Source organism: Aquarana catesbeiana, linkage group LG08 (genome assembly GCF_042186555.1).
Source record: "Aquarana catesbeiana isolate 2022-GZ linkage group LG08, ASM4218655v1, whole genome shotgun sequence".
NCBI classification, from domain to species: domain Eukaryota; kingdom Metazoa; phylum Chordata; class Amphibia; order Anura; family Ranidae; genus Aquarana; species Aquarana catesbeiana.
Genome location: NC_133331.1, coordinates 268,420,066 through 268,534,507, shown reverse-complemented (window position 1 = coordinate 268,534,507; position 114,442 = coordinate 268,420,066). Strand labels below are relative to the sequence as shown.

General features: G+C 42.7%; 1 protein-coding gene and 1 long non-coding RNA gene across 5 annotated transcripts; one reads left to right on the top strand and one right to left on the bottom strand.

The window, feature by feature from the left end:
• Positions 1–11,656: 11,656 nt before the first annotated feature.
• On the top strand, positions 11,657–31,398 carry LOC141106437 (pulmonary surfactant-associated protein A-like). 4 transcript variants are annotated; one of them, XM_073597217.1, is made up of 6 exons: positions 11,657–11,964; positions 21,261–21,303; positions 21,906–22,014; positions 24,485–24,583; positions 27,900–27,983; positions 29,820–31,398. In XM_073597217.1, exons 3-6 carry the CDS (start codon positions 21,924–21,926, stop codon positions 30,197–30,199), a joined length of 654 nt encoding a protein of 217 aa, XP_073453318.1. In that variant the 5' UTR covers positions 11,657–11,964; positions 21,261–21,303; positions 21,906–21,923; the 3' UTR covers positions 30,200–31,398. The 4 variants fall into 4 exon arrangements, with proteins under 4 accessions (XP_073453318.1, XP_073453320.1, XP_073453317.1 ...); XM_073597216.1 differs by lacking the exon at positions 11,657–11,964 and adding an exon at positions 20,790–20,888; XM_073597219.1 differs by lacking the exon at positions 21,261–21,303.
• On the bottom strand, positions 21,146–77,320 carry LOC141106438 (uncharacterized). Its single transcript, XR_012235715.1, has 2 exons — positions 77,106–77,320; positions 21,146–21,990 (listed from the first exon to the last, which is right to left on the bottom strand). It is a non-coding gene; the product is annotated as an uncharacterized lncRNA (long non-coding RNA).
• Between the last annotated feature and the right edge of the window lie 37,122 nt (positions 77,321–114,442).

Here is a 114,442-nt window from a genome sequence, read left to right as displayed (position 1 = left end):
TTCACTTAGAGGTGTACTCACTTTTGTTGCCAGTGGTTAAAATAAATAAAAACAGTACACATGTTTTTGACAATTTCTTTATTAATAAAAATAAAAAAAGATGTCAATTACGATGCCCGCTGCACCGCCAGAGTTGAAAAGAAAAAAGCTCTGCCCGCGAGGATGGCTGACCGCTGAATGTCTCCTCCGCCATTTAACAGTTCTTAAATAGGTAAGGAGCGGAACCACCCCCTTGTGACATCACCGACTCAGCATGCATCGGTGGGTGATATCACAAGGACTGTCAAACGGTGAAGGAGGCATTTGGGCGTCAGCAGATCTTTTTTTTTAGGGTCCGGTGGTGCGGCGGGCGTCAAATTTGTGTCCGGACTGAAACGAATTGCACATGTCTACTACAATCTATCAAATTAGAGTTGTGTCTCTAAAGAGTGCCTTAAAGAAGAACTGCAGCCTTTTCCCTCCCCCCCATAATTTTTTCCCTGCTTACCTTTTACCTGTCTTCTGTAGAGTAAGCATACTCACCTAGCCAGGGGGTCCAGCATTGAGCTGCTGGGATCCTCCTCTCTGCAGCTACTGCACGGTTCCAGCATTGCCATGTTGTCTGTTACAGCTGCCAGTTCTTCTGGGTGCAGGTACCGCTAAGCCTGCCCCCCTCCTCTTTTCTGAATGGGACTGCATGTCATGCATCCCAGGAAGCACTGGGTCACTGCGTCATTTGCCTAGGCAAATTCCGGAAACCAAGGGGTGGGCTGAGCCTTTGATGCCCAGAAAGACAAGTAAGTAAACAAACAAAAAAATTATATTGGTGCTGCAAAGGAGGAGCAGGATGGAGAGAAGGAGAGTGCCGCGGGAGGGTTAAGGTCCGGTTTAAGTGTCAGGAGAGAGAAGTTGCAATTCTGCAGTGAAAAAAAAAACAAACAAACAAGCCAATAACTGTCATAATAAGGTATTGTCCTAATGGCCTAATAAGCTTGCACACTAATTAAAAGAAGAAACAGAGAAAAGATAGGAAAAAACAAAACAAAAAGGGGGAAAGCTGAAGGCAAAACAAAAGACCAGAAAAGAAAGAAGGAGAAAAAAAAAGTGAAAAGAGTCTCAGGGATCAGTGGATCAGGGTTATCAAATCAACACAAGGAGATTGTCGAAGCGTGATGGTTGAACATGGGACAACCAAGGTTGCCAGACTCTTTGAGAATTTTTTTGTGAGTATCTAGCAACATGGCCATTATTTCTCATTGACCATAATGTCATTCATTCAGCATTCAACTACCTCAAAACTTATGCCACGTACACATGATCAAAAATTCGGCCAGCAAAAAAACGATGAGAGCTTTTGGTTGGAAAATGCGACCATGTGTATGCTCCATTGGACTTTTGCTGGCCGAATTTCCGCCTGAATTTTCCTCCAGAAAAAGTTTCTATTTGAAATTCATGTGCATGCAATTCCGACATGCAAAAAAACACGCATGCTCAGAATCAAGTATGAGACGGAGCCAATCAGTCTGGTAAAGCAACCGTTCGTAATGGAGATGGTACATTCATCACACTGCAAACTTTTACATCTTTCAATGCAGCGCATTCTCTTCTTCTTTATAATGCTAGAAGAATGAAGTTGTTTTGCTGCTCATATTCACACAGAGTTCTCACAAACTGATTTCTTTGTTTTTTCTCGTGATCTCATGAATAATCTTTTTTATTTTTAAAGCCAGATCTCCATAGTAATGTTTAAATTTTTTTTATAGTCATTTTTTATTTATTTTTTTAATCAAAATCTCCTGTTTTTTTTTATTATTTTATAGTCATCTCCATATTTTTTTTTTTGTATGTCACGTTTCTACAACACCATTATTATCTTGTATTTGTAAACCTCAAGGGTATGGAAGAGCCTGACTTTGAAACAGAATTCTGACTTTGAAACTCAGAATTCTGACTTTGAATCTCAGAATTCTGACTTTGAATCTCAGAATTCTGTATTTTTTTTTAAACTTACAATTCTGAATTTCAATCTCAGAATTCTGAGTTTCAAAGTCAGAATTCAGTTTTTTTTTTTTTATGATGGCCCCAGGGCTCTTCCATACAAGGAGGTTGCTTGGTGTTGGTGTCCTTTGTTAATTTGACATTGTATTTTTTTTAAATGTACCTGCCTACTCACAAAAAAACTGTCCTATTTGAAGAAAAACACATCGGCAAGTTTTTTCATATAAAAAAATCTCCATTTATTCTGGCTCATAATAACAAAATAAAGAGGGAAGGCAACGCTGGAGAAACAGCTGGAATTTGCGAAGCCTTTGGCCCCCAGGGCAGACATGAGCTACAAGACATAGTACACCCTTTTCAAACAGATTTGAAAGCGACCGTGTCTGGCAGGGAAAGTGCTAAATATCAGGGAGAGGTTCTGGAGGAGTAGGGAAAGTGCAGTGACACACCATTCTATCTAGAAACTCCCCTATATGGCCAGGCCAAATTCTGCCCCTCGAGACACATGCTGTTGGCACACCCAAGGCCTACTTTTACTGACAGATTACTTTTACATGCTGTGAGTTCTCCTGGTCCAGTTGCCTTGTCATGTATTGTAGAACTTCAATGACAATATAATTCTGTTTCGCTTCGCTGGGACTCTATGGGGGAGATTTACTAAAACTGGAGCACACAGAATCTGGTGCAGCTGTGCATGGGAGCCAATCAGCTTCTAACTTCAGCTTGCTCATTTAAGCTTGGCAATAAAACCTGGATGCTGATTGGATCCCATGCACAGCTGCACCAGATTCTGTGTGCTCCAGTTTTAGTAAATTTCCCCCTATGTGTTTTCTGCTGCCGCACAGTGCTGCACCAACCTACAAACATGCATAAGATTAATACGACATACAGAAATCATAGAATCTCAAAAAATGCCTGTGTTTAGGGATGAGCTTCGAGTTCGAGTCGAACTCATGTTTGACTCGAACATCGGCTGTTCGCCAGTTCGCCGAACAGTGAACCATTTGGGGTGTTTGCGGCAAATTCGAATGCCGCGGAACACCCTTTAAAAGTCTATGGGAGAAATCAAAAGTGCTAATTTTAAAGGCTTATATGCATGGTATTGTCATAAAAAGTGTTTGGGGACCTGGGTCCTGCCCCAGGAGACATGTATCAATGCAAAAAAAAGTTTTAAAAACGGCCGTTTTTTCGGGAGCATTTTCGGGAGTGATTTTATTAATGCTTAAAGTCAAAGAATAAAAGTGTAATATCCCTTTAAATTTCGTACCTGGGGGGGTGTCTATAGTATGCCTGTAAAGGGGCGCATGTTTCCCATCTTTAGAACAGTCTGACAGCAAAATGACATTTCAAAGGAAAAAAGTCATTTAAAACTACTCGCGGCTATACTGAATTGCCGGCCTGACAATACACATAAAAGTTCATTGATAAAAACGGCATGGGAATTCCCCACAGGGGAACCCCGAACCAAAATTAAAAAAAAAAATGACGTGGGGGGTCCCTCAAAATTCCATACCAGGCCCTTCAGGTCTGGTATGGATATTAAGGGGAACCCCACGCCAAAATTAAAAAAAAAAAATGGTGTGGGGTCCCCCTCAAAATCTATACCAGACCCTTCAGGTCTGGTATGGATTTTAAGGGGAACCCCGTGCCAAAATTTTGAAAAAAAATGGTGTGGGTTACCCCCAAAAATCCATACCAGACCCTTATCTGAGCACGCAACCTAGCAGGCCGCAGGAAAAGAGGGGGGGCGAGAGAGCGCCCCCCCCCCCCCTCCTGAACCGTACCAGGCCACATGCCCTCAACATTGGGAGGGTGCTTTGGGGGTAGCCCCCCAAAACACCTTGTCCCCATGTTAATGGGGACAAGGGTCTCATCCCCACAACCCTTGACCGGTGGTTATGGGGGTCTGCGGGCAGGGGGCTTATCGGAATCTGGAAGCCCCCTTTAACAAGGGGACCCCCAGATCCCGGCCCTTCCCCCTGTGTGAAATGGTAAGGGGGTACAACAGTACCCCTACCATTTCACAAAAAAAATTTCAAAAATGTTAAAAATGACAAGAGACACTTTTTGACAATTCCTTTATTTAAATGCTTCTTCTTTCTTCTATTTTCTATCTTCTTTCTTCTATCTTCCTTCGGTTTCTTCCTCCATCTTCTTCTTCTTCTGGTTCTTCTTGTTCTTCTGGTTCTTCATCCAGTCTTCTCGTCTGGCATCTTCCTCAGTGGCGCCGTCTTCACTTCGTCTTCTTTCCTCGGGCCGCTCCGCATCCACGATTGGATGGGAGGCTCCCGCTGTGTGACGCTTCTCCTCTTCTGACAGTTCTTAAATAACGGAGGGCGGGTGACTCCACCCCCCTCTTATGCAGAGCGGGTGACTCCACCCCCTCTGATGTCACGGGGAATGCCACAGGGAAGTCCCTGTGCGTCAGAGGGGGCGGGGTCACCCGCCCCGCGTCAGAGGGGGGCGGAGTCACCCTCCCTCCATTATTTAAGAACTGTCAGAAGAGGAGAAGAGTCACACAGCGGGAGCCTCCCATCCAATCGTGGAATGCGAAGCAGCCCGAGGAAAGAAGATGAAGTGAAGACGGCGCCACTGAGGAAGATGCCGGACGAGAAGACTGGATGAAGAACCAGAAGAACCAGAAGAACAAGAACCAGAAGAAGAAGAAAATGGAGGAAGAAACCGAAGGAAGATAGAAGAAAGAAGATAGAAAATAGAAGAAAGAATAAGCATTTAAATAAAGGAATTGTCAAAAACTGTCTCTTGTCATCTTTAACATTTTTGACATTTTTTTTTGTGAAATGGTAGGGGTACTTTTGTACCTCCTTACCATTTCACACAGGGGGGAGGGCCGGGATCTGGGGGTCCCCTTGCTAAAGGGGGCTTCCAGATTCCGATAAGCCCCCTGCCCACAGACCCCCACAACCACCAGGGTTGTGGGGATGAGGCCCTTGTCCTCATCAACATGCTACCCCCAAAGCACCCTCCCAATGTTGAGGGCATGTGGCCTGGTATGGTTCAGGAGGGGGGGCGCTCTCTCATCCCCCCTCTTTTCCTGCAGCCTGCCAGGTTGTGTGCTCGGATAAGGGTCTGGTATGGATTTTTGGGGGTACCCCACGCCATTTTTTTTTTTTTAATTTTGGCGCAGGGTTCCCCTTAAAATCCATATCAGACCTGAAGGGCCTGGTATGGAATTTAGGGGGACCCCCCACGTCATTTTTTTTTTAGTTTTTGGTTCAGGGGTTCCCCTGTGGGGAATTCCCATGCCGTTTTTATCAATGAACTTTTATGTGTATTGTCGGGCCGGCATTTCAGTATAGCCGCGAGTAGTTTTAAATGACTTTTTTCCTTTGAAATGTAATTTTGCTGTCCGACTGTTCTAAACAGGCATACTATAGACACCCCCAGGTATGAAATTTAAAGGAATATTACACTTTTATTGTTTGACTTTAAGCATTATTAAAATCACTGCTCCTGAAAAAACGGCCGTTTTTAAAACTTTTTTTTGCATTGATACATGTCCCCTGGGGCAGGACCCGGGTCCCCAAACACTTTTTAGGACAATACCATGCAAATTAGGCTTTAAAATGAGCACTTTTGATTTCGAACGTTAGAGTCCCATAGACTTCAATGGGGTTCTAATGTTCGTGCGAAAGTTTTGGTCTGTTTGCAAGTTCTGGTGCGAACCGAACCGGGGGGGGTGTTCGGCTCATCCTTACCTGTGTTACAATAATATCAGACTGGTGGGCCTCCCAGAGCATGCATCTGATTTTGCAGAATGCTGACTATTAAACATGTTTGGAAAGAGCATTTTTCATCACTATTCATGATTGAGAGAACCCACCAAGTTCATACTTGCCCCTTACCTCCTGCTTATCCTCCTGGCCCTTTCCTTTTTTTTTTTTTCACAATCGAAAGTTTATTAAAGCTTGTAGTAATACAATAACTGCATTCAATACAATTCGAAAACATATATCCATAACAAAAGGGGATTGCATTTAACATCTAACGTAGAAAGAAGGTACATAGTCATATAGTTGAGTGAGTAACAATTGGGGTTTATGAATATGGTATAGACATTCTTAGATATTCTTAGAGGGGGATAAGGTAAGGGGAGTGTTAGGGAGGGGAGAGGGAGGAGGTGGGGGGAGAAGGGAGGGTGGGGAGGGGGGGAGGAGAGATGAGCGTGGAGTATTATAGTAAGTGTCCCACCAAAATATGTGGTAAGCAACATTTAGCAAATGTATCAGATAGGTGGAGAGGTTTGTAATTTCGTTAACAATCTTTAGAGGAGAGCTTAGGTGGTGGTGAGATATAGTACAACTTGCCTTGTCGACAGTTTAGTGAGACAGCAATCTGTTACACATAGTATATTAAGTGGTAAGTGAGTGGTATTCAGGGGAATATAAGAATACCAACCATGGTTGCCAGGTACTGTTGAAGTTTGTGCTGTTTTCTTTCTTCATGGCGGCAATTTCCTCCATTTTGTAAATGTAGTTTACTCTTTCTAACCAGTCTTTAATGTTGGGTACATGTGTGGTCTTCCAATGAAGGGGGATAAGTGTTTTGGCGGCTAATAATAGATGTCTGAAAAGAGACTTCTTGTATTTGCTTATGGTGAGTTTGTTCACATTAATCAAACATGTGGCTGCAGTGAATTCAAGCGTGGTTTCTGTTATAAATTTAGTCCATTTTATAACTGCCTCCCAAAAAACATGGAGCGGTGGGCATTCCCACCATACGTGGAGGTAGGTGCCTACTTCCACTCCGCAACGCCAGCAGGTGTCTGATATTGTGGGAAACCATCTCCTAGCCTTGTGTGGTGTGACATACCATTGGGTAAGGATTTTATAAGAGATTTTGTGATATTTAGTGCTTAAGGAGCATTTATGTGTCACGATGCAAGCATTCTCCCATTGTTTAGATGAAATCTTAGTATTTAAGTCTTTTTCCCACTTTTCTTTGTGTTTTGTGTCATCTGTATGCTGGGCTTGATTCAGCCAGAGGTAGGCTAGAGAAGTGGTATTGGCTATTGGTGATCTTTTGAAGCATAGGTTTTCAAGAGGGAGTAATGGTAGGATATATGAAGATCTATATTTGCTATTTAACAGGAAATCCTTTAGTTGCATATAAAGCCACAAGCCAGGAGATGGTCCGTCCCATTCTGCTTGTAGGGTGTCCAGGGGTTTGACCTTGGAGTCCGTTAAACATTGGGAGGCTGTGCAAGTCGACATGTTCCTCAGGTGTAAGCCTGGGATAAAGTCGGGTTGTTGGTGACAGGTGTCAGTGGGCCGGGTATTGAAGCCAGTTTGTGGGTGCCTGCCACTTTATGCCAGATGTCAAGTGTGTTTGCCACTAAGGGGTGGTTTAGCTTCTTATCTGTTTTGGAGTGTAGTGACCATGGATAAAAGAGTAGGTTGAATGGGGATAAATTTTGTTCTAATTGGATCCAATCTTTGTTTGAGCTATGGCAGTGCCAGTCGATTATTCTCGTGATGTGCGATGCTTGGTGATATTTTTTGAAATTCTGAAGGCCTATTCCCCCTTTATGTTTGGGTAGTGACAGTAAATTGAGCTTTATTCTCGGTTTTCTATCAGCCCACAAAAAGCGTCTTTGTGCTCTGAGGAGGCTGGTAAAAAAAGACTCAGGAATTTTAATGGGAAGTGCATTGAAGAGATAGAGCAATCTCGGAAGGATTGTCATTTTTAGAATTGAGGCTCTGCCGAACCAGGAGAAGGTTTTGGATGACCATTTTTGAAGGTCTCTGATCAACATGGTTAGGAGGGGTTTGTAATTATTGTGGTATAAGGACTCTATATTGTTAGTTAGGTTTATTCCTAGGTATGTCAAGGTATTTTGTTCCCATTTATAGTTATGGTTGTCTGTCATCAATTTAAGTTGGTCTGATGGTAGGTTAATATTTAATGCTTCTGACTTTGATTGGTTAACTTGGTTAAAGTTAGAGATATATCTGAAGGTCTCAAAATGCTTTTCAAGATTGGGAATGGAGATATGTGGGTGTGTCAGGAATAATAGAAGGTCATCCGCGTAGATGGCTATTTTATATTCTCTGCCCCCAACCCTGAAACCCCTTATGTCTTCAGATAAATTAATTGTTCTTATTTAGGGTTCTAAGGAGATGATGAAAAGAAGGGGTGAGAGGGAGCAACCTTGTCGTGTCCCATTCTGTATTTTGATTGGGTCCGAAAGAATGTTATTAACTTTAATTTTAGCCTGGGGATTCCGATAGAGTGCTGAGATCCTTGAAAGCATACTCTCATTTAGTCCTATATGGGAGCAGGTGGTCATCATGTAATCCCAGGAGACTCTATCAAAAGCCTTCTCGGCATCGGTGGAGAGAAGGAGTCGTTTTGTCTCAGAGTTTCTGGCGAAATGGATTAAATTAAGTGCTTTAGTTGTGTTATCACGAGCCTCTCTACCTGGCATAAATCCTACTTGTTCTGGTCCTATAATCTTTGATAGAAGGGGTTTTAATCTATTGGCTAGTATTTTGGCTAGGAGCTTTAAATCTATGTTTAGTAAAGATATGGGTCTGTAGCTTGCACATTCCATATGGTCTTTGTCAGGTTTAGGAATCACTGCGATGTGGGCCATGAAAAAAGATTCGTGATTGTGGTTGTGTTTTGTCAGATAATTGAAAGCTGATAGAAGGGGTTTGGTTAGTATATGTGTGTATGTTTTGTAATATTGTGAAGTAAAGCCATCTGGGCCTGGGCTTTTCCCTGTTTTTAGGTCCTTAATGGCTTCTAATAGTTCATTGGTTGATATGGGTTCTTCTAATTTGTTTCTTTCTGTTTGGGTGAGTGAGGGGATTTTGCTGTCTTTTAGGAATTGATGTATTGTTTCTTGTTTCGTCGAGAAGAGTTGTGGGGGTTTATGTTGTTCTGGGAGGTTGTATAGTCTCGAATAAAATTTACGAAAAAGTTCTGCAATGTCAGTAGGTTTGTGTCTCGGTATTCCATCTTTGTCCCTTATAGCATGTACCTTGCCTGTCTGTGTCGTGTCTTTGAGTGCTTTGGCCAGCAGTTTCCCGCTTTTGTCCCCATGTTCAAAAAATATGCTTTTCTTAAAGAAAAGTGCTTTTCTGATCTTCAGAATTAATTTTAGGGAATTCCTGCACCAGGTCAGTTCTTCTTCTACTGAGATTGAGAGGGATTATTTGTGTAGTGATTTCAGTCTCGCTATTTGCGAAGTCAGTTTGGAAATTTTTTTCTCTTTCTCTCTTTTTCCTGGAACCTCATTTCATCAGGTGTCCTCTCAGGATGCTTTTATGGGCTTCCCAATTAGTCAAGGGATTGGTATCTGCGTCTAAATTATTCCTAAAGTATTCAGACAGCGTATCATGTAATTCATCTTTCACCCTTTGGTCAGTCAGGAGTGATGCGTTGAGTCTCCAGTTAAAGGTCGATTGTTTGGGGGGGTCAAGTTGTATAGATATAGCCGTAGGAGCATGATCTGAGAAGGAAATAATGCCTATTTCTGCTGCTTCCAAATTGCTTAGATCTCTCTGTGAAACAAAGATTAAATCAATCCGAGAATATTGTTTGTGTGGGGAAGAGAAAAAGGTGTAATCGCTCTTCGTAGTGAGAATCAATCTCCATGTGTCCACTAATGATAAGGCGTTTAAGAGCAATTTGAGACGTCTAAGGGTTCTGTATGTTACAGTGGTGTGGCCTGTTGATGTGTCTTTGTGGGGGAGAGGAGAATGTTGAAGTCACCTCCCAGAATAATGCACCCTTCAGCAAACCATTTCACTTCATCTATAATCTTACAGCAGAATGGAATGTGGGTTGTATTTGGAAAGTACACATTGGCCAATGTGATGGGTGCTCCTGCCCAGTCGCCCTCTAAGAGAAGATAGCGTCCTTCTGGATCTATAAGTTGCTGATGTAATTTGAAAGGGGAGTTTTTGTTGATTAGCATTGAGACACTTAGTTTTGGCTAAGGGATTAGTGGTGTGGTACATTTCTGTGAAAATATTGTCTGTGAATTTGGGAACATGTTCGCTTTTGAAGTGTGTTTCTTGTAGAAACACAATTGACCGAAGTGCTTTTTTAACTTCTTTTAGCAGTTTCGCTCTCTTTTCGGGTATGTTCAGCCCGTTAACATTGTGAGAGATTAGGGTTGGTGATTTCCCTAGAAATTTGTATGCCATGGTGTAGTTTATCAGGTTATTTATTGAGAAATGTTGAGGCATTTAAGTTTTGTCAGGCTGATGTTTATTTTGTGGGACGTTCTAGTGTCTTTTATTGTACACCAGGGAAGTGGTGGGTTGAGAAAGGGGATAGGATAAGGTAAGAGGGGGGTGGGGTAGAAAGTTTTAGATAAGGGTAGTTGAGTGGTTGCTCAAATCTCACCTACGAGGTGAGGAGCTAGGTAGTAACCTAGGAAAACTAGGCACTAATGTAGACTCTGGGGGGTATGTGGGAGGCACATTAGTGGTGTTTGCTTGGTATATATAGTTGTAAAGTTGGGATCGGGGTCTGTCTCATGTGACAGTGCGAGACCCAGGTATTTTGTGTTAATAACATGAGAAAGAAATTTTAAACTGTCTAATTTCTTATAGAAAATATGATAACTATAGTCTATTTAAAAATAGAGAGTAATATTTTGCTTTGGTAGTTATTGAGAGTGTTGCAAGTCATATACTTTAAAGCAAAAGAAAGACATTCCATTCATCTCATCTGTCATATACAGTTTGCGATTTCCGCATAGGATGAAGGGAGCAATCAAACATATAGAACATTAATAGAGAAACAAATTAAAAAAAAAAAAAGAAAAGAAAAAGAAAAACCTTTGAACCATATAACATTATAAACCAGAACTCAACAATGCAACAATAAGCACTCTGTTAGTGTGCAGTACAGTATAGCGGCATTTGGTGGCTACATGTTCTAGTTCTCCATTTAGATACGCCCTATGACCTGGAGCTGGGGGAGCCACTGGCAAAATTTAGGGTTTCTGTATTAGCACCTTAATATACAAGACTTTATAAACCTTATAGTTCCCTCTCAAGCTTCAAGACTTGCTGGCTGGTGTGCCTGCTATAAGTATATCGGCTAGAAAGCCTCTCCTCCAGAGCGGGGCTAGAGGTAGGTCTGAGTAATAAAAGCCTCCAAGAGGATAGGTCTCCTCCAACTTGGTGGCAATGAATGTTTCCTCAGTAGGTATTTAAAGATTTGTCACTTGGCAGACATGTGATGTTGATTTTGTGTACTCACTGTTTAGCTGGAGTTGTTATGGGTGTTCCAGTTGATTAGGCTCCTGACCGCGAGTTGCAGCCATTAATTGAGCAATGTGTGTTTTACACATCAGATGTCTGAGCAGCGAGAAAAGCTAGAGTGTAGAAGTATGGACATTAGCGATAGTCTTATACCTTGACACGTGTATACCTTAAAGGGTAGTAAGAGGTGGACAAATGGGAAGGTGGAACAAAGGGAAGAAAAGAATGAAAAGTTAGTACATATTTCTTATCTACATTCAGGAAGTTCAGTTCATCTCCCCTGTTTACCAATGGCTTATAATTCCTGTGAATGAAGATGCATTAGTTATGGTTTTATATTAAAAATCTGATGTTTTCCCCAAGGGGGGGTTCCAACATCAGATATAGCCCTTAGTGAATGATGATAAGTAAGGAGTATAGTGGTAAACTATAATCGTTATAGCTGTATGAAAGTGCTTACGGAGTCAGGACACTTAATATGTATCCCTCCTTTCCTTCTTCCCTCAGATAGTATATGGGTTTCTGGTTGTATTCAGTTCGGAGGGAGGGATTCTGACAGGTATTAAACGTGTTCATTTCCAGGAATAAAGTCTGTAGAGAGAGTTTGTAATGTGAGCCAAATTTGTGTGAGGCTGCACTCTAGTGGGCGTTCATGGAGAAAACATTATGACTTTCCTAATGCTCACAGTTACATATCAGCGGGTCTTATGAGATTGGAATGAGAGAAGCAAAAAGGCATGAGGTGAGAGAAAATAAAAAAAAAAACCTCAATGATGGAGAGAAACGGGAGGAAAAACAGTAATCTTTTTCAAGTGAGGGGCAGATATGCATCACGGTAGCTGAATGTTTGTGAGGATCTTGTAGAACATACTTATTTTAGCCTTTGGCTTTTGGCACTTTTGGAGGACGAGGGGGAGTCATAGTTGTTTCTGTAGGTGTTTCTGCGTTTTTTCCCCTGTTGAGAGGATGAGTGAGACAGTGTTGTTCCATTGCCGGATGGTGGGGTGGAGATTTCAGGGGGTAACAAAAACTCTGCGTACCAATCTGGTAGTTCCACTGGCATGATCTGGAGGTTTTCACAGAATCTGTTCAGTTCATCAGGGATTTTGAGTATATATTGTTTACCCATGTAGGCAGCTTGGAGTGCAAAAGGGAATTTCCACCTATAGCTTATGCTCTTTTCTTTCAGAACCTCCAGGAGGGGTTTCAGTGCCCTTCTATTCTTTAATGTAATGGGTGATAGATCTTGGAACAGTTGAATTGTGTTCTCATTGACCAGAATCTGGTCACTGGATCTTGCTTTTTGTAGCACCTCTTCCTTCAAACCAAAATTAGGAAGGCAGCACACGGTATCTCTGAGTGGATTATCATCAGGTGCTCTGGGCCTGAGGGCTCTGTGAGCTCTATCAAATTCTATGGGGGAGTGTTCAGGTCAATTTAATAGGCTGTTGAATATGGAAGTCAGTGCAGGCTTAATTTGGTCCGAGGAGACAGACTCTGGAATCCCTCTGACTCTAATGTTGTGCCTTCTTCCTCGGTTATCTAAATCCTCTAAGTCTGTTCATTTCAATCAGGTGCTGGTTGTGTGCAGTGGTAATGTCGTCTAGTCTGGACAGTGCTCGATCTCTCCTCCTCCCAGCGCACTCAGACACAGCCATTTGTTCAGAGAGTCTCAGCAGCTCTGTTTTTATGTCAGTAATAGCTGAGGTGAACGATCTTTTAATGCCTAATGTTAATATCTGTCATGGTAGCATAGGTCAGAGGTCTGTCTTTATCAATCTTACCTGCTACTGAATCCTCAGATGCTGGCAGGGACACCTCGTCATCCTCTATGTCTTCCTCCAGGCTGAGTCTGTGTGTCGGCGCCATCTTGGCAGATCGCCCTCCTCCGTTGTATCTGTATTTGCTGAGGTTTCCGGGCGAGATTTTCTTTTTGGGAGTTGACAGGGAGCGGAGGGTATGTCCATGCGTTCCTCTCTTCAAATGTGTGGACATACTCGTCTTGTAGATGGTGTTTTCCGGGTCCCGGGTCTCACAGTATCCCGGAGCTCAGTCACAGTGCGGCTGTCCACATTGCGTGCCAAGCCATGCCCCCCCCCCCTTCCTTATCTGATTTCTCAATTACCAAGACTAGATAAAATTGTATTATTAATTATATTAACAAATGATGGCACCAAACAACAATAGGTGAAAGTGCAATACAAGTGCAAAAAATTTGAAAAGAGCTGACCCTTTTCCAAGTGAATAAATCACCCTATTAAGCAGTTTAACAAATATATATATAAAAGGTCAACGCTAACTCAAATCAAATGACAATGAACATTCAGTGCATGAAAAACACAATATTTCATAATAGTTAAACCAAAACAATTTTGAAGAAATCCTCAAAGAAAAGTCCAAACACCAAAACCAAAGAGTCGGTGTAGTGACAGGTAATCTTAATTATCCCTACTCCACCATCACTTGTGTAGGAGAAAAACAAACTCACCGGATAACTAATCATGGAAAACGTCGTAGTAATCAGATCTTAGACAGAGGACAGAATTAAAATTAGACTTGGGAAACTTAACATTAATAAATCACCGGGACCAAATGGCTTGCACCCGAGGGTATTCAGTCAAATAATTGCCAGGCCATTGTTCCTAATTTTTACTGTTAGTCTATTGACTGGAATGGTAACAGCTGATTGGAGAAAACCACCAATATTTAAAAAGGGCCCCATAAAAATCCCTGGGAATTACAGACCAGTTAGCCTAACATTAATAGTATACAAGAAAAACAGAAATGGAAGGCGCGCACATCTAGTGCATTACCAAAGATAATTTAATTTAAAAAATGTTTTATACAAAAGTGGGTACTCACAAAATGCAACTGACAAAAGGCCATAAAAACAATGCATGAACATGCACAGAACACGGGGTACAGCTTAGCTTTTTGGCCAAATGGTGAGGTGGGCAACATTTGGCCAAAAAGCATCATACCAGTAATTGGAGTATAAAGTATATGCGTTTATTCAGGTAAGATTCATGCATACATTGGTATCATCAGCAATGGCCAGTTGTAAAACAACATACATGTAAAATGGACAATGGGTACATAAATGGATAATAAACATGTAATACACAGGCATCTGGTGTACCCTATGAATAGAAAACGTGTGATACACAAGCATCTAGTGTACCCAACGTGTCTGTGAAACCCAGCTTGCTCTTCAAGGGTTGATGCGTGTACCTAAGATGGAAGAATATAAATAGGTAGGTGGTATAGTATTGATAGACTAGTTGCAGAGCATGGGAGCCATAATGTGGGGTCCCATACTCACCACTAAATAAGGCCAGGACAACAGGTGTGTGGTTTCCAGAGGCAGCAGCAGGTGTCTTAACTGGGAACTGAGGAGGCAGAGCCAAATGGGACCCCAGTGGGGCAAACCGGAGGACAGGCATGGTGCACATGTGGGAGTGTGTCCCCAGGAGTCTCACTGAGTCCATGTGTAATGGAAACTGTAGGCGTAAAAAAAGTATAATAATGCATTAAGTACTAATGATATGTATATATCTCTGTATGAATAAAGAGCCTGAGCTAAGAATAGTAAGGGCACAGGAGACTGAAGGGGGAAAGGGAAATGGCAAAGAAATGCCAGCAAGTGATAAGAATCAGAGGAATGAACAAGAGAGAAAGAAAAAGAGTGAAAAAAAACAAATTGAAATTGAAATGGTGACAGAAAAGCAAGCAAAAAGTACCTATTTATATTTTTCCATCTTAGGTACATTCTGTACACGCATCAACCCCTGAAGAGCGAGCTGGGTCTCGCGAAATGCGTTGTGTACACTTGATGCTTGTGTATCACATGTTTTCTGTTCATAGGGTACACCAGGTGCCCGTATATTACATGTTTATTATCCATTTATGTAACCATTATCCATTTTACATGTATATTGTTTTACAACTGGCCATTGCTGATGATACCACTGTATGCATGACTTTTACCTGAATAAACACATACACTGTATACTCCAATTACTGGTATGATGCTTTTTGGCCAAATGGTGCCCACCTCACTTAAAGTCCCATTAGGGCGAATCTTTTGTTGCATATTTCAGGGATGGAGGTGGGTCACTGGTGACACCAGACCCTTTTTATTTTTTCAATATTGAACCCGGGTGGAAGACACCCAACAGCCCAAACCTGGTCTGTGGTCATTACATGCATCCATGCAGATATACTATATATTTTTATTTGGTTCATACAATTGACTCGCTAGTGTTTAGTTTGCAATTTCCAGCATTGGCACACGTTCAGGCCCCCCTGTTGTGTAGTTCCTTTGTGGTAGCGGCACCATTGTCTTGCCTGTGAGCTGCAAGGTGTATACAGGGAGATTTCTTGTCTCCAACTGTCCCCACCTGCTCTTTGAGTGGATGAGAACACCTACACCTCGACGCCATGCATGTGTTCCGGCGGCATGGCATCTGCGATTTTGCGATGTCATTGCGGCTGTACACATTAGGCCATCTGGATGCATCGGGAAGGCGTTTGCAGTTGCACGCCCCCCATGTCGCTGGGTGCCTCCTGCACTCATGTGTCAGTCATCCAACCATGGTGTTGTCGGCGGAGCCCTGTTGGATCTCCTGGGGGTATATATTGGGGGTCTGACATGATGTGCATTTTAGTCTTTGCATCACAGAGGACACACACACCTGCTGTTTCACCTGCCTAGACTTACCAGACTCACCTACTTCCACCAATTCCAGGTACACTTCATTACTTGCACATGGCTCACTCTGAGCATTTATCTTACTTTTTGCTTGCTTTTCTGTCACCAATTCAATTTCAATTTTAATTTGTTTTTTTTTCACTCTTTTTCTTTCTCTCTTGTTCATTCCTCTGATTCATATCACTTGCTGGCATTTCTTTGCCATTTCCCTTTCCCCCTTCAGTCTCCTATGTCCTTATTATTCTTGGCTCAGGCTCTTTATTCATACAGAGATATATACATATCATTAGTACTTAATGCATTATTATACTTTTTTTACGCCTACAGTTTCCATTACACATGGACTCAGTGAGACTCCTGGGGACACACTCCCACATGTGCACCGTGCCTGTCCTCTGGTTTGCCCCACTGGGGTGCCGTTGGCTCCGCCTCCTCAGTTCCCAGTTAAGACACCTGCTGCTGCCTCTGGGAACCGCACACCTGTTGTCCTGGCCTAATTTAGTGGTGAGTATGGGACCCCACATTATGGCTCCCACGCTCCGCAACTATTCTATCAATACTATAATACTATACACTGGGGGGAGAACCTCAGGGGAAATCTAGGATGGAAAAGGACCTGGGGGTCCTAGTAGATGAAAAGCTCAGCAATGGCATGCAATGCCAAGCTGCTGCTAACAAAGCAAACAGAATATTGGCATGCATAAAAAAGGGGATTAATTCCAGAGATAAAACAATAATTCTCCCGCTCTACAAGACTCTGGTCCGGCTGCATCTAGAGTATGCTGTCCAGTTCTGGGCACCAGTCCTCAGGAAGGATGTACTAGAAATGGAGCGAGTACAAAGAAGGGCAACAAAGCTAATAAAGGGTCTGGAGGATATTAGTTATGAGGAAAGGTTGCGAGCACTGAACTTATTCTCTCTGGAGAAGAGACGCTTGAGAGGGGATATGATTTCAATTTACAAATACCGTACTGGTGACCCCACAATAGGGATAAAACTTTTTTGTGGAAGAGAGTTTAACAAGATTTGTGGCCACTCACTAAAATTAGAAAAAAAGATGTTTAACCTTAAACTACGTAGAGGGTTCTTTACTGTAAGAGCAGCAAGGATGTGGGATTCCCTTCCACAGGCGGTGGTCACAGCAGGGGTATCGATAGTTTCAAGAAACTATTAGATAAGAACCTGAACGACCTCAACATACAGGGATATACAATGTAATACTGACATATAATCACGCACATAGGTTGGACTTGATGGACTTGTGTCTTTTTTCGACCTCAACTACTATGTAACTATGTAACATGGTAGATATATCCTTTTGCACCCTAAATTGTTTGAGTTGAGTTGTGTTGTGTTGTAGCAAATGTATATTTACCTATCAAGCTCCTACTTACCAGACTGATGAGTCCGCTTGGGCAGAAGGTAGGCTCCCTTACGCGTCCGACTCGCGGCCCCTGGTAAGGTGAACAGGAGGCACAGTAGTGCGGTGTGGTAGGAGAGCCTGTATGCAGAAGTCCAGATACAGATGGAAGAGCAGGCTATGATGGCTGGTGCTGACTGGAACACAGGCAACAAGACTGAGCAGGATGGTCAGGAGACTGGCTGGGTTCGGCAACAGGCAGGCAGATGAGGTACAGTGGAGCAGGCAAACGGATGGTCAGACAGGCAGAGGTCGGGTGCAGGCAGAGTTCAGAGGGAGGTACTGGTAACAGAGCCGGGTCGTCAGGAGATCAGGAACAATACAGGTACAAGGGTCAGGCACTAAGGACGGCAGAGCTGTTGATCAGGCAGCACTGATCACAGAGGGAAGCCGGCTTAAATGGGCCGTTTGGCACCAAGCGACGTGCATGTGCCGGCACCGGCGCGCACACTCGCCCACGCGCGCGCCGCCGCACACCGGCACACACAACAGACCTGACCGGGACACGAATGCCAGCACTGCGAGGAACACGCGCAGCGGGACCCGCAGGAACGCGCGAGCCGACGCGCCCCGACGCACACCACCGCGAACACCCTGCCCGCCGAGGTACGCTCTCTGACATTACCCCCCTTATTCTCCTGAAGTGCTTTGCCTGCTTGCTAGATTTTTATCTGATAAATTGCCACTTCCAGTTTTAGTTATACCTATTTTATTGTGGCCCAACGCCAACACATGGCTGGCTGAGAAAATTGCGCCCACACACGTCCTCCTATAATATACTTTCCTCTTTAGTGCTTGGTAAAAATCCATTGCAGCATTGGACTCTCCTATTTTTACTCTACAGCGCCTATGTTCCACTTCATATTTGATGTGCAAGGTATGGCAGGCAGCTAAAAACTTGCTGGCAGTAACTGGCCACACTAGCTATACCCCACTTTGGTCAAATGAAATGCTGTCTGAACTCAACTTGCTTTAGGGCTTTCAGGGGTTGGAGGGGGTGGGATTCACAACTCTTTTTTAACTCTATTCAGAAGGAAATTTTAAAATCTTTTCAACAATTTTGCTTAAAATTCGACCTTAGACTAAAAATGGTTTTATCAATATTTGCAATTACGCCATGAGCTTCATACAAAATGTCTGAGTCCTACTTTCTCCTTCTCTTCTGAGTCCCTATTTAATACTCTAAAGTCATCCATAGATGGTTTGAATCTTGGCTAGTTCATCAGGGACCAGCCGAGATTTCGAACCATCAATGGGCAGGCTGATTGTACCCAAGTCGATCCATTAATCGACTTGGGCACAACCAGAATGTCAGATTTTTACATGCGATTATTGCTAGTGGCTATAGCTGCTAGCAATAATCAGAGTTCTCCTTGTAGGGACAGCTCCCCACGCACCCCTGCCAGGAGAATACAATCGCTCTGCAGGAAGGTTTTCCCCCATCAACACAGAATCAAGCACAGGTTGCAGGAAAGAAAAATCGCATCATCTATGACCTGCTAACTCTAAGCTAAATCCACCAAAAGCGCTTATCTCAATACCGTATACACAGTTGGTAATGAAATTTCTCCTTAAAGGAGAAGTCCGGCCAAGCTTGTTTGGCTGGACTTCTCCTATGGATCAAAGGAGTGCAGTTCATTTTGCACTCCTGTGACCAGTTTTCAGCAGAGAGCGGGCTGAAGTCCACTCTCTGCTGACGTCACGGATGTCAGTACAGGCACCGCGTCATCATGACAATAAAGTCAGGATCCACCAGGTGCCTGGACTGACGCCCGGCTCAGCCTCTCAGCAAGCCGCTGAGAGCCTGAGCTGGCCACCCCCACCCCCTACACAGCCCAGCGCTCCAGTGAGTGAGGAGGGGGCAGAGCAGAGAGCTGTGACTGACAGTCTACAACTCTCTGCTCACGGAGCTCTAAAAACCAAGCGATGTTGGCGGTGTTCGATCGCTCAGTTCTCAGTGCAGAGACGCCGGGGGACAGATGCAGCATTGGACTGATGCTGCATCCACCTAGGTAAGTATGAATATGAAAAGAAAAAAATCCTTTACTTCTCTTTTAAGTTTCCACTCCCCTGCAAACACAGATGGGAGGAGGATCTGGTTTCTCTCTCCAAGGAGCTCTGAGAAGATAAACTATAGCACATGCAACTGGTTTTGCTCTCCCATATGCACAGCTTTATATCCTTCATAGAATGCATTGTACAGCTGACTTTCTTTATAGATCTTAGAGAGAATTCACATTGTGTCGGTGTAACCACGTGCAGGGTAACCTTATACATTAAGTTGACTTTATGGTATGAATGAATCCTGATCCTTTAACATGTATACTAGGCTATGTTGACTCTACTGTGTTGGATAATAACTTAACCATAATGGTTTCAAGAACACTCTTTATAGCACAGAAAATGCTTGCTCTAAAATTGGTACCTGCTATTCCACCAATTATAGAGTGGAAATCTGAATCGAAGATGTATTTAATTTTAAAAAGCATACACACCTCCTCCGCAATACAATGGAAAATTTGATGCAATATGGTCCAGATGGATAGATGTAATGAGCCCCTCAATTGCTTATTTCCTATATCACTTTCAATGCTAACTGTGGTTAGACTGAATGTTTATAGAATGCCACCAAAATTTTCAGGTGATGGGACTTTGTATGCTCAGTGCTGTCTTTTAGTCCTCTATTTCTTTATCTTTTAATTGTCTATCTTTCCTGTATGACAATGTGTTTCTATGTTACTATGTAAATGGAAAACTTTTCTATCTTTAACTGGTTCAATACCAGGCATTTTCACCCCCTTCCTTCCCAGACCAATTTTTAGTTTTCAGCGCTGTCGCACTTTAAACCACAATTGCGCGGTCGTACGACGTTGTACCCAAACAAAATTGACGTCCTTTTTTCCCCACAAATAGAGATTTCTTTTGGTGGTATTTGATCACCTCTGCGTTTTTTATTTTTTGCGCTATAAACAAAAGAAGAGCGACAATTTTGAAAAAAACACAATATTTTTTACTTTTTTGCTATAATAAATATCCCAATTAAAAAAAAAACAAAACAAATGTTTTCCTCAGTTTCAGCCGATACGTAATCTTCTACATATTTTTGGTTAAAAAAATTGCAATAAGCGTATATTGATTGGTTTGCGCAAAAGTTATAGCGTCTATAAAAAATATTTATTTATTTTTTTTTTACTAGTAATAGCGGCGATCGCGATTTTTTTTTCGTGACTGCGACATTATGGCGGACACTTCGGACACTTTTGACACATTTTTGGGACCATTCACATTTATACAGCGATCAATGCTATAAAATTTCATTGATTACTGTGTAAATGTGACAGGCAGTGAAGGGGTTAACCACTAGGGGGCGGGGAGGGGTTAAATGTGTTTCCTAGGGAATGCTTCTAACTGTAGGGGAAGGGGACGCACAAGGGGAGGAGACCGATCAGTGTTCCTCCGTTCTGGGAACAAAGATCGCTCTCCTCTGAACGTGGACGTGAATCTGTGTGTTTACACGTCATATGTCTATAGGCGGGTAGGGAAGTGGTTAAATAAAATCTGAAAAAATGTAATTATTTGTGCAATACTGTGAAGTAAATTTTGACAGTGCCATGTTTCCTGAAATACCTTTTTCATTTACTGTCATCTCTGTAAAAAAAAGGGTTATGCACACAGAAGTTTAATAATTGTAGATCTTCTATATTTCATGGTAAACCAAAGCATGTCTTTGTAGACACTAAAAATCTGCTTACTGAATTCATTCTTTTCTTTAGAAGAGATTTGGGGTCAAAGTTTGTATTAGCTGTTTTTGATTTATTTAGGTTGCAGGTAGAAATATGTACATAGTCAGATAACATATCAGTATATATAGATGACCACGTTGGATCTTCTGCTTCATCTTCTCCAGGTCTCTTGTGTCTACCTTGGTCAGGTTTCTTTTGTCTACCTTGGTGAGTACCATTGTACGATTAAGTGCCATTAACTGAGCACCTTACTTCTATTTCTCAATACATGTATTTCTATGTATTGGTAGGTCCAGCTGCCAAAATGACTTAAGATCTTTTTTTTTTTCAATTCACCAGTTTTTAGATGGTGAGAATATTTTTACATTTTCAATGAAAAAAATTGAATTCAATGGAAAATATATTTTTTCTTTATTTGTAGTTTTGGAAGTCAGGAAGAGTAAAATCCTCTGTGATGATTTATTACTGTATTTCCACTCGGGGGATTCACTCTATTTGCTATGGTGGCCATCGTCACCAGGACATAACGTGGTATGAGATCTGAAACAGCAAAGATCATCCAATAGGGACACCTGTTTCTCCAACAACTAGAAGGGGATTCCCCATCACATTGGGGAGATTTCCTGGTGCGTTTCCAGGATGGAAACTAAAAACTTCCCCAACTGGTCAATGACTTAGAACACATTCTTGCTATTAAATTTCCATGACAAGTAGTATTTTTTGAGATGAGCGAAGGCAAGTTCATTCAATAATGGAGTGGGGGCATCAGCATAAATCGAATAAAAGATTTTTTTTTTCTTCCTCTGTAGATCCGCTGTGACTAGAATATGAAAGCTCTGTTAGGTTTTGGTCTACTTTTTCTCCATGCGGCTTTAGTGACGCCGAGCGATACTCCTGGAAGAGTGAAGAGAGAACAAGGTATAAATATTCATATCATAAAGAGAATCTGGAATAGGAGTTTTGGGGAATTTTGTTGCATGGATTTGCACTTTTTAAGATCAGTTATGTTTTTCATAAAAATAAAGATGTGTTTATGTGAATACACACACACACACACATATATATATATATATATATATATACACACATATATATTATATATATATATATACACAAATTATTATATTTACAAAAAATATAAAAATGATTTAAAGTAATAGTAAAGTTAAGTTTAATTTTTTTTTTAAATAAAAAACGTCATACCTGCGCTGTCGAACCTCCCCTTCTCGGGCCCACTGCTGCACACTCCTGGCTCCTCCCCTTCAGCGAGTGCCCCCCATAGGAATCTGTTTTCCTATGGGGGCGTTCATAGACACAGACAGAGCGGCTTGGCCCCCCCGCCCTCTGTTTCTCATCACAGAATTTGACTGACAGCAGTGGGAGCCAATGGCTTCTGCTGCTTTCAGTCTGTCCTGGTAGAGTGGGGAGAGAAGACAGAGCCTCTCCAGACAGGCACAGCACTGGATTGAGTGAGAACTCAGGTAAGTATAAGTTGGGTGAGGGGGCAATACTGATGCCTAAATATTTTTTACCTTAAAGTGGATGTAAACCCAATGTCATCCTTTCTAAAATACTGCCATAGGGGTTATCTATAAGGATATACATACCTCCTGCATGTATCTTTACCTGTCAAATGTCTCCCCACTGTCTGTTATTAGACCCGAAAAACTGCAAATTCTGTGGGTGGGTCTGTTGTCTGGAGCTCGGTGGGTGGAGTCGTGATGTCAGTGGACTCCCCGCCCACCTCTACACTCCCCTTGTCAATATGAATTTTTCTCCTGTGTATTTCTTACACTGAACTTCTGCTATGATCTCTAACATCCAGTGAAAAGACAGGAAAGTAACCACATGACTTCAGCACGCCAAATCATGCTGAGGTGTGGAACAGCCAATCCTTGCAGAGCTGCTGAAGAAAGGAGTGGGAGGGAATTAAAAAATAATGCCTGTGTCTTAGGATAGTGCACAAGATATGTAAATCACCTGTTACTCACAGCAAGGGGGAGGATTTGACAAAGTTTTTCTCTGTTTGTCAAGATTCATCTCACTGAACAATAAAAAAGGATTGCTCAGAGATGGATTAACTCTGTGTGGCAAGACTGGGCTCAAATGGTAGAAAATCTTATACTCTACAGTATGATAAATAAAAAAATAAAAAAATTTCGGGTTTACATCCACTTTAATGCAGGGAATGCAGTTGGGTGAATTTGCACAGGGACAGACAGCTGCCACTCTGGTAGCTGTCTATTCCTAACTGCGATAGGGAACAGTGTGAAGCCCGGTTCAGCACATCACGCGGCTACTTTTTTTTTTTTTGTAGAAACTATATGTGACTACACTTCATTCATGGCAATGTACAGCAGTGCGATACACTGTGCTGCTGAAAAGTGCCATGCGATTCAGTATGATCCACTGAAATAAAAGGTAGAAAACAACTGTTTTGTGTGTCCTTGCTGTGACAGACGTTTTACAATTGCAGTAAATTGTCTGTCACCCTAGATAGTGTGAAATCAGCATTAGAACCACTTTAAACATTTCATTACTTTTACAAAAAATATAAAAAAATAAATATATATATATATATATTTATTATATATATATATAATACAGCATAACACTGTTTACACAAATTGGCAAAGAGGACCTTTGATGTGATTGAACCCGGACAGATCTTTTTAAATCAATGCTTCAAAGGGCTCTAAAGTGGGATAATGGGGGGGGGGGGGGGGGCTGGTAAATCCAGAAGTTAATTTAAAAAAAAAAAAAGTTACTTAAAATTAGAAGAAAAGAGGTTTAATCTTAAACTACGTAGAGGGTTTTTTACTGTAAGAAGGAATTCCCTTCCACAGGCGGTGGTCTCAGCGGGGGGCATCGATAGTTTCAAAAAACTATTAGATAAGCACCCTGCATTATACAGGGATACCCAATGTAATATTGACACACATAGGTTGGACTTGATGGACTTGTGTCTTTTTTCAACCTCACCTATTATGGAACTATGTAACCTAGCAGTAAGAAGGGTCACTGGTTCGAATCCCGACCACGACACTACCTGCCTGGAGTTTGCATGTTCTCCCTGTGTCTGCGTGGGTTTCCTCCGGGTACTCCGGTTTCCTCCCACACTCCAAAGACATGCTGGTAGGTTAATTGGATCCTGCCTAAATTGACCCTAGTATGTATGAATGTGAGTTAGGGACCTTAGATTGTAAGCTCCTTGAGGGTGTAGGGACTGATGTGAATGTATAATGTATATGTAAAGCGCTGCGTAAATTGACGGCGCTATATAAGTACCTGAAATAAATAAATAAATAAATAAATAAACTATGTTTAAAGTGAGCCCAGGGTCACCTCACTCTCAAATTGTGCTGAATTGTATGCTATAATTAAACAGAATTGCCTGGATTGTTTGGAATTCCGGGACCACAAGGAGTACCAGGACCCCCGGGACCCCCCGGACTCCCAGGACCACCAGGAGACTGCAAGAATTCAGGTAGGATGGAACATTGTACTCAAGAATTTTTGCTTTAAATGATATACTATATCTAGATGATATAATTTTTAAGGTTAAAGTAAAGCTTTGGACAAAATGTTTTTTCTTAGCTTTGAAATATGAAGAAAGGTTAAAACCTCTGTTAAGTTTATAATGCTGTGTCCTGTTTGGGTTAATTTTATTTTTTTGATGGATGTTTAATATTATTTTTCTAACATTTTGCTATGGAAACCTATTACAAAAATTCCTTTGAAAAATGATTCCTTTATTTTACAACTAAACGTCTGATACAGGGATCAGCATGCAAGATATATGCATGCAAGATATATTGCAAAGCATTGTGTAAAAGGAAAGGCCCAGCACTGGCTGTGTGCACTAAAGCAGCTTGTGTACAGCTGAGAGAGCCCAACAGTATGATTTGAGAAACAAAATGAAAATGAAATGAAATGAAAGTGTAAGGGGGTTCCTCTGTGTGACTCAATTTAGGGTCTGTCTAACCTGATCCCCCCCACTTTGCCATAACTGTTAGGTAGAAGCTGCTATTAAAGAGGAAGTTCCGCGCAATTAGCAGTTAAAGCGACACAGTGCCAAATTGTAAAAAGTGCTCTGGTCAGGAAGGGGGTAAAACCTTCTGGGGCTGAAGTGGTTAAATGGTAGAGACAGAATATCAACCAAAAATCCACAAAAAACATTGAGTTTCTGTTCAATAAGTAAAATAAGTATTTGATCCCCAAGCAAAACATGACTTAGTACTTGGTGGAGAAACCCTTGTTAGCAAGCGTGGAGATAAGACATTTCCTGTAGTTGGTTACCAGGTTTGCACACAGCTCAGGAGGGATTTTGGTCCACACTTCTTTACGTATCTTCTCTAAATTCTTAAGGTTTTTTGGCTGTCGCTTGACAACTCAAAATTTCACCTCCCATTTTCTATAGGATTGAGGTCTAGAGACACTCCATGACCTAATGTGCTTCTTCTTGAGCCACTCCTTTGTTGCCTTTGTTGCCTTGTTGCCTGTTTTGGGTCATTGTCATGCTGGAAGACCTATCCATGACCCATCTTCAGTGTTCTGTCTAAGGAAGAAGGTTCCCATCCAAGATTTTACAATACATGGCCCCGTCCATTGGCCCCTCAATGTGGCAAAGTCGGCCTGTACCTTTAGCAGAGAAATAGCCCCAAAGCATAATATTTCCACCAAAATTCAGCTTTTTGGCATAAACATGACTCACCGTGTTTGGAGGAAGAAAATGCTGACTATGACCCTAAGAACACCATCCCTACAGTCAAGCACGGAGGTAGAAACATTATGCTTTGGGACCGTTGTAAATGTTCCAAACTTTTTTGTACTGGGGAGCAGTTCTGGATGCTCAGTGCACTTTGTCAGAGAAGGAAGTTCTCCTTCCCATTAACTTTCCAGATCTAAGAGCAACTCGGTTGTCTCCTCTATTGCGAAGACACCAGATGAGAATCAAGTCAGACAATACCATGACCTTGGCCTACATCAACCAATAAGGAGGCACCAAAAGTCATGTTAAAGGACAAAGTTGTCTTGTGGTCTAAGGCCTCCTTCCTCCCAAAGGTGGGTCCTGCTATTCACCATACCCAGAGCATTGTACTTCCTTCCTTAAGTCCTGCTCCAAAACATTTAAAGAAAGTTTATCTCTAAATGTGGGGCATGGGTGTCTCAAACTTTATTGGACTGGGGAGCAGTGCACTTTGCCAGAGAAGGAAGCTTACCTTATTTTAAACAATCAGATTCCCTCCTTGTGTTTCCTGAGGATTACAGCAGGGGTCTTCATGCTTCTTGCTTTACCATTGCTAGATGGATGGAAGTTAATTTTAGGGCCTAGATTCTGAACTTGTAATGCTTTCTCCCAAAAGAGCCATTGATGTTAGGGTTCCCTGGCTCTTGGTGGTAATGACCCTTTGAACCGTACCGCAATCTCTGACATTAAGGCTAAAGGAAAGGATTTTTTTTGGGCAGTATGTTCAACAGGGCAAATAACAGCAACAATAATAACAAACAATTGTAAACAGAAGCAAATCAGGGTTGAACCAAACCACAGTTTGTTAAAAAAATATGCAAGCCTCTTAAACAGGGAAACCAAAACTTGATTTGAAGGGGCAAAGTCTATACCTCTCAAGACCTGGTCTATGGGGTACCCTAAATACAGGAAGTCTACACTCAAGGACTATAAATCACAGTTTCTCCTAATGACCGATGGTGGCCAGTGTTGGGGTCCAAGGCTATGTTGAAATGCTCTCAACAGAAATTTTGAATTCCAACAGGAAAGGGGGACATATCCTCAGAATGAATCCCTGGAGGCTGTGTTATTAAGCAGGAGTATAATAAAGATGGTGGCCAAGGCCTCTCACCTCTCTGACGTCTGTCACATGATCTTCTTCCTCTTGTAGGTGTCTGAAACTCTGGCTACATGAGCAGACCGACTCTTGCGGTCACTGAGGGTGACATCAACAGCTCTGAACACTGTAGCAGTGATCTTGGGCAAAGCAGCAGATATTCTGGGTTTAGAAGTTCTTTCTTGCAACTCACTGGGTCCTTGCAGTCCTATAGTGACGCAGACCTGGATACTGCAACTTTAGCGAGGTCCCACCTGGGCAAAGATGTGAGAAGCAGTCTTTCACCAATCGTGGTGTGCAATCATGGCCTTGTGGGTTCCTTTGCTTCAGGGCATGGTCCTCTGTGGTCCCTCTAGCAGTCTTGGTCTCTAGCCATGTGTAGCAGTGTAGCCTTGATTCAGTATTAAGTACTGGTACTCATCAGGGTCACTAGCCTCAGCAGGCCAGCTCTCTCTCAGTGGCTCTTCACTGGAGACTTTCCTCAGCAGAAACTTTCTGGAACTTTTCAGAACATCTCAGACATCACTTTTGGGTACAAGGACCCTTCTTCCTATTTTGGTGGTTATATGCTTCCACTGTTGATGTTAAAGCCCTAGGAACACTTGCAGTCCATACGGTAAATGCTCAGATCTTGGGAACCACAAAAGTTAAATGGAATAGTTGGATTTAGTAAAGAGTCATATGGTTGGTAGTCTGAAGTTGTTTATAGGGGGTTTCTGCATTGGGTAATATGGTGGAAATGCTCCTTTGTTTTTGCCATTAGCCAGTTAGAGGCATGTTATTATTTTATGGTGCCCACTACAAACACTGGAAAACTGGAATGAAAAGTTTCCTCTTAATTCTCAATGTCTCAAGAGAAAAAAAAAAAGTAGAAACGTATTCTAATGTTTAGTCCTGAACATAAAAATTATTTAGCATATAATACATTCAAATTGATTGTGTGAACTCTTTTCTTAGCTATCAAAAATCTTGAATTGCAAATGGCTGCTATGGATTCACGGATGAGAGATCTGCAATCAAACCTTGAGAAGCAGGAAAAAGGTTAGCTGGATGCTTTATACTGGGGCTACTTTCAGTTGGGTTATGTATATCTTGTATTTGGGGACAATGGATAGTTAGGTATGCAGAAGAGACAGTTGCTTTGGACACTTCAGTAAGGGGAGGAGAGCTGAAAGAATTGGAGGTCCAACCTATGCTGCTGAAGCCCACAGCTCATAGTCGACATCAGCAGTCTACTGAGCCAATAATGCAAATACTCAAAATCTGTGTGGCAAGCTTAAAGCCCAACTCCAGGAAACCTAAAAGCATTACCTTGCAGCAGTAAGCAAAAAAGCAGTGCATTGGTCTTGTTGAAGTCAGAAGACCTTAGACCACAGAAGCATAGGAGAGTTCAGGATTCAGGGATTGGTCCAGCAGTGCAGAGGAGCCTGCAGGAGTGGAGGATCAGGTTAGTAAAAGTGCTTTACCAAGTTCTCTAGTCATAAACAAGCATTTAACCCTGCCTTGCAGATGCAGCCTTACTACAAGAGCTGATTTTTAGGTGTCCTGGAGTGCATGTTTAGATGAACAAGAGCTACTGCTGAGGCTACAGTTTAGACATCTGGATTTTAAGCAGCTGAGCCCTCTAAATTACAATTATAAGATGGAGATCATCAATGGCTGCCACAGTTGTTCACCTACAGCAGGTATGTCCAAAGTCCAGCCTGCGGGCCAATTGCGGCCCGCGTTCCAGTTTAATGCGGCCCCACTAGTGGTTCAGATATATATATCTTTTGTGGACCCTAACGAATCCCACACTTGGGATACCGTATATACCGTATTTATCATTCCTCAGAGGGGGTGGGATGAGTGCCGTCAGATTACATCCAGTGAGAATCTCCTGTTTACTCGGCAGCCTCTGTAATAGGAAGTCCTGTCTCCTGGGCCATCATTGGACTACTGTTCTGTCTATCATAGCAGGCAGGACTTTGTATTAAAGAGGCTGCCACGTAAACAGGAGATTCTCCTGTATGTAATCTGTTGGCGCTCGTTCCGCCCCCTCCCTGTCCCCTCCAAGGCTGCAAATGAGCATGGATCAGGCTGCAACGATGGCAATGGTGAGGCTGCATTCATGTCAATGGTGAGACTGCATTCATGGCAATGGCGAGGCTGCATTCATGGCACTTATGAGGCTGCATTCATGGCACTTGTGAGGCTGCATTCATGGCACTTGTGAGGCTGCATTCATGTCAATGGTAAGGCTGCATTCTTGTCAATAATAAGGATGCATTCTTGGCAATGGTAAGGCTGCATTCTTGGCAATGGTGAGGCTGCATTCATGGCAATGGTGAGGCTGCATTCAGAGGCTGCATTCATATCAATGGTGAGGCAGCATTCAGAGGCTGCATTCATGGCAATGGTGAGGCTGCATTCATGGCAATGGTGAGGCTGCAGATGGGCACTGATTAGGCTGCATTGATGGGCACTGAGCCTTATTTTGCTTCACAGTTCTTTATCTAAAATGTAATTTTTTTCCTGAAACTTCCCTCTTAAAGTGAAGGTGTGTGTTATATGTTGATAAATATCCAAATAACACGTTCAAGCTCATCCTCAGTCTCTTCACCACACACAACCACAAAGGCAAGAGAATTCTTGTTGGACAGTGTATTAGTTAATTTGCTTTTCATTTTAATGGTTCAAAGAATGTCAGGCAAAATGGTCAACCCTCACGCATGTTAAGTTCATCAAATCTGGCCCACTTTGAAAAATGTTTGAACACCCCTGACCTACAGGATCCCTTTAACCTAATAAAAAGTGGCAGATGTTACTTTCTACTATGTGTTACATGAAGTCTCATGATAAAAATGTTTTCTTTTTCGTTTCTTCCCACTATTACAGTTTTTTCATTTGGAAAAGAGATTGCTAGAAGCAGCAACAAAATCTATATTATGAATCATTTAGAAGTCACTTACAAAGAGGCCAAAACCATCTGTGCCAGTGGCGGAGGTCAGTTGGCCGTACCCCGGACCCAAGAAGAAAACCAAGCCATTTTCTCCCTCCGCAAAAAGGGTCAAAAGCACTCATTCATGGGTATAAACGACATACAGATTGAGGGTGACTTTAGAGATCTGTCTGGACAATTCATTACATACTTCAACTGGTTCCCAGGTGAACCCAACAACCTTCATAACAATGAGGACTGCGTGGAAATGTGGGAAGATGGATGGTGGAATGATGAGAATTGCGAAAGCAAACGTTTTTTCGTTTGTGAGTTTTAAATCAATGCAAATAAGTATATTCTTTGAATGCATGCACCTCTTTTATCCTTCAAATTCTCTTTTTATAATTTTTCAAAAACCAAACTTTTAGAAGCTGCATTCCTTTTTTCTCTTGCGCAACTCCATATACCAAGCATTAAAGTGGTTGTAAATCCTTACATTAACCCAGTGAATTGACTGACCTGAGATGATATACAGAGATGAAACAAATCTTCCTACTTAAGTTGCACCTGTTTATCTACAGTCCATTATTCTCTACAGACCTTCCAAGTGCAGAATTTATGCAGCTTATCTGAGCTTTCAGAAAGCGGGGGGGGGTGGCATCACACACGCACTGCAGAGCTCAGTGAGGGGATCGCTGAGAGCTGATTGGAGGGAAGAGACACCCCCCCCCTTCACACAGCACACCGTAACAGAGCTGAGGCTGTCAATCACAGGCACTTGATGCCAGAAAAACTTGTCAGAAGTGACTCATACACATAGCAGAGGAATGAAGCAGCAGACAGAAATGACACTCAGTGCTCTGGACTGAGATACGTACAGACTATAGAGGGATATGCTTTGTTCATATTTCATGTCTGAGGTTTACAATCACTTTAATACATTTTGGTGATTGTGTTCAGTTATTCTCCTGAAAAGCATTAAATACATGTGACTATATGAAAAATGACATCTTATTTAGGATGTATCACTGTTTCTCCAGTTTTGATGTTTCTTCTAAATATGTACCTCTTTCAGAAATGTTTTGCAAAGAGAAATAATGCACGGTGGCAGTAAGCCAAAACAACCAATCAGAAATAACCTTTTGATAAGGCAATAAAAGACCAACCAATTACTGAACTTACTAAATAGGACCACACCTGATCTTAGTCTTGAAAAGAAAATGGGTTGGTAAATGTTTCTTCACAATTTGTTAATATTTATTTATGTATGTTAGGCCTTAACTTCCCGGGGGTTTCAAATAGGGGGGAAACAAGGAAAGGAGGTACAAGACTCATGGAGATACTCATATCCCTTTGGCTTAGGATGTAGGACTCTGGAAAAAACTCCTAAAGGTTTGGGCTGCTCCTTGACTCCCATCTATGCTGTTCTCTATCTGCTTGCAACTTAAGGAATGTACTGTCACCATTGGGATGACTGACATAATCTAGTGTAAATCAACTATGAATCAACTGTGTTCCAATAAAGAGTAAAATGTCTGTCGTTGTGTGGACTCTTCTTTCTCCTAAGTTTAAGTTGGGCACTTCTTCTGAAAACAAACCTTGTGCTGGGTTTGGCTGCTATGGGGGTGATTTGCTGTAAGGCCTAAGAAAGATATGCAATGGGCTTAGTTTTGTACTGCCGGAGACCCGGGCACATTATTCAGCTCAGACCAGGGGCAGACCATTCAGGTGGGGGGGGGCTTTTTAGGGTTGCCACCTTTTCTTCAAGCCAAACCCGAACACCATAGCGGCACAGGGCACTTCTTTTTCCCTGTAGTATTCACTATAGGATTACACCTTTGTGTGCCCCAAGGAAAGTAGGAATGCAAGCTATGCACGCTGTGGTGAACAGTGGGTGTGGCCAAGTTGTTCTTGCTGACATCATCACCCTATGCCCCCCCAGTGATGCCGAATCTGCCCACAGACAGCTGTCCACAGCTCCGTGTGGCTATCTCAGTTCATAAGGGAGCCACAGCTCAGTTTGAATCATGTGTCTGGGTTTTAGGCAGACTGAAACCCGGACACATGATTCAAAACCCGGACTGTCCAGGTGAATCCTGGACAGGTGGCAACTCTAGGGCTTTTACATACTAGCTGCTGTGGAGACAGTAGCAGTGTCATTGCTTCTAAAGAAATACACTGTCATGGCAAAGTGTGTTGGGAATCTCAAAAGCTCCTTTCACAGCCTCACAGTATCTCCCAAGCAGTACACATATCTATCTATACAAACATCCCCCAATCCTCTGTCCAGATAATGTGAAGTTAATTTATGACCATTCACTTAACCCTGTGTATATGTGGTGAGTTTACACCTCTGATTGTACAGACTCAGAGCCTGGATAACACAGGGTTATGTGAATGGTCATCAATTACCATCACATCATCTGGGCATACACAGAGTGCTAGAGGCTGGCATCTTTTATAACAGGAGATTTGTTTTCATTGAGTAGTATTGTTGTATGATTTATTGTTGTATATATTAGTGGATGAGCACAATAGCTTTTTTTTATTATAGACACACATCACTATCTGACCACTTCGCCCCAACCCCCCTCCAGCTTGTATCACCCCCAGACCACTTCATATCCAGCTGACAGACATCACTTAGAGCTGCTTCTTACCCTCCAGCTGAGGAACATCATTCCATAGTCGCTCCACAGACAGTGCACGAAATCCCCATTCTGCCCCTTCATACCGTCCACACTCCTCTCCTGTACATACTACCCTCATCATACCCCCCACACTCCTCTCCTGTACATACCGCCCCATCATACCCTCCACACTCCTCTCCTGTACATACTACCATCATACCCTCCGCACTCCTCTCCTGTACATACCGCCCCATCATACCCTTCACACTCCTCTCCTGTACATACTACCCTCATCATACCCTCCGCACTCCTCTCCTGTACTTACCGCCCCATCATACCCTCGGCACTCCTCTCCTGTACATACTACCCCCATCATACCCTCCACACCCCTCTCCTGTACATACTATCCCCATCATATCCTCTGCACTCCTCTCCTGTACATACCACCCCATCATACCCTCCACACTCCTCTCCTGTACATACCACCCCATCATACCCTCGGCACTCCTCTCCTGTACATACTACCCCCATCATACCCTCCACACCCCTCTCCTGTACATACTATCCCCATCATATCCTCTGCACACCTCTCCTGTACATACCACCCCATCATACCCTCCGCACTCCTCTCCTGTACATACCACCCCATCATACCCTCCGCACTCCTCTCCTATACATTCTACCCCCATCATACCCTCCACACTCCTCTCCTGTACATACCACCCCATAATACCCTCGACACTCCTCTCCTGTACATACTACCCCATCATACCCTCCACACTCCTCTCCTGTACATACTGCCCCCATCATACCCTCCACACTTCTCTCATGTACATACTACCCTCATCATACCCTCCACACTCCTCTCCTGTACATACCGCCCCCATAATACCCTTCGCACTCCTCTCCTGTACATACTGCCTCCATCAGTTCTTGTAGCCCCGGCATGGCCCAGAAGATCCTGCTATGCAGAAATCGTAAAGATGGCAGTGGGGGACCCGTGAACCCTTCCACCACGTCCAGACCTGCTTTCGCAGGGACCAGTGTTCCATCCTACCTTACAAACTCAAAATTTACCGGTTTGGCTATTGAAACCCACATTCTAAAAGATCGGGGGCTTTCAGGTTCAGTGGTGACTACCCTGATCAATGCTAGGTAGCCGGCCTCTAGAGTCATTTATTATAGAATCTGGAGGGAATATGTTTCTTGGTGCGAATCCAAGGGTTGGCATCCTTGGAAGTATGTCATAAGTAGGGATGAGCTTGATGTTCGGGTCGAACATAAGTTTGACTCGAACATTGGGTGTTCACCGTTCGGCAAAAACTAACATTATGGGGTGTTTGCTGCAAAATTGAGCGCCAAGGAATGCCCCATAATGCACTGCGGGATCGCAGTGCATTGCTGTATGATGATTGGCCAAAGCATGCACCATGACCTGCATGCTTTGGCCAAACCCAGCGCCCTCTGCTAAGAAAGCCATAATTGGCCAAAGGCAGGGTGCCTTTGGCCAATCATGGCTCAGGGGGACTAAGTCCATGCCCCACACTATATAAGGTTGCCTGCACGGCGGCCCTGTGTAGTGTTGTTGTTGTCGACGGAGGGATAGTGTGATTTAGATTGATCAGACAGGTTATTCAGTTAGCTGCAGTGTATTTCATATATATATATATATATATATATATATATATATATATATATATATATATATATACAGCCAGTCTAGTATATATATATATATATATATATACTAGACTGGCTGTATATATATATATATATATATATATATATATATATATATATATATGAAATACACTGCAGCTAACTGAATAACCTGTCTGATCAATCTAAATCACACTATCCCTCCGTCGACAACAACAACACTACACAGGGCCGCCTTGCAGGCAACCATATATAGTAGTAAAAAGTAGTAGCAACTGCACTATGGGTGCATATATATATATATATATATATATATATATACTCTGCATCCAGTGTAGCCTATATCTGACTGCAGTGCATTCCTGGTGTACTTTTTCTAATATACTTTAGGCGGTGCATTAATATATATACAGTCTAGTATATATATATACTCTGCATCCAGTGTAGCCTATATCTGACTGCAGTGCATTCCTGGTGTACCTTTTCTACTACACTTCTGGTGGTGTACACAATAAAGTGCACCCGTAGTGCAGTTGCTACTACTTTTCTGGTGGTGTACACAATACAATGCACCCATAGTGCAGTTGCTACTACTTTTCTGGTGGTGTACACAGTACACATTAGAGTGCAGCCGTAGTGCACTTGCTACTACACTTCTGGAGGTGTACACAATACAGTGCACCCATAGTGCAGTTGCTACTACTTTTCCGGTGGTAGGCACAGTACACAATACAGTGCAGCCGTAGTGCAGTTGCTACTACTTTTCTGGTGGTGTACACAGTACACAATACAGTGCAGCCGCAGTGCACTTGCTACTACACTTCTAGTGGTGCACACAATACAGTGCACCCATAGTGCAGTTGCTACTACTTTTCTGGTGGTGTACATAGTACACAATATAGTGCACCCATAGTGCAGTTGCTACTACTTTTCTGGTGGTGTACACAGTACACAATACAGTGCACCTGTAGTGCAGCTGCTACTACTTTTCTGGTGGTGTACACAATACAGTGCACCTGTAGTGCAGTTGCTACTACTTTTCTGGTGGTGTACACAGTACACAATACAGTGCAGCCGTAGTGCACTTGCTACTACACTTCTGGTGGTGTACACAATACAGTGCACCCATAGTGCATTTGCTACTACTTTTGTGGTGGTGTACACAAAACAGTGCAGCCTTAGTGCAGTTGCTACTACACTTCTGGTGGTGTACACAATACAGTGCACCCGTAGTGCAGTTGCTACTACTTTTCTGGTGGTGAAGACAGTGCACAATACAGTGCAGCCATAATGCACTTGCTCCTACTTTTCTGGTGGTGTACACAGTATCTAATACAGTGTAGTGTGGTGTTGCAAAACAAAATTTACATCATGTCCGGAAGGCCACCAAGGAGAGGCAGATGCTTACAGGCCACTAAAAGAAGGCAAGCAGGCTCTGTGTCTACAGTCAACAGTTCTGGTCGTGGACATGGTGCATCCTCTGCATGTGGCTGTGGGGCACACTTGTCCTATTTTTCTGCTGCTGACCATGTTATTGAGCCACAACATGCAGAAGAGTTGGTGGAGTGGATAATAAAGCTGTCCTCATCCTCCTCATCCTCTGTCACCCAGGCTCAGAGTAGTTTGCCTTCCAATGCAGCTGCAAAAGCGGCCTATTCCACCGGCTTCTTGTCCACAGTTACTCCTTCTGTAGCCCCACCCTCATGCACGGAGGAGTCCCCCAAACTATTCAAGCACAGTGTCGGGTACATGCTGCTGGAGGATGCGCAGCGATTTGAAGGCTCCGATGTTGATACCCAGGTTGAGGAAGGGAGTAACGTGAGCCTAGAGAGAGGGGGTGCCCAAAAAAGACAAGAAAAAGGCAGTCATGTTCCCCCAGCTGCTGCATACTGCCAAGTTTGCTCCAGTGATGAGCAGGGAGGGGATGATGAGGTCACTGACTCCACTTAGGTGCCTGATAGAAGAGAGGAGGAGGCACATCTCCAACGAGGCAGGATGCCCACCAGGGGATAGCTTAAGGGCAGCCACCCTATTGCATCACACCACAGAGCTAAGCAGGTGCAGGGTGCTGCTGACTCCCCGCTGATTTTGAAGTTTTTTGGTGTGGACCTTTTTTGACACGTGTGCAGCAGATCGCACCGTTGCTGTTTGAAACCTATGTCTGAAGTGGATCAAGTGTGGCCAAAACAGCAGCCGCTTGGGCACCACATGCTTGACCAGACATATGACGACGTCCCATGCAGTACGTTGGCAACAGCACTTGAAAGAACCACATCAAAGAACAAGGCGGTCTTCTCCTTGCTCCTCATCTGGGATCTCCAACCCCACTATACCTCCAGTCCTCTCAGAAACCTGCACTGAGAGGAATGAAGATATAGCAATAGGTGTCCCAAGTACTTGCGGCCAATCTGCAATTTTAGCAGGCAAATTTCCCTACCCCAATTGCTAAACCGTAGAAAGAAATTCGGTCCCAGCCATGCACATGCTCAGTGTCTGAATGCTAGCTTGGCCAAATTGCTAGCACTGCAACTGCTGCCTTTTCATCTGGTAGACTCTGCCCCCTTTCGTGAATTTGTGGAATGTGCTGTACCTCAGTGGCAGGTTCCAAAACGCCATTTCTTTTCACGGAAGGCCATTCCGGCTCTCTACCGGCATGTGGAAGGCAATGTTTTGGCCTTGTTGGTCAAGGCGGTCAGCAGTAAAGTGCATATTACCGCTGACTCATGATCCAGCGGGCATGGACAGGGATGTTACCTTTCTTTCCCGGTGCACTGGGTAACTCTGCTGGCAACTGGGAAGGATGCAGGACAGGGTTCAGTATTATTGGAGCTTGTTCCGCCACCACGCCTCCAAAATGCTAGTGGTGATTATGCCACAGCTCTCTCTTCCACCCCCTCCTCTTCTTCTTCCTCTATGGCCTTTTCCTCTGCAGATTTATCCTCTGAACCAGCGGTGCTCCATAGGTGTTCAAGGGGCTACGCAAGCACTCAGGCAAAAAGATGCCATGCGGTGCTTGAGCTGGTCTGCTTAGTGGACAGGAGCCACACTGGGGCAGAAATTCTGTCAGCTCTGCATGTCTCCAGACCTAAACCCTATTGAGCATCTGTGGGGCATCCTCAAATGGAAGGTGGAGGAGCGCATGGTCTCTAACATCCACCAGCTTTGTGATGTCTTCATGGAGGAGTGGAAAAGGACTCCAGTGGCAACCTGTGAGGCTCTGGTGAACTCCATGCCCAAGAGGGTTAAGGCAGTGCTGGAAAATAATGGTGGCCACATATAATATTGACACTTTGGGCCCAATTTGGACATTTTCACTTAGTAGTGTACTCACTTTTGTTGCCAGTGTTTTAGACATTAATGGCTGTGTTGCGTTATTTTGAAGGGACAGCAAATTTACACTGTTATACACGCTGTACATTTTAAAATAACAATGTACAATATTTACAAAAATGTGAGATACTGTATATATATATATACAGTGTAGTCAGTGTAGTGTAGACTATATATACAGTGCAGGCAGTGTATTTATATACATATATATATATATATATATATATATATATATATATATATAGAGAGAGAGAGAGAGAGAGAGAGAGAGAGAGAGAGAGAGAGAGAGAGAGAGAGATAGATATCTATCTATATATATAGATATCTATAAATATTGATATATCTATCTATATCTATCTATCTATTTATCTATTTATCTATCTATCTATCTATCTATCTATCTATCTATCTATCTATCTATCTATCTATCTATCTATCTATCTATCTATACAGTGGGGACGGAAAGTATTCACTCTGGCACTTTGTTATATTGTAGCCATTTGCTAAAATCATTTAAGTTCATTTTTTTTTCCTCATTAATGTACACTCTGCACCCCATATTGACAGAAAAACAAAGAATTGTTGACATTTTTGCAGAATTATTAAAAAAGAAAAACTGAAATATCACATCATAAGTATTCAGAGCCTTTGCTGTGACACTCATATATTTAACTCAGGTGCTGTCCATTTCTACTGATCATCCTTGAGATGGTTCTACACCTTCATTTGAGTCCAGCTGTGTTTGATTATACTGATTGGACTTGATTAGGAAAGCCACACACCTGTCTATATAAGACCGTTCAGCTCACAGTGCCTGTCAGAGCAAATGAGAACCATGAGGTCAAAGGAAATGCCTGAAGAGCTCAGAGACCGAACTGTGGCAAGGCACAGATCTGGCCAAAATGGAGAAAAACAGGAAAAGAAACCCCCTAAAAAGCAGCAGTTCAACTGTGCAACATACACAACAATATAGGAAAACAAAGAATAAACTGCGCTATACCATGAATAAATGCATAAAAATCAATTGATGCAGAATAAAAATATGCAAAAACATCAAAATACATCAAAACATAAGTGTGCAAAATAGTGTTATATAGCAAAGTCCATAAGTCAGAAATCCAGAAAATCTTCTAGGGAGATAGGGAGAATCCCCTAATAGCTCTTCATAAGGGCTAATGTGGAAAGGTAGGAAATAGAAACACCCCTCACAGTGATCCTCCACCACCTAAAATGCACGCTTACCAGATTGTAAGCACAACAGGCACGTAGATAGACCGAAATCTGGGTATACAGTTAGCTGTGAAGCATCCCTGATGTATTGATGTATTTTGATGTTTTTGCATATTTTTATTTTGCATCAATTGATTTTTATGCATTTATTCATGGTATAGCGCAGTTTTTTCTTTGTTTTCCTACAGACCTGGCCAAGGTTACAAAACATTTCTGCTGCACTTAAGGTTCCTAAGAGCACAGTGGCCTCCATAATCCTTAAATGGAAGACGTTTGGGATGACCAGAACCCTTCCTAGAGCTGGCCGTCCGGCCAAACTGAGCTATCGGGGGAGAAGAGCCTTGGTGAGAGGTAAAGAAGAACCCAAAGATCACTGTGCTCCTGAGATGTAGTCGGGAGATGGGAGAAAGTTGTAGAAAGTCAACCATCACTGCAGCCCTCCACCAGTTGGGGCTTTAATTGCAGAGTGGCCTGACGGAAGCCTCTCCTCAGTGCAAGACACATGAAAGCCCACATGGAGTTTGCTAAAAAAACACCTGAAGGACTCCAAGATGGTGAGAAATAAGATTCTCTGGTCTGATGAGACCTAGATAGAACTTTTTGTCCTTAATTCTAAGCGGTATATGGAGAAAACCAGGCACTGCTCATCACCTGTCCATTACAGTCCCAACAGTGAGGCATGGTGGTGGCAGCATCATGCTGTGGGGGTGTTTTTCAGCTGCAGGGACAGAATGACTGGTTGCAATAGAGGGAAAGATGAATACGGCAAAGTATAGGGATATCCTGGATGAAAACCTTCTCCAGAGTACTCAGGACCTCAGACTGGGCCGAAGGTTTACCTTCCAACAAGACAATGACCCTAAGCACACAGCTAAAATAACGAATGAAGAGTTTATTTTTTCCTAATTACTCCAGTTTTTGATCAATGCATGTCATGACTGTATGGTGGCACTTTGCTACAATAGCTTCAGAAAACAGTCAGTCACTATTTGAAAGAAATCGTACACAAATTATTTTATTATTTTATTTTATTTACTCCAATTTTGGTTTGAAAAATTCCCCTTTTTTTGGGATAAAGTGTTCTAGGAATTCAAACCATCTCAAACACTTACTTATTAGAGGTGACCATCACAGTGGTATAACACTTCGCCTGATACCAGAATAGCGCCACACCCACACACAAACTTTCTCTCTAAAATAACGAATGAGTGGTTTCACAACAACTCCGTGACTGTTCTTGAATGGCCCAGCCGGAGCCCTGACTTAAACCCAATTCAGCATCTCTGGAGAGACCTAAAAATGGCTGTCCACCAACGTTTACCATCCAACCTGACAGAACTGGAGAGGATCTGCAAGGAGGAATGGCAGAGGATCCCCAAATCCAGGTGTGAAAAACTTGTTGCATCTTTCCCAAAAAGACTCATGGCTGTATTAGATCAAAAGGGTGCTTCTACTAAATACTGAGCAAAGGGTCTGAATACTTAGGACCATGTGATATTTCAGTTTTTCTTTTTTAATAAATCTGCAAAAATGTCAACAATTCTGTGTTTTTCTGTCAATATGGGGTGCTGTGTTTACATTAATGAGGAAAAAAAAAAAGAACTTAAATGAATTTAACAAATAGCTGCAATATAACAAAGAGTGAAAAATTTAAGGGGGTCTGAATACTTTCCGTCCCCACTGTATATATAAATTAAAACAAAAAAAAAAACAAAAAAAAAAAGGGCAGATTTTATGAACATTTGGTCCTTTTTTAGCTGTCACTTTTCTATGTTTCTACAGTATGTGTCATATAAAAGGAAGCAAAATAAATTGTTGTTATATTAAATGTGCCCTCATTTGGATATACTTTTGTTTTCTCTGATGGCATATTTCCATTTCGGGACACAAGGGCTCCTCTAATTCTAGAGATGTACTTGAATACTGTTGTTTCTACATATTTTCCTAAATGGACAAGATTGTTTTCTTACTCTTGTGATGTAGAGATGTATTGTTTAAGAAAATGCAAATAAAAATATATTCAACCTAAAAGGAAGCAAAATGTATGTGTGTGTATAGATATACAGTAGATACATTGAAAGTTTAGGACCCTCAAGGTGCTGCCTACCCTAATAATTATGATTAATTATTCAACAGTGATAAACATATATATTTGGAATGTATGCCCTCAAAGAAAAAATACAATAATGATAATGTAGAGGGGGGGGAGAGAAGGGATGGGAGCTCACATTATGCATATAACTAGAAACTCAAAAATAAAAACCTGTAATAGCTCAACCAACCCTTATGGTAGAACATGTCTATGACTCCACTCACCATACAACCGTTATTGAGAAAAAAAAATATTTTACTGATATCAAAAATTGTAGAAAGCGACTTAATAAAAAACACCATACATACATAGCATATGAGCTATAAAAACATTTGGTCCATCTCTGGAAAGTTTGGTATGTAGCCACCCAGTGCTACAGAAATGAGGAATACTGTGGAATATGTAGTAGTTGTATCCCCAGGCTAACAATGGCCTGTTGAGAGGGTGTAATGTGTCATGTGATGTCAGAAGGGAGCTGTTCCCGCCCCTTGCCTATATAAGATCTGTCAAACCAGAGAGGAGGCAAACGGGCGGTGGCCTCCCAAGAGGCAAAAGCGTTTTATTTTTTCTATTTTTTAGGTCAGTAGGCATTGTGATTGACAAAGGATTTAAATCGAGGGACACTATTTATTTTTTTACTTTCAAAAGGTTTTTTTATATTTCAAACCAACGAAAAATCATCACAATACGATATATCAACATACATCATGGAAATTGACAGTTTATTGGAGATGTGGAGGTATAAGCACATAACAATGCAACCAAGTTAGGTTACTAGGGGCTTCCTGACAACTATGGCCTGGTCTTTATAAAGGCTTCCACAGGTATTTTGGTCTGGAGGGGAGCGGCAGCAGGTTTAGAACAGGGAAATCCCTGCCCCCCGCACCCCTGATGGGATCATTCTGTGCCAGGGGGAAACCCCACATCTACCGCCACCACCCCACCCCGTAACCATCAAATGGAAAGCAATCACCGTGGGAGTCTACTTCTGGGGAATTTGATATACTACGAGGCAGTGGCAGAATTATAGGGGTTGCTGAGATCGCCATGGCGACCGGGCCCCTTGCTGCGGGGGACCCTTGAGGGCCCCCAGTACTCTTTGATAGGAGGAACAGCAGGGGCGGCTGAGATGAGCTCCCTGATTGTCAGCGGAACTGTAATCGGCACTGACTGTGCAGGGAGCTTGTCAAAGTGAAAGCACAGTGTGTGCTGTGCTCTTTGTCTCCCCCTACAGTGCAGTACCCGGAGGAAGAGCTAAGGTAAAGGTCTGCCTTTTTTTTATAAGACTATCTATCTACTGTATGTGTATTTATATGTGTGCATGTATGTGTGTGTGTATGCATGTGTGTGTGTACGTATGTGTGTGTGTACGTATGTGTGTGTGCGTATGTATGTGTGTGTGCATATGTATGTGAGTGTGCATGTATGTATGTATGTGAGTGTGCATGTATGTGAGTGTGCATGTAGGTGCATGTGTTTATCAGTGGCGGTGCGTCCATAAGGGCACACAGGCGCCGCCCCCTCTCTCCAGCCACCCCCTCCCTCTATGACCAATGTATAGATTTATGCATAGCATGAATCCATCCATGGCCACCGCTGCTACCCACATATTTAGGTGTCCGGCCCGTTTTTGGGCGCCGGACGCCTGAATTACAGCAGGGGGGGTGTTTTTGAAGCACCTGATTGGAGCCATAGGCTCTAATAGGCTTCAAAATAGGTGAACTGCGAGTGCCATGCTTGGCGCTCACAGTCCACCCAGGTGTGTTAGAAAAGCGACTTAATATTCACTTTCCTAACACTGAACCGCCTTTCCGCTAATCAGGTGTACAGCAGGAGACGCATGGAGGACCCCGCTCGTGGCCATCACCTGCTGCCCCACAGAGACAGGGTAAGTGCTGAGCAGACAGCGAGCGGGCGGGGGGGATTCACAGTGGCAGCATTCGATGGCACACTGGCAGCATTTAATGGGTACAGTGGCAGCATTCAATGGCACAGTTGCAGCATTTGATGGGCACACTGGCAGCATTTAATATGCACAGTGGCGGCATTTGATGGCACAGTGGCGGCATTTGATGGCACAGTGGTGGCATCTGATGGCACAATGGCAGACTTCGATGGGCACAGTGGCAGACTTCGATGGGCACAGTGGCAGCGTTTGATGGGCACACTGGCAGCATTTGATGGGCACAGTGGCGGCATTTGATGGCACAGCGGCAGAGTTTGATGGCACAGTGGCAGCAATTGATGGGCACAGTTGCTGCAATTAATGGGCACAGTGGCTGCACTTTATGGCGTGTGTGTTTATACATGTGTGTGTGTTTACATGTTTGTATGCACATTTTAGGTATACTCTTTTAATCCTGACCCCCTATATGTGTACAATCAGAACCAATTTTTTTTTATTTTTTTTTTGCTTGTTCATATTACCAGCAAAAAAATGCTGTTCCTCCGAAAAGCGATCCATGCTCAGTTCACTTTTCAGAGGCATTTGACAGCCGGTAAAGAGGCAATATGTTGCCTACTGACCGCCTGTTTTAACCCCTTAAATGCATCATCACTATCCCGCAACTGCATGCAATGCACACAGTTGCGGAGTGGTTGCAGTGCAGCCCCATTCACCTAGGAGTACACTTCAAGGGTGCCCCGGCTGGAAAAAGATTGAGAAACACCGACATAGAGGAACTCATCTCTCCATTTTCCTCCTGCAGCCGATAAATGCCTGTGGGAGGGAGAAGAGGAGAAGCGGGGGGGGAAATGGAGAAATCAATTCCTTTATATGCAGCCACCCACTTGTGACCGGGCCCTGTTGTTCCGCGATCGGGCTCGGAGAAAAGAGCCCTGTCCCGGGGTCAGGGGGGCCCTCCATGGTTTCTTGCATCGGAGCCCTAAAGGTTCTAGTTACACCACTGCTACGAGGTTTGCATTGCTGTGCAAAATTAATTATCAAGTGCTAAATATATCATCTCCTTAATTCGAACTATTAGAAAGAAGATAAGAAAGGAAGACAAGAGGGGCAGGAGGCGGAGCCTAGCAGAGCAGACATGCATTGTTAGAGCTCCACACCGCTGAGGAGAGAAGAGAAGGACAAAGCGGAGCCTGCAGGCTCAAAAGGTATCCATTTGAACCTTTTTGCCCCAGGGAACAAACTGTGAAAGTTTGGGCAGGAAATATGGTACTGGGAGGAAACCGTGGCAGAAATAAAAATCACCTCACAAAGAGCTCACAGGCACTCACTGCAGCTGAAGCAGCTCCAGTCACCTCACAAGATACAGCATCAGGGCGCTCTCACAGACAGAAAATGTCACAGCAAGACTCTCCATTTGAGTCAGATACAGAACAAATCCTCTCACAAACTTCTCCACAAGCCTCCTCAGTATCCCCAGTAATATTATTACAATTTGAAAAGATGCTTCATAAGGCTTTAAAACAAACCTCAGACCAAATAACAAAAAGCCTAACCAAAGAAATAAGAGAGCTGGGAAACCGCACCGCAGCCTTAGAAATAAAAATGGATGAAATTGAAATTACAACCCAAGAAAATATAACAGAATTGGAACAATTAAAAAAAGAGAATTTAATACTTCAAACTAAGCTCGAAGATTACGAAAATAGAGCCAGACGTTCAAACTTGCGCATAAGGGGAATACCTGAAACTGTGACAGACCTGCAATCTACTATTACTGCTCTATTACAAGAACTAAAGCCAGATATCCCTATTGAACGTTTAGAACTGGACAGAGTACACAGAGCCCTCACAGCCAAAAAGAAAGATGGACCCCCACGTGATATAATCACAAAATTTCATTATTACAGAACGAAAGAACAAATACTAATTGCTGCAAGAGAAAAAAAGGAACTTCATTTTCAAGGACACAATTATCAATTTTTTGCTGACCTATCCCAACTTACTATTACTAAAAGACGATCCATGAAACCCCAACTAATGGAACTGCAACGCCACAACATTATGTATCAATGGGGCTTCCCCTGTTCAGTCAGATTTAACTACCAAGGTACAATTTACAGAAGCAGATCAGCAGATGAACTACAACAAACCCTTTTAAAATTAAATCTGACAGAACCCACAAGCAGCAACACTCCCACACGCAGAAGAATGGCGTCATCTTCACCTTCATGCAGCACCCAGAAAATTTCAGAACAAAATGGGAATCATCATTCTCACAAAAGAGGCCGTTATGCCACATCATCCATGGACCAAGAAGATTCAATGGACTGACATCCTATTTCCTGATATCTCTTCATTTATTATACTAAGAGATGGTTCTCTATAAAAAACCTATATTTATAACTGAATGTAACTGCATTCTGATAGTCACACACTGTGTGGGATCATGTTACATTCCAGTTATATTTCTTATTACTTGTGATTCATATAGCCTTAGAATATATAAGTGAAATAAGGAAATTCTTGTTCAGTTATATATTATCAGGTAATAACAATAGATTTATTACTTTTTAGGACAAATATGTTCAATAATCCAGAAGTAATGGAAGCTTTTTCTTTCTTTTCTTAAAACAAATATATTATTACCTAACTAGTTCCTAGAATTATGTTTTTGTTTATTCTAATCTGAAGCAATACAACCTCAGTTTTATGAGTTAACATATCTAAACAGTTACATATGAATAAAATATGTAATTGTTTACTCTAAAAGGGTTAAAATCCCAAAATAATTCAAACTATCTTCATCAATACCAAAGTTATTAACAGTACCTTTCTAACTGAATTATTTAGCCTAGGGCAAGACTAACCATATACAACCACCCTGGAATAAATAATTTCAACAAAAACTATATTCTGCACTCCAATTAATGAAACATCATTTTGATGTCTTTTGACATAGCACTTCTCTCCTGTAAGCGGAAGATCCGTGTACCCCCATTAGCCCTCCTCATTCTCCCAACCATATTATGTGGGAGTGTGACGAAGGCACTTATTCCCCTGAGAGAGATATTTATTCTCTTTCACGGGTAAATTGTGATTACTTGCAAAAAATAATTTATACAATGTATCATCTAATCTCATATGTTTTTTGTTTACTCTTTACTCCAGAATTCACTGGTTTCTTTTCTATCTATTCATCTCTTCAGTCCACACAGGTTGATCTGCGCAGTCAGCTCTGCATAACAAAAAGTAAGTCAAAACTATTTGATCTATTGCCATGGCACCACTGAATATACTTTCCCTGAATGTTCAGGGAATAAATGTCCCTCAAAAAAGGACCAAAGCCTTCCGTACTTTCCATAACAAGAAGGCTCACATAGTATGCCTCCAAGAAACACACTTCACCAAAGATTCTACTCCAAAATATATTTCTCCTTTTTATCAACAAATTTACACGGCTTCTGCCTGTACCAAGCAAAGGGGAACTCTAATTGCATTTCACCGATCCACACCATTCACCTTATCATCAGAAATTAAAGACCCAGAAGGTAGATACCTGATACTCATGGGTTATATAATGGATACAGCAATCACGGTGATTTCCTACTACGCTCCTAGCAAACAACCTACACCATTCCTCTCACATATATTACAAGTGATTAATACACACAAAATAGGAACAGTGATAATGTGTGGGGATTCGAACCAGGTCCTCCTCCCATTTCTAGATAAATCACCTTTTACACCATCCAAAATAACCTCTAGATTACCTTTTTCTCAACTTCTTTCCAAATACAATCTGGTAGATTCATGGAGAGAAAGTAACCCAATGAAAAAGAAATTCACTTATTTCTCGCACCCTCATCAAACCTTCACCAGAATAGATCATATTTTTCTAACAATAGGAATGATACCAGAAATTATTGCATCAGATATAATTCCGATTCCGTGGTCTGACCATAATGCAGTATACACTACTATAGCCTCAGCCATACCAAAAGCGCATGACCCAACGTGGTACTTACCGGACATAATGCTCAAACACCCACTACATCAGATGGCCATTGAACAAGCTTTAAAGGAATACATATCAATTAATAACACAACAGACATCTCCCCAATAACACTGTGGGAAGCTCATAAGCCTGTCTTGCGTGGTACAATACAACGACAAATGGCACTATTTAAACGGGAACGCAAAAATCTAGCAAAAAAACTAGAACTCAATTTTAATGCAGCCTACATATCATTTCAAGATAATCCATCTCAGAGTACAAAATCTCATCTGGAAAAATCTAGATTGGAATACGATCTATTTCTCACTGAGTCAGTTGATAAATCCCTCAAACGCTCCAAACACAATTTCTACATGAATACAAACAAACCAGGTACATATTTGGCTTGGGCATTAAATTCAACTAACAAATCTTTCAAACCAATACGTTTGAAATTATCAAAAAATGTTTACACTTGTAATCCAGTTAAAATAGTCCATAAATTTCACTCACATCTCGCAACTTTATACAAGACAAACAATGAATTTAATCCTACAGAAGCTGAATCCTTCTTCTCAAAAATAACCTTACCTGAGTTATCTCAGAATCAAAAAAGCAGTTTGGATGAGCCTATAACTATAGATGAAGTTGCTAACGCCATAAAAGACCTAAAACTTAACAAAAGACCAGGCCCAGACGGCTACTCGGCTTTATACTATAAAACATTCTCAGAAATACTCTCTCCCATTCTCACTGAAACTTTTAACAAACTTCTAGATGGACATTCTTTTCGGCAAGAAACACTAATGGTAATTGTTTGTATGATCCCAAAGCCCCTTTCTGATGATACTTCCTGTGTGAATTATCGGCCTATCTCTCTGTTAAACCTCGATATTAAATTATTAGCAAAAATAATAGCAAAACGCCTCAATAGCATTATAGGAAAATTAATACATAGAGATCAAGTAGGCTTCATGCCAAATAGACAGGCAGGCGATAATATACGCAGGGCAGTGTTATTGGCACATATTGCTAAAAAACGGAAAATCCCTTTATGTTTTCTATCTCTCGATATTAAGAGGGCATTTGACACAGTATCCTGGCAATATATGCAATATTCATTACAAAAATGGGGTTTTGGACCCCACTTTTTAACATGGATCAAAGCATTATATAATAAACCCAAAGCCTATATAAAATATGCTGGATACAAATCTGAAGCCTTTAATATCGAAAGAGGTACCCGACAGGGTTGCCCATTATCTCTCTTATTATTTGCCCTTATACTCGAACCCGTGGCCCAATACATCAGAACAAACCAAACTATAACTGGCATTGAAGTAGGAGGTATTACACACAAATTATGTATATTTGCAGACGATATATTACTTTTTCTATCATCACCACAGGTCTCTGGTCCTAACTTAATACCAGCTCTTGATGGATTTGCAGCCCTATCCGACCTTATGATTAATCCTAAGAAATGCCTAGTGCTTAATATTTCACTCACAAACATGGAATTGATCCCGGCTAGGGCTGCACTCCCATTCACATGGGCAGAAAAATCAATCCCATATCTTGGAATTCATTTAACAGCATCTCATTCTGACTTATTCTCAACCAATTATCCTCCTGTATTAAGACAGATCACAAATCTAATAAAACAATGGTCGCAACTTCCTTTATCCTGGATAGGGAAGATTAATGCAATCAAAATGACTATTCTACCCAAATTGCTTTATCTATTCAGAGTCCTCCCTATTCCAATTCCTTCCTATTTTTTGAGAATAGTACAAAAAAGAGCAACTTCGTTTATATGGGGCTCTTCTAAACCACGTATACCTATACACACACTACATCTTCCCAAAAATAAAGGAGGCCTGGGATACCCTAATTTTACTAACTACTACAGAGCAGCACATTTGGCCAGTCTGTCCAAATACCATGCAAAACAGGAAATCCCATTATGGGTATTTATAGAGGCTTCAGAAAATGACCCTCTATTAATATCAAATTTATTATGGCTTGATCCTAAAGACCGCTTTAAAATTCATAATCCCATAACTAAACACTTCTTATCTATCTGGGATAAACTAAAAACCAAATATCAGTTACAATCTCCACACAATCCTCTCCTTTCTTTTATCAGAAATCCGGCCTTTTATCCGGCATGGATCTACCCAAATTCTTTTAAAGCTTGGACAACATCAGGCATTCAGACACTAAATGACTTCATAGCATCTAAATCATTCCTTTCATTCCCATCGCTTAGAGAAAAATATGATCTACCAAACTCTGAGATATTTAGATATCTCCAAATCAAAAATTTCTATACACCATTCCTAAAGGGGGATACACCATTATCCCAATTATCCATTTTTGAATCAATCTGTACAAAAGATCCATTTGCTAAAGGTACAATTTCATCACTTTATAATCAATTATATGGAGTAGCAAATCTTAATAGACCCTCTTACGTTCAGAGGTGGGAGGAGGACCTGGGACGAACTTTAGAAGACACGGACTGGTCTAATATATGGCTCACATCTAAGTCATCTTCACCCAACATCTTAGCACTGGAGACAAATTATAAAGTCCTAACTCGCTGGTACCTTGTACCCGCTAGAGTGGCAAAATATTCACCTAATACCTCAACTCTTTGTTTTCGAGGATGCCCAGAAATAGGCACATATTTACACATATGGTGGACGTGCCCAGTAATCCAAACCTTCTGGAAGGAAGTCTTCGTGATTGCATCTAAAATATTTAAAAAAATAATACAACCAGATCCATATTTAACTTTACTTAATCTAAAACCGGAATGGTTAACACTCTCTCAATTCAAACTTATGATCCAACTAATAACGGCTGCAAAACAAACAGTGGCCAAGGCATGGAAATCTCCTACATTGGTACTAGCAGAAACAATTCACAGAATGAATAATACAATGTCCCATGCTAAGATGGTAGCCATTGATCAAAATCAAATTCCAAAATTTGAAAAACTTTGGCATCCTTGGATAAAACAACAGTTCCTGTCAAATTTCAATGACTCTGTCCTGTTGCCATGGTAACAGATTAAATGACTTACAGAGACACCCATTCTAAGGCTTCAAAGAGAACTAAAAAGAATAATAAACTGACGAGCGGGACAACCTTGTGGACCATACCTCTACCTTTCAACCCTTTTTCTTCTTTCTCTTTCCTTTTCTCCACCTTACGATTAAAGCTCATTATCAGAATTTATTTGACCTATATACACTCTACTTGTTAACAATATGTATAGTAGGTATAAATCTTTTAAATACCTACAAAAGTAACTAAGGAAATGATATATATCTTTAATTTAGGTTTACGTGAACCCAATGTTTAATATTTGAAATTTCATGATATTTACCTATATAAACCCTACTGTAAAACAATGAGCTTACTTTATAGATCCTTGTAAACTTACTTTATGTATCTTTATGTATCTTTATAACATTGTATACTCAATAAACTTCTTTTGACAAGGGAAAAAAAAAAAAGAAAGGAAGACAAGGAGGTGATAGAGAAAGAAGAGGATAAAAAATATGAGCCAGTCCTTAGTTTGTGAATACAGGTTGGTTGAGGAGATCACCAGGAGTAAACAAAATGCCTACAAATAGGGCCCAAGGTTCCCAGACAATTTCAAATTTCTGGGTTGTGTCTGTTAGGATACATTTTCTTGGGACATAATCCAGGAGATCTTGCTTTGTGCTGCCTCTAAGGAAATCTTGGGCTGTTTCCAGGCCCTAGCTATAGTCAGCTTTGCTCCAAGGAGAATAAAGTGGATCAGCTTTTGTTTAGACTTGGAGATTTGGGGGACATGGACATTAACCACTTCCAGCCCAAAGCCGTCATATGACGTCCTTGACTTTCAGTGGGAATATCTGAATGATGCCTGCAGCTACAGGCATCATTCAGATATCCTCTTTTTCAGCAGGCGATTCTGTGCACCGTTATGCCCCGTACACATGGTCGGACATTGATCGGACATTCTGACAACAAAATCCTAGGATTTTTTCCGACGGATGTTGGCTTAAACTTGTCTTGCATACACACGGTCACACAAAGTTGTCGGAAAATCTGATCATTCTGAACGCGGTGACGTAAAACATGTACGTCGGGACTATAAACGGGGCAGTAGCCAATAGCTTTCATCTCTTTATTTATTCTGAGCATGCGTGGCACTTTGTGTGTCGGATTTGTGTACACACGTTCGGAAATTCCGACAACGGATTTTGTTGTCGGAAAATTTTATGCCTGCTCTCAAACATTGTATGTCGGAAAATCCGATGGAAAATGTGTGATGGAGCCTACACACGGTCGGAATTTCCGACAACAAGGTCCTATCACACATTTTCCGTTGGAAAATCCAACCGGGTGTACGGGGCATAAGAATGATCACAGCGACACGACGTTATGAAGTCACGTCCGGACCGCGCTTGTAAACAAAGCCGCGATCGCGGCTGAAAAGCATCGTGAATTTTTTTTTATCTCATGCTTTCCAGCCTGGAGGAGAGATGTGGGGTCTTATTGACCCCACACCTCTCCATAAAGAGGACCTGTCACACACCATTCCTATTACAAGGGATGTTTACAATCCTTGTAATAGGAATAAAAGTGATCAAAAAAAAAATTAAAAGAGAAAATGTAAAAATAAAAAAAATAAAGTAAAATAAGCAATTAAAAAAAGCACCCTGCCCCCAGTAGCTCATGCACAGAAGCGAACGCACACATAAGTCCCGCCCACATATGTAAAGGCCATTCAATCCACACATGTGAGGTATCACCGCATGCGTTAGAGCAAGAGCAATAATTCTAGCACTAGACCTCTTCTGTAACTCTAAACTGGTAACCTGTAAAACATTTTAAAACATTGCCTAGGAGATTTTTAAGTACCGAAGTTTGGCGCCATTCCATGATTGCGTACAATATTAAAACATGAGATGTTGGGTATCTATTTACTCGGCGTAACCTCATCTTTCACATTATACAAAAAAATTGGGCTAACTTGAATGTTTTATTATTTTTTAATTCATGAAACAGTTTTTTTTTCCAAAAAAAGGCGTTTGAAAAATTGTTGCGCAAATACTGTGCGACATAAAAAGTTGCAATGACCGCCATTTTATTCCCTAGGGTGTCTGATAAAAAAAACATATATTATGTTTGGGGGTTCTGAGTAATTTTCTAGCAAAAAAATTATGATTTTTACATGTAGGAGAGGAGTGCCAGAAAAGGCCCTACCAGCCACTATTACCCTGATCATGTCCTACCATCAATATAGTCAGTCCAGATAATTAATTAGCTTTACTTTTGTGTTTTCCCACAAAGTCTATTCAGCCTAAAACCATTTCCCTTTTTCTCCATCCCTGCACATACAATAGCACAGTAGTACTATAACAGTCAGCGAGGGGCTTTTCTGACCGTCACTGCTATACAAAGTCACGGTCCTAATTTTAAATACTCTGGCATCACTTCTGCCTTTTCCTAAATCTTAAAACATAAATCATCAAAAAAATCACTTTAAAATAAAAAGAAAACATAATAAAAATTACAAATCTCCAATTCCTTTTTAACCCCGTTGGTCAAAATAAAAAATTAAATAAAATAACTAGGAGGGGCATGGCTTGCCGGATGGAGCAGTGAAACGTGTTTCCTCACAGCTCCCAGGTCCTTCGGCTCCACAGACCATATAACACCAGGAAACTCACCCAAACTTGGCATATGGGGAAAGATAAGCACCGTGCACAGAAGGGCACCTGTGGGAACCGAAAAGGAGGTGATTTGGAGGATTATTTTGCCCGATCTCGGGCCGCTACACAGCGCCATTCTAAATCCAAGATGGCGCTGGCACCTCCGTCCCCGGCCCGCTCCGAATCATCCCTGCACTCACAGGTGAGCTCTCACAGCCGTTGCCCCCTCCCTGAGGACTCTGACTTTATGCTCACCAGAAGCCGCTCTAATGCCTCCCTGGGCTCAGGTGAAGGCTGGGATATGGAGTCACAGATCTGTTCCCTGCACAGTTACATCAGATCCCTGCCCACTAAAGCAGACTTTGAACACTGTGCCCATAGGATAGAGAAAGCCTATAAGAAAGAGATCTCTGACCTCAAGAGGGATATGGGTGTTCGCTTTGAGGACATGGACACTACCACAGACAGTCTCAGCAACGCAGTGCAGGCACATGACAAAATTCTTAACATCCACACTGTCATGCTGCAGCAACTCGCATACCAACAGGAAGACATAGAGAATTGTAATCGTCGTAATAATATCCGCATTCGCAGGATTCCTGAGTCTGTAAACGCTAAACACCTGCCTGTGGCCGTGACTGCCATCTTCAATCAATTGCTACAGTGCCCTAAGGATGACCCCATTGAGCTGGACCATGTTCACAGAACCTCAGGCCCGCGGACCCTGGGCCCCTCCTTTGTGCGAGACACCCGGTGACGGGTCCATTTTTATAAGATCAAAGAGGACATCATGAGAGCTGCTAGCTCGCAGGACACCATACTCTTTAATGACACCCCCGTGATGCTTCTCCCAGACCTGTCCCGTCAGACACTGGCGATGAGTAAAGCACTGAAACCGCTTACACAGCTCTTACAATCTAAACAGTTGAAATATCAATGGTGGTTTCCCTTCCACTTATGAGTACACCATGAGGGCAAAACTGCCATCTTCCACACACTAGGAGACCTGCCGTCCTTTCTCAGTATACTGGAACTTCCACAGATGTCTATTCCGGATTGGCCGTTCACACCGACTACCCCTGGCCTACCCTTTGCCCCACAATGGCAGAAGCAGGGTCACAAACACAATTCTAAGCCTTTGCCTCAATGGGACCCCAACGATTGAACCCGGACTGATCGAATTTGATGCTTCACTTTCTCTGCCTTCATAGGGTCTTCCCCTGTGACAACACAGGGCTGATGCAGACACGATCCTAGTACAGTCTGCCCCCCCCCCCCCCCCCCGTATACATGTTACTATTACAGTCTTTGAGGCCTATTTTGATCTCCTCATCGCATTACTGTTACTGTTTTCTTCACGGTTTACTCACCCTAAGCCCTGGACTACTGTAATTGTTTTACTCTTGTTAACCCCATTACATTTGTTCCAGGTTGCTCAAGTTATCTAGCTCATATTGATATATGTTAACATATATTATTTCTTTGCAGCTTTAATGTGCATGTTTCCATTTTGCTTCCACCTCCCACCTATGATTTTTATACTATGCTCGCCCTAAGCCATATTATATGCCTTCCTGAATCCTGAGTTTCCTATAACCCGTTCATAACCAATTTAATGCATCACCATTTTAATGTTGTGATTTATGCCTATTGGTTCTGTTTCTTATTTGATTCCCCGTGGAGCCGAGGGCCAGGGGGCTACTCTGCCCAGCAAGTTTCCCCTGCACCCCCCCTTAAAGGGGTTTTTCTTTTTTCAGTGTCACTATGGACACTGACTGATATACAGCTGTATGCCACACTGTAAGGTCTTTTTATCCTTTACTTACAGTCTTTTGGAGCCACCTAGTGGCCTTTTTTGTTTATGTTCAACTTTTTGTAAATTTGATATAGTGGTCCTCTTCCCACACTTATCCACCGTGAATTTTCCTTGACATTTCTGTTTACTATTATCAGATGTGGGGCTGACGACCACGACCGAACCAAGTGCTTATATATTAACCTGGTCCTACTGACCTGTATCACCCCCTCTTCCTCTTTTTCTTTTTGTCTACTTTCCCCTCTTTTCTCTCTTTTCCCCCTGCCTACATCTTTTCTCTTTCCCTATCTGGGCCTCCTATGGCCTTGTTTTCATCTCCAAGAGCTGCTGACATATGAGATACCCGACGTGTCAAACTTCTCCCCCTCCCCAAACCCCCCCCCCGGCACCTGACTATATCATGGCTTCTGTTTGCCCGATTGCTTTAGCATCTTTCAAGTGCAGGGGGTTTAACACACCGGAAAAGCAGAGCCAGATTCTCTATCACTTTCATAAAAAGTGCTCAAAAATTTTTTACTACAGGAAACTCACTTCCGTACGGACTTCGTACCCGCCCTACACAACAGGTACTATTCACAATGGTACCACAGTACTAACCCCCAGGCCAAATCTAAGGGAGTATCCATCGCCTTCCATAAATATTTTAAGCCTGAGGTCCTAGACTCTCTTGTTTATGTTACTGGTCGCTTCATCTTTCTTAAACTGGAACTAAACAATTTTCTCTTCACAGTGGCCAACATATATGTACCTAACGTGGTTCAGGCTCGGTTTCTCTCGTCCATTCTCACCTCATTCGGGGGTCCCTGTTTTATCATTGGTGGAGATCTCAACATCGCCATGTCCCCGTCTGCAGACACATCCTCGGCTAAGTCCTCTGTTCCATCCTCTACACTGACACACATCAAAGCCCTACTACATTCTTCCCACCTGGTGAATGTTTGGCGTGTCCAGCATCCCACAGAGAGGGATTACAGCCATTATTCAGCAGCACACAATTCCTACAGCAGACTTGACCACTTTCTAATATTCCAATCACTACTGGATACCCCCATCCAGGCATTACTGGGTCACCTACTCTGGTCTGACCACGCCCCGGTCTATTTGACCCTTGCACGCCCCCCAACATCGCATAGAGGTACTCAATGGAGGCTCAATGACAATTTATTACGGGACTCCGTCTGTGTAGCGGACATTTCCAAAACCATTCAGAACTTTATCTCCCACCACTCCTTAGATACTACCTCCCCCCTTATTCAATGGGAGGCCCTGAAATGCGTGGTTCGGGGCGTATTTATACAACACGGCTCCCACCTCAAACGGATACGAACGGATGATATCCGTCGTCTCCTCTCCACTATAGCAGAACTCAAACCTTTATACAAACGAGATTTAGACCCTGCCATTTTTGTCCGATTGTCGAATGCCCGCAGAGACCTACTCCAACTTTTAGACTCACATTCCTTAATAGCTTGAGATAGGGCACGCAATTATCACTACTCTTTAGCAAACAAATGCGGCAAACACCTGGCACGGGTCCTCCACCCTAGGCCACCCCGATACTCCATTCCCTTTATTACACATCTCAATCAAAATAAAACGTTCAACACGAAAGGCCTTATCCTCTGCCTTTCGGGAATACTACTCCCAATTCTACAACTTACAGTCCACAAACCCAAACACACATACCACCTCCTCGAGCGACAAAATGCGAGACTACATTATGGAAACGGCACTACCCACTATCAACACACCAGATGCTGAAGAACTAGACAAACCTCTGGTTGCACCCGAATCTCTAGGCACCATCAAAGATCTGAAGATAGGCAAATGCCCTGGCCCAGATGGGTACACCCCCTGTTTTTACAAAACTTTTTCCCCTCAACTAGCTCCACTTATGACTAAGACGTTCAATACCATAGACGACTCCCACCCGTCACCTAAAGGTTTATTGTGCGCTAATATCTCCATATTACCCAAACCAGGCAAAGACCCATCTCAATGTAGCAGCTACCGGCCAATATCTCTGCTCAACATAGACCTTAAACTGTTTGCAAAGGTATTGGCCAACCGCTTATCCCCTCTACTCCCTGGAGTGATCCATAACGACCAAATGGGATTTGTCCCGGTTCGCGAGGCAAGGGACAATACCACCAAAACTATTCACCTCATCTCCTTTAATCAACGCAAAAACCTGAAAGCCTGTCTCCTCTCCTTCGACGCTGAAAAAGCATTCGATAGAGTCAACTGGAGATTCCTCCGACTCTCATTAGAACAGTTAGGCTTAGGAACAACCTTTATCTCTAAGGTGCTGTCTCTATACTCCCAACCTTTAGCCTCGGTCTTAGTAAATGGCACTGCCTCTGAGCCCTTCGATATCTCCAATGGCACTCGGCAGGGCTGTCCCCTTTCTCCCCTCCTGTTTGTCATTGTTATAGAACACACTGGGTACCTTCGCTGCCATTGTGCTCTTGCTGGGTGTCCAGTGTGCTCCTATTCCTTTAAGGGGGCTTGGGCTGCCTTCAGGCTCACCTGCCCCAAATCTATCCATTCCATGCATGTGCTCCACTGTGGAGACACTTATAAATTTGTAGTGTTAGGACTGAAAGCAACACAGGGTGTCGTGACGAGGCCTTGCAGCTTTCACATGCGTTTGCAAATGTGTGCTAACTAAACCCCTGCTTTTAACAGACGGTTAGACAGGTAATTTGGTTCGTCAGCAGACTGGTTGGTGAGTTGAGCTATGGAATTGTTTTTGTCTTACATGTATATGCCCCTCCATGTGCTCCTTGCTGTGAAGGCCAGTTATAGGTGGGGGCAGTGGCCAGTTTTTTGTTACTGCTAGTATATATGGGCCGGGGACACACTGGGCACCTTTACTGCCATTGTGCTCTTGCTGGGTGGCCAGTGTGCTCCTGTTCCTTTAAGGGGGCTTTGGTTGTGTTGGAATTCAACATGAATACCAGATTTCTGGATTTTGTACATATGTTTCTTTACTCCCAAGAGAAGCCAGACACCCATGGTTTTTGAAAGAAGGAGAGTTTCACACTTCCGGGAGGACAGGATGCTGCCCCCCGAGGTTGGAATGTAGCCCGTTAAGCTTCTAACTGCGTATGACAATGCTGGCTCCGACCTGTCTATGAGAATTTTCTGATTAGCTGCTCTGCAAGCGAACTTCAAAGAGAACCTAACTGACAAGGATGATAAATGAGTTGGGATACAGGAGATCAAGGACCCAGATATCTGCAAAAGTTGACTCCGGTCGAATAATGGCAGTTCATGGACAAACACTGCCCCCAACGGCCAATTATGGCAAGACGGTCAGTGATATAACCTGTTGAGGAAATGCCCCAGAGATACTGTGATTCGTCCAAAAGCAAAGTTGGGCAGGCAATGGGAGGGGGTTTGGATGAGGTGTGTTTGTGAAAAAGGAATGTTTGCAAGCAGAGCTCCCTTTTTCAACACCTGGAGACCAGCCTATAGGATGTGTTAAGTATAAGCCTTGTATTGTGTTCTTATTGTAAGCTTTGTAACATTGCAATTTCTTGTAATACCTTTATGTTAGTTTTTTCCTAATTCTGCTGTTTTAGTACATTCCTATTTTATTGGGAAATAAATGTAACTTGTTTACTAAGCAGAGGTGTTTGTTATATCATTGTGCTTATCAGACTCTTACAGATTAGAAACTATAGGGATTAGACAAATTAATACATGTATGCAATAGTTATATAGGATATATTAGATTGTATAATATTGCACCCATTACATCATTTGGCACCCCAGAGAGCGTGTGAATTTTATTTTTACACAGGACCCACAAAAACCTAATGTATTTTTTGTCTTGAGTCCCTGTAAGCGTAAATCCTCAAATACACCCAGAACTGAAAATCATCTCTAGTGTGGACAAGACTGGCGCTGGCTCGTGAATTCTGAAACCACGTTTGGATGGTCATGAAGATTCTGTGAAATAGTTCATCAGGGAGATGGACGCGTATAACCTGGTGACATCTTTGGCTGATATATGTATATGTTTGTATCGTTAATGTGATTTAGGCCTGTAACCAGTCAACGGTGCTGGTGAGTGAGGGATTGATCATCCCTGGTTCTGATGTAGCCTGCAAATTGACAGGATAAACACCACATCTTTGCGGAAAAAGTGGGAGAAATATAGATTTTTGTTTTTATTTTTTAAATTTTCTAATTAATTTTATTTTTTTTTTTTCATTTTATTACTAGTTTATTTTATGTTTTTTACTTTTATTTTTCCCCACGTGAGTGTGAAATAGCTCTCTGTTCCAATAGAAGTTCAATGTGGCCTACAATCTAAAGGGTTTAAAAATCAATGGTAATATAGTAAGGCATTGACTAAGAGTGTGCCTTGTGTCTTGTAGGCTGTAGAACTGCAAGGAACAAATTTGTTTTTAAATGGCTTGGTATCTGTTTTTTTTTTGGTTGTGGGACTACAGGTAAAAAGATAGCTTTTAAACAGCTTTTATCTGTGTGTGTTTTGTATCTGTCTGTGTGTCTGTATGCATTGTAAGCAACTGTTGTAAAAACAGGTTAGACGAGCTTCAGGGTAGGCTAAGGTGCAAATTAGCATATCAATGGAAGCCACTGAAGACTTTGTTGACAAGTATGGCTGTGTTAGATTTGATTCTATACAAAAGAATGCGTTAACACACCAATACAATGATCTATTAAAACAATGCAATACTTATAATGATGCCATAGAGTATAAAAAGTTTTCCAAAAAAGGCGAGAAGCAAAAAATGGCCAATATTATATGCATGTTGTTGAAGATAAAAGACATTGCAGAACAAAAAGAATTAGATTGGTATAGTGAGAGGAAACAATTATTTGAACAGGTACAAAGTGTAACAGAGAATATACTGGCAATGGTTGCAAAAGCAGATGCAAATGTTGCTGATCACATTCAACAATTAGTGACTGAGAAATGCATATTGGAACAGAGATTAGATGAGTTGGAGAAAACATGCATGTTGAAGGAACAATATATTGCATCTTTAGGACAGAGAGAGGCTGAGAATTTGCGTGTTATCACACTGCTTAGGGAGGAATTACAGGGTGCACAGGCAGCCATAATGGAGTTATCCTCCAAACATGCAAAAGCCGAATGTGCAATGATGGAGGTACCCTCCGCACAGGCGCAGTGCTCAGCAAAGATAAAAGTGAAACAACATGCAGAAAAACCAGACGCTCTTATTGCTGCAAGTGGTGTTGCTATGACAGAAATCAATGTTGCAGATTTAACCCTTTCATGACTAAGCCTATTTTTGACATTTGGTGTTTACAAGTTAAAATCCATATTTTTTGCTAGAAAATTACTTTAAGCCCCCAAACATTATATATATATTTTTAGCAGAGAATTTAGAGAATAAAATGGCAATTGTTGCAATATTTTTTATCAATTGGTATTTGTGCAGCGGTGTTTTAAATGCAACTTTTTGGGAAAAAGACACTTTCATGAATTTAAAAAAAAATCAAACAGTAAAGTTAGCTCAATTTTTTTGTATAATGTGAAAGATGATGTTACGCCGAGTAAATAGATACCAAACATGTCACACTTTATAATTGCACGTACTCGTGGAATAGTGACAAACTATGGTATCTAAAAATCTCCATAGGCGACGCTTTAATTTTTTTTACAGTTACCAGGTTAGAGTTACAGAGGAGGTCTAGTACTGGAATTATTGCTCTCGCTCTGACGATCGTGGTGATACCTCACATTTGTGATTTGAACACCGTTTACATATGCGGGCGCGACTTCCGTATGCGTTTCCTTTGCTGCGCGAGCTCGCGGGGATGGAGTGCTTTAAAAAAAAAAAAAAATTCTTATTTATTTTCTTTATTTTTATATTTAGAAATTGACCCCCGATCCCTCCTTTGCACTTCACAGTATTCAGATCGCCGAAAACGGCGATTCTGAATACTGTATACTTTTTTAAAACCGGCGCCATTGGCAGCTGAATAAACGGAAGTGACATCATGACATCGCTTCCGTGTTTACAATCAGAAGGCTGGAACGAAGCTGCCCACGGCTTCTTTCCAGCCCGCCCCCAGCCACTGGAGGCAGGCAATTGGTCACCGGGCCTCCCGATCGATTGGTAGGGACATCCCCTCCCGCTCCTCCGGTATAACAGCCGAGCGGCTTTTAGCCACATCGGTTGTTATATATGGATAGCTGATCGCCCGCTCTAAAAAACGGTACTGGGATGATGCATGCAGCTGCGGGCATCATCCCGGTATAACATCCGAAAGCCGTGTACGCACCACTGAGCTGCGCTGTGGGCACTACACATCCAGTCCACAGCGCGGCTCCCATCCAATCTCTCCCTCTCTGTACTGATCGGTACAGAGAGGGGAGGAGGAACTGGCGTCATGACATGACGCCGGTTTGTTTACATGTGATCACTCCGTCATTTGACGGAGCGATCACATAGTAAACGGCCACAATCAGCGGCTGTTTACCGTGATCCGAGCAGTTTTCTAGAATCACGTCATATGACATGATCCCAGAGTTATCCAACCGCCCTGCAGCCATCATTTGGCTATGGGGCGGTTGGTAAGTGGTTAGTCACTGCTGTTTTTTTTTATTTTTTACAAAAAAAAAGACCAAAAATTTTGAAAAAAAAAATGTTTTTTACTTTTTTTCTGTCAGTAAATTTTGTAACTAAGTAACTTTTCGCCTTCACTGATGTGCGCTGTTGAGGCGGCACCGATGGGCACTGATAGGCTGAACTGGTGGGCATTGATAAGGTGGCACTTATGGGCACTGATGAGGTGGCACTGATGAGGAGGCACTAATATGCCGCACTTATGGGCACTGATATGTGGCACTGATGGGCATAAATAGGTGGCACTGGTGAGCACTGACAGGCGGCAGTGGCGGCCACTGATAGGTGGCACTGGTGGGCATGGATAGGCAGCATGGATAGGCGATACATATGGGCACTGATGAGCATTGATGGGTGGCACTGATGGGCGACACTGATGGGCATTGATGGACAGCAGTGACGGGCATTGATGAGCAGCACTGATAGGCGGCACTGATTGCCAGCACTGACTGGCATGGCTAATGGGCACTGATTGGTGGCACTTGTGGGCAGTGGTGGGCACTGATTGCTGCCACTGGTGAGCACTGTATGCTGGCATTGGTGGACAATGGTGGGCACTGTATTGTGACGCTTTTTTTCTTTATTGTAATCAGGGCACTGATGATCAGTGCCCTGATTACATTCCTACATGTCCCCTTGTGAGGAGATTCCGCTGATCGGCTCTCCTCGCCACACACTCTATCAGTGTGAGGCGAGGAGAGCCAATTACCGGCTTCCCCATGTTTACATGTGACCGGCTGTGATTGGACACAGCGGATCACATGGTTAAAGAGCCGCTCTTTACACAGATCGGGGTCACGCCGTGTCCTAGCAACACGGCGCAGCCACAATCGCGGCACCGCGTGCCCCCGCAGGCACGCGAGGGCGGTAGTTCTGGAATGCCGGCATATGACATCATCACAGAACAAGAGCTGCACCGCTCCACCATCATTTGATGGTGGGCGGGCAGCAAGCAGTTAATAGTGCAACAGAATGCAAAATAGTCACATGTAATAAGGTATTATCCATCCATGTATTAGGATATTATCCATCCCATACCTAGACATTAATTTTACCCCCTCAACCACCCAATTATTTGAATGTAATCACAGACCATTAATTCAATCCTTACCCAAAGATCTACTGTCCTTTTGATCCTTTGGCATGTCCAAAATGGGACAAATCGCAGCGGTTAAAATTTTCATACTAAGCTACTATATTTATTCTCTACTCTTCCTATTCCACTCCCTTCTAAGTTTTTTATTACTGTCCAAAAACAAACAAATCTATATATTTGGGAATCTAACTGCCTTAGGTGCTTCTCTCACCTCCTACATAGACCACTGAAAAGAGGTGGAGCCGTTCTCCCTCATATACACCTATATTACTTTGCCACCTACTCAACCAGATATATTTCTGGTGGAACCCAACCAGGGAAAAAATGTGGTTGCAGATGGAACCTCCATCATTTCACCCACTTACACCACTTAACTTTCTCCTCCTAAACTCAATACAATCTAAATACCAGACCTTGACCCACCATGTATATAAGGGCATCCCCTATAGCTTGGACCTCACTATTGTCTTTTAAATTTCCACTCCAGTACTCAGATCAATAGCCTTACCTCTGGAAATCATGATACCTAATCTGAATTTAACTCCCTGGACAAGAAGTAATGTCCTTACTCTACAGCACTACAGCAGCTCTTTAAAGACGAAAAGCTACTAATCTTTCATACTTTACTGGTTACCAGAGTTTTTAGAATGGCTGCCGTGGCTTTCAAGATGGATACTCTTAAAGAGGAATTACTTCTTGCGACCTCTGTGTTCCAAAGCATAAGGTGTTCAGGCATCTTCATGAATGTACAATTGTGAGTAGATGAATGGTGTATGTGTCTGCGTGTATGATTGATGGTAATCAGGTGTTTCTGAATGTTCTTGAGCCCTCCTCATGGCATCTCTCCTCCCCCTAATACCATCCTAGACAATAAGATCATAAAAATTATAATAGGCTCAGCCCAAAAGGTATGGCTTCTTTTACATTGGTAAAGAAATCTAATAAGTTACTTTTTAGTGAGTTTCAGGTAATATCACATTCAACCACTAGGCATGTCTGAGAGCAGAAAAATGTGTTCTGAACTATCTTTTAAATAAAATGTACTATTTACATCATGTGTATTTGTTTGTATTTTGGTGATAAGAATATTTATCTTTAAGTATTCTGGTAACTGGTCTAATATAAAATACACTCAGTATAATTTTGATTAATCACTATCACATAAAATGGTTCTATATATCTATATATATAGATAGATAGATAGATAGATAGATAGATAGATAGATAGATAGATAGATAGATAGATAGATAGATAGATAGATAGATAGATAGATAGATAGATAGATAGATAGATAGATAGACAGATAGATAGATAGATAGATAGATAGATAGATAGATAGATAGATAGATAGATAGATAGATAGATAGATAGATAGATAGATAGATAGATAGATAGATAGATAGATAGATAGATGTATATCTTATAAAGACTGGTCTATCTAGGAAATACAAATGTTATATATATATTAATCAATATCACATAAAATGATTATCTATATGGATAAATATATAATTCTGGTATATCCGATGAATATTTGTTTATCTAAAAACACATGCTATGTGTACATTTTTATACAGTTATAATCACGATTCATATGTCTTTCATAATACTGATTGGCATCTTAACCATTTATACTTATAATTTGTCCTAAATCACAACCTTTATATTTTTACCTTATAACTGAATTATCATTAGGTCAGTAGATACTAAAATTTGAATCGTGTCTGTAACCTGGAATATAATATATAATTTGAATGACTTATAATCACATGTATTTTAAACATAATACTGACTGCACCATTTGAAGTGAACTTTGGACAGACTCAATGGTTATTTAGAGATGGATTAGCTATCTACACAGCTCTTAAAATCTAACACAATAGGTTTTGCTAGACAAGGGTGATTTTTATGTGATAATAGTCTGTATAACCCTTTTTTTCTATAGCTGTGTTTGTCGCTTTTATTTACCCACCAAAGACAGGTAAATATCTTCTTGTTTTGTGAAACGGGACATTATTGTTCAGGCAAATCAGTTTCAACACAAGGTTTTTATAATCTAAAAAATGGTTGATCCATTGAAAACTTGGAAAACAAATGAATTAACAGAGACCTTTAGTCCATCTATCTTGTCTTGAGGCCTAACCGATTTTAACATCTCCGCCAGAAGATTATAAAATGTATTATTTCTTCATCATTACAAGTTGAAGGCATTATATGATATTTGTGAGCCAGGGGGCGGAGTGATGGGGAAACGGTATATTTTATATTATTGTTTGGTTCATATTATGGCTCACTAATGAAACCTAGGCCTCCAAATCCTGGTGAAGGAGCCATATAAGGATATAAGCATAGCTTTACCATATACCATACGAGTGTTATTGTTAACTGTCAAGTCCTCATATTGCCAAGGGAGTTGGCTGGGGGTAGGCTTTTCAAGTTCTATATTACCACAGCCAAATCCTATATGGGTTTAGTCTCACCCGGAGCGGCCACGAGGCAAGTGTCTGGCCCTGATTATCTGTGCCATGTTGCATAAGAGTAAACGGGACTCCATGGCGGAAAAAAGCACCTATAGTTAAGTATTCTTGATATTTTCTTTAGCAGCAAAATGCACCTTCATCTAAATAGACAAAAATCTATGCACAGACCCTGGGAGGTTGATTGCTTTTCTTTGGCTGAAAACTGACTTCTATTAAGATTCCTCATTGATGTTGCTGCTCAAGCTGGTCTTTCTATGTAACAGCTATCTGGATTGGCATTTCTTCAGCCTAGCTTTGGAGCCCTTAGCTGGACCATGCTAGACTGGACTTGGATCAGCCTTGAGTGTGACATTCAGGAACTGAGCTCTGTATTGCAGTGCTTTCCAGACATGACTATTGTTTTAGTATTTTTCAGGTCTAGAGCCATGGCACAGTCCCTTTCTCTGAACACTCACTGCCAGTTGGGCTGAAGTACTGGGAGCTACCTCAATGTCTGCCCCATTGGGCACCTTTTCAGATTTACCACAACCACTGGTTGTACTGCAGGCTGAGGGATTGAGTGCTGACTTCATACGTTATCCATATAGTGCTACACACATAAGCTCCATGCTCTACTTCTCACCATACAGCTTGGAGGAAGCCCCATCCTGCTGCTGTTCCTGGTCCTGAGAATGACATGGATTTCCAGCCTCTGGGCTGTCTCCGCTGTCTCTACTGTGACTTAGTCACTTTCATGTGCTGGAAACCCTCATCAGCACTATCTGCCTATATTTAAAGCTTGAGGCTTTGCTCCATATTGTTTGTAGTTGCATTACCATGCAACATTTCTTCACTAAGACGCACAGAGGACAGTCCTGCTGATGTCCTCCGAAATGCATTTGTCATTGCAACTCTGACATGTGTTTCTTTCCTTCCACTCTCCCCCGTGTTGCAGGTTCCATCCTATGGAGTGTGGTGCTGGCATCCTACAGAGCTGAATCCGCTGCGCATGCGCAGTGGAATAGGCAAGCCGGTGTCTGGCTAAGGCAGTCTTTGTGATCTCAGGCTGTCAGAGCTCCTCAGGGATCTTGCCTTCCATCTGGATCTTGCAGCTGCCATCCAGGACAGTGGATTAAGAACACTGACATGCTTATCTTACTTATAAAATGTGAGTGCATTGGGTGAAGTTTTCCATACTGGTCTAAATAAACTGTGTTACACTAGGGCGGATGTGTGCTTTGGCTGCCTTTGTGTTGTTTCAGATACTTTCCCACCACCTGGTGGAATAAGTAGAGAACTGCAGCGCCATACTGACTATTTACAGCTGGTAAAATAAGTATTGAACACATCACCATTTTTCTAGGTACATATTGACTTGAAATTTTCACCACATATCGTAACAACCCATGCAATCCATACATGCAAAGAAACCAAAACAAATAAGTTTGAGATCATTGTCTTGCTGAAATGTCCACCCTCATTTCATCTTTTATCAAGAATGTCTTGGTACATTTTTCCATTCATCCTTTCTTCAATGATATGAAGTTTACCAGTGCCATATATTGACAAACAGCCCCACACCATGATGTTCCCACCTCCAAACTTCATTGTTGGTATGGGGGTGTTTTTGAGGTGATGTGCAGTGCCATTTGACTTCCAAACATGGTGTGTATTATGGTATCCAAAGAGTTCCATTTTGGTCTCATCTCACCACACTATATTCTCCGAGTATTTCACAGACTTGTCTAAATGTTGTGCAGCAAATTTTAAACAAGCTTCAACATGCTTTTTCTTCAGCAATGTTGTCCTGCATGGTAAGTGTGCATACAGGCCATGACGGTTGAGTACATTACTTATTGTTTTATTTGAAACAATTGTACCTGTTAATTCCAGGTCTTTTTGAAGCTCTCCACAAGTGGTCCTTGGCTCTTGGACATCTCTTCTGATAATTCTTTTCACTCCTCTGTCAGAAATCTTGTGGGGAGCACCTGGTCGTGGCCGATTTATGGTGAAATGTTGTTCTTTTCACTTCCAGATTATGGCCCCAACAGTGCTCACTGGAACTTTCAGAAGTTTAGAAATCCTTCTGGAACCAATGCCATCAGTATGTTTTGCAACAATAAGGTTGCAAAGGTCTTGAGAGAGCTCTTTGCTTTTACTCATCTTGAGATGTTTCTTGTGTGACACCTTGGTAATGAGACACCTTTTTATAGGCCATCAGTTGAGACTGAACCAGATGATATTAATTTGTACTGATTATGTTAATCGGGAACACGGATCTCTGTCTTCCCACAGTACTGGCACCTCCCCCAGGGACACATTACACCATTTGATCACCCCTGATGTTAACCCCTTCCCTGTCAGTGTCATTAGTACAGTGACAGTGCATATTTTTAGCACTGATCACTGTATTAGTGCCACTGGTCCCCAAAAAAGTGTCAAAAGTGTCACTTAGTGTCCGATTTGTCCGCCGCAATGTCGCAGTCCCATTATAAGTCTCTGATCGCCGTTATTACTAGTAAAAAAATGAAATAAATAAAAATTGCATAAAAATATCCCATAGTTTGTAGACGCTATAACTTTTGTGCAAACCATTCAATATACACTTATTTGAATTTTGATTCCAACAACATGTAGCAGAATACAGATTGGTCTAAATTGATGAAGAAATTCGATTTGTATACATTTTTTTATTGGATATATTTTATAGCGGAATGTAAAAAATATTGTTTTTTTTTCAAACTTTTCGGTCTTTTTTTGTTTATAGCGCAAAAAATAAAAACTGCAGAGGTGATCAAATACCAGCAAAAGAAAGCTCTATTTGTGGGAAAAAAAAGGACTTACATTTTATTTGAGTAAAATGTTGCACGACTGCACAATTGTCAGTAATGCAGTGCCGTATCGCAAAAAAGTGCCTGGTCACGAAGGGGGGTAAACCTTCCGGGGCAGAAGCAGTTAAATACTACCAAAACAAAGCTCTATCTGTCTCCAATAAGAGTTATTGTCATTCAAGGGATGGCAATGCTGAAAACTGAAAAATGACCTGGTCATGAAGAGGGTGTATAATGATTCAAGTGGTTAAAGAATTACTGTCACAACCAATTAACATCACATAGGGGATTTCTGGTCCACTGTGTGATAAAAAGGAAAATTTTGTGAAAAAAGGTGTAAAAAATAAAGCATTTAACCCTTTTGCTGCCAGGTCCATACGTCGTGTGGACCTGACAGCAGGGAGATTTCACACACAATCCTATCCACATGACCCCTGATGACATCAGACACTGCTGAAGAAACGCGTTGGGTCCCGTGATATGTGCTACGTCACTTCCGTCATCAGTTGTAACGCAAGTGGAACGCAGACAGCGTCCCTGCCATTTTCTGTGGGCATGATTTTCATCTCTGTTGTGTAAGTGCAATCTGTAGTTTTAATAAACATGCTTTTTAATGTTACTACACTATGATGAGCTTCTGTTTTCTTCTTTTTGGTTGACATACAATATCCATTCAGGGAACATATTTGCCTTGAGCTGCTGTCTCTGGATCCTTGGCTGTTTGCTGTTTTTGACTACCTGTCATGGGTGTCAATACCATCTGGTGAGTAGAATACTTACCTAGTAGCTGGTGAAAGGAGACGCACTTTTCTTTGGAGACACCATTGTATTTTCATTGTCACGTTTGATGAACTAACAAATATATTGGCACTTGGTTGTGGATTATTGACTTTATTTATTCATTTACTTACCTGTTTGTGTATGTTACTTTTGAAACATATAATTTTTGTAAACACATTTTTTTATTGTTTAGCGCGGTATACTATAACTTCTGTGCAAACCAATCAATATATGCTTATTGTGATTTTTTTTACCAAAAATATGTAGCAGAAGACATATTGGTCTAAATTGATGAAGAAATTTGATTTTTAACATTTATTTATTGGATGTGTTTTATAGCAGAAAGTAAAAGATATTGTTTTTTTTTTTTTCTAAATTGTCAGTCTTTTTTTGTTTATAGTGTAAAAAATAAAAGCCGCAGAGGTGATCAAATACCACCAAAAGAGAGCTTTGTATGACAGCGCAATTGCCAGGCAAAATATTGCAGTGCCGTATCGCAAAAAATGGCCTGGTCATGAAGGGGGGTAAACCTTCCGGGGCTGAAGTGGTTAAAGAAATTGGCGGCATTGCTATTTTATTCTTCAAGCTCTCTGCCTTAAGAATCTATATACTGTTTTTGCAGATTTAAGTAAAAACAAAGACATTTTTTAAATGGGAACACCATTTCAGTATCAACTTAATAAAGGAGCAGTTTGGGGAGGATATTTCTAACTTCATATTGTATCTATGCCATAGAAAGTAAATAGGAAATCTTCCCAAAGAGATACAAAGGGAGAAAAACTTACAAGACTGATACAAGACTTTGTTTATTTGATCAAAATTAGATTATTTGTGCATTACAATAAATTAAACAAAATTTTCACAATGTCAAATTTACTGAAGTCTGTTTCTAATTTATTGACCTCACTTTAACAAATAATTAAACAAAAATGTTGTAATGTAGATTTACTGGAAACTGTTATGATAGGTCCTTACGGTAACTCTGGAAACTTTGAACTTTTTCGAACCAGTAACTGCTGAAAAATCTTGGAGTCCAAGTTTGGTTTTTACTTAGTTTGCAGATTACAAGTCAGATAAGATAATAGTTGCAGGTCAGTCATCATACTAGTATGTATATAGTAGATGTGACAGATCTGTAGCTTTGTTGTCTCCTCTATTCCTAAAGATCAGCAGGCAGGCTGGTACATGTAGTTCCATGGCTTTAACTTGTAAGGTTCTGCTGTTACCTGTTATCCCATAAAACTTGTGTTCAAGACTGATTGAGTACCTGTTGTTGATTCAATTTGCTGCACACTCAGCCTAGCCAGACCATCTTTCCTTTAATTTAAAGGATAAGTTCACCTTTCCAGAAATAAATAAATAAATAAATGCACAAATTTTTGCCGAAAAAAATGTGCATTTATTATTTTTTTTCTGCAGGAGCCTGGAAAGCATTGCACCTGTGATTAGTGGATCAGGGTGCAATGTCAGGCTTCTGCAGACAAGCCCTGCGGGCCTTGTGAATGAACTACGGGATCGCTCATCAGCACCCCCACAGTTCATTCAGAACTACAAGATACGATGGATGACGGAACTTGTAGTACATTCATCCATGGGAAAGTGTGATGGAATGATGTGGCTGTGTGGGCGGAGCCCCGCACAGCCCTACTCTTTTCAAAAAGTGACAGTGCACTTTTTTCTTTTTTCAGTTTTTTCTTACTACCTAAATAGCTTTTTATGTTTGACTCAGAGAGGAAGAAATGCGATTGGAAAAAGGAACTGTTTGCATATTAAATATTACTGAGAGCACTAAAGTTTCTTATCCTTTTAAACAGTTTTTAAGTATCCTAGAGAGGAAGAAAATGCCACTGGAGAAAGAAACTGTCTACTGCACTTAAAATAGCACTGAGAGCATTATAAAGCTTTTCTTTTTTTCTCTCTCTCTTCACCTGTATAGTGCTTACAGGCTCTAGAAAGGAAGAAATGAAGGCTTGTTGTTAAAAATTGACATTGGCTGTTAAATCGCAGAGAATTGTTGACAATTGCCATCACGTGCTAATCAATGCTGAAAAGTGCTGTTGCTGCTATCTTCAGGCACTCATTTCTACTGGCTGAAGATTATCTTGCCTGCTGATAGTTCCTGCTGTTTTCCGATAACTGCCACTGTTTGTTACCATTTGTGGATAGTCGCCTAATGCTGCATACACACGGTCGGAACTTCCGTCAAAAAAAGTGTGATTGGAGCTTTTGGTCGGATATTCCAAATGTGTGTATGCTGCATCCAACTTTTTCTGTCTGAATTTCCGCCAGCAAAAGATTGAGAGCTGGTTCTCTATTTTTTCCGACGGAAAAAGTTCTTGACAGAAATTCTGTTCATCTATATGCAATTTCGACCCCGCAGAAAAAACACGCATGCTCGGAAACAATTCGACGCATGCTTGGAAGCATTAAACTTCATTTTCTCGGCTCGTCATAGTGTTGTACGTCACCGCGTTCTTGATGCTCAAAAGTTCAGAGAACTTTTGTGTGACCGTGTGTATGCAAGCCAAGCTTGAGCAGAATTCCGTCGGAAAAACCATCCAAGATTTTTCCAACAGAAATTCCACTCGTGTGTACGGGGCATAAGGCTCCAAAGCGACTGAGTCTCTTCTTATACATTATTATCTGCAGACATCTATTATTACTTTTGTCTGCCGGTAGTTCCTGCTGTTTTTTGATAATTGCTACTGTTATGTCGCGTACACACGACCGGTCTTTTCGTCAGAATAGACTCCGATGGTTTTTCCGACGGAGTTCTGATGGAGTTCCGCTGAAACGGACTTGCCTACACATGATCACACCAAAGTCTGATCGTTTAGAATGCGATGACGTACGACGGGACTAGAAGGCAGAAATTCAATAGCAAGTAGCCAATAGCTGCCCTTGCATCATTTTTGGTCCGTCGGAATCGCATACAGACGAGCGGTTTTCCTGATAGGTACTGATTCCGTTGGAAAGATTTGAAAATGTTTTTTTTTTTTAACATTACAAGAAGTTTTTTGAAATGAAAAATCAGTACAAATCAGTAACAACAATTGTAACAAGTATCCATACAAGGTAGACTGAATAATTCTCAAGATATGTATATTTAACTTAGACATATTCTAACAAAGAGGTGTTTATATGCTATAGCTGGTATGACAATCAGAATGTTTTATAATGAAAACTATCACACTATTTCTTTCTTGACTCAATGTGTTTAGCCTAGGAAACAACATATGAAATTAGTAAGTGATGAACCCTGACTTGTCTGTCATTCTTGTGGAAAAAAGATATAAAGGGAGAAAGAAATGAAAAGAAGAATGGGGATCAGCCACACCGTTCAGCACCATCATGGCATACCAGGAGGACCTATCATCGCTTGCAGACCTCCCAGCCAAGACCCAAACCTACTATTTGTTGACTGTGATGTCTGCAAAGGTCCTAGAATATTTAAAAACAGTCCAGGGTTGCCATGTCACATGAAACCTCTTAACCTGTTCACTGGATTGAGCTAGGGTGTCCTCCATTTCATAGATTTCTGCGCCTCTGTGAAGCCACTCTGCCACAGTTGGAACCCGGGGGGAGTTCCAATGAATTGGAATAAGAGATTTCGCTGCATTTAGGAGGTGTTTTGTAAGAGAGTTTTTGTATTTCTTTAGGGGCCATTTTGATATGTGTAACAGGCAACATGCAGCGTCAAGTGGTAATGAGGTCCCTGTGATTAGAATGATCAGATCTATCACTTTGTCCCAAAATGGAGTGATTATGGGGCATTGCCACCAGATGTGAAATAAAGAACCCATATCTCCCATGCACCTCCAGCATCGATCAGTTACTTGTGGATTCCATTTGTGTAGTTTCGCTGGTGTGAGATACCAATGTGTCAACAATTTGTAAGCGGTCTCTTGCACTTTAGTACTTATGGAACATTTATGTGATAAAATATATGCGTTCTGCCATTGTTTGGGTGTTACCTGTAGTGCCTCTGACCACTGCCTCCTGAGTCTGTCATCCATCTGCTTTTTTCCCCTCTGTAGCCAGGTGTAGATGATTGAAGTTGTTTTGCCCACTAGCTCACCCGTGTGAAACACCGACTCAAATTCTGTCAAGGGTCTGGAAAAGTTGCCTAATTGTTCATTACTGTGAAGATAGCTACAAATTTGTAAATACACCCAGAAAGGTAAGTCAGGCAGGTTATTGTCTTTTTTAAGAGTGACAAGATCTTTAATTTTGGATTGATGATAGCAATCTCTTGCCAAAAGTGGTTTGTTGTGGGAAGGTGACCTAAGTTGCCCCCACGAGTAATTTAAACAAATTCAAAATGTATGTTGATATTCAAAAATACCTCAGAAAACTCAACATTAAAAAAGATATGTTATCAAAGCCCCCCATCATACACACCATGGAGACTGAAACCACAGGGGGAGTTATCTACAGCAGTCTGAGAAATAAATCATTGTTTAACCCACCTGTTCCAAACAATGAACACATTGAAGTGTTCAATAGAATGGTGACACAAGAGCTGGAAAAACTAAAATACAACAAAAAAAGTATGAATCTCAAACCATCCAAATGGGAATAAAACAACTAGAACAAAATAAGGAAATTGCAGTGAGACCAGCCAATAAAGGAGGAGCAATTGTCATATTGTCAAAACAATATTACAACAGGGAATTATTAGAACAACTGAGTGACACTAATACGTATATTAAACTTAAAGGGAACCAAACAAGGGAATATAAATGGGAGCTATCAGATCTAATCTTGAAAGGAGTTGGAAAGAAAGTCTTAACCAAAAAAGAATCAAAATACCTAATACCGGACACCTGTAGAGTACCCATCATTTACACGGTGCCTAAAATACACAAAAATGTAGAACAGCCGCCAGGGAGACCCATCATAAATGGCATACAGTCAATTAACGCCAGATTGGGAGAATATGTTGATAAATTTTTGCAACCCTTAGTACCTCAAACCAGAGCATACCTCAGAGATATGAAACATTTGATACAAATATTGATTTGATTGTAGCCGTATTAAAGGGAATTTCAGAACTATCCAGGAAAGGAAAACGTTTGAACTAAGAATGATACTTCTTTTTGACACGAAGAATAATGGCCTGAATTTAGATATTGGTTTCCTTACACATTATGCTAAAGTTTTACGACCGCTCTGTGATTAGTATCCCCCCTGCATCCCCCCCTAGCTCTCCCTCTGTCTTATCTCACTAACTCTGCTGCTATCTTTATTACCATTGATTTGTATGTGTTTGGTTTTCTCTTTTTTTTTTTCTTCTTCTTCTTTAACATTCTGCTTAAAAATTTGTGAATCAGTACTGCTTGGACCTTGAAGAAGGGGACATACCCCGAAAGCTTGTCCTGAAAAATTGTATGTTAGTGCAAATAAAAAAGTATCACGGACAGTACTCAATACAAATATTGGAAACTCTGGTTTTAAAACCAGGAGAGAAATACATTATTGCAACAGCTGATGTAGCTTCCCTGTATACAGTAATTGATCACAGTGACGCGATAGAGGCTTCCAAATGGGCTATGGATAAATTTAGTAACCTTATCTCAAAACTAAAAAGATTAATTTTAAGAAGTCTAGCCTTTGGAATCCAACACAATTACTTTTGGTACAATGAAAAATATTACAGACAATTAACTGGTATTGGAATGGGAGCCAAATATGCCCCAAGTGTAGCCAATGTTTTCATGGCCAAATGGGAGGAAGAAGACATTTTCTCAGATGTTCCAGAGAGTATGGTACTATACAAAAGATTTATTGATGAGTGTTTAGTAATATGGAAAGGGGATGAACCAAGCCTAGTCCAGTTCTTCAACCGAATAAACATTAATCAAAAAAATATTAAACTTCAATATGAGATAAGTGATAAAGCAGTCCACTTTCTGGATCTAGAAATACAGCTCACCAACAATTCCATCAGTACCAAAACGTTCTTCAAACCAGTTGAAAGGAATACCTACATACCTACTGACAGCTGCCATTATCAACCTTGCTTAATTAATATCCCTAAAGGACAATTTATACGTCTCAGAAGAAACTGTTCTAATAATAATATATAAAACAGTGTAGCGCTGGACTAATAAGAATACGCATATATTAGTGTATGCGAGTGAACCAGGACCTATAAATGTGTAAGTAAATGCGAAAGAAACCATATACCACTTAATCTAGAACAATCCAGTGTCTATATACGTGTATTGTGACACTAAAAATTAATCAAGTGCGCCTACGTATATCAAAAAACGAAAATTGATATAAAAGTATACAAAAAAGGTGAACTTAAAATAAATTATGTGGACCAATGTGGCAGCAAAAATTGAAATTACATCAACATGTGATAAGGAACTTTGTTCACTTATGTATTGTTAGTTGATCCTTATGCTTAATGATCACAATGAAAGTGAAAAATTAAAATAAATAAATTAAGACAGTCCCAATAAGTTATGAACAAAAGTCCCAAAACGTGGTGACACTCCAACACAAATTCTGGTTCAATATTCCACCGCAGCTGTTGCCCACCACCAAGGGATTAAAGTTGGAGGCTTACCGGACAGCCTGCGACCACCCTTATTCAGGGGGGTCAAAACAGGCTCAGTAGGGATGTGTGAATCCAGATGGTGTCCTCGCCAATGATTTTCAGGTGTTCTCCAAGTATTCCTATGGCAAGCCAAGAGGGGCTTTCGTTATGATGTCACACATCTGCACTGCACCTCAAGACTGTTTGTCATCACTAAGTCAGTTACAGCTTCATGTTTGCTGGCCCCCTTCGGATACAACCACTTATGGGCGGGTGTATACGTTATAGCCCATGTATGTCTTTTTTCAACATGGCTGAAGTACCAATCATCATTTGGAATATGAGAGGGCTGGACTCACAAGTAATTCAAATTTCTTTTGTTTGTAACAAGTAGTATGGTTAAAAAAGTTCATATATATAATCCATGCAGAACAAATATTGTTAACCAGGTGAGGAAAACAGAGTTCAGCTGAAAATGCTGTTTATTTCATCCAAGAGGGTACACCGTAGTGACTTCTGTGCGATTTTTTTCATAAGGTGACTTGAAGTCCTCTCCCCCCTCTGCTACCCCACTCACCAGAAATAATCACCCCTACAGGGGTACCAAGCGACAAAGTGGGTGCCTCAGGGCGAATGATGTTCACTTCAAAAGTGCTTCCATTCCTCTGCTCTGTGCGATCCTTATGGCTGTTCCGGGTAAAATGTGTACTCTGACATGACCTTGCTACTCCAGCAGTGTACCACCTTAAGCTTTTCTTGCTTTCCCCTCAGAAACGTCACTAAGTGCAAAATACAGGAAGACGGCAACTTTCATCCTCTCCCGGAGCTCCGGAACATTCCTCTATATATGCGTATTCTTATTAGTCCAGCGCTACACTGTTTTATATATTGTTTAGTTTGTGTGCCCTTGTATTGGGGTTATTGTGTTTTAGCTGCAGGACTCACTTCACGTCTTTTTCACTTTTTAAATTGAACACCGAGCGCAATTTCTTTCCCCTTCCTTTTCCTTGTTCTAATAATAAGGAATTTTTAACACAAGCACAATGGATGGGGAAGAAGTTTGAAGACAAAGGATATAGTAAAGAATTTATTTGGGAAAAAATTGAAGAAGTTAACCAAACTCCAAGAGATGTACTCATTCATGATAAAATTAAAGATAATAAAACAATTAATAATGATATACCCCTGATAATGAACTTCAGTGCACAACATAAAAAAATGGAAAAAATTATTAATAAATACTGGCCTCTTCTTAAAACAGATAACACTCTTGGCAACATTCTACCTGACAAACCACGCTTCATTTATAGGCGAGTACCAACGCTAAGAGATCTGATAGCAAAAAATGTACCAGAACCACCCAAACGTGTAACAGAATTATCTTTTTTCAGGGGAAAGGGTTCTTTTCTTGCAAGAGGTGCTATGCCTGCAAAAACACCCAACAAAATGGGCAAAAATGTAATAAATTTACATCTACTAGCACCAAAAAAGAATATGACATTAAGGACTTTATGTCATGTAGGACTGAAGGTGTAGTCTATGTCCTACAATGCTCGTGTTCACTGCAATATATAGGCAGAACGAAAAGACCTGTGTGAAAAAGAATAAGGGAACATATTCAAAACATAAAAAAAGCTTTTCCGAAGCATAGTGTGTCCAAACACTTTGCTACGCACCATAATAGTGACCCCACAGAGCTAAAGTTTTGGGCAATTCAGAGATACAAACCCCATTGGAGGGGCTCAAATAAGATCAGAGAACTGAGCAAAACCGAATCAAAATGGATATATGAGATGGGTACCCTTGCGCCAAAAGGCCTCAATATTGGATTCGATATCAATTGTTTCATAACAGATTACTGAGCACGTCACAATGGGATTTATTATTTTTAATTGGGTTATATAAATAAATTATTTTTTTAAATGTTTTAATATTTTAGAAATATATGTTTTACATTTTTTAATTTTTTCTAATTTTTGTCTTACCTATACATATATTTCAATGTAACATATTTTTAACTTTTTAATAATATATAATTATGAATTGGTTTTCTCCCGGAATTAATCATATAGTACTGGTACATGTATTTATAATGTGATTTATTTATGCTCTAGATAAAGTTTTTATATTCTGTAGAAATATCACCAGATTAATTCATAAATGAAAGACATAGAGTGATATTATTACATTGATTGTAATCTATACCATTGAGTAAGGAGCAACACTATGAGTGAAAACATCAGCCTTCGGCATTTGGAGAAATCAACCACATTGTAAACTTAGAAGTATGCAATACTACCCTGCACCACTTGAGGGAGTCCATCATTATATGAACATAGGCTCTCATTATGTTATTTTTCTTATGTTTAATTGTATCATATAACTTGTAATTGTATCTTGTTATTATAAATTGTTTTAGGATGTAATGATTAAATATAGGTTTTAATACAAATATACACATGCAATCAGAAGCAGCAAGCAGTGTGATGATCCGATGATCATAGCGCCGTCACTATGGTTACCTGAATGCTTTTATACGGAGACGCTGGCATCTCAGGCTTTATCCTTGAGAAAGTCATGTGTCAGTGACGCATTGCGTGGGAGGAGCCTAGGACGTGGCTGTGTTGTATTACATTGTATCAAGCAGCAGCGGCTTGTCTGACAAGCCTCGTCCGTAGCGGCAACTGAGATCTGCTTATCTGCATGCCTTAACACAATCGGGCGCACGTGAGTTTATCACTGTGCTGTTTTTGCTTGTGGACTTTGTTTGGTTACATTGCGCAATGATTCTGTTTCTTTGTTTCTCTTTCATAATCATCTGGCACTGAGAATTTATCATTTGCAGCTGTGGTGGAAACTTCCATTATTGTGAATATATAAACATTGCAGGAATTTAAATTGAGGAATGAACAGCTGTGTTAGCCATCAATCCCATCTCATGAACTAAATTATCCATGTTTATGTGCATCTAATCGGCACTCTATACATATATCACCGACACTCACTAATCGTTATTTATTGATTTATTTATTTATGCATTTTATTATCATTATGGAGTTATAGTGTATGTCACAGGGATTTTTTTCTATTAAGTAATTTCTATTAAGTATTTAGGAATTTGTACACGCACTCACATGCTACTAACACTTATCTTGGAGAGTTTGCACATATTTCTTTTTTTGCACAAGTTCTGTGTGCATTCTTTTTCAGCATATTTGCACACATTTCTATATATTTATTGATTTTTATTCTTGTGGTATTTTGTTTGGAGTAATTTGCACTATCTTAGCAATTTTTAGTGGATTTGCACATTTTTTAGTTTATACTCGCAGTGTATCTGCACACAATTTTTTTTTTCTTATAATTAATTCATATCAGTATGTTCACATACATCTTATCACATTTTAGTATGATTTCATTGATTCACATTGATTGAACGGTGCATTAGAGCGCATCAATTTTATCTTTATACATCTTTAAATTATATGGGATTCCGATCTCTGTTTGATTGACAGCAGCTTAATTTTATCGTTCAATCCAAATATTCGCTTAGGTATATTTATATTTGTATTTCTCTTCTTTTCACTCATTCAGTTTAGTCATATACATTACTGTGTGTCCATTACAGCGCTTGGTTGTTTTTTATCTAATTTAATCCCTAAAGTTGGGTAGTCCCAACCCCCCATGATCCTTTATTCTAAGTAGAGTTTCATACTTAATTCTTGATTTTTTGTGAGCCCAGATAAACCTCATGAGCATTGCGCACAGATTATTAAACATGCTACGGGGTAGCTTGACTGGTAAGGTGCGCAATAAATAAAGGATCCTGGGGAGAACGGTCATTTTGATAATGGCCACACATCCAAACCACGAAAAGAAACCGGTGTGCCATTTGTCTAGGTCTTTCTCGATGTTTTTAAGTAGTGGAGGGAAGTTTTGGTCATAAATTGAGTGGATCTGTGGTGTCAATTTAATGCCTAAGTATTTCAAGGACTTAGAGTCCCACTTGAAGGGGGAGTTCTCCATAGTGCTTTTCAGGGAATGGTCCAGCAAAGTCACATTCATAGCCTCCAACTTAGAGTAATTTATCTTTAAGTTAGATACATATCCGTAATGTGCGAACGCTTTAATTAAAGCGGGATTCCGGCCAGGATAATTTTTTTTAAAAGTCAGCAGCTACAAACACTGTAGCTGTTGACTTTAAATAAGTAGACTTACCTGTCCTGGGTGCCCGCGATGTTGGCTGCCCGAGGCCGACCCGTCCCTCGGCTCTCGGGACCTGGCACCGCCATCCTAAGTAAGGGAAACAGGCAGCGGAGCCTTGCAGCTTCACTGCCAGTTTCCTACTGCGCACTCGCGAGCGGCGCAGCGCTCTGTGAATGGGCCTGTGGTTTTCTGGGAACACACACAGTTCCCAGAAGGCAACGGGGCCGCACACCGAGGAGCAGGACATGCAGCGGAATAGGAAGAGACAAATTAGGAAGACTGCCTAGTAACAAGGGTTTCATGTAAGTAAAATTTTTTTTTTTCACATTTAAAAAAAAATTTTTTTAAAGATTTTTGATGTAATTTTTTTTTTTTAGGGTGGCCCTCCACTTTAAGTTGGGCAGCGTGACAAGAAGTTAAGTCAAGAAAAATAACAGGTCGTCTGTGTAGGCAGCAACCTTGAACTCCCTGTCCGATACCGCAAAATCATTTATAGAGGGGTCAGCATTTATTGTTCTAATAAACGGTTCCTAAGATAGAATGAACAAGAGAGGCAATAAAGGACAGCCTTGTCACGTGCCGTTTGTGATGTGAACCTTCTCTGATAGCGTGCCATTGATTTTCAACCTGGCAGTGGGGTTTTGATAGAGAGCTGAGATCCATGCCAACATCCTGGAGCCCAAACCCACATGGCACACGTGGCTAGCATATAATCCCATGCCGCATGGTCGAAGGCCTTCTCCGCATCTGTGGACAGGAGAAGGTCCTCGACGTTGTTCAATCTAGCCGAGTGGATTAGGAGCAAAGACTTAATTACATTATCTTTAGCCTCACGGCCTGGCATAAATCCCACTTGTTCAGGACCTATCAATTTATGCAGGTAGGGCCCCAATCTGCCGGCAAGTATCTTTGCAAAGATTTCTACATCCAAGTTTAGTAAGGATATAGGTCGATAGCTCGCACACTCAGAGGGGTCCTTACCTGGTTTTGCTGTAACCGTTATGTAGGCTGAAAGCCAGTCTGGAGTCACCCCTCTGAGCTGGGACAAGGAGTTCAAGGCCGCTGCCAACGGTTACATCAGGAGATCCACAAAAGTTTTGTAGTAAATAGCTGTGAATCCATCCGGACCCAGGCTCTTGCCCAGTTTCAGATGCTTGACAGCATTCCTAATCTCATTTGAGTCTATCGGGGTTTCAAGGGAGTTGGCGTCTAAATCATCTAGTGAGGGAATTCCGCTATTGTTGAGAAAATCTCTTACGATCTGAACCCTGTCTCCCATCATACCTGGTTGTCGGTGTTGCTGCGGTAAGTTGTAGAGAGTGTTGTGGAAAGTGTGGAAGTGCTTTGCAATTGCTTCCATAGCAACATCCAGTGAACCGTTTGTTCGTCTGATGCCCATAATTATGTTGCTATGCGTGTGTTCCCTGAGAGCCCTTGCCAATGTCCTCCCTGATTTGTTGCCCGATTCATAGTATAGCTTTTTTTTTTTAAGAACAAAAAGCACTTGGTTCTGGTATCTAAAATGTGCTGCAAAGTCTTTCTGGCTTCTAGCAACTCTGTGGCGTATTTGAATGATAGGGATTGTTTGTGTAGGGATTCTAATTTGTGGATTAGGTCTGTCAATTGCTTTATTTCTTTCTCTCTTTGCCGTTTGCGGGGAGCTCCCATTTTCATCAGTTCCCCCATGATAGTGCATTTGTGGGCCTCCCAGATAACTAGTGGGTCCATCTCTGGGGTGTAGTTATGTTCAAAGTAGTCTTTGAGGGAGGCCGTTAGTTTGGGCAGGAGAATTGGATCAGTAAGAATGGAAGAGTTAAGTCTCCGGGTCTGAGATTTCGTGGGCCTCCTGGTCAAGTCCAATGTAAGGGCTATTGGCAAGTGATCTGAGATTGATTGTATCCCTATGTGGGCGTCTGTTAAAATAGGAAGGTCATTCTGAGTGATAAAAAGATAGTCTAAACGTGTATATTTCTCATGTGGGATTGAGTAAAATGTATAGTCTCGGCCATCTGGATTAAGGAATCTCCATGAGTCTATCAAATGAAGAGAGTGTAAGAGTGATTTGATGTATTTGAGTGTCTTGTATCTGATGCTGGTGCAGCCATTAGAGGTATCCGACAGTGGGTTCAATGGGATGTTAAAATCCTCACCCAGTATCAGACACCCCACCGCAAACCCCTGTAGCCGTTGTACTATATGTTTGCAGAAGGTTGAATGTGCCTTATTTGGAAAATAGACATTCACTATTGTAATGGGTGCACCTCCATACTTTACTTTTAAAAAAAGAAACCTACCCTCTGTGTCTGTCAGTTGTTCTGTCAGTTCAAAGGGCGCATCCTTACTTACCAATATTGAAACCCCTTTGGATTCTCTATGGTCATTGGTGGCGTGAAACGCCCTAGTGAAATTTGAGTCGGTGAGTCTTGGCACATGGTGAGTTTTAAAATGTGTCTCTTGTGAGTTTTAAAATGTGTCTCTTGTAATAACACAAAATGTGGTTTACCTTTTTTGATTTCCCTGAGCGGCGTGGTGCGCTTTTCCAGGATGTTCAGTCCCAGCACATTGTGTGAAATCACCCTAGGGTTGCGGCCCAAGGAGGCGTAGGCCATGATGCAGGCTCAGGAGTGGAGTTGTGACGAGATGCCTGGAAGAAACACTGACAGGTCAATTAGCTTCTGCTATCAAGTGAACAATGTGGCTGAATTATCCCTAATAGAGAAAGAAAATAAACTGATATAGGAAAAAGAGGGTTTTGATAAACTTCTAGATAGAGCCCTATCTAGACAGACTGTGGTGACTCTGGGACACTACTGTGTGACCAGGTCACTTAGTGGGGAAGAGGGAGGCGGCCACTTGGTGAATTGGCCAGCAAAGCCGAGGAACACAAAAATGCAAAACAAAAGGAAAAGAACAAAAAATATAGAAATTACAATAATACGGCAAAACATGCCTTTAGGCAATACACAGCCTTAAGTGCAAAATTGTATAAACTTTGTTAATCAACCCAACCATTCGACGACCCGGCACCCCACTAACTTGTGAGTCACTGAGTCATCCTCTTCCATTAGGAAGCAAGACGCTGCTCAATGGTTTCAATGCCCCAACACAGCTCCCGCCATGGTCACCCCCTTGTAGGTGTCTGAACTAACAACCGTCCCACCCCCGTCCCTGACACATTCAATAGGCGAAGCTGGACTTCAAACAGCTACTATGGCATAGTACCAAGAACAGATGTGTGCAAATGCTACTGCTATTAGTGCACGTGACAACTTCCCCGGATATTGGCCGCCATCTCATAACTGCAAACATAACTGGCAATGAAGGGCCTGTATCTAAGCAGTAACAAATTATCATTGGGTGGGGTAGTGACCAAGTCCGTGGTCGAGAGCCTGATATATGAAAGGCAGACCTGTGGATAAGGAAATCCGGTGCTGAGGGAAAAAGAGAGAACCTTTGTTAAATTTTAGCACAACTACTGTATGCCCACAGTATTAATGGGATGTGGGCCTGACTGCCATCTATCCCTCAGCTTGGTCCCATGATGGCATGGATCTCGGGTTTGGAGTGCCCGATTTGGAACCTCCTGCTTTACCATGCCTCATTTTCTTAGGGATCCTTTTCTCAGGTGTGGAAAGTGGGGAATGTGTCGGATTCGTCGGAGGTAAAGTAAAATCCGCATACCAGTCTGGCAAATCCACAAAGTCCATCCTTAGTCCAGCGCAAAAGTTTGGGAGTTCTGCCGGGGTGCGTAATATATGCTGGTGTCCATTAGAAGATACAACGAGCGCGAAGGGAAAGCGCCAAGAGTATTTCAAATCTCTGTCTCTCAGCTTGTCGAGTAGGGGATGCAGAGCCCTGCGTTTTTTAAGAGTATTCTGAGACAAGTCCTGAAAGAGCATTATATTTTCTCCGTTAAAGACGATTCTTTCATTTCTCCTTGCTTTTCGCATTATAACCTCCTTCAATTGAAAGTTCTGGAGACAGTAAATTATATCCCTTGGCGGGCCTATGTCAGGGCCCCTTGGTCTGGGTGGCCTTATGTGCCTGGACGAATTCAATCTCTGTGTCCTCTTGTCTCTCCAACAGGCTATTGAACACTCTTTGGAGGGCAGGGACAATTTGGTCTGTGTCAACGGATTCTGGGATCCCTCTCACCCTGATGTTGGACCTCCTGCCCCTGTTTTCAAGGTCCTCCAAGCGCCTGTTCATGTCTATAAGATGTTGAGCATGAGAGATGGAGACCTTGTCAAACCTGTGTATTGCCTTGTCTCTCTGTCTTCCTGCTTGCTCTGTGGTTGCTAGCTTCTCAGTGAGAACCACCAGGTTTGTTTTTAAGTCTATAATTGCGGCTGAGAATGTGGACTTAATGTCTGCTGTAAAGCAGGACATGTCTGCATAAGTCAGGGGTTTGTCTGATTTAGATTTCCCCCAACCTGCTTCCTCCTCGGCCGAGTCTGAGTCACCGCTGCACTCCTCCTCATGGTACTGTGTCGGCGCCATCACATCACATTTGGCGCAACGCTGCGGCCCGCTGCAGGTTTCTGTTTAAACAACTCTGTGATATTCCTCGCAGCGGATGATGATTGCCCACTTCGGGAACGATTCTGTGGGGTGCTGTAAAGCTTTTTGCTCGGCATTTGTGTCTCAAGGCTGGGTTATTAGGCGAGAAGTCTGTGTGGTTGCCGGAGCTCCTCCACTATGCTGCCATCCAAGCCGCCCACCAAGCCACGCCCCTGAAACATGTTCTATTTCTAGGTCTGTCAGAATTTTAGAAAGAAAAAGTCCGATGAAGCCCACACAGGACCGGAATGTCCGACGGAATGATTCCGTTTGACCTTTTCTGCCAGAAAGTCCGGTCGTGTGTACGCTGCATTAGTTACCATTTGCAGATAGTCGCTGCAACTTGCAAAGCTACTGAGCCTCTTTTCATACATTTTTTCCTTCCACAATAGGAGGGGCTACTTACTGAGGATGGCTGCTACCTGCTGACAATTGTTTATGACTGCTGAAAAAGGAAACTGTTTGCATATTAAATTATCACTGATAGCACTATAAAGCTTTTTATCCATCTAAACAGCTTCTATGTATTTTAGAGAGGAAGAAATGCCATTTGAAAAAAGAACTGGTTATTGCATTTAAAATAGCATTGAGAGTACTATAATGCCCCGTACACACGGTCGGACTTTGTTCGGACATTCCGACAACAAAATCCTAGGATTTTTTCCGACGGATGTTGGCTCAAACTTGTTTTGCCTACACACGATCGCACAAAGTTGTCGGAATTTCCGATCGACAACCACGCTGTCACGTACACCACGTACGACGAGACTAGAAAAGGCCAGTTCAGAACCAAGCGCGGCACCCTTTTGGCTCCTTTTGCTAATCTCGTGTTAGTAAAAGTTTGGTGAGAGACGATTCGCGCTTTTTCAGACTCGTGGCTTTCAGATCGTTTTCTGCCGTTTAGTTTGTGCTTGTGGGTTTGTATCTGCTCTTCAGTGCGTGCAGTCAGTTCGTATCAGAGTTTTCTGTGTGATCTTGCCTGCTCGTTGCTGTTTTTCAGGTCGCTCTTCACAGGCCTTGCTGTTCTTCAGTGCATTCTGTTACTTCGTTCTGAGCAGCTGACCGTTTTCTAGCCATGTTTCGTATGCGTACTCCTCGTAGAGTTCGTGCTGTGCGGGGGCTTGGTGTTGTTGTCCTGACCTTGACACAAGTCCAGTCCATGAACAGGGTGGGGAGGAGTTCATGGACCAAGAATTGGTTGCTTCAGCGTGACCAGTTCTCTCATATGCCTTTGCTCCGTGAGATCCGTGAGAATAATCCTGATGATTTCAGGAACTTTCTCAGGATGACGGACCCCGTATTTCACCGTTTGTTGGCTTCGCTGACCCCCTATATCAGCAGGCAGGATACCTGCATGAGGCAAGCCATCACTCTGGAGCAGAGGTTGGTCGCTACCTTGCGGTATTTGGCCACAGGGAGAAGTCTGCAGGACTTGAAGTTCTCGACAGGCATCTCCCCCCAGGCTCTGGATATCATTATCCCAGAGACCTGTTCTGCCATCATACAGGTCCTGCAGAAGGAATATATAAAGGTAAGATTTTTATCCTTTAATATCACATTTTATTGTATTGAATGTTTGCTAATATCTTGTATTTCTTTCCACATTCCCTAATTACCATGATTGTAATATGCTGTGAATGTCCCCTTTGTTCTCATGCATGCTGGATTTTTATGTAATTATTATTTTATGTCCTTCATACATATTTGCCCTTCAATAACCTCCCCAGCATAGTGTCTCCTGCCCTATATTCACCTCATGTAGTCACTTAACAATGTATTTTATCAGCTTCATAGTAGTGCTTTACCCCAAACACCCCCTAAAATGTTTGGAAATGTTATTTTTGATTTAAATTCAGGCAGAGTGCCAGAGGCTTTTTTTTGTGGTGTCCCCAAATTTTTGGTAACCCTCCCTCCCCCCAACTGCTAAGTCAGCTGATCCCAATTCTCTATCTATCCTCAATCATCTATCTGCTGACTTTGCCAAACCCATACACACTATACCCATCTCTTTACTGGTCAGATTTATGGATGAATTCCCCAAAGCATGTAGTGCAAAGGCCTGCCTGTATACTTTCCAATGGTACTGTTTAAAGTTTTTGTATCCTATTATTATCTTGATAGGTAATATCAGAATGTTCAAATGTGCTCAAATGTGTACAGTGTGTATTTATATCTTTGTATTCAGACACTTCTTACCTGTCCAGTGGTCTGCCAATAGTGTAACTAAGGAGGGGCTGTTCCAAGTAATACCCATTATTTAGGCATTCATCTCTCAATGAAGTGAAGAGGGTTACCTGTCCAAGAGTTCCCCCCCCCCTATAATGTTAGAAATGGCCCATGAGAGGGGGGGAGGGGGAATATGATAGTTGTACCTTATACTTTGTTGTTGTTAAATTCCCCTTAATAAATGCTATCTGGAGGTTGCCCCATAATGTTTGTGTATAATCTGCTTGCCATGTTTCTGTGAAAAAATAGTCATGTTTATTGTTTTTTCCTCAACAGTTTCCTTCAACACCACAGGAATGGCAGACTGTGGCCTCCCACTTTGCCCAGCGGTGGGACTTTCCTAACTGCAGAGGGGCAATTGATGGGAAACACGTCCACATCGTCCCACCACCCAACTCGGGGTCGTACTATTATAATTACAAGGGGTTTAATAGTATAGTGATGTTGGCAGTGGTGTCGGCTAATTACGAGTTCCTGTATGTGGACGTGGGGAAGAATGGCCGGATGTCCGATGGTGGAGTCATCGCCCAGACGGAGTTCTACAGGCGTCTCCAGAATGGCAGCTTGGACTTGCCACCTCCAGAGGACAATGTTGAAGGTCTCCCATTTGTGTTCATTGCTGATGAAGCGTTTGCGCTGGGGGACCACCTGATGCAGCCATTCCCGATGAGGACCCTCACCCCGGAACAGAGGGTTTTTAATTACCGGCTGGCCAGAGCCCGAAGAGTGGTGGAGAACACATTTGGAATCCTGACCAGCCGGTTCCGATTATTTCTGACACCCATCCATATGGCGGAGTATAAACTGAACCATATAATACTTGCCTGCTGTGTTCTCCATAATTTTTTAAGAAAACATTCAGCCAACTATGCTGGCTCAGTTGGGCCTGAGGTCGGAGTCCCAAATCCATCAACACTGACGGCGCTTGAAAGTGGCCGTCCTGGCTTGCCCTCCCTGAATGCCCGTGATGTCCGGTTACGCTACCTGGAGTTCTTTGCGGGTAGGGGGGCTATCAATATGCCAGACAATCTGTGAAACCATTCTTTGTGGACATTTACTGCTTGTGTTTGTTTTAGCTGACCCTGACAGAAATGTGTTGAGTGCAGAAAATGTCGTGATTGGGTAACCTTATAAAAAACACTGTTGGCTGGTACTTCCTAAATGCAAAAACACATTTCACTACAAGTGCACTTGCAACTGCACTGAAACTGCACTTGTAGTGCAAAGTGTATTTGCCCTTAGGAAATAACCCCCATGTTTGCATAAAACAGCAATTACATCACCCCAAAAGTGTTGTAGCGTTGAGACAATAATCCACACATTCTTGAGTAACCATCTTTTTTATAGCTGCACAATCACATGTGCATTTACCAAAGGTTTTTAAAACGAACCAACATGTTTGTTGTATAACAATTTTTGCTGTAGCATTATCAAAAATTGAAATGTCTTTTTCTGATAAAACAGGCCTGTGTAAAACCAACAAGAAAGCCAAAAAAATTGAACTTACAAAGTTCACATATGGTAAAACCTGAAGGCTATATTAGACATCAGTATTTAGGAACTGTGTTTGATATAGCGTTCAGATGGGGGGAAATCACCCCTGGAAAAGCCAAATTTGGAAGATGCACACCAAGTTCAGAATGTCAACATGTGCTATCTGCCATCAGGGGGGATCAAGGGACGTGTTTTGGGGGAGCAAGCCCTTCCTCACCGCTACTTTATAATTGAGGAAGGTGTTGCACCCCCAAAACGCGTCCATTGATCTCCCGTGTTGGCAGATAGCACATGTTGGCACACTGTGTGCATCCTCCAAATTTGGCTTTTCAAAACATTGCAAAAATATTTTAAAGATTGGACCACAATCCAAAAAGGTGATTTTGTGGCCTTTTAAATTCGCCCCAAAACATCAATGATGTTATTATTTTTTTTAATAACATCACTGATTTGTTGCTGTATGTTGTGCAATTCGAGATTACACCCCCTGATCTCCCCGATGAGGATCTGGGCACTTTCAGAAGTAAAGCGTTCTCTCTCCCTCACATCACGATCACCTAAAAAGAGATAAAGAAAACAAGAATAGGCATCAAAAATCTGCCACCATCCATCTCGTTTACCTGAGCCTGTGGTCGCAGACACTCACCTGTTGTGGTGCCAATCTCCACCACATCTTCTTCTTCCTCCTGCTCTTCTTCTTGGGTTTGCGGTATTTCCCCTTCTTCCAGAGGTGGGGGGTCTCTGGTCTCCTGGGATGAGGGGTGTCCTCCGAGGCTTTTCTCCCCTATGTAAAACAAAAATGGTATACTTAGCACATAGATATTTGATGGCAGAACTAGAAATAGGAAACATTGCTTGGAAGTGGGGTACAATTGTCTATTTTAGCAGAGTTCCAAGATGTATATTTTTTATTGGCCTTTGTCAAGCTGCAATACTTTACCTGTTTAGTACAAGCTTCACAGATGTAGCCCCTCCTATAGTATACACTGGAGCACCTGTGTGGCCCCCTAATAAAAAGGGTGTTCTGGGGTCCCACACTAGTGCTCCAGTGTCCAGATGTGAAAACAGCTGCTCAGTGTCCTCTCCTTACACACAATCTAGTTTGCATTTCATTCTAGTAACAAACCCATCTACACAAACAAATATTTGGCATCCAAGTAGGCCCAAAAAAATGTGGGAAAATGCATATGGCCTAAACAATGGTGTTTTAGAGGCCCAAAGAAAAATGTTTGATACGAACGAATAATGGGCCCATGAACATTAAAGTTGCCCTTTTAAACGTTACAATTACTAAAAGCATATGGAGCAGAACGAACGGAATAAAGACAGAAAGAATAGGAACACAGCACAACTACTTACTTTTTTGCAGCACTCTCTGGATCTTTCGGTACTGCTCTGGCTCTCTCAATTTCAGGTCCGACCACCGCTTCCTGAGCTGATCTTTTGATCTTCAGACCCCGAAATTCCTCTCAAGACTCCTGACCACTTTCGCCATGATCTTGGCCTTTCGGATGTTCGGGTTGGGGTAAGGCCCATATTTTCCGTCATAGTCGGACTTCTTCATGATGTCGACCATCTCCAACATCTCCCCAAAGGACATATTTGTGGCCTTAAAACGTCTCCTTCTGGATCGGGACGTGCCTGGATCCGGGCTTTCCTCCTCCTCCTCCTCGTTCCTGCAATTATCACGCACCTGTTGTGACTCCGCCATGTGCTCTTCACCCACTGCGCCGAACGAAAAGGGGTGGGGAATAGACGAGAAAGAACATCAGGGGCGGGCGGAGTTACACGCATGCGCAGTGTATATAAAGCGTAACACGCGTGTGTATTACGTACGATCTGTGAGCGGAGGAAGGAGCATTGGAGGCGCCGATCGTAAGAACGAAGGTAAGAGACAAACTTGTGCCTATACTGCTTCTACATTGAGGCCTATATTGTAAAAGATTAGGAGAGTTTTGTTTGACATTAGGCTTTGTCTTGTGTTGTGTCTTGCAGTGAACATGGATATGGTACTCAAAGATAATGACTTCATGTCAGTATTCGTAGATATGTTAAGTGAGCTGCCCTATCTGTGGGAGATTAAACACCCTCATTACAAGAACCAAGCAAAGAGGAAGGCAGCACTGGTGCAATTGTTGGTAATTGTGAAACAGGTGACCCCCACGGCAGACATCACCTATTTAAAGATATTAATTGGTTGCCTGAGGAGCACATATCTAAGGGAGCGCAAGAAAGTCCTGGATTCACAGAGATCAAGAGCAGCAGATGACATCTATGTCCCCAGGATGTTGTACTACGACAGGCTGCATTTTCTGGCAGGCCAGACTGAACCCAGGTCATCCCTCTCCAGTCTTCCTTCCACGCTTCCTTCCCCCCCGGCTGAGGCTTCTGACGCCCAACCTGGGCCTTCCAGGCCACATGTGGAGGAGCCCAGATTGAGCCAGGTATAGCATTCCTCTAAATATTTCTGCTTGTCCAATCAATGATGTTAACTAGATGTTAGTTGGGAGTACTAATTTAGGATTGTGATTGATGAAGCAACAACTAAAACCATGTCCCTTTTTCATACACAGGGAAGTCTCAGACAGGAGGTGGCCGGGCCGAGCCGGCTGGCTGATCTGCAGGTCCCTCCACCCCCCCTGAAAACAGAAAGTGGCAGTAGGAGGAGTGCCCTAGAGGAGGCTGCTATAGGATTCTTTTGGAGGGCTACAGAGGTCCTGGGAGCACGACAGACCGTGGAGGAGGACATTGCTGCCGTCATTGCATATAAAATGCAGAGGATGGAGGAGGGCCAACAAGTAATGTGTGAGGCCCTCATATTGGAGGCTCTTGAGAAAGGTATGAGGGGCCAAATTACACCTCAGACACACCTTTGTGATGGTCCTCCTCCTCCTCCTGCAGGTCCTCCTCCTCGTCCTCCCTCTCCTCCAGGTCCTCCCAGTCCTCCTCAAGGTCCTACTCCTCCTCCTGCCACATCTCCAACTGCACAGCCACAGCCGGGAGGGAAGCGTGAAAGGAAGACCAGAAAGTGAGGACCCTGGATCCAGTCTGGTCGGCCAAAAAATGCAGCCTCTTGTGGTACCACAGTTTGGGGACACAGATGTCATCTGCTGCTATCCGGATCTCTGTGAATTCTGGACCAGACTGAACTCCCTTACATATGGACTCCTCAGGCCACCAATTTTGATGTTCAAGAATCGATGTCTGCCGTGGGGGTCCCAGGCTTCGCTAATTTCTCTTGTTGATCCAGTGTTGCCTTCCTCTTTGTTTGGTTCTGATCCCTTAATAAAGGATTTTTGTTTTGAATTATACTCTCCTATGTGTTTTACTTCAAAAATGACAGTTGGTTTGTGAGGATTCAGATACATTTCAAATATACAATGTGAAATGAACAAGGGACACCAACACCAAACAATCTCCTGGAGATTAATAAAAGATATCAATGGTGTTGGGGTAACTTGACACACAAAACACACACAAAAATATTCTGGAGTAAAAATAAAAATAACATTGAACAAAGATCAACCTTGGAAAAAATCCAAACATTAAAGAAAAAAAAAGGCTGAAAATACAAAAAAAAAAAAAAAAAAAAAATGTCAGATGTGACAACTAATAACAATATATTTAGGGAATCCCACTAAAAAAACACAAATAAAACTTTGTGAGAAGTGTGTGTGAATATGAGCAGAAAAACTACTTAATTCTTGTCACATTATAAAGAAGAAGAGAGTGCGCTGTATTAAACCATTTTGAACATCGCAGCGTGACGAAAGTGCTGTATCCATTGCGAACGCTAAGTTTACCAGAACGAGCTGTCCCGTCTCGGAATTTCTTCTGAGCATGCGTGGCACTTTGTGCGTCGGAACAGGCCACACACGGTCGGAATTGACGCGATCGGATTTTGTTGTCGGAAAATTTTATCTCCTGCTGTCCAACTTTGTGTGTCGGAAAATCCGATGGAAAATGTCCGATGGCGCCCACACACGGTCGGAATTTCCGACAACACGCTCCGATCGGACATTGTCCATCGGAAAATCCGACCGTGTGTACGGGGCATAACACTTTTTTATTCACCTATATTGGTCTTTTGGGCCCCAGAAAGGAAGAAATGAAAGTTCACTGTTAACTGTTGACATTGACTTTTAAATTGCAGAGAGCTGTGGACAATTGTCATTGCTTGCCAATCAAATGCTGAAAAGTGCTATTGCTGCTATTTGCGGACCGTCATCTCTACTGGCTGAAGATCAACCTGTCTGCTGATAGTTCCTGCTGTTCCTTGATAACCGCCACTGTTTGTTAACATTTGCTGATAGTGGCTGAAATCTGCAAAGTGACTGAGTCCCTTCTCATATATATTTCTCTCTGCTACAAGAGTGGCTACTTACGGGGGATTGCTGCTATTTGCTGACAGCTGTTTATGGGTGCTGAAAGAGGAACTGGTTGCATATTAATTACTAATCACTAATTACCGATAGATATCAGCTGGTGTCTTGGCTGTCTATGTTTTTTTGTGCCTCCCTTTTTTCATGTGTTCAATACTTTTTCCCTGTGTCATTCCATTTTTTTTTACACATGTAGCGCTGACAACTTTTGTTTCTAGTCATATGTATTGTTGTAAAGGTAATAAGTTGATAAAGCACCATCTAGTGGCTAATTATAAGGATTTATTTATTTTTTTTTTTTTTCATTATTTTCAGATTTTCAGAAGTGACATGGAAGTGATTGATTGTTTACTTCTGGACATCAACTATGACCTACCCACAATGCTCAAGGACCAGAGGAAAACTGAACTGCATTGTGGGGAGAATATAAAAGGGCTGGGAGCGGTCATCTTAGGTCTCTTGTTCTTGGGACGCGTGGCCTGCTAGCAGAACTCTGTGGGTGTGTGTGTCCCACAGGGTTGCGGCCTACCTTGTGAAGGAGCGGAGCAGCAGCAAGGATCCGCTATCGTATCACAGTGTGCTGAAGTAACAGAAGTGATCGTTCCAGAGACCCGTGGAGGACGTAACTGAGGACTCCTGGTCGTTAGAAAACGGAACAGCATGACAGCGTGGTTGGGGCTCCACACGGACTGAGAACTGCTGAAACGGAGACACCCATCTGTCCGGTGAGAGGGTTAACACCCAGAAGTTTGTTTAACACTACACACATTTAAAACCACGGAACAAGTGAGTTGGAAAACATTACATTTACACAGACTTCAATATGCAAGAGCTGATACTGGATTTCTGTCTTCTTCAAATAAGAACACTTAATCAATTTGCTGGATTACAACTGCCTTTGTGTATCACCTTGCACAGCGCAACACTCCAGAAGAACTCTCTGTGGATTACAATTACTGATTCATAGCTAAAGAAGATTCAAGACGTCAGGACTATTTTTTTCTATTGCAGGGCCCTGCATCTAGTTATAAAGGATAGTGACTTTACGGTTTAAAGCAGGGGAGCTCCCTAGTGTATATATATATTTAGGTATATTTGTGTATATTACAAAGACTGTCATAATTATTCACTATACTGTCACACTACATTGGTGTGATAGTGTAGCCATTGTAATAACTTTTATATACGTATATCATTTCAGTAAAAACAGAAGTTATTTTGGTTATTACAGAAGTCGGTGTGCAATGTTGTTATTTCTCCTGCAGGTGGAGCTACAAGCAATCAGGTAGGGGTAAATATATGTATAAGTGTATATTGTGGGCTAAAGTTGGCATTAGTGTCATTACAACACTGCACTACAGTTGTGCCAAGGGGAGAAGAACAAGTTTTATGAGGGGTGAAAAGATTAGAGGACAGGTCCAGTAATAAATCAGCAGCTCCACCGTGAGTTATTGCTAAACACATAACTTAATTTCTGAACATATTTGTTTTAGTTTCTTTGTATATATGGATTGCATGTGTTGTTACCGACATGTGGTCAACATTTCATGTCAATATCAACTTTAGAAATATATTTACCTAGAAAAATGGTGACGTATTCAGTACTTAAAGCGGGGGTCCACCTATCTATCGTTTTTTTTAACAATAATTAGGGGGCGGGGCATTCGTTTGTAGGCGTGGTTTATTTAAAAAAAACAGAAGTGCGGCGCGCAAAGCGCGCCGCGTCGAAGGATGGGCGTGGTTTACGCGTCATAGTGGGCGTGACTTAAATGGGCGTGGCTCAAGAGGGTGTGGTTAGAGTCTGAGATGAATGAGGGATGGAGAGGGAAAGGGGGAGAGGGGGAGAGGGGGAGAGGGGGAGAGGGAAAGGGGGAGAGGGGGAGAGGGAAATGACGGGACAGCAGCCCCAGATCCTACACAATAAAAATATGTGTATTCTAGAAAGTTTAACAATCAGCAGATAAAGATACTCCAAACACCTGGTGTTAGCACTTCAATCATCCCGGCACCATGATTGTTATGGTGTCAGGATGATTGAAGTGCAGTATTTCTATTATTACATTGTAATCTAAAATTAAATTATTCAACTCACCATAATGCAGAATCAGTGGGAGCCCTGAGCGTGTCACTAGCCACGTCGCCTGCCCCCGGCAGAGTCCATCCTCGCATCAGGTGTCCCCGGCAGAGCCCCCCCTCGCATCAGGTGTCCCCGGCAGAGCCCCCCCTCGCATCAGGTGTCCCCGGCAGAGCCCCCCTCGCATCAGGTGTCCCCGGCAGAGCCCCCCCTCGCATCAGGTGTCCCCGGCAGAGCCCCCCCTCGCATCAGGTGTCCCCGGCAGAGCCCCCCCTCACATCAGGTGTCCCCGGCAGAGCTCCCCTTCACATCAGGTGACCCTGGCGGAGCACCCCCTCACATCAGGTGTCCCCCAGTGGAGCTCCCCTTACATCAGGTGTCCCTGGCAGAGCCCCCCCTCACATCAGGTGTCCCTGTCAGAGCCCCCCCTCACATCAGGTGTCCCTGGCAGAGCTCCCCCTCACATCAGGTGTCCCCAGCGGAGCTCCCCCTCACATCAGGTGTCCCCGGCAGAGCCCCCCCTCACATCAGGTGTCCCCGGCAGAGCCCCCCTCACATCAGGTGTCCCCGGCGGAGCTCCCCCTCACATCAGGTGTTCCCGGCGGAGCTCCCCCTCACATCAGGTGTCCCCGGCGAGCTCCCCCTCACATCAGGTGTCCACGGCGGAGCTCCCCCTCACATCAGGTGTCCCCGCCAGAGCCCCCCCTCACATCAGGTGTCCCCGGCAGAGCCCCCCCTCACATCAGGTGTCCCCGGCAGAGCCCCCCCTCACATCAGGTGTCCCCGGCAGAGCCCCCCCCTCACATCAGGTGTCCCCGGCGGAGCTCCCCCTCACATCAGGTGTCCCCGGCGGAGCTCCCCCTCACATCAGGTGTCCCCGGCGGAGCTCCCTCTCACATCAGGTGTCCCCGGCGGAGCTCCCCCTCACATCAGGTGTCCCCGGCGGAGCCCCCCTCACATCAGGTGTCCCTGGCAGAGCCCCCCCTCACATCAGGTGTTCCCGGCAGAGCCCCCCTCACATCAGGTGTCCCTGGCAGAGCCCCCCTCACATCAGGTGTCCCCGGCAGAGCCCGCCTCACATCAGGTGTCCCCGGCAGAGCCCCCCCTCACATCAGGTGTCCCCGGCAGAGCCCCCCCTCACATCAGGTTTCCCCGGCAGAGCCCCCCCTCACATCAGGTGTCCCCGGCAGAGCCCCCCGTCACATCAGGTGTCCCCGCCAGAGCCCCCCCTCACATCAAGTGTCCCCGCCAGAGCCCCCCCTCACATCAGGTGTCCCCGGCGGAGCTCCCTCTCACATCAGGTGTCCCCGGCGGAGCTCCCTCTCACATCAGGTGTCCCCGGCAGAGCCCCCCCTCACATCAGGTGTCCCCGGCAGAGCCCGCCCTCACATCAGGTGTCTCCAGCAGAGCCCCCCTCACATCAGGTGTCCCCGACAGAGCCCCCCCTCACATCAGGTGTCCCCGCCAGAGCCCCCCTCACATCAGGTGTCCCCGGCAGAGCCCCCCTCACATCAGGTGTCCCCGGCAGAGCCCCCCTCACATCAGGTGTCCCCGGCAGAGCCCCCCTCACATCAGGTGTCCCCGGCAGAGCCCCCCTCACATCAGGTGTCCCCCAGTGGAGCCCCCCCTCACATCAGGTGTCCCCCAGTGGAGCTCCCCTTACAAATTCCCACCCCCTCACATCAGGTGTCCCCCAGTGGAGCTCCCCTTACAAATTCCCACAGCGGCGTGCGCCCCCCCTCCCCTACCTCAGAGGTGTCCGCCGGTCTTTTCGAATACCGCATGCATGGCAAAACCCCCGCCCCTTTCCCTGGCAGCGGGGCGGGGGTAGGCGGAGTGAGGCGGGGCGGAGGGTGGGCGGCGTCGGAGGAGCTCCGTCTAGCCCCCCCCAGCCGTCTTCAAGCTTCTTCAAGATGGCGGCTGGCGGAGACGCAGACCTCTAGCGGCGGCGGCGGCAAAAATCAAAAACCGTATTTTTCGGGACATTTCCCGGGACACAAAAAATTTGTGAATGGAGTGTAAGTCCCGGGAATGTCCCGGGAAATCCGGGACAGTTGGCAACTATGATATCCCAATTGGCAAAGGGAGGACAGTGCACATTGTTTGCCTAGGCAAATAAGGTGCAGGGGGGGACACTTCTTTTCTTTAAAAAAAAATTGTATAAAAAAAACCCACCAGCCCTAATCAGATAACAAAGAAGAGGAGGGGTGGAAAAGACAGAAGTCCTTCTTAAGGGTGAAGATCTGCTTTAACCTCTTGCGGACTGTCCCACGTACACTTACTGCAGGGTGGTGGCTCCTGTGCACAGAATCATGTACAGATACAGTACGTGATTCTGCACATCCAGGTCTAGGACGACCCGCTGTCTGCCATGGCCGCCGATTGTTCCCAACAGAGGCAGAAAGGCCGTCTGCCCATGTAAACAAGGTAGATTGCCGTTCTGCTAGTAGGGGAGGCAGAGATCCTGTGTTTATGTTAATCAGGAACACAGATCTCTGTCTTCCCACAGTACAAGCACCTCCCCCAGGGACACATGAAACCCTTCAATCACCCCTGATGTTAACCCCTTCCCTGTCAGTGTCGTTAGTACAGTGACAGTGCCTATTTTTAGCACTGATCACTGTATTAGTGCCACTGGTCCCCAAAAAAGTGTCAAAAGTATCACTTAGTGTCCGATTTGTCCACCGCAATGTCACAGTCCCATTATAAGTCGCTGATCGCCATTATTACTAGTAAAAAAATTAAGTAAACAAAAATTCCATAAAAATATCCCATAGTTTGTAGACGCTATAACTTTTGTGCAAACCATTCAATATACACTTATTTGGATTTTGTTTCCAACAACATGTAGCAGAATACAGATTGGTCTAAATTGATGAAGAAATTCGATTTTTATACATTTTTTTATTGGATATATTTTATAGCAGAAAGTAAAAAATATTGTTTTTTTTTTTCAAACTTTTCGGTCTTTTTTTGTTTATAGCGCAAAAAATAACAAACGCAGAGGTATTCAAATACTACTAAAAGAAAGCTCTATTTGTGGGAAAAAAACATACATTTTATTTGGGTAAAATGTTGCACGACTGCACAATTGTCAGTAATGCAGTGCTGTATCGCAAAAAATTGCCTGGTCATGAAGGGGGGTAAACCTTCCGGGGCAAAAGCGGTTAAATACTACCAAAACAAAGCTCTATCTGTCTCAAAAAAGAGTTATTGTCATTCAAGGGATGGCAATGCTGAAAACTGAAAAATGGCCTGGTCATAAAGAGGGTGTATAATGATTCAATGGTTAAAGAATTACTGTCACAACCAATTAACATCACATAGGGGATTTCTGGTCCACTGTGTGATAAAAAGGAACATTTTGTGAAAAAAAGTGTGCAAAAACTAAAGCATTTAACCCTTTTTCTGCCAGGTCCATATGTCATGTGGACCTGACAGCAGGGAGGTTTCACACACAATCCTATCCACGTGACCCCTGATGACGTCAGATGCTGCTGACGAAACGCATTGGATCCCGTGATACGTGCTACGTCACTTCCGCCACCAGTTGGAATGCAGGTGGAACGCGGACAGCATCCCTGCCATTTTCTATGGGCATGATTTTCATCTCTATTTTGTAAATGCAATCTGTAGTTTTAATAAACATGCTTTTTAATGTTACTGCACTATGAGGAGCTTTAGTTTTCTTCTTTTTGGTTGACATACAATATCCATTCAGGGAACATATTTGCCTTGAGCTGCTGTCTCTGGATCCTTGGCTGTTTGCTGTTTTTGACTACCTGTCATGGGTGTCAATTCCGTCCGGTGAGTAGGATACTTACCTAATAGCTGTTGAAAGGAGACGCACTTTTCTTTAGAGAAACCATTGTATATTCATTATCACGTTTGATGAACTATCAAATATATTGGCACTTGGATTATTGACTTTATTTATTCATTTACTTACCTGTTTGTGTTTGTTACTTTTGAAACATATAATTTTTGTAAACACTTTTTTTATTGTTTAGAGCGGTATGCTATGACTTTTGTGCAAACTAATCAATATACACTTATTGGGATTTTTTTTTTACCAAAAATATGTAGCAGAAGACAAATTGGCCTTAACCACTTGACCATTGGGCACTTAAACCTCCTTAATAACCAGACCAATTTTCAGCTTTCAGTGCTCTCACATTTTGAATGACAATTATGCAGTCATGCAACACTGTACCTATATGAAATTTTTGTCCTTTTTTTCACACAAATAGAGCTTTCTTTTGGTGGTATTTAATCACCGCTGGGTTCTTTATTTTTTGCGCTATAAAAGAAAAAAGACCAAAAATTCTGTAAAAAATGCATTTTTCTTTTTTTCTGTTATAAAATTTTGCAAATCAGTAATTTTTCTTCATATATTTTGGCCAAAATTTATACCGCTACATATATTTGGTAAAAATAACCCAAATCAGTGTATATTATTTGGTCTTTGTGAAAGTTATAGGGTCCAAAAGCTATGGTGCCAATATCTGAAAATTGATCACACCTGTACTGACGGCCTATCTAATTTCTTGAGACCCTAACATGCCAGAAAAGAACAAATACCCCCTAAATGATCCCTTTTTGGAAAGAAGACATTCCAAGGTATTTAGAAAGATGCATGATGAGTTTTTTGAAGTTGTCATTTTTTCCCACAATTCTTTGCAAAATCAAGATTTTTTTTCTTTTTTTTTTCACAAAATTGTCATATTAGCAGGTTATTTCTCACACACAACATATGCATACCACAAATTACACCCCAAAACACATTCTGCTATTACTCCTGAGTATGGCAATACCACATGTGTGAGACTTTTACACAGAGTGGCCACATACAGAGGCCCAACATGCAGGGAGCACCTTCAGGCGTTCTGGAGCACCCAGGCCAATTCTGACATTTCTCTCCAACATGTAAAAATCATAATTTATTTGCTAGAAAATTACATACAACCCCAAAACATTATATATTTTTTTTAGCAAAGACCCTAGAGAATACAATGGCGGTCATTGCAACTTTTTATCTCGCACGGTATTTGCGCAGCAATTTTTCTAACGCATTTTTTGTGCTTTAAAAAAAACAAAACAGTAAAGTTAGCCCAATGTTTTTGCATAATGTGAAAGATGAAGTTATGCTGAGTAAATAGATACCTAACATGTCACCCTTCAAAATTGCACACGCTTGTGGAATGGCGCCAAACTTCGCTACTTAAAAATCCCCATAGGCGACACTTTAAAATTTTTTACTGGTTACATGTTTTGCATTACAGAGGAAGTCTAGGGCCAAAATTATTGCTCTCGCTCTACCGATCGCAGCGATACCTCACATGTGTGGTTTGAATACCGTTTTCATATGTGGGCGGGACTTACGTATGCATTTGTTTCTGCATGCGAGCACACAGGGACAGGGGCGCTTTAATTTTTTTTTTTTTTTTTATTGTTCATTTTACTTTATTTATTTTAGTTTGATGCTTTTTTCCAAAAAATAAATTTTTTGATCACTTTTATTCCTATTACAAGGAATGTAAACATCCCTTGTAATAGGAATATGGCATGTCAGGTCCTCTTTACAGTGAGATATGGGGTCAATAAGACCCCACATGTCACCTCTAGGCTGGGAAGTCTGAAATTAAAAAAAAAAAAAGATCCTGGCTTCGATCGTAGCAGTTAGTCGGTAGAAGCAGGGCGTCCCCTCTCGCCTCCCGTAAGAACGATCAAGCAGTGGAACAGCCGCTATGATCATTCTTATGGTGTAGGGAATCGCTGGCTGAAAAAGCTGATATCTGAATGATGCCTGTAGCTGCAGGCATCATTCAGATATCCCCACACAAATTCAAGGACGTCGTATGAAGGCCGGCGGACGGGAAGTGGTTAAAACGCATTTTTTTAACACAAAGTTTTCCATTTATACAATATTTCTAACACATAGCATGTACATACCAAAAATGACACCCCAAAATAGATTCTCCTACTCCTCCTGAGTACGGCGATACCACATGTGTGAGACTTCCACAGCTTGGCCACATACAGAGGCCGAGTAAAGCTGAGTATGGCTGAGCATGGCTGCACATGGCTGGGTATGGCTGAGTATGGCAGGGTATTGCAGGGTATGGCTGGGTATGGCAGAGTGTGGCTGGGTATCACCGAGTATTGCAGAGTATGGCTGGGTATTGCAGAGTATGGCTGGGTATTGCAGAGTATGGCTGGGTATCAACGAGTATTGCAGAATATGGCTGGGTATTGCAGAGTATGGCTGGGTATTGCAGAGTATGGCAGAGTATGGCTGGGTATTACAGGGTATGGCAGAGTATGGCAGGGTATTGCAGAGTATGGCTGGGTATTGCAGAGTATGGCATGGTATTGCAGAGTATGGCAGGGTATTGCAGGGTATGGCTGGGTATTGCAGAGTATGGCAGGGTATGGCAGGGTATTGTAGAGTATGGCTGGGTATTGCAGGGTATGGCTGGGTATTGCAGAGTATGGCAGGGTATTGCATGATATGGCTGGTTATTGCAGGGTATTGCAGAGTATTGCAGAGTATTGCAGGGTATTGCAGGGTATTGCAGAGTATTGCGGGGTATTGCAGAGTATTGCAGGATATTGCAGAGTATTGCAGTGTATTGCGAGGTATTGCAGAGTATTGCAGGGTATTGCGGGGTATTGCAGAGTATTGCAGAGTATTGCAGGGTATTGCAGGGTATGGCTGGGTATTGCAGAGTATGGCAGGGTATGGCAGGGTATTGTAGAGTATGGCTGGGTATTGCAGGGTATGGCTGGGTATTGCAGAGTATGGCAGGGTATTGCATGATATGGCTGGTTATTGCAGGGTATTGCAGAGTATTGCAGAGTATTGCAGGGTATTGCAGAGTATTGCAGAGTATTGCGGGGGAATTGCAGAGTATTGCAGGGTATTGCAGAGTATTGCAGTGTATTGCGAGGTATTGCAGAGTATTGCAGGGTATTGCGGGGTATTGCAGAGTATTGCAGAGTATTGCAGGGTATTGCAGGGTATTGCGGGGTATTGCTGAGCATGGAGGGATGGCTGAGCATGGATGGATGGATGGCTGGATGTGACTGCATTTGTAACAGAGCAGCGCTGTGGGCACTACAGATCCAGCCTACAGCGCTGCTGCCATCTGATCTCTCCCCCTCTCCTCTCACACTGTACCGATCGGTACACAGAGGGGAGGGAGGAATTGGAGTCATGACATGACGCCGGTTTGTTTACATGTGGTCGCTCCATCATTTGCAGGGGGCGCGCGAGATTCTGGGAGGACGTCATAGTACGCTCTCCCATGGTTAAGCAACCACACTGTAGCCGTCATTCGGCTATGGGCTGGTTGCTAAGTGGTTAATTGATGAAGAAATTTGATTTTTAACATTCATTTATTGGATGTATTTTATAGCAGAAAGTAAAAGATATTTTCTTTTTTCAAAATAGTGTAAAAAATAAAAACTGCAGAGGTGATCAAATCACACCGGAAGAGTGCTTTTGCACGACCAATTGTCAGGTAAAATAACGCAGTGCCGTATCGCAAAAAATGGCCTGGTCATGAAGGGGGATAAACCTGAAGTGGTTAAAAAAATTGGCGGCATTGCTATTTTATTCTTCAATCTCTCTGACTTAAGAATCTATATACTGTTTTTGCAGATTTAAGTAAAAACAAAGTAATTTTTTAAATGGGAACACCATTTCAGTATCAACTTAATAAAGGAGCAGTTTGGAGAGGATATTTCTAACTTCCTATTGTATCTTTGCCATAGAAAGTAAATAGGAAATCTTCCCAAAGAGACACGAAGGGCAAAAAACGTACAAGACTGATACGTTGTTTAGTTGATCAAAATTAGATTATTTGTGCATTACAATAAATTAAACACAATTTTCACAATGTCAAATTTACTGAAGTCTATTTGTAATTTATTAACCTCACTTTAACGAAAGATTAAACAAAAATGTTGTAATGTAGATTTACTGGAAACTGTTATGATAGGCCCTTACGGTAACTCTGGAAACTTTTAACTTTTTTGAACCGGTAGCTGCTGAAAAATCCAAGTCCAAGTTTGGTTTTGACTTAGTTTGCAGATTACAAGTCAGATCAGATAATAGGTGCAGGTCAGTCATCATACTAGTATGTATATAGTAGATGTGGCAGATCTGTAGCTTTGTTGTCTCCTCTGTTCCTAAAGATCAGCAGGCATGCTGGTACATGTAGTTCCATGGCTTTAACTTGTAAGGTTCTGCTGTTACCTGTTCTCCCATAAGACTTATGTTCAAGACTGAATGAGTACCCGTTGTTGATTCAATTTGCTGCACACTCAGCCTAGCCAGGCCATCTTTCCTTTAATTTAAATGATAAGTTCACCTTTCCAGAAAAAAAAATAAATTAATGCACACATTTTTGCCAAAAAAAAATGTGCATTTATTATTTTTTTTCTGCAGGAGCCTGGAAAGCATTGCACCCGTGATTAGTGGATCAGGGTGCAATGTCAGGCTTCTGCAGACAAGCCCTGCAGGGCTTGAGAATGAACTACGAGATCGCTCATCAGCACCCCCACAGTTCATTCAGAACAAGCCACGGTGGATGACGGAACTTGTAGTGCATTCATCCATGGGAAAGTGTAAATGAATGATGCGGCTGTGTGGGCGGAGCCCCGCACGACCCTACTCTTTTCAAAAAGTGACAGTGGTCACGGGGAGAAGATTCCACCACCTGCTGGGTAGAACATGTAACATGTTCTAAAAAAGTGAACCCTGCCTATATGCTGGGCTCATTCCCTAAGGCTTTTCCTGAACAACAACTCGTGTTCAGGGTAACCAACAACTTGCAAATTTACCTGTCCAGGTACAAGCGCCGGTAAAAAAGGTGGCTGCGGTTGGCTTTGAAATTGTACATGTGCGGTTCCGAAGCCAGCTGAATAGTGCTCAGCCATGTGGCCGTGGGGTGGGTCCAGGAGGGTGCACGTTTGTGCTGTGTGACCTGCATGTGGTGTGACATCAACAACTGATGCGCCTCTTCCCACCTGCTGCCATTCCTTTGCCAAGAGCCAGAGGGGACAGACATGCCCCCGGCTTCTGCCCGCCATGCTGCCTCTGTCTGCCACCACTGCCAGTCTCCCTTCCTGTCTCTTACAGCCACCTATTGCCGAGCGTGCCAACAGTTGCCCACTGTTTGCCCAGAAGCCAGCTCTCTCTCATCGGTAAATCAGTAATGGTATTTGGGCAATGGAGCAGTCTCTCTCTCTCTGGCAGAAACGGAGCACTCTCACTCTATGGGGCAATGGAGCAGTCTCTCTCAGTCTGGGGACAATGGATGAAGCAATCTCACCTTGTCTAGGCCTAGGGCAATGGTGCAGTCTTTCAGTCTCTCTCTCAGGTGGTAATGGAACAGTCTCTCTCAGTTTGGGGACAATGAATGGAGCAATCTCTCCTTGTCTGGGCCTGGAGGCAGTGGAGTAGTCTCTCTTTCTCTCTCTGTGGGCAATGGAACACTCTCACTGTAGGGGCAATGGAACACTCTCTCTCTCTCTGTGGGCAGTGGAGCACTATCTATTTCTGTGGACAATGAAGCAGTCTCTCTGTCTGGGAGCAATGAATGGAGCAATCTCACTTTGTCTAGGTCTAGGGGCAATGGAGCAGTCTTTCAGTCTCTCTCTCTCTGGTGGCAATGAAACAGTCTCTTTGAGTCTGGGAACAATGGAGCAGTCTCTCTCTCTGTGGGCAATTGAGTACTCGCTCTATGGGGGAGGGAATGGAACACTCTCTCTCTCTGGGGGCAATGGTGCACTCTCTCTTCCTGGAGGCAATGGAGCAGTCGCTCTCTCTCTCCCTTTGGGGGAAATGGAGCACTCTCCCTATCTCTCTGGGGCAATGGAGCACTCTCTCTATCTCTCTGGGGGAAAGAGAGCACTCTTTCTGGGGGCACTGAAGCACTCTCTCTCTCTCTCGGGGATCTGGAGCAGCCTCTCTCTCTGGGGTGATGGAGTAGTCTCTCTCTCTCTCTCTCTCTCTCTCACTCTGGGAGCAATAGAGCAGTCTCTCTCAGTCTGGGGGCAACAAATGGAGCAGTCTCTCTCAGCCTGGGCCTGGAGGCAATGGATCAGTCTCGAAATCTGGGCTCTGGGGACAATGGAGCAGTCTCTCTGAGTCTGGGGGGCAATGGAGCAATGTCCCTCTTTCTGGTCTAGGGGCAATGGAGCAGTGTCTCTCTCTCTCTCTGGGGACAATGGAGCAGTGTCTGTGTCCCTGAGGGCAATGTTTCTAATTTGAGAATGTTTTGGGTGGGTTTAGCTGGAATTACAATTTATTCTAGGGTTTTTTGCCTTCTCCTTCTTTGTGCCGTTAGCTTCTCCTGGACTCACAATCACACAACACTGCTATTGACCAGCCTGTTCCACTGCTGCCAGTGCCTTGCCATCTACCTCTCTCCTTGGATCAAATTAACTGTATGAAGGACATGGTCAGCTGCCTACCTACAAGCACCACTGCTGCCTGCTGTAACTCATGAAGCATCCCACTGCCAGTCTTTAGATTCAATCTACAGCTATAACTAGAGTTGGAGCTCGGACCGAACATTGGCTGTTTGCCCCATTCACTGAACACCCGAATTAGCAGGGTGTTTGGAGGATGTTCGCTCCTCTGAACACCCTGCAATGTACTGCTCGCTGCACAAAGCTTTGCCCAATCAGGGCGTAGTAAAAGCTGGTTGTTAGGGAGTGGGGACAGGAAGACGGCTGCAGACTGCTTAACAACTGATAAATCATCAGCTGTCGATGGGCTTCCCTGCTGACAGCGGAATAAAAAAAATGTGCCATTAAAAAAATTGTTAAAAAAAAGCAGTGTGGGATCCCCCTCCCAGTTCATACCAAATCCATCTGAGTATGGATTGTAAGGGAACCCCCATGCCATTTTTTGCATTTTGGCGTGGGGTTTCCCTTAAAATCCATACCAGACCCGAAAGGGTCGTGACATCACAAGGGGAGGAGGTGCCCCCAGAAGACATCGCCAGGTTGCTCCATTCTCACCTACTGTATATGCAGTAAGAACTGTCAAAAGGCGAGGGGGCATTCGACGGTCGGCTGTCAATGAGTTCAGAGTGTTTTTTTTTTTCCTTTTTTGGGTGCAGCGGGCGGTGTGATTGACAATGAATTTACATCAGGGGACATTGTTTTTTTATTTTTATCAATAACAGAATTGTCAAAAACTGTCTCTGTGTTTTTATTACTTTTTTCACTTTTTTGGTAAATGGGTAGAGGTACCCCATACTCATTAAAATAGGGGGGGGGGCTGTAATCCAATAAGCCCCCTGCCTGCATACCCCCACAACCACAGCCCAGGGTCGCAGCAAAGAGATCCTTGTTCCCATCAATATGGGGACAAGGTGCTTTAGGAGGGGGGAAAGCACCCCCCCATGTTGAGGGCATGTGGCCTGGTATGGTTCGGGGGGGGCACTCGCTCACCCCCCTTCCTGACCTGCTAGACTGCGTGCTTGGATAAGGGTCTGGAATGAACTGAGGGGGGGACGCCACGTCATTTTTTTCTTTATTTTTTTTTCAATAGACGGGTTCCAGGAATTGCAACTGTGAGTCAATTTAAATGTGGCAATCTCAGAGGTGGCAGCCCTAGATGTCACTGCTACCCTTAACAGCCGGGAGAGCAGCCCATCTAGTAGAGATGGTAAGGGTAGTGCAGGTAGGCCTAAATAGTCGGTGGTAATAAAGGATTCTATAATCAGAAGGACTGATAGAATAATTTGTTGCAAGGATCGCCTCAACCGAATGGTTTGCTGTCTCCCTGGTGCCAGGGTTCGGCATGTGGTGGGCCGGGTGGAGGCTCCTTAAGAACCAATTTAATGAACTAGGCTGCAAGTTGAAGGGAAGAACCTCCAAGGTGAGATTCTCTGAAATATTGCCTGTGACATGCGCAACACAGGGAAGACAGAGGGAGATTAGAGAGCTGAATGCATTGCTAAAGACCTGGTGTAAGAAGGAGGGATTTGGGTTTTTATAGCACTGGGCTGACTTTTCATTGGGGTACAACCTATGTGCTAAAGATGGTTTGCACCTAAATAGAAGGGGGCCTACTCTGCTGGGGGAAAGGTTTATAGGAAGGGTGGAAAAGTATTTAAACTAGGATTGAGGGGGGAGGGTGAATTAGACCTGAAGGACCTGGTATGGAATTTGGGGGGACCCCCAAGCATTTTTTTTTTAAATTTTGGTTTGGGGTTCCCCTGTGGGGAAATCCCATGCTGTTTTTATCAATGAACTTTTATGTGTATTGCCGGACCGAAAATTCATTATAGCCTGCGCTAACGCTAGTACTTTTAAATTACTTTTTTTCCTTTAGAAATGTCAGTTTGCACTCGGACTGTTCTAAACACGTGAAACATTCATCACTTTACAGGCATACTATAGACACCCCCCGGTACGAAATCTAAAGGAATATTTCACGTTTATTGTTTCACTTTAAGCTTTATTAAAATCACTGCTCCCGAAAAAACGAACGTTTTTAAAACTTTTTTTGCACTGATACATGTCCCCTGGGGCAGGACCCAGGTCCCCAAACACTTTTTATGACAAAAACTTGCATATAAGCCTTTAAAATTAGCACTTTTGATTTCTCCCATAGACTTTTAAAGGGTGTTCCGCGGCTTTCGAATTTGCCGCAAACACCCCAAATTGTTCGCTATTCGGCGAACGGGCGAACAGCCAATGTTCGAGTCGAACTCATGTTTGACCCGAACATAAAGCCCATCCCTACTGGACTCACACTGAAACCACTGCTATTGACCAGCCAATTCCACTTCCACTGCCACCAGCACCCACATAAGAGCAAGTTAACTGCACCAAGTCTGGAAGTGTTCTGTGACGGTCTGACTAGATATTAAACTCCACGCCATACAGTCAATGCATTGAGAAGCCAACTGTATGGTTCTACAGCCACCACCACCAGATTAACATGATCTACTAAACAGTAATGCCCCGTACACACGGTCGGATTTTCCGATGGAAAATGTCCGATCGGAGCGTGTTGTCGGAAATTCCGACCGTGTGTGGGCTCCATCGGACATTTTCCATCGGATTTTCCGACACACAAAGTTGGAGAGCAGGAGATAAAATTTTCCGACAACAAAATCCGTTGTCGGAAATTCCGATCGTGTGTACACAAATCCGACGGACAAAGTGCCAGGCATGCTCAGAATAAATAAAGAGATGAAAGCTATTGGCCACTGCCCTGATTATAGTCCCGACGTACGTGTTTTACGTCACCGCGTTCAGAACGATCGGATTTTCCGACAACTTTGTGTGACCGTGTGTATGCAAGACAAGTTTGAGCCAACATCCGTCGGAAAAAATCCTAGGATTTTGTTGTCGGAATGTCCGAACAAAGTCCGACCGTGTGTACGGGGCATAAGTGTTTATTTATGACTGATTACAGCAAAAGCAGCATGCCCTATCCCTACACGGACATGCAGAATCATGCATATTAACATGATTCTATACAGATCAGCCGCCCCCCTATCAGTTGTTAGACTTCCACTTACCAGACCGGTGAGTCCGCTTGGGCAGAGGGTGGTCTCCTTTACGAGTCCGACTCGTGGCCCCTGGTAGAGTAGACAGGAGGCACGGGAGTGCGGAAAGGTATGAGAGCCTGGTGGTTGGATCCAGGTGCTGGAAGGAAGATGATCTTCAAGCAGCAGGTCAGTAGTCTGGAACACAGGCAAACAGATGCTGAGCCGGAGCAGAGCAGGCAGGTCAAGGTACAGGCAGGGTTCGGCAACAGGCAGGCAGCAGAGGTAAAACAGTAGCAGGTAGAAGAGGAGTCAAACAGACCGAGGTCAGGTACAGGCAGAAGTCAGGAGAATCCAAGAGGCAAGCCGGGTCATTAGGAGATCAGGAACACAGGAATAGGCAATGGGAACTATGGCACAGGGAGCTGTTGATCAGACAGCACTGAACAGAGTGCACGGCAGACCTAAATAGGCAGTTGGCGCCAAATGCTGCACACGTGCGCACACTGATGCTCACAGGTGCGCGCGCACACGCACGCACCCACACGCTAGTGCACAGACCAGCACCCACAGGATTATGCACAGCAGCACGCACAGGAATGCGCGCGCCAACACGCACTGGCACACACCGGCGTGCACCAGCACCACGACCAGTAAGGTAACCTCTCCGACAACAGTAAAGCTACAATAATTGTTCACTGGTTATTCTATGAGGCCAAAATTGCACAGAAGTTGCACACAAGTAGTTCAGAACCTTTTCTGATGTAAATGGGCATCATTGAATACAATGTGATTTTCCTTGTCATGCAATTCTGTGTAACTCAAGTTGCACCTCAATTTGCACTATTGTGAACCAGGGCTAATGCCGCGTACACACGAGCGGATTTTTTGACCAGACTGGTCCGACGGTTTATCCGACGGACTTTCGGTGTACTTCCGATGGACTTTCAGAACAAATGGACTTGCCTACACACGATCGCACCAAAGTCCAAAGATTCGTACGTGATGACGTATGACCGGACTAAAATAGGGAAGTTGATAGCCAGTAGCCAATAGATGCCCTAGCGTCGGTTTTCGTCCAGCGGACTAGCATACAGACGAGCAGACTTTTCGATAGGAACTGGGTCCGGTGGAATTCCGACGTAAAGATTTTAAATATGTTCCAAATCTAAAGTCCGTCAGATTTTCGACCGAAAAAGTTCGCTGCAGGTCCAATGAAGCCCGCACACGGTCGAATTGTCCTCCGGACTCGGTCCGTCGGACCAGTCCGCTCAAAAAAGTCAGTTCGTGTGTACGCGGCAAAACATTTTCCAAATCTAAAGTCCGTCAGATTTTAGACTGAAAAAGTCTACTGCAGGTCCGATGAAGCCCACACACGGTCAAATTGTCCGGTCGAAAAGTCCGCTTGTGTGTACACGGCATTAGTGTTTGTCTATGTGTCTTTTGCCTAATTTTGCTTTTGTTTTGCTTCAGTGTTTGGAAGTGGAGCTGTCATCATGCTAGGGAGGTTCATCCTTACTCTTTTGCCTATTGTCACAGAAGCAGAAAGTGACAAATTTCCCAAAAATTCACAGTAGTCAGTGAAACAGGTGGTAAGGGGAAACTTTCATATGGGAACACCTGTTCCACTGAACGCTGCCCCAAGGTACTTTCTTTCTTATTATTTTACAGATGCATTACTGTCTCTTTGCCAGCTTATATATAACTGAAATGTCAGTTGTTTATTGATGTCTGTGCCCCAGTTGGGGAGATGCGCCCTCTATTTGGCCTGTTTGCTCTTCCCACCAAAAGTAAAATAAAATCCAGAACAGAAATAGAGGGGACTTTCCGAACTGGGGCCATTCATTCTGGTGATCCTGGTGGCTACCTGGGATTTCACCTCACTTTCTGTGGTGGGCTGGTGGCTATGGGACAGAAATGAAAGGGAAACCTCTCCAATTGGACAGAGGTGACAAAACTGCTGTGTTTTTTTTTTTTTTTTGCCTTTTGGTCTACATTGCTGATTGCACGTGCTATTTATTTGTAGCTTTAATACTGAATTTGCACTGAAAACTTTAATTTTGGATAAGTTTTTAGTAAGTAAATTAGTCAGTAAATGTTTGGTGTCGTTTCAGTAAATTTTACTTTGGTAGGTTGGCAACCCTGTGGTCCAAGTAGTTTCCTAGTGTCCCCTGTTTTTCCTAGGGGAGAAGATTTTTAGTGTACCCCCATTCTAGCAGAGAAGACTCCTAGTGTACCGTCATTTCTAGCAGAAGATTCCTAGTGTACCATCATTCCTAGCAGACAAGATTACTAGTGTACTCTCATTCCTAGCTGGGAAGATTACCAGTGCACCCTCATTCCTAGTGGAGAAGAATCCTAGTGTACCCCCATTCCCAGTGGAGAAGATTCCTAGTGTATTCCTATTCCCAGCAGAGAAGATTCCTAGTGTATTCCTATTCCCAACAGAGAATATTCTTAGTGTACCCCCATTCCTAGTGGAGAAGACTCCTAGTCTACCCTTATTTATAGTGGAGAAGATTCCTAGTGTAACCTCATTTCTAGCAGAGAAGATTCCTAGTGTATCCCTATTCATAGCAGAGAATAATCCTAGTGTAACCCCATTCCTAGTGGAGAAGATTCCTAGTTTATTCCTATTCCCAGCAGAGAATATTCCTAGTTTACCCCCATTCCTAGTGGAGAAGATTCCTAGTGTAACCTCATTCCTAGCAGAGAAGATTCCTAGTGTACCCCCATTCCTAGTGGAGAAGATTCTTAGTGTACCCTCATTCTTAGTGGACAAGATTTCTAGTGTACCCTCATTTCTAGCAGATAAGATTCCTAGTGTATCCCTATTCCTAGCAGAGAATATTCCTAGTGTACCCCCATTCCTAGTGGAGAAGATTCCTAGTGTACCCTCATTCCTAGTGGAGAAGATTCCTAGTGTATCTCTTTTGCTAGCAGAGAAGATCCCTAGTGTACCCCCATTGCTAGTGGAGAAGATTCCTAGTGTACCCTCATTCCTAGCAGAGAGGATTCCTAGTGTACCCCCATTGCTAGCAAAGACAATTCCTAGTGTGATGCATCCCCTTAGGAGCCACTAGTTTGATAAGGCCTCTGTAGCTGGTTACTATCCTGACTGGTTGGAATGTCGCCTCTACCACTCTGACAGTTATGCCCCATACACACGGTCGGACTTTGTTCGGACATTCCGACAACAAAATCCTAGGATTTTTTCCGACAGATGTTGGCTCAAACTTGTCTTGCATACACACACACTAAAAGATTTTTTCCTCTTAAGGAGGCTTTTTAAAGGGCAGAAGTCTCAAACAAAATATAGCAGAAAGTATAAAAAAATATCAAAATTTTATTATATCACAGATTAAAAGTATGACATATACTGAATAGAGAGCAATGAATAAAAGCAAAATGGATGCCAAAATTTACAAATAATGATAATACAACCAGGATATACACGACAAGTCGACAGAACTACACATAACCCCACTGAGGCTGTATCAGCAAGGAGCTAATTGACAGTGCAGGACCAACGCGCTTCGAGGTTGCAACCTCTTCTTCAGGGGCTGGAGGTGAAGTGTATATCTGTCTAAGGAACAATATTGTAGAAAAAAGACAGAAAGAACACACAATGGAAAATGTTATATATCAAGAATAATACATATATACAACTATTTACATAGTAAGAATGTGGTATAGTAACAGAGAAATGTTCTAACCATGCTATTGTGAGATCAACATCATATGACATCCAATTGGGCATAGGGGAGGGAGAGAATGGTTGGCCACCGGGGTCCAAACCCGAGTAATAGCGCCGCTGCCGCGAAACCAAGACCGCCAGCAGGTCAGGAACATACACAAAGGGAGTCACGTCCGTCAGCTGCGTTGGAAATTATCTAATCAGCTGGAGACCAAAAAATAAGGTATGTATAAGGGAGAAAAATGGTCTCAGAGAGGTGCTTTAATAGTTTATTAATTGAGAGATTCCCCCTAATAAATTTGAGAGGAGGGGCTCTAATGAGTATTTTATTGTACATACCTATTGTCGTGTGAGGACTAGGATTGTCTCTAAGCTGACTCCTGACCCCAGCTATGGGGACTATATGAGGTACTCTGGACTAACAGTAAGAGAGAAAAACAAAAAAGAAAAAAGGAAAAAATAATATAATAAACAATTATTGCTCAAATAAGTATTTTTCTCTTGTAGGCAGACATTTGCAGGAATCCTCTAAACGTACCTATTGGTGCATAGTGAAGGATTGGTCCCTATGCTGACTCGCATAGAAGTGTTGTCTATAATGGCTGGTTGATCTTAGATACCACACTTCAGGAAAGTATCGCAGAGAAGCGCCTATGTTCAGCAGCTACAATGACACAAAAAGGGGGCATATGTCCCAATGGTAGATAGAGGCTCATGGATATATCAAGGAGCATAGGGTATAATAGTATCTATAAGTTCCATAAGCAGTACCGGTGCTCAGTATGTATATACATACTGCAACTCCATAGACCTTTCCAGGTAAAGCTTAGTTGTACATGTAAAGAGAAAATCTGTATTATTTACCTTGAGCAAGTCATAGCAGCTGCACCATAGGTTCAATGTCCTCCCAGTGTGTGAGCTGACAGTCTGATGTGTGGTTTAAATAGTGCTACTAATTGAGAGCACATATTAAACAGCTGACTCCACTAGGAGCAGCGTCATCGCCAACCGGAGGAGCCGCCCTCCGAGTCCCCGGCGCGCAGACCAGCCCCCCCACCCCACATACGGGTCCAATCCAGGAGCGTTATACGTCACATCCTGGAAGGGAGACAGGACCCATGCTGGGAGGGGACTGATGTCCGCGTCAGGCACCCGCGGCACGCATATCGCCATGACAACGGGATAAGCATATCCTGGTCATAGGTGATCATGTGTGTGGAGGCCGAGCATTGCCAGGCTAAGCGTGGCAGCTTCGGCCCCCGTGCGCCGAGTGTCAGATCCGAGTGCCGACAGAAGAGGTCCCCCACGCCACAGCGCTCCCAGGTCAGCATCCCCGATGGCACATACACCCTCAGCCCTCAATATAAAGCAAAATGATGCAGTATTAACCCATGGATGGCCACATGAAAAGGACAATAAGGGAAAGAAAACAAATGCAAGCATAACATGTAACTAGAAGGAAAAGGAGGGGAGAGAAATATTTTGAAAATGAATATAGCTACCAGCGTGTTAATAAACATAATCTATATGGAAAAATACACTAGTAGTGACATAAAGAAAGGATTGTTGCTTATTTCTATCACCGTCCCTATCCAACTACAGATAATTGTTAGCTCTCCAAATCTCTCCAAGTGCTGATAATTCTATAGAAAAAGGGGGGTATTCACATCAGGGGGTTCCCACTCAGACCCACCTGAGGTAAAGCCCTCTAGAAAGGGTCTAAAGGACGTGGTATCATTAAGGCCTGGTGCCTTGATGGCCTGGAGACGAAAAATCCACTTTTGTTCTTTTTGCAGCAGGATTTTGTTCCAGTCCCCCCCGCGTAACCCTGGATGGACCCGGTCCAGAATCAGGAAGGACAACTTGGGAAATACACCGCAATGAAAATTAGAGACGTGTCTGCCCAGTGGTAAACTGGGATTACACGTTTTCATAGAAATTATATGGCGGTAGGCTCTCCGCCAGAATTCCTGATTTGTTTTACCGACATAGTAGCTTGCGCAGTCGCACATAAGTAAATATATCACACCAATTGTTTTGCCGTTAGCAAAATGTTTTGGTGTGTATTTGCTGCCATCAGGTAATTTTATATTGGGTTTGGTGTTCATAAACTGACAATACGGGCATCCGCCACAGCGGAAAGTTCCCGCACGTTTACATGGATCTCGTTTTCCTGCCCCTCCCTCCACATACTCACTGGATACCAAGTTATCTTTGATGGACCTGGCCCGTTTGAACGTAAAAGACGTCTTTCTTGTCTTGCATACACACGGCCACACAAAGTTGTCGGAAAATCCGATCGTTCTAAACGCAGTAAAACACGTATGTCGGGACTATAAACGGGGCAGTGCGTGGCTACTATTCTGAGCATGCATGGCACTTTGTCCGTCGGATTTGTGTACACTCGATTGGAATTTCTGACAACGGATTTTGTTGTCGGAAAATTTTATATCCTGCTCTCAAACTTTGTGTGTCGGAAAATCCAATGGAAAATATGTGATGGAGCCTACACACGGTCGGAATTTCCGACAACAAGGTCCTATCACACATTTTCCATCGGAAAATCCAACCGTGTGTACGGGGCATTACAGTACTTGCAGAGAAGGTACAGTGGAGAAGAACAACACCGGAGTAAATCAACATCATGGGGTTGATTTACTAAAATTGGAGAGTGCACAATCTGGTGCAGCTGTGCATGACAGCCAATCAGCTTCTAACTTCAGCTTATTCAATTAAGCATTGACAAAAAAAACCTTTTAGCTGATTGGTTTCTATGCAGAGTTGCACCAAATGTTTCACACTCCAGTTTTAGTAAATCAATGTCTATGTATCTTGGAAAATGGATTGGTCAAATAGAAGCGAGGTAATACAAACCGTGTCCAAATTGTATCAACAGTCTGTTCCTATACAGAGTAATTATATACCAAACTTGCATATAGAAAGCAACACCAGTGGTAACTGGGCCCAGGTTTTACCATATGACTCGACTGAATTAAACTATTGCAGGGTTACATAGTTACATAGTTAATCTGGTTAAAAAAAAAAGATACTAGTCCACCCAGTTCAACCAACATATAAAAAATAAAAAAAAATGCACAAATAGAAAACCTCAATATGCAGACTCCTATACCCACAGTTGATTCAGAGGAAGGCAAAAAAAACCCGAATAAGGCATGGTCACCAAGAGTGAAAAATTAGGATAGTATAAACCCTGGGAGGATACACTGCCGCCAGAACCCTGGAGTGACCCTGCTGGGCCCAAGTCTCAGTAATAAATATAATAAAGTCAGCGCAAAAAATCCAAATTTCAAAGATACAAGCAGCTGAACACTGAAGGTAAACATAAAAAACCTCAAAGAACATATAGTAAACAAAGCAGTGCAGCGCTAAACCCAAAAGTCCAAATAAAAATCCCTTTAAAATAAAGTTGGTAGAGAAAGGTAATCCTCTGTGATGATATAAGTGCTCAAGACAGTCCATGCAGTGCTACACATCCGTGATTCCACCACCGGCTAGCCAAACTGCTCACCTCAGCATATGGACCCCTGAACTAACAGATGGGTCAAAAACAGCATTTACCACTCTCAGTGGATGAGGAGGAGGACTTGTATATCCACTCTCAGTGGATGAGGAGGAGGACTTGTATAGGTAGATGGTCCCATCTATAGATGGCACTCAATATTGATGATCATTTCACATG

Excerpts from the sequence above, each read along its gene's own strand:
- LOC141106437 (XM_073597219.1), top strand. The coding sequence starts at position 21,924 with ATGAAAGCTCTGTTAGGTTTTGGTCTACTTTTTCTCCATGCGGCTTTA. Across the intron at positions 22,015-24,484 it reads AAGAGTGAAGAGAGAACAAG|AATTGCCTGGATTGTTTGGA; the intron begins GTATAAATATTC and ends ATAATTAAACAG. Across the intron at positions 27,984-29,819 it reads CCTTGAGAAGCAGGAAAAAG|TTTTTTCATTTGGAAAAGAG; the intron begins GTTAGCTGGATG and ends CCACTATTACAG.